The 144,179-nt window shown below is 45.7% G+C and overlaps 1 protein-coding gene across 1 annotated transcript; it reads left to right on the top strand.

Moving 5' to 3' along the window:
• The first annotated feature begins 2,727 nt into the window (after positions 1-2,727).
• On the top strand, positions 2,728-55,048 carry LOC129710371 (BMP and activin membrane-bound inhibitor homolog). The gene is made up of 3 exons (XM_055657328.1): positions 2,728-3,180; positions 33,831-34,115; positions 54,240-55,048. Exons 1-3 carry the CDS (start codon positions 3,105-3,107, stop codon positions 54,656-54,658), a joined length of 780 nt encoding a protein of 259 aa, XP_055513303.1. The 5' UTR covers positions 2,728-3,104; the 3' UTR covers positions 54,659-55,048.
• Positions 55,049-144,179: the final 89,131 nt, after the last annotated feature.

Raw genomic sequence — 144,179 nt, forward strand, 5'->3', positions numbered from 1 at the left:
CTGAATTGGAGGAACAGCACCTCATATTTTGCTTGGGCAGCTTACGCCGCAGCGGTATGAGTTTGGATTTCTCTAACTTGAAGTAAATCTTGCTTTCCTTCTCTCTCTGTCCTTCCCCATCCTAGTTCTCTGATTACCTCTTCGGATTGTTTACCTTGTTGTGGTGATGAGGCTTGCGTGCCCCAGTGATTCCGAGAGCGATTTGTCGGAAGCACCACTTTCTGGTAGGGCCTCCCAAGGTGGTAAGGTCGAGGATGAGGGTCCAGACTAAGAACGATCCAACCGACAAGACCTCAACGGCAGACCAGGCAGCCGAAGTTATACTGAACTCAACGGCTGTGAAGGAGGATGAAGGCTGCAAGAGATCTATCAGCTCCAATCGTCTTGGTTCCCTTGCCATTGGAATTCGTTGATTGATTTGTGAAGGACCGTGTGCTTCTTGGGGTGCAACACCATGTACACGTTAAACAAACACTCGCACAGGCATCTTCGTCATCTTCTCTGATTAGTTTCCTTGTCCTAATTAAATATTACAGATTGTATGTAAGTAAGTAAGTAAATTTTATTTATATAGCACGTTTAAATCAACTCGCGTTGAAACCAAAGTGCTTTACATGAAATAAATAATTAAGTTTCCGTACATCCATAGAAAAATTAAAAGAAAGGAGAATGACTAAACACACCATAGAATTCAATATGAACGTCCCCCCACAACAGAATCAAAATGTTCCACTGTGGGGAAAGGCATCAGAAAGTTAAGTCCTCTTCCTCTGTGAATCACCCGAGGTCGGGGCCTATTTGTGGCCTCCGGAGCCAGTCCGATGTTTTCAGGACCTCTTGCCAGAAAGCTGAAACTCTGGCGTTAGGTGAAACACTCCTCAGCAGTTTGGAATGTCTGGAGCGGCCACTTTCTCCCTGGAGACCGCGGCTCCTGAAATCCTCAGGCCGCGCATCTCGATCCCAGGCTCCGCGGTGTCTTAAATCCAGCACCGCCCGCGGCTGGACGCCCGCAGCCACAGCTCCTCGGATGTTGTAGTCGGCGGTCACAGCCCTCCGGAGCTTACCGCACGGCGACCCAGTAAGGCATCGCCCGCTCCGTGATGGTGTCCCGGCGCTGTGCCACCACTGAAGCTGTAGCCCTGGCCAGTCCCGACAGGATACGCCGCTCCAGTCCAATGGTAGGCCGCGAGGAAGGGGCGAAGAAGCAGCTTGGAGGCAAGCCGCCTCTCCGACCAGGTAGGGACTGGGAAATAACGTTTCCCCTTCCCCTCCCCCACCCCCCCCCACCACATAAAAAACCTCCAACTAACATTTGTTTTGTTTTTTTAACAGGACTAAAAATAAAACTAAAAAAGGGTGAAAGGGCGGACTGCAGGCAGAGCAGGCTTACACAACGGCGCCCCACTCCTGCAGTCAGCCATTCTTCGTTGCCTCATTGTCACCTTCCCCCCAGCTAACAATGTCCCATTCTACATTTCCTTGAACATCATCCCCTTTGATCTGTGTTTTCACACCTTAGCCTTCCATATCTCTGTGTCTCCCTCCCCCTAACCCTCAGTCTGAAGAAGGGTCTGGACCAGAAACGTCACCTATTTCTTCTCTCCAGAGATACTTCCTGTCTTGCTGAGTTACTCCAGCATTTTGTATATATTTATATACATATATAATATAACAATAATCTATATATATGTATTTCTCTAACTTCAAGGAACCCCTGCATTCCCTCTTTCTCCACCCCTCCCCCACCCAAGTCGCACTAGCTTCTCATTTTCACCCTACAAACAGCTTACTAAAGGCCTGTTTCCTTTATCATCCTTACTTTTTGGCATATATTTCATTCTTGTTCAATATCTCTTAACATCATCGTTTCCCTTATCCCTAACTGTCGGAAGGAGGGTCTCGACCCGAAACATCGCCCATTCCTTCTCTCCAGAGATGCTGCCTGTCCCGCTGGGTTACTCCAGCATATTGTGTCTTTAACCATATAACCATATAACCATATAACATATAACAATTACAGCACGGAAACAGGCCATCTCGGCCCTACAAGTCCATGCCGAACAATTTTTTTTCCCCTTAGTCCCACCTGCCTGCACTCATACCATAACCCTCCATTCCCTTCTCATCCATATGCCTATCCAATTTATTTTTAAATGATACCAATGAACCTGCCTCCACCACTTCCACTGGGAGCTCATTCCACACCGCCACCACTCTCTGCGTAAAGAAGTTCCCCCTCATATTACCCCTAAACTTCTGTCCCTTAATTCTGAAGTCATGTCCTCTTGTTTGAATCTTCCCTATTCTCAAAGGGAAAAGCTTGTCCACATCAACTCTGTCTATCCCTCTCATCATTTTAAAGACCTCTATCAGGTCCCCCCTTAACCTTCTGCGCTCCAGAGAATAAAGACCTAACTTATTCAACCTATCTCTGTAACTTAGTTGTTGAAACCCAGGCAACATTCTAGTAAATCTCCTCTGTGCTCTCTCTATTTTGTTGACTAAATAAATTTCTATATACATATATAGTGAACTTTCTGTTGTTTATTGTGGTGCTCACAGAGTACCGTGTGGGCATATCTGTTGTGCTGCTGTAAGTAAGCATTTCATAGTTGTGTTCGGGGACACATATGACAGTCTTGACTCTAGGTTGAAGTCCATCGGCCGCGTTGAGCTGTGGCGGCAGAGGGCGGCAGCGAGCCTCATTCAGTGCAGGAGCAGGAAGTTTGTGGGCCAGTGCACTCGCTGATGGTGCACAGTCAGTCACAAGGACCGGGAAGATGGGCTATTTGTAGGTGAACCTCTCCTCGCATCATCATTGTCATCACCCCGTGGATCTACGTCCGTCGCAATTTGCCTGTGACTGCTCTGTCGCGGCAATTAGCCAGACTTGGGTCGGGTGGAACAAAGAGATAATAGAGAGGAGGAGAGCGAGAGAGCGTGTGTGTGTGTGTCGAGTGCTTTGGAGGAGGGGGGGAGTAGGTGGGGGGAGTTGAAGATAAAAGTGGAGCCAGTGTTTACATGGGTTTCTTGCTGGGGACGGCGGCGTCGCTCCGGCAGGACACAAGTGCGGTGAGCTGGGAGGACAGTGCCAAACTTTGCCAATGGATCGACATCCAACGCCGATGGCTGTGTGGCTGCAGTTAGAGTTGTGTGTCTTCACCATCCTGTTTACCAAAGGCAAGTAGCACTTCTGTCAAACAACTCCCAGCATAAAACGGGGTGGCTTTGCACAGAACAAACTTGGAGACAAATAATGACTTGCTGATCATGTAAACTTTTCAAAGTTAAAAAAAAAAGTTTATTTAGTTTCCGAATAGTTCTCGCAAGTTTTGTCTCCTAATTTTGAATTATGTATTTTTTTGTTGTTGTTTATTCTCATTGTTATTTGCCTTTTTAATCGCACCGTGGCCGTGGCAAGATTATTTGAGTAAATGCTCATTTCCCTTTTGTAAAACACAGTCTCGCTGTGCGTGAAGCTTCTGAGCTGCGCTTTCCAGAGCCTGCAACTGCGTGGAGCTCGGGCTACAGTGGGAACCGAGCACGGTATGAGCGCTGACAGCGCTTCACAGCGGAAACTCGCTAATGAATGTTGAGTGAGTTTCCTGGAGTGTGCAGCCAAAGACAGGCGATTAGATTATTGACCAAGAGGAGTCTAGGCTGACACTAATTGCATGAGAATATTTGTCAAAAGGTTCTTGGGCCAAATTGGAACAAAAGGTGCTTTTCAAAATCACGGTGATATATTTTATCCTTTTTTACACTAAAAATAACGTTCCAACTTTTGCCTTTTTGATGGGCATTTTTTCCCCATCAAAGATGAAAACTGCAATCCTCCCCTTGCAGATTTTATAATTCAGTTTATTAAGTTCCACCGATTCTAAAGGAAATTTGAAAAGTCCTAATTTGTTACAGATGAAAGTGTCTGTAATTTAGCCTCCTTCCAATGACCCAGTCAAGCCAGGCAGGCTGACAATGATCTGATGAAAGGGGTTGTTTAGGGGTCACTCATTGTTATAACATTATTTCAAGTTTACAAATTGCGTGGACAAAATTGGGTCGAAAGACATTAAACGTTAACATTTCCTATTTCGGCAACTTCTACTCCGAGTCCTCCTCATAAACGTCAGTAACAACCCAGCAATTACATGCTGCGATATTCCTGCACTAATGCTTAACACATTTATATAAAATTATTTTCTCCATATTAACGGGAATAAGGGCATGTTTATTTTTAAATAGCCCTGTTAAAATAGCAAAATAACTTCAGAGGAACTTACCCAGCCTTTGAGATCTAATAACACATAATGCAACCATAATGTTACTGACTAAACAGCAAGTCATTATTCTCTGTAAAGCCCTGTGCTTCTGGCAAGTTCCTTCTTATCTTTGTAAGCGCCTTCCTGCCCTACAGCTTAAATGTTCAGACCCATTCTTCCAAAATTCCCTTCTTTGAATTATGATCAGGCCCTCAACCAGATGAAAGAAATGTTGGCTATTCCTGCTAACGTTATGCCTTCCATGTTTTCCACCCATGTCACCAGCCCCACAACGTGTCAAAGCTTGCATTTTATACCCAGCATTTGATCACCCTTTCTCCCTTTGTCTTGGCATTTGAACACACACCTGTGGGGTGACAAGCTGTGTAGGGAGGAAATGCAGATGCTGGTTTACACCCAAAACAGAAGCAAAATGCTGGAGTAACTCAACAGGACAGTCAGCATCTCTGGAGAGAAATAATGGGTGACGTTTCGGATCGAGACCCTTCTTCAGACCAAGGATGATTTCCCTGTGTCAATTCGGGCAGTAGTTTCAGCATCATTTTCTGAAAGCATTTGCAACCTACATGGAATAATCTGGTTGAGAATGTATTAGAGGCACATCCACTAGTTGAAGTTCAGAGGAACCCATAAGGATACCAGGTTCTCTTTCCACAAGGGCATGTGGAAAGCAGAGAAACGTTTGCTGCACAATTTTGTCTCCTGATAACAAGATTTTTAATCATTTTCATTTCAATTGCTCAGCTGCCAAGATAGGATTCTTGCTCACATCTTTGAATCAACTGTCTAAGCTTCTAGATGTCCATTAAGTAAACTAACTATGTTATTGTGCACACTTACTCCATCTTGCTGCAGATGTCTGAAGCATCTCCATGCCTCCCACCTATCTTTAAATAGGGGTGTCTAGTTTGAGGTTTATTTATTGTCACGAGTACTGAGGTACAGTGAAAAGCTTTGTTTTGCATGTTATTCAAACAGATCAGATATATCATAGGTAAATGCCGTGACGTCCGACTCAAGTACAATGCATAGTGCAAAAGGCAAGATCCAGAGTGCAGAATATAGTTCTCAGCAATGTAGCACAACACATTATGCTGGAGTAACCTTGCGGGTCAGGCAGCATTTCTGGATAATGACACATCTCCACAGTTGCTGCCTGACCTGCTGAGTTACTCCAGGATTTTGTGCCTATCTTTGGGTTAAACTAGCATCTGCAGTTCCTTCCGACACATTGCAGCGCTTCAGTTCTGGAGACAAAGTCCGATGTCCACAATGAGGTAGAGGTGAATTGGACAGTACCCTGGCTTATGGAAGGACTGCTCGGAAGCCTGATAACAGAGGGGAAGAAGCAGTTCCTGAGTCTGGCAGTGCGAGGTTTCAAGGGCAGATCGAGAAGTGACCAAGGTGGGACAAGTCTTTGATTATGTGGGCTGCTTTTCCAAGACAACGTGAAATGGAGATGGCATCATTGGTGGGGAGTCTAGTCTTGTAATGGACCGGGCTACATCTACAACTGTCTGCAATTGTTTGCGGTCTTGAGCAGAGCTTTTGCTAAACCAAGTTGTGATGCAACCTGTCAGTATGCTTTCCGTTTAATTCATAGCAACAATATTTAAAAAGGTATGCTTCATTTCAGCACACATGCAGTAGGTTATTGACCAGAAATGTTGTCCCCCTAAAATGTTCAATATTGGTGAAAATTGTTTTAAATTTTTGATTTAAAAAAAACATGGATATCCAGGAAAATAAAAAGCCAATTTTCAAGCTCACTGTCTGGCTCCCACAATCACTGTAGCTGGCACGGCTGGTAGAACTGCTACCTCACGGCACCAGAGACCTGGGTGCGATCCTGACCTTGGATGCTGTCTGTGTGGAGTTTGCACGATCTCCCTGTGACTGTCTGGGTTTCCTCCGGGTGCTCTGGTTTCCTTCCAAGTTCCAAAGACACGCAGGTTTGTAGATTAATTGGCCTCTGTAAATTCCCCCTAATGTGTGGAGAATGGATGGGAAAGTGGGATAACATAGAACTAGTGTGACAGGTGATGGATAGTGGGCTGAAGGGCTCGTTTCCATGCCTTATTTCTAAACTAAACTAAACTAAACTAATTGAGTGACAATTGGTCATTTCCAAGAGGTAGCTGGATACCTCGTGTTAAGCCCTCGACTCCCAACCAGAGAGTTGCTGATCCTGACTCCCAGAACTGTTGGGATTTCTCTACACTTGTGTGGTCTGGCAACTGTGAAAATAATAGTCTTGTTGCACAATGGCCTGCATTGTCTAGTTCTTGCAGCACACTCGCAGTCTGTGGCTGCATCGGGAATGGCAACGTTTTAAAGTAATCCTCGTGGTATCGTAGCAGTGAGAACGGCTCTCGTAGTATGCAGCGAGCGACGTGGGCATGAATGCTAACCTGCGGCTCATTTAACTGTTGCAACATTCAGTGCAGCAGGATGGTGGGACCAGGGTGGGGATTACCCAACAAGAATCAGTACCTAGCCAGCACATTGGATTCTCATCAGCAACCACTTATCTTAACAGATTTTTTTCTCCACCCATTTATTACTGTACAATATTCCTCTGCCTTCCATCATCAGCTCTCTTCCTGTTCCCCAAAACGTTTACCCAAATGATGGCACAGAGGCACAGCTAGTAGAGATGCTGCCTCACATTTCCAGTGGCCTGGTTTTGATCCTGATCTCTGATGATGTTGCCTGTGTAGTCAAAGAGTCATAGAATGTGGAAACTGGCGCTTCGGCCCAACTTGCTCACACCGGCCAACGTCCCAGCTACACCAGTCTCACCTGCCCGCGTATGGCCCAAATCCTTTTAAACCTGTCCTATCCATGTACCTGTCTAACTGTTAATTCTTAAACGTTGGGATAGTCCCTGCGTCAACCAACTCCTCTGGCAGCTTGTTCCATACACCCACCACCCTTGGTGTTTAGTATCTACACTTTCTCCCCGTGACTATGGGTTTCCTCGGGGTATTCCGTTCTCTTCTCCACATTCTCAGAGATGTGTGCGTTGGTGGGACAATCACTCCTTGAGGGGTAGAATCTGGAGAGTTGGTGGGGAATGAAATTGGTATTAGTCCAGGTTTTGTGTAAATGTTTGCGTTTTATGGTTATTGTGGATTCAGTGGGCCGAAGAGTCTCAACCTAGTAACAGCAGGACTCAATGACTTTAATTCACTGGCTATAATATTCCACACATGGGACCTCTTTATTATTAACTCTGACACTGGTAGATAATTATATTATTATATTATGGTAAAATTATAAGAGGCATGGATAGGATAGAGAGTAAAAGGAACCAAGGAACGCAGGGGCGATACAGACTAAGGGACTGTGGTACACTGTGAAATCGACAGAAGGATGGAGGGTTGGGTGTTTTATGCGTGCTATTTTCATGATATTTATTTTAATATTTTATCTTGTATGTATGTATCGTTAGCTTTTAGAAATGTTTGAATGGTGCACTGACTGGCTGACATTTTTAAATTTCGTTGTACATGGTTCATGTTACAATGACAATAAAGAAACTATTCTAAAAATCTACCTATCATGGTAGAAGTAGCAGATATAAGAACGGGTAGTGGTGACTCAATGGCGCAGCGGTAGAGTTGCTGCCTTTCAGCGCCAGAGACCCAGGTTCGATCCTGACTACGGGTGCTGTCTGCACGGAGTTTCTACGTTCTCCCTGTGACCCGGTGCATTTCCTCTGGGTGCTCTGGTTTCCTCCCACACTCCAAAGACGTACAGGTTTGTATGTTAATTGGTTTAGGTGAAGATTGCAAATTGTCCCTAATGTGTGATTGTTGGTCGGCGCAGACTCGGTTGGCCAAAGGGCCTGTTTCCACACTGTATCTTTGAAGTCTAAAGCCTAAAAGTCTAAAGTTTGAGGAGAGAGGAAGGAATTGTAAACGGGATCTTAGGGGTAAAATTTTTACGCAGAGTGGTTGATATCTGGAATGTACTGCAAGAGGATGTGGTGGAATTAGATACAATTACTATGTTTATGAGGCATTTGGACAAGCAAGGCATAGAAGGATATACGTCTTATACTTGTTCCAAATCGCAGCTTTTAATCAGTTTTTCAAAGGAGTCGAAGCAATATTTGCCACTGGAATCTCACTGGTCTTAAGGCTGATTAATATTGTTCTCCTGCCTTGGAGTTCAGTCGCTACTTCTGGGATAATGAGTCGCACAGTCGTGCTGTGGTGGAGCCCCACTACCCAGGATGGCACTGTGGTGCAGTGGTAGAGTTGCTGCCTAACAGCGCCAGAGACCCGGGTTCGATCCTGGGCACGGGTGCTGTCTGTACAAGTTTGTACGTTCTGCCTTTGACCGCGGGTGTTTTCTCCGGGAGATGTGCGGGTTGGTAGGTTGAGTGACTTCTGTAAAATGTCCCTAGTGTGTTGGATTGAGGTAGTGAATGGGGTGATCGCTGATTGGTGTGGACTCAGTGCATCGAAGGGCCTGTTTCCACCCTGTATCTCTAAACTAAATTAAATAAATCTGCTCATGAGCATTTTAAAAGCTGGCATGTATTTCCTTTTGAGACTGAGGTCTCAGCTTCAACTGTGTTGAGTCCTGGAAGGAATTTGGTGGGTGGAGTGAGGTGAGGAGCGAGGTGAGGATATTGTGTCCACATTCTGTAGGTAGAGAGGAAGATCACAGAGTCCCATCACACAAACCAATGTAAGGGTCGTATACTTATCCATTTGAGGAATAGAGTGTAGGAAGGTTATTGTACACTAGATCTTCTATGTCTAACCATGTCCTCCAGAGATGCTGCCTGGCCCACTGCGTTACTCCAGCACTTTGTGTTCTTTTTTGTAAAACCAGCGTCTGCAGTTCCTTGTTTCTACAATGCATTAGATGTTGCCTGGCACATAATGGTCTAGGAAGTAGGTAGACAAAAATGCTGGAGAAAGTCAGTGTGTGCAGCAGCATCTATGGAGCGAAGCCTATCACGTTGCCTATTTCCTTCGCTCCATAGATGCTGCTGCACCCGCTGAGTTTCTCCAGCATTTTTGTCTACCTTCGATTTTCCAGCATCTGCAGTTCCTTCTTACACATGGTCTCGGAACTCATGGGCCATTAGGGACTCCACCCTTCCTTGGTCACCTGTTGACAGCCCTGCTTTGTTCTGGCCTTTTCTTACCTCCAGTCCCCTCCCCTCTGCTTTGAAGGCTCCTGATTTCAAACGTCACCCAAACTTTGTCTCCGGAGATGTTGCCTGACCCGCTGAGTTGCTCCAGCAGTTTGTGTCTACCTTCGGTGCAGGAACCAATGCAGGACCAGACTATTATGTCGCGGTACATCAATGTGAATGGGTAGCAGTGAGGGATGGTAATAGTTTAGCTGGCACTGTGCACATAACCCAAAGGACAACATTAGAATAAAATATAAAACAGATGTACACGAGCAGTATGCCAGAAAGTGCAATTAACAAGGAAATCTTGGGATTAAAATATTTCCATGTTTAAAGCTTATGTGGGGGAGTTCAGTGGAAAAGAACTATAATTTGCCCTCATCTTATTAACTTGCTGATGGAAAAATATGTCAAGTTTGTACACCCGAGGTGGAATTTCCCTTTTAGTAAACAGGAGGATGTTTTTATTCATTATTATTATTATTATTATTAAGCCACTTATCATCTTGCGGCCGGGTATGCTTTTGGATGGACTGATGATTTGTGAGAAAGTGGTTTGACTGGCGAGCCACAAGTTCTAGGACAATAAAGACATCGATCAAGTATTCTCTGCGTGCTGTTGTGGATCTGACTATGTTCAGGCCAGGGACAGTGCCAACGCCAGTGAGGATTCTCTCAGCCACTGTGTTGAAATGTGCGTCGACATGTTCTGCAAAGTTACAAAAATATGCACTGCCAGTGTAAAGGCTGTCAGGTAGCGGACAAACTGCTCGATTTTACACCATTGAACATAGAACAGAGCAATGTGTAGGAAGGAACTGCAGATGCTGGTTTAAACTGAAGAGAGACACAAAAAACTGGAGTAACTCAGCGGGGCAGGCAGCATCTCTGGAGGGAAGGAATGGGTGACGTTTAGGGCCGAGACCCTTCTTTAGACAACGTGTTCTATATACTGATGCCATGTACTGATGTACCATAGTACATAGCATTAGGTACATAGTACCCCACTCCACCACCCCCAAATTCCTTCCATGCCACAACACAATTGAAGCTGAGACATCGATGTGTGGTCAGTCTCAAAAGGAAATTCATGCCAGCTTTTAAAATGCTCAGGAGCAGAATTTAGTTTAGTTTAGAGATACAGCGCGGAAACATGCCCTTTGGCCCACACCGACCACCTATCCCCGCACATTAACGCTACCCTACACACACTAGGGACAATTGCATTTATACCAAGCCAATTAACCCACAAACCTGTACGTCTTTGGAGTGTGGGAGGTAGTGAAGATCTCGGAGAAAAACCATGTGGTCATGGGGAGAACGTACATAATCCGTACAGACAGCGGCCGTAGTCGGGATTGAACCTGCTGCAAGCACAGTAAGGCAGCAACTCTATGCTCTACCATTGCGCCAGTGTGCCGCCCTCTTTAGTTTAGTTTGGAGATACCGTGTGAACATAAGTACAGGAACAGGTCCTTCGGCTCACAATGTCCATGCCGAACAAGTTGCCAAGTTAAACTAATCTTCATTGCCTGCACTCAAACTATATCCCGCTCATCCATGTGCCCATCTAAATGCCTCTTCAATGCCACCGTCATGTCTGCCTTCGCCACCTCCCCTATTTTGTCCTTGGCCTGAGTTTCCTGGTCCTGTGTTAAGTGGAGCATGAGAAACATGCCAACCGCTGTGTACATAGCAAGATCCCAGAAGAAGCTTTGACCCAGGAGAGGACAGACTCTCAAAGAGAGCTGCACTCGCTGCCTTCTGTGTTGGGCTCTGGAGCCAGGCCTTTGCACTTGTGTCTCTTCAGTCGGAGCAGAATCCACACACTTTCTCTGTGCAATGTACAGGGCAACACTTGGCAAATAGAATTTTGAATCCTGTACCCTACATATTCCATCATCTAAATTGTAGTACAGAGGTCTTGAGGCTGAGAACTGAACATTCCTGCGTTATTTGGTAAAGTCTTTTGAAAGATGTTTTCCATTCCAAGTGGGTTTTTAAAGGGGAGATGTACATAGCAAGATCCCAGAAGAAGCAACACTTGACAGCCTCAAGACCTCTGTACTACAATTTACATCTGTGTATCAATTACACGGTTCTAGAAGGCGGCACGATGGCGCAGTTGTTCAAGCCATTGCCTTACAGAGTTCGATCCTGACTCGCATCTCAAAGACACGCAGGTTTGAGGGTTAATTGACCTCTGTAAATTGCCCCTGGTGTGCATGAGAAAGTGGGACAACGTAGAATTAGTGTAGGAAGGAACTGCAGATGCTGGTTTACACCGAGAATACTGTTGACACAAAATGCTGGAGTAACTCAGCGGGTCAAGCAGCAATTACTGGAGAAAAGGAACAGGTGACGTTTTGGGCCGAGATCCTTCTTCAGACGGTAGATTTAATGTAGACGGGTGATCGATGGTCGCTGTGGAGTCGGTGGGCCAAAGGGCCCGTTGCCATGCTGTATCACTAAACTAAACTGTAGCTCTCGTGCTTGCTGGAGTCCCCCCCTCCCCCCAAGCAGTATTTTGATCCCAATGTTTGATCCTAACCCAAATCAGATTGGTGATGTGGGAACATTCATGTAACTGCACTGGGATCTCTGCTGCATAGGAGATTGACTCAGGAATATCTGGAGTCCATTTGGTTTTCTCCTGGCAACACTTCCTCTACTTTATTGCCAAGTTACGAGATTAAGCAGGAAGTTTGGAAAGCTTCATTCTTTGGAAGCCAGGAGAATCTGTTAAGATATCTAACCCAGACCCCTATTAGGATCTGGCGTGAGCTTACCCAAACACTCTTCACTCACACTGCTGGACACAAAATGCTGGAGTAACTCAATGGGACAGGCAGCACCTCTGGAGAGGGAAGGGTTTCAACCTGAAACGTCACCCAGTCCTTCTCTCCAGAGATGCTGTCTGCCCGCTGAGTAAAGGGCCTGTCCCACTGTACGAGGTAATTCAAGAGTTCTTCTGAGTTTTCCCCTGATTCGGAGAATGTCCGTAGCGGGTCTGTAGGCATTCATGAATGTCTCGTAGTGGCTCGCACGAGTAATACGTAACAATTTTTTTCATCACGAGTATTTTTATACTCGTGGACATTATTCACAGTGTTAAAAAAACATCACAAGTTAACGGATTTCCCGAGTACCTACCATTACTCATATGAGCCGCTACGGGACATTCACAAACCCGCTACGGGCATTCTCCGAGTTCGAATCAGGGGAAAACTTGGGAAAACTCTTGATTTACCTCGTACAGTGGGACAGGCCCTTTACTCCAGCATTTTGTGTCCATCTGCGGATTGTGTCCAGCATCCACTGTTCCTTCCTACTCACTCGTAATGCTTGTAGCTGTCGGCAAGAAGGTGATCTTATTACATGGCCCCACCCATCTCCCCTTTAAAAACCCACTTGGAATGGAAAACATCTTTCAAAAGACTTTACCGAATAACGCAGGAATGTTCAGTTCTCAGCCTCAAGACCTCTGTACTACAATTTAGATGATGGAATATGTGGGGTACAGGATTCAAAATTCTATTTTTGAAATGATAATTGTTGTGAGATGAAACGTTGTGAGATGGTAGTGGCATGTAAGAGACTTTTTGATAGGCACATCGACACGCAAGGAATGGAGGGATATGGATTATGTACAGGCAGATATGAGTGAGTCTTGGCATGGTATTTGCCAAAGGCTTGTGTACAAAGGAACTGCAGATGCTGGTTTAAACCGAAGATAGATACAAAATGCTGGAGTAACTCAGCGGGACAGGCAGCATCTCTGGAGAGAAGATGTGGTTGATGTTTTGAGGCTTGTTCTTGTGCTGTACTATTCTGTGTTCGATGTGATAAAATTCCCATCTATGGGAACTGCAAGGTGCCACACACAGAACAGAACATGGCATGGATTAAATGTCTATGTTGCCTCAGTTGGATGCCGACCACTTAATAAGCAGAAGGTTGAAAATTAACCACTGTCTGTTTTGCTTTGTGATACTGTTAACTGCTTGCTTGTGGAGATGGGTCAGAATGACTGGTACTGATGACAGATACAACGTGCTGGAGTAACTCAGCGGGTCAGGCAGCATCTCTGGAGAAAAGGATCGGGTGACGTTTCGGGTCGGAAGCCAATTACCCTATAAGCATGTACGTCTTTGGAGTGTGGGAGGAAACCGGACCACCCGAAGAAAACCCACGAGGTCACGGGGAGAACGTACAAACTCCATGCAGACAGCACCCTTAGTCAGGATCGAACCCAGGTCTCTGGCGCTCTAAGGCAGATATTCTACCGCTGCACCACCTTGCAGCACCATTTGATGGTTTCCATTCATCATCTCATAGCCATTTCCTGTGTGTTTGGTCTTGTGATGGTTCAAGCCAACAACACCATGGCTAAAATGCCAAAATCTGCTCAGCAACTGTGCGTGTGAGACAGCTTGACATCGTTCCAGCTCTCTCACTATTTTAAGTTAATGTCACATCCTGGAATTCCTAATGAGAGAAAAAAAAACCTTCCACAATCTACCCTAATAATTCCTAGAACTATTTTGAACACCACAGTTAGTGTAGTTAGTTTATTTTTGTGAGGTGTGTCGAGATACAGTTAAAAGCTTTTAGTTGCGTGCTATCCAGTCAGTGAAAAGCCTATGCATGATTACAATCAAGTCATCTGCAGTGTACCGGTACAGGATAAAGTAAATGATGTTCAGTGCAAGATAAAATCCAGTAAAGCCCGATTAAAGATAGTCCAAGGGTCTTCAATGAGGTAGATAGTAGATCAGGACCGCTCTCTATCTGGTGAAAGGATGGTTTAGTTGCATGATAACAGTTGTGAAGAAACTGTCTTTGACAAACACTAAAGTTTGTTATGGAGGGGACTTTAAAGTTAAAGTATAAAAAGCCTTCTCCTCATATTTTAACGCATTAAGCTCTGATGTTATTCCTATGAATCTGCACAGCATTGCCTCTACTGCTGATGCAGCCTTTGAAAACATCGGGAAGAATGATTGTATAAACCATGTAAGGGCCTGTCCCACGAGCATGTGACCTGCATGCGGCAAGCGCGACCAAACCGGAAGCGGGGGCCGCGCGGAGGTCGAGTGAGTGACGTGAAGTTCGAGCGAAGTCCGACGGGCGTGCGCAGCATCAAGACACTGCGTACGGCATCAAGACGCTGCGTGACCTCTCCATGTTGCTTGACCCTATGAGTTACTCCAGCACTTTGTGTCCTTCCAGGAAGAATCATTGCCCTAGTTGGGATCTCGGGCTAGACCAGGCATCAGGCCTGAAGTGCTCCAGGATACTCCCTTGGGGAGTTTCGAGGTATTGTGTTACTAACGCGGCCATCGGGAGCAAGAGTGGACGGGGAAGGACAAGGTTACAGCCTGTCTGACAGCACAGCTGAAGCCAGCGTGAGATACCTCAGGAATTTCAGAAGATTCCTGCAGCTGTCACTTTTTGTTTCTATGAGAAGCTTCCGACAAGAAGCAGGAAATAACATTCCCAGGGCTTCTTTCCAATATCAAAGCGGTTTTCCTTTGAGAAACTGTTACTCTGCAGGGACATGAGATTACAGGAAGTGGGACCGTTTTTTACAGTGATTCCTCTCCCCATCTTGCGGTGCCCTTGATTACATTCCCTAATGAAGAGAGGCTGTGTGAGCACTGCGCTGATGATTAGAATGGAGCCGTGCTGTTTGATATTGGTAACAGATGCATTAATGCACTGGTACAAAATTCCACTATTTTAACAAAGGCATTTAACATCAGTTAACACATCTATTAAGCAGCAGACAGCAGAATTTCGTAACAACTGGTTAACCCCTTGATGACTGAGACCACGACACAAACCCAAACGCAAGATGCATGTTTGGGTTTTTCTTGAAGAAGTGACCATGAAGGTAGATCAGAGCTAACTAGCGTTCAGAAGGAGAAACAGTAACTTTGAGATGTCAAATTTAATGAATGTTTATGACTCATGCCTTTGCCTATAGAAAATGTGGTGACAATTGAAAATGAAAATAATTTAAGATAGGTTTTCTTTCTAGAGCTCCATATTAATTTCATTTGTTTAGTTAAGTAGTTTTGCTCTGTGAATTAGTAGAGTGCATACCTGCTCCTATTTCTAGCTTCCAAGTAACTGGTCAGTTTGTCTGCCAGACGTAGGACTCATCTCCTGCTGCTCGTCCTGCGCTCGTGCTGTGGCGGGCTCGCAAGAAGGGGGCATCTACCGAACGGTCAGGACGCTCCACAAGGGGGCCCGTCCATGGAAAATCTTTGGATGACACAAGGAAAACGTCTGTCTCCCCTGTCACGGCAAATGGTACCTGGGCCATGCATTTCATGGCGCAACGCATGGAGGCCGAGGTGCTTCTTCGCATTTAGATTTCTTTTGGCTTCACTTTAGATTTCGCGCTGCGCAGGCCACCCGGCATTCGGCCACGAGTGTGCACACCCGGCCCGACGCACATCCCCCGTACTTGCCCAGAACAGCCACCACACTTGTGCAACCCCAGACTAGAGCTATAGGCACACGGTCACCTCACGCCCAACACGCGTGCGTTGTCGGGGACCAGAGGCATTGGGAACACACACACAATGACATAATCTTGGTTCCGCTCTTACATAAGGAAGACCATATTCTTGCCGGGAACAGCAGGGGACGGGGCCACGGAGTGGGCATGGATATTCAGTGCAATAGGTAGCGGGAGTGGGTTGGTGTCAATTGAATGGTTCCGGATCGACAGGGTCCACTTACAAAGAAAACAGAGAAAAAGGGACCAAAGGTGGCGAGACAAAGACACACAAGCGAACAGTACATTCAAAGACCGAGCACCACCCAAAGTGTAAGCACCCAAAAATGAAAGACACAAAAAAAAATGCAACAACACAACATTGAATTTATTCGCCACCCAAAGATCTTTAGCCGTGGAAAATTCAGGAGCAATCCAGGAATTGGACGCACCAGGTCAGCACACCATCCCACATAAGTTCAGCCAAGGCCAGAACGGGCGAAAGGGACCTGTAGGCATTAAGCCAACTTTCGCTATCACTCGGTAGATGGCCACGGACCAACAACCGACCGGTCAGCACTCCAGCTAACGATGGCGGAGCACAACGGACCAGAAAACGTGGTTGAACTCGGGACCAATTCAACAAGTCCGCTGGCTGGCACTGCCCGGAAATCCTGTGACGAATTACTCGTTTCGAGGACTGTAAATATGCTGGATAGGGGCGAACGTGGTTTGTGTATCGGGACTCCATGAAGGCTTTCGCCACGGTCCACATAAAACAGATAAGATACACAACTAACGACACGGCATTGTTGGGGTTCAGTATTGCTGTGGTAGAGAATTGGCTGGAAACAGACGCCCCGGTCGGAGTACCGGGTCTTTTCACACTGGCGGCCTTGACTAGTGGGGACGCCCGTCAGATGTGGGACCCGTTCCCTCTATATCTGCTTGGGATGAGGGCATTGCCAGCCCTACCCATGTTGCGGATGACCCTAGCTGGGGAGTGTTAGCTGTGCGGAGGTGTCGGCGAGAGGGGCCTTGGATCGGCTGGGGTGTGCGTGGGTACTGTCTGGAGCGCGTCTCTGTGGCCCTTGTGTGTCGTCCTTTTGGTGGTACACGGGAACGCGCTTTCTCGACATGGTGGCAGCTTGGGCCAGGGGTTTGATGCCGCGGCCTGGGTGTTGGTCCGTCCTTGCGGTAGGCGGGTGAGCCGGCCGTCCGCCGCGCACTACGGTCTTGTTTCCTTGCACTTCGACGGCTTTGGTAAGGCGCAGGGACGGTTGATCCGGCCGTGTCCGGGTTTGGTGACGACCACTGGCGACCCCAATTGGAACCCAAGACCGTTTGGCGTCTCCTGCGAGGCATTCTTGCCCTCGGGCGGAGTGCCGGGCCGGTTCACCGCCTGCTTGTGGCTGTCGGCTGTTCTGCCGCCTCGAGGACCACGCCTTGGTTCTTTTAGATCTTGGCGTGCTGCGCGGGGCTCTTCTCCCCACTCCCCTTCTTTCGGGTGGCGGCTAGATGCAGGGCGCTGTTCGGTTCGGGAAGTCCAGGGCCAAAACCAACGGCGGTTCGCGGTAGGGGGATCTTTCCCCGGATGGCCCCACACCTCTCACCAGAAGCGCAGGCGTGAAACATGTCTGACCTACGACAAACCATATCACAACAGCAATCGCAACCACCACAGAAGTGTTTCCGTGAAAAAAAACAACTCAACATAAGTATGAAGGCACGGTACACTACCTTAGAGCTTCACCCATACTAAAGAAGGGCAGATTAAGCATGTGGTTGTGGTCCCGGGGCAGGGGGAAACACACCTAATGGAGAGCGAGGCAAGTAGCGTCACGGGATCCTGCAGTTGGTCGATCCGCCACTGAAATATTATGACTGGGGTGCAGGTGAAGGGCGATGGCTAATCTGACCTAATTTCTATGTTTCTATGTTCTCTTCCACCCCTCGCTATACACAATTTACCAGACGCCCATTGACCTCCACCCGTAACGTCGTGGAGGTGGGAGGCCCGGCGCCCGGCGCCCTCGCCTTCCTGGGCGCCTTCACCCTTCCCCCGCCCCTGTCGTTCGGCTCCACGTGCCCCTTTTCTGTTCGGGGCCGTCACTTGTGGACCTGTATCCCACCTAGTTCATTAATGGCCCTGTATTTTAGGAGACGTTGCACCTAAGGCTGATGTCCCGCCCTGACGACTGGGTTTCCCCCAGTCTGGCGATCTTCCGTGGGTCCCGGCCAACACGCATATCCGCTCAGAGACCGAATCCCTTGGCAGACCCAACGCATGCAACGCTACTACTGGTTTTTAGCGTTCTTAGTTGCGCGTGCCAAACACACGACGGTCCTTGCCGGTTCTCCCGCGGCTGCCCCTAAGACCCCCGCTTATTGTATCTGTAGTGGCTCTTCTTTCCTTGTTTGCCGCTGAATTTTATTGAATATGCTGTAATTAGTTTAGTCTAGGTATAGGTGGCATCAGGCCTTCGTCCCCGGGTCCGCCCGACAGCAAAATCTGCACACAGGCAATCCATTGTACAAGCATTAACTACACCCTCTCGCTTGGAGTGGGGCGGACAAACGATGCCCGAGCCCTCACGCGGTCAGGGAGAAGCTGTACACCCTATACCCCCGGAACAGACAGCAGAACAGAAAACACAGTCACCCAGGATTGCCGTGTGTCGCTGTCGCTGCTGCGCGCGGCTGCTGCTGCGGAGTGGAGGGTGCCTTACGGCGTGTCTGCGGCCGGCCGGCACGGCGAGCCACGGTCCCTGGCGGGAGAGCTGTTAGGGTCTGCAAGGCGATTCTCCGCCGTGTTGAGGGGTGCCGAGTCTGGCGGGGGGCCCTGCCGCGCGGTGACTGCCGGGGCCTTGGCGCCGCGAAGGGAGGTACCCGGCCCACTACTCGGGTGTACAGAGAAACACAGCACACAGGAGTAACCCGCAACTTCCAATGGGCGCTAGGGGCATCGGCAGGCTGGCCGGGAGACGGTAGGCCAATTACAACCATAAATAGATAGGGAATACGGACCACATCCCGGGGCCGATGAGACGAGAACGAGATAAGGCAAGTGAGAAAAAAGCGAGATTAAGGCTTCACTACACAAGCATATGATGATGGAACATGCAGTTATAAGGACCAGGTCCATTATGTGCGTGATGGAGGAGACAAAGTTCACACCAAAAGGAGGGTAATGAAGGACTGCAGAAACGCACTAGCTCTTGGATCAGGGGTCACAATGCAACGTAAAAAGAAGCTCTGGAAACGAAAGAGCATATAGATGGACCCAAAGGGACTAGGCGATGTCAGGCAGAACTTAAGTGCCCACGGGGCACTGCGGGCGGCAGAGAGAAGCGACAGCAAGGGGAAACGAAGATAAAGAAACGAAAGGAAACGGGAGCGGGCAGCCGTGCGGGGAGCGGAAAAAAGAGAAAGGGGAAGGCAGGGGGAAGGGGAGAGCAGAAGTAGGGAGAGACGGAGAGAGGAGAGGAGAGCAGAGAGAGAAGAGACACAGCAGACAGAAAGAGAGTTGGGGGCGAGACAAAGTACTAAAGCCCAACCAGAGAGCAGAGAGAGAGGATATATACAGAGAGACCGAAGAAGTATTTGTGAGAGAGCAGAGAGAAACATCCAGTAGCCGTATAGATGAACCGGGAGAGAGAGTACGACCGACAGTACAACAGAGAGAGATAGCGAGAGAGAGACCAGACAGAACAGACAGAGCGAGCGAGGAGAGAGAGTGAGAAAAAGGGGCGAGGAGGGTGAGAGGGGAGAGGAAATTGGAGGGAGGGAACAGGGTCAATGTGGGAAGGGCAGGGCACAGGGGAAAGAAGGGGAAAAAGGAAGAAAAACCAAAGGGAGGTGGAAAAAAAGCTGGGACACAAGGCGGAAAGGTGGAAGAGTCACAGAAGGAAAGCGGGAAGGTGGACAGGGAGGGGTGAGAGAGGGGACGCAAAGGACAGATAGTGGTGGAGGGGGGGCGGTGAGAGGACCTGCGGGGTGCTGGTCCTTGGGTTGTGATGGAAGGGGGTTTGTTGCTTTAAATGTTTGTGGGCAGGGGGGTGGGGGATAGTTCGGTTGGGAGGAGGTCTTTGAGTGGTGTACGGTCTTTTCTGGCTGGGGGTGGCGCGGCGGGGGGGCGGTTCCCTGCGGTGCGTGGGGGGTCGGTTGGGGGGTGGGGTGGGGCGGTGGGCGTGGGGGAGGCGGCTTTGTTACGCCAGGCTCGCGTTGCGGGGGCGGGGGTTTTTTTTATGTTGCATTCATTTTTCTTTCTGTGGGGGCTTTTTTTTCGTTTTTTTTTTTTTAGACTTTGTTTCGTGGTCCCTTTGTTTTGTCGTGTGTCATCCTCTCCGCGCCCTCCTCTCTAAAAACCCCCCCTGTGCTTTTACCTTCACCGCTGACATTCCCCCTGTGCCGGTCAGATTGCCCAACCTCTTGACGGGGGGGAGGGTTTCTTGACTACGGGTGTTTGGTGTCCCCGTACGATCTAGTAGCAAGCACATTCTGCCTCATCCCATGGGAGGGTACAGACTTTAAGTTCGGTCCATGCACTGTGAGTTTCCTGGTGATGTCAGGTACTTGCATATAGAAACACTGGAAAGCAACCTCGGGCTTGTTACAGAACAGCTAGAAATTTTCGAATACTTATGAGTGTGGGTGATTGGTTACTTATAGATACATCTTACCTGACCAATCACTTAAATGGGTTGTGGATAAGGGCAGTCCTTTATAAACCCCGAGAATGGACATGGACCCACTTCTTTATCACGAAGAGTGGTGAATCATCTTGTGTAAGTACCTTCTCTTGAGCAAGTAGGGTATTTTGTAGCCGCCACCAGTTCCTATGGTCTAATATTTACGAGGGATTTCCTGAATGTGGCCCTTTGTGTTGCGTTGAAGGCATCGCGAGTCAAGTCGTGTTACATGGGAGAGTTGGTTAGGACCTGATCGGTACGTTAACCCGTACTGAGTTGTTATCTGATCAGACCTTTCAATTGATCTCTTGAATGGCTATGGGTGTGCAGGCTCGAAGGGCGTCATACGGCCTCTACTCCTGCAAGGCCTACGTGGCAACTATGTTGCTATTTTCTCTGCTGGCGTTGCCCAAATGTTGCGTGTGCTGAGATTGCGCACTGCCTTCCAGCTCCTGTCTAATCATAGGTAGACACAAAATGTTGGAGTAACTCAGCGGGCCTGGCAGCATCTCTGGAGAGAAGGAATGGGTGACGTTTTGGGTCCAGACTTCAGACTGATGTCAGGGGAGTGGGCAGGACAGAGAATCCTGTCTCTTCGTGATCTCTGGTGCGGTCTGTGTGGAATTTGCACACTTGATGTATAATTGCTCTGCTCTGAGTTCCCCGGTTTCCTCCCACATCCTCAAAACACACGGAAGTTAATTGGATGCTGTAAATTTATCCAAGTATGTCGGTTAGAAAGAGTAAATATTTGTCCACATATAACAATAATATGTCAGTTTTTAACGTATGCCTTCATAAACAATTACATTTAACAGAGCAAAAAACCCCACAAGAATAAGGTTGTTGCGGTTGCACAAGACGTCAGTGAGGCCGCATTCAGAGCATTGTGTACAGTTTTGGTCAGAGCTGGAAAGAGTGCAGAGAGGATTTACGAGGATGTTGCAAGGACTTGAGGGCCTGAGCTGTGGGCACAGGTTGAGCAGACTTTAGTGCAAGAGCCTAAAATCCTTGGAGTGCGAGAGACTAAAATCACGAGGGAATTAGATAGGGTTAATGCACATGGTCTTTTATCCAGGGCGGGGGGGGACACAATAACTTGAGGACATAAGTTTAAGGTGAGTTTAGCAAGATTTAATAGCACTGAGGGGAAACATTTTCTCTCAGAAGGTGGAGAGTATATAGAACGAGCTGCTAGAGGAGGTAGATGAGGCAGGTCGTATAACAGCATTTAAAATTCACTTGGACAGTACATGGATAGGAAAGGTTCAGAGGGAAATGGGCTAAATGCAGGCAGATGGGATCAGCTTCGATGGAGCATCTTGGTTGGCATGGCCAAGTTAGACTATGACTATGACATTGACGAAGGACTATGAATCTATGAAAATAGGAGCAGGAGAAGGCTACTCTGCCCCTCAAACCTGCCCGGCCATTGCCATTCAATATGATCATAGTAGATCTACGCATAGACACAAAATGCTGGAGTAAATCAGCGGGACAGGCAGCATCACTGGATAGAATGAACGGGTGATGTTTCGGGTCGAGATCCTTCTTCAGACTGAGAGTCAGGGGAGAGGGAGACACAGAGATATGGAAGGGTGAGGTGTGAAAATGAGAGATCAAAGAGGACAAAGTTAAAAGAAAATGTAGAATGGATCATTATCAGCTGAGGAGAAGGTGACAACGAGGCATACAATCAGTAAAATGTAACTAGGAGGACAGTGAAACTAATTGGATGGGGGATGGAGAGAGAGGGAAAGCTAGGGTTACTTGAAGTTCTGTGCCAAATCCCCATGACCATCAAATCTCCATTGATTCAAACATTCACCTACCTGCATCAGAATTACTCCTAATGATCTCAACTTCCAAGATGGTGTCCAACCCTGTTGACTATTTGTGTGCTAACCATAGAAGCAGATCTACCATCACGTATTACCACATTCTTAAATCGCAATGTTGCTTACATTAACTATGCCCTGAGGGTTTTGGCCCGAAACGTTGCCTATCTCCTTCGCTCCATAGATGCTGCTGCACCCGCTGAGTTTCTCCAGCATTTCTGTGTACCTTTGATTTTCCAGCATCTGCAGTTCCTTCTTAAAAACTATGCCCTTCTCATGTTTCTATACACTGTAAATGGCTCGATTGTAATCGTGTACAGTCTTTCCGCCGACTGGATAGCACGCAACAATTTGGCAACAATTTCCCTCCGGGGATGAATAAAGGTTCTATCGTATCGCATCAAAAGCTTTTCACTGTACCTTGGTACACATGACAATAAATTAGACTAAACTGTGAACACAATTGTCTGGGCCAGAGAATTCCAGGGATTCCCCCACCCTCTGTAAAAAGATATTTCTCCAAACCTCAGTTTTAAATAAGTGGCCCCTTGTAACTATTTGTCCTCTTTGTTTGATCTCTCCCACTGTTGTACAGAACATGATTGTTCTAAACATCACTCTTCCTTTAACCTTTGTGTCGATGGCACGGAAACATTCCTTTCTGCATCCCTGACACAAAATAAATATGAAGTAAACGAGACATTTAATTAGCAGAAGATTAAAGCAATCGCTTAACACAATATTTTCAAAGAAATTACCGTTATACTAAAAGCAATATGGAAAGTTTGAAATATAATGTATTAAATCTTGCATTTATTAGGGGGCATGTATAGTGAAACCCAAGTGAAAATCTGCAATGGAAACATTACAGTAAATGGCGCAGGGGCGCACGGTGGCGCAGCGGTCGAGCTGCTGCCTTACAGAGCCAGAGACCCGGGTTCGATCCTGGCTACGGGTGCTATCTGTACAAGTTTGTACCTTCTCCCTGTGGCCATGTGGAATTTCATCGGGTGCTCCGATTTCCTCGCACACTTTAAAGACATGCAGGTTTGTCAGTTAGTGGTCTTCTGTAATTGCCCCTAGTGTGTAGGATTGTGTCAGTGTGCAGGGTGATTGCTGGTCAGCCCAGACTTGGTGGGCCGACCAGCAAGATATATTTTTTTTCCACGCTCGATCCATTTTTATAAACAATGAATACAATGTTCCAACAATCATCTCCCAGATGGTCGATAACCACCAGAAGTTTTAGTTGAAAGAGGTTCAAACCAGCATTCCTTCTTTCTGAAGAAGGGTTCCGACCCAAAACATTACCTATTCCTTTTCACCAGAAATGCTGCCTGGCCTGCTGAGTTACTTCAGCATTTTGTGTCTATCTTCAGTATGAACCAGCATCTGCAGGTCCTACCTAGACCTCTTCTTAAATCTTTATCTTATCAATGCTGATCATTAGATAAAACCAGATGCACTCGTTATGTGCAATAGGTCTATAAGTGATATAAGAAAGGCTTATTTGATCATTGATAATTGTGAGCAGTTTTGGGTCCCATATCTGAGGAAGAATGTGCTGGCATTGGAGAGGTTCAAGAGGAGGGTCACAGGAATGACCCCAAGAATGAGTGGGTTAACATATGATGAGCGTTTGAAGGCACTGGGCTTGTACTCGCTGGAGTTTAGATGGATGAGGGGGGACCTCATTGAAACTTACCAAATAGTGAAAGACCTGGCTAGAGTGAATATGGAGAGGACGTTTCCACTAGTGGGAGAGTCTAGGCCCGGAGGCCATAGCTTCAGAATAACATGGCCTACTATTAGAAAGGAGATGGGAAGGAATTTCTTTAGTCATAGGGTGGTGAATCTGTGGAATTCATTGCCACACTCTGCCGTGGAGGCCAAGTCAGTGGATACTTTATGTGGAGATTGACAGATTTTTGATTAGGAAGGGTGACAGGGGTTATGGGTCGTAGGTAGGAGAATGGGGTTGACAGGGAAAGATAGATTAGCCATGATTGAATGGTGGAGTAGACTTGATGGGCTGAATGGCCTAATTCTGCTCCAAAAACTTAGGAACTATATTTGTTCCTGTTCAACATTTTATCTAATCCTCACACACAGAGTTCATGAGGACTGTCAACATTCTAATTTCTTATCTCCTAACAATTGTGGGGTTTTCCATTTTAGTTTGAAGGGACTGAAATTCTCCAACCTCCATGATGTGTTATGCCAAATTGGGTTATGCCAATGACTTTTCATTCCATGAGTAATGGAACATAGTTGGTTTAAATTCAATACAAATTCTTCCTCAGTTTCTTCATGAAAATTGACCTTTGTGGATAAATCAACCACAGTTCATCAGGGTTGTTGGCTGACTGGGTAAGGGTGGGGAGTTTGATTGAATCTCAAGTGGGCTGTGCCAATCTGGCAGTTGGCTGGAGAAGATTTACAAGTAGTTCTAGGATTTTCCATAACACAAATTGGATATAATGCAATTAATGTATGAGGGAATTCTAGTTGTATCACAAGGCATGAATTGGCTGTAATGCGATTTCGACCGGGAACTTGAGAACCACGTAAAAGTTATTTTGGAAATTGACATGTAGAAAAAAAGCTGTCTTGGAAAGAAAAACAGTCAAGGAAAACAACTATTTCCATGTAACCTCCCTGCAATAATCAGACACTGTCTGTCAGTTTCACCACAAGTGGCCGTTGAAAATGACAAGCAATCCCTTCTATTGATAAGTCGGAAGAAGGGTTTCGGCCCGAAACGTCGTCTATTTCCTTCGCTCCATAGATGCTGCTGCACCCGCTGAGTTTCTCCAGCAATTTTGTGTACCTTCGATCTTCCAGCATCTGCAGTTCCCTCTTGAACACTTCTATTGATACCTGTGCAGTTATACTCTGTTAAACAAGAGATCATACAATCTTGAGCATATTTAGCTTGTAGTCACAAATATAAACTTAAACCTATTAAAAAAATATTTTGTTTTTCAAAATTCCATGGGAAAATAAAGCGTTGTAATTGTGAGTCTGAAACACTCCAGCCCATTAACCCTCTTTCTACATTGTCGCATTTGATGTTATAATTGCAACTTTCTACAATACAGGTTTAGATTCATAGCCATAGTCAGACAGTTCAGAAATAGACGCTTCAGCCCATTTTGTCCATGCCGACACAGATGCCCTATTTAAATCTTTCCCATTTGTCCATGTCTGGCCCATATCCCTCTAAATCTATCCTGGCTATGTACCTATCCACATTTCCTATAAATATTGTTATTGTGGCCGTCTCAACTACTTCCTCAGGCTGCTCGTTCAATATACCCACCATCTGCCATGTGAAAAAATTGCCCCTCAGACTCACTATTGAATCTTTCCCCTCTCATTTTAAACCGAAACCAGGCAGTACAGCGACACAGCAGTAGAGCTGCTACCTTAGCGTGCCAGAGTCCCATGTCTAATCCTGACTATGGCTGCTGTCTGTGTGGAGTTTGCATGTTCTTCCTGTGCCACGTGCGTTTTCTCCGGGTGTTCCGGTTTCCTCTCATATTCCAAAGAGGTGTGGGTTTGTAGGTTAATTGGCCTCTGTAAATTGCCTCTAATGTATAGGATAAAACAAGTGTAGGGGTGATCATTGGTTGGCACGGACCTGGTGGGCCAAAGGGCCTATTTCCATGCAGTATCTCTGAAACTAAAAGCTATGCTCTCTGTTTCTTGATTTCCTTACAGGGGAACACAATTGTTTCTGAGGAACGCAACAATTGCACTACAGCATAACTACCTGCAGAACTCCAGATGCATTGGAGTGAAAGTATTTTTACAGTGGGCTGAGAGTGGAGTTAGATCTTTTCCTCGAGCAGGTGTAGCTGTCAGTCGCTCACATTGTTTGTGTAGGAAGGAACTGCAGATGCTAGTTTACACCAAAGATAAACACAACAAGCTGGTGTAGCTCAGCGGGTCAGGCAGCATCTCTGGAGAAAAAGAATAGGTGCCATTTTGGGACGAGACGCTTCTTCGGACTGAGCATCAGGGGAGAGATAAACTAGAGGTATGAATAGGTTTGGAAAGGCTCACATTGTTTGAGCTGTATTAGTTCCCATACTCAATTTAAGATTGGTTGGTGAATAACACCTTCCCCAGGAGTGGAGGTGTGTCTCCTCTTGTCTAGCTCTGAAAGATAGCAGAGTCAGGGGATGTGGGGAGAAGACAGGAATGGAATACTGATTGTGGATGATCAGCCATGGTCATATTGAATGGTGGTGCTGGCTCGAAGGGCCAAATGGCCTACTCATGCACCTATTGTCTATTGTCTATTGTGGGACAAAAGAAACATATTTTCTCAAACAAAATACTGTAGATGTTAAATCCATTCTTTGTTTCAAGAATTTGTTGCAGATATTATGCTCATATGTATCTCCTATACGAAGTTAAGGGCCTGTCCCACTTTCACGACCTAATTCACAACTTTTTTTTACTTGTGGACATTTTTCATCAGGCTAGCAAAAAAAGCCCTGACTTACTTGATGCCACGAGTACTTACATCTAGCATCACGACCTACCTACGGCCTCCTATGACCTTGTGACGACCATGCTGCGAGTATGAGTCAAGGGCAAACTCGGCAGAGGTTGTGAATTAGGTTGTGGAAGTGGGACATGCCCTTTAGAAGACCAATCAAAATACATGGGTCTTTCTCATATAATTAGAAAATTAAAAGGGAAATAGCCTTGTCATTTCACAAGCTCAGGATATAAAATAAAATTGGAATAAAAAAAAAATTGTGAGTATCCTTTCTCTCCTCTCATAATTGAAAAACATAGTTCAATAAATTCCGTTAGGAATTACATAGAATAGACATGCAGGAACATGTCCCATTCTTGCAGGCTGTGACTTACTCTCGACATGAACCTTCTCTCATCTTACTTTATCTGTCACGATCAGCATATTATTTTAGTCCTTTCTTCCTCATATGTCTTTCACTTCCTCCTAAATGCATTTCTGCTATTTGCCTCCATGATCTCCCAGGTTCCACATCCCAGTGCATAGGAATTTATTTTATTCCTCTTTTTCACTTGATGTTCTGCTTTAATTGTCCTTTCCAGTTGCTCGTCGGGTTGTCCACTCCTTTTGTCACTTCCGACTGAGAGTCGCGCTTTCATACTTTTACTCAGCACACACTGCAGGGAGCAGGGTGTTGGCATTCCAGCCGTAGACTTCTTTAAATGAAAGCTTGCTGAAATACAACAAGGTCCTTCTTCAGACTCTCACTGCCCACTTTGTGAGTGTGTTCATTTGATCCATGTAACTTTCTGAGACGTGGTGAACATCTCAAAGAAGAAAGAAGATGGCATTATGGCATTCTGAGGAAGGGTCCTGACCCGAAACGTCACCTATCCGCGTTCTCCAGAGATGTTGCTTGACCTGCTGAGTTGCTGCAGCACTCTAGGTCCTTTTGTGTATTAACCAACGTCTGCTTTTAAATCCATAGCTCCAACTGTTTCACAAAATAGGGAGCGACAAAGAGCCTGAAGAAGGGTCCCAATCCAAAATGGCGCCTATCCATGTTCTCCAGAGATGCTTAAGAAAGAACTGCAGATGCTGGTTTAAACCAAAGATAGACACATAAAACTGGAGTAACTCAATAGCGGGACAGGCAGCATCTCTGGAGAGAAGAAATGGTGACGTTTCGGATCGAGACCCTTCTTCAGACTTCAGAAGTCATCCATTCCTTCTCTCCAGAGATGCTGCCTGTCCTACTGAGTTAATCCAGCTTTTTGTGTCTATCTCCAGAGGTGCCTGGTCCACTTGGTCTTCTTTCCTTTATGGGTCAAAGTAATATATTGTTTATTAGGTGAGTTAACTGCAGCTTCTGGGAGGTATCATTAGGTAAGTGGACTCTTTCCATAGAAACATAGAACATGGGACAGTACAGAACAGGAACACGACCTGCGGCCTACAGTCCCAAACAAAATGGCAAGAGAAACTAATCTCATCTGCCTGTACATGATCCATATCCCTCCATTCCCTGCATATCTATGTGCCTATCTAAAAACCTCGTAAATGCCACTATCGTATCTGCCTCCACCTCCACGTTCTAGGCACCCACCACCCTCAGTATAACAAACGAACAAACTAATGAATGAAACAATGAATTAATGAATAAAATATATACATGAATAATTAAATCGAACAATACAAAACCAAACCTGCCTCCCACATCTCCTTTAAAAGTTTGCCCTCTCATCTTAAAGCTACGACCTCCAGTCTTCGAAGTTTTCACCATGAGGGATAATATTTCTGACTGTCCAGTTCATGCCTTAACTGGTTCATGATTGGGGCTGAGGTTGGATGACATGGAAGAGTGGGACCTACATTGATAATATTCTGTGGCGTTGTGGCGATCGGTTTCAGTTACTAATGGCATAAAAGGGAGTACTGCAAAGTTTATTTCCTCCATTATTTTGTTTTTTTTCCTTATTTTTTTGGACTCTCCCTAAAGACTATGAAGACCGGATTTTAGTGGTATATTTTGCAGTTTTTCATGCATACAAGATGTTATTTCTACTGTGGAAAGTGAATGCAATAATCCCCAGCTTGAATGACGCTGCTTAAGTTCCATGTAGAGTGGTATTTTGTTTTGGCCGTGCTCTGCGATGAGAGGAAGTGGGGTTTACAAATTGCTGGAGGAACTCAGCGGGTCAGGCAACATCTGTGGTGGGAATGGATTGGTGAATTTATGGGTCGGGACCCTTCCTTAGATTCTGACCTGAGTTCAGTCTGAAGCAGGGTCCCAACCTGAAACGTCGCCTATCCATGTTCTCCAGAGATGCTGCCTGATGTTACACCAATGAGTTACTCCAGCACTTTGTGCCTTTTTAAAAAAATAAACCAGCATCTGCCTTTCCTTGTGTCTTGGCCCATAGTTAAAATGGGCCTTGGCATGCCAAGTAACAAGAGATTATCTTGTCCCTGTGGGTACTGAAGAATATCTAAGCCTAAATGTCTGGAGGGCTGATAAGGAATTGTCCAGCTGCCGAGAGTGTGAGGAAGAGTTGTTGTCGGCTGGTTTTATGGCATGTCTGAAAATTGTGACTTTGCTCGGCTTATCAAAATATTTTTTCACTGAGGAATTTGAGAGAGAGGTACGCACATAAGCGATCTGATGTAAATATTCACAGGCTGAAAACGAGATCAGAATCAGTAACTTTTCACATTTTTTTGATTGTTGTGTTGCGTTCCCCCCAGGGTTTATCGCGCTGAACTCGGTATCATTTCCTGAATCTACCAGCTGCTATGAATGATCAAAGACAGGCCAGTAGAGGTGGGATGTCCTCTCTGTGCAGTGCTCCTTATCCGAGCAAGTATCACTATAACAAGAGTATTTCAGGGCACCAGCTACAGTCATAACACCAACAAAAAATGAAAAAGCCACGCACATCCGTACGCAATGAATTATCACATCTATATTTTGATATTTTATCAACTTTGTATATTAAAGGCAATTAAAATTTAGATTGTTTTCTCTGGAATGTCGGAGGCTGAGGGGAGACCTGATAGAAGTATATAAGGTTATGAGATGTGCAAGTCAGGTCGACACTCAGAACCTTTTCTCCAGGGTGGAAATGTCCAAGACACCGTGGGCAGCACTGTGGCGCAGCGGTAGAGTTGCTGCCTTGCAGCGCTTGCAGCATCGGGAGACCCGGTGACTGCGTGGGTTTCTTCCGAGACCTTAGGTTTCCTCCCAAGACGTACAGGTATGTAGGTTAATTGGCTTGGTGTATGTGTAAGATTGTCCCTAGTGTGTGTAGGATAGTGTTAAAGTGTGTGGATTGATTGCTGGTCGGCGAGGACTCGTTGGGCCGAAGGGTCTGTTTCCGCACTGTATCTCTGAACTAAACTAAACTCGAGGTCACAGCTTTGAGATTGTGCATAGAATTCTTACTCCGTTATCCATTCCCGTCAAAGCAGCTTAACACGCCTATTCTGCAACTTCTTGCAGGGACAAAACCACCCACTACTCTCTCACGGATATTTAAATTAGTGCTGACTCCCTCTCGACAAATGAATAAATAAAAATAAACTGTGGAAGAAGAGCTGCGAGGTGCATCAGACCATATTGTGGTCACGTTGGTTAAACCACTGGCCCTTATTTGGGTTTCTAAAAGCACCAGTGTTCAAAGCAGACATGTTCAAAGGACAGCCAATTTGAATGTAACTTTTTAATTGAAGTGAGGAAAAGCAAACATGTCACCAGTTATATTTAAGTGGTTCAAAAATAGGAGAGGGTCATGATTTATAATTCACCTGCTGCTTGTTGTGAGGAGAAGTGTTCTGAGACCATAAGTACCTCGCTCACCTGACCTATGCTGCATTATTCACATTGATACCACTTGCCACAACCACTTTCCTTTTACAGTGAACACTAGGCACCATGGTGGCTCAGCGGTAGAGTTGCTACCTTACAGTGTCAGAGACCTGACTTAGGGTGCTGGCTGTATGGAATTTGTACGTTCTCTGCGTGACCGCATGGGTTTTCCCCGGGTGCTTCAGTTTCCTCCCACACTCCAAAGACACGCAGGTTTGTAGGTTAATTGGTTTCAGTAAAGATTGCAAATTTTCCCTAGCGTGTAGGATATTGCTAGCGTATGGAGATCGCTAGTCGGCATGGACTCGGCGGGCCGAAGGGCCTGGTTCCACGCTGTATCTCTAAACTAAACTAAATAAGGTGGTGTGACTGGGTTATTAGTTCAGGCAAATCACTAAATAAACTATTTGAAACCTAATTGTTTAAATGTGTTGCACATTTCAGCACAGATGTAAAGCTGTGATTTTTCACGATAATAAATTCCGATTACACGTTTAGTATTTCCCAAACTATTTAAGGGACTATTTTGGATTTCAAAGCTTCAACCATAAATGTCCAGCCACTTCTTGTTTAAATATAAGATGATAGACTAAGAATCAGCAACAGATATGCTTTAACATTGTTGAATATTGTCTCTGGCCAGGTTCCCAAACCATTTAGATACAGAAATGCAGAGCAATTATCAAAACTGAAAATGTCAAACTTGCATTAAAATGTATTGAGATTATGATTTTAATTTTTGGCACTGTATTCCTAACTGTCTGGATTGTGACTGTCCCAACTCGAACACTGAAGGATTCCTTGTTAATACTCACAGCTTTGAGAAAATTGAAGATATTACATAGAAAATAGGTGCAGGAGTAGGCCATTCGGCCCTTCAGTATGATCGTGGCTTATCATCCAAAATCAGTACCCCGTTCATGCTTTCTCCCCATATCCCTTGATTCCATTAGCCATACGAGCTGTATCTAATGCCCCTGTCCCACTTAGGAAACCTGAACGGAAACCTCTGGAGACTTTGTGCCCCGCCCAAGGTTTCCGTGCGGTCCCGGAGGTTTTTGTCAGTCTCCCTACCTGCTTCCACTACCTGCAACCTCCGGCAACCACCTGCAACCTCCAGAAACCGCACGGAAACCTTGGGTGGGGCGCAAAGTCTCCAGAGGTTTCCGTTCAGGTTTCCTAAATGGGACAGGGGCATACCTCTCTCTTGAATACATCCAGTGAATTGGCATCCATTGCCTTCTGTGGCAAAGAATCATGAAGGGAAGTCTAAATTAAGTTCTAAAAATATTGGCAATGCAGTGTGGAACAGGCACTTGAATTGGGAGCAAAAAAAAAGGAACTGCAGCTGCCGGTTTACAAAAAAAGACACAAGCTGCTGGAGTAACTCAGCACATCAGGCAGCATCCCTGGCGAACATGGTTAGATGATGTTTCGAGTTGGGATTCTTCACGCTGGAATCAGCAAGGTCAGACTAAGGACAAAATAGGGGTGGAGGTGGAGACAGACATGATAGTGGCATTTAAGAGACATTTAGATAGGCACATGGATGAGCAAGGAATAGAGGTATGTGGATTGTGAGCAGGCAATGGAGATTAGTGGGGCCCTTCTTCAGGCTGATGGGCTCTTGAATTAACTGGTCAAAATCGATGTTTATGCTTCGGATAAAGTCTGCTTCTGCTAAACTCTGTGTCATAACCAGCTTCTCCTGTCCTTCAGTTCCTTCTAAAATGCATCTGTTTCTCCAGGGAAATTTAATATCTAGTGTGTTTTCACACCATGGCTTGCAGAAAGGACCAAGGGCCAAGGTTTAATCCTTGGATTAAGCTCTGCTGATTTAGCTGACCCTTGCCTTAATGGTTACTGCGGGTGTTTTAAGTTGCAATGAGTGGCCTTGTTTAAGGTTCACTGAGTTCTGGATTCAGATTGTTATTCTTAAAGAAAAATGCATGCAGCTGAGGGTAAAATGAAGCTAGATTGGGAGCTCCTTATGGTCATGTAATCTGTTGACATTCACAATGATGACAGTTAGCTGATTTATCAGAAATCAAATGGGAATCACTGAAAAGGGAAACAGCCATTTCAACACACAAGCCTTCCTGGTTCAATCATGATTTAGACTTTTAGACTTTATAGATACAGCATGGAAATAGGCCCTTCGGTCCATCGAGCCTGCACCGACCAGCAGTTTCCCCTACACAAACACTATCCTATGCAATAGGGAAAATTTACAATTTAACCAAAGCTAATCAATCTACGAGGCAAACAATTGGGCAGCAGCCACCTGACAACCAAAATTCATTTTGTGAACACAAACTTTAAATGAAAAGGCAAACAATTTGGCAGCAGCCACATCGAGGGGACTCGGCGTGGAGTAGACGTGCGTTCAGTGTTATTCACACACGGGAGGAGGCCTGGTCCCCCAACGCAATATAACACAACGCAATATAAAACAACGCAATATAACATAACAACAGATGGAGATGCACGTTGACTTCCCTGTGATTTCCTGCCTTTAAAGAAAAGTGTAGCCTGACTAATATCCACAGCCCAGAGGGGCGGCATGGTGGCACAGCGGTTGAGTTGCTGCCTCACCGTGCCAGAGACCAGGGTTCGATCCTGACTACGGGTGCTTTCTGTATGGAGTTTGCGCGTTCTCCCCGTGACCGCGTGGATTTTCGCCGAGTGCTCCGGTTTCCTCCCACACTCCAAAGACGTGTAGGTTTGCAATTTAATTGCCTTCAGTAATTTGTCCCTAGTGTGTGTTGGATAGTGCTAGTGTACGGGGTGATCGCTGGTCAGCGCGGACTCGATGGGCCGAAGGGTCTGTTTCCGCGCTGTAAGTCTAAACTAAACTAGATGGAGTGACTGAGGTTTTCAACACCAAAACGTAGGTTACATCAATAATAGATTTTTTTTAACAATAAACTGCTTTAGTGTGGGTCACTGCTTTCCGTATTAAATCTTTGAATTCATTGAAACTTCTTGTCTGTTTCAGGTGAAATCAGATGTTACTGTGATGGGCCACAGTGTGTAGCGACGGGCTACATGTGTAAGTCGCAGCTCTCTGCCTGCTTCACCAGGCTACTGGATCCTCACGATGCTGATTCTCCCTTACTACATGGCTGCACAGACACTTTCTCAAACACAACAGAGATTTGCCAGGCACAAAACCCCTACCACCACAAAGGACACTGGTCACTCTTGGAATGTTGCTGGGAAGATATGTGCAATTATAAAGGGTTACAGGATGTTTTGCTGCATTCTGGAAGTAGCATATCAGGTAATAAATCTTAGCGAATGAGTTGTACATAATGATTTTGAGAGTTTCTACAAAGAATAAACGTGGGGCCACCATGTAGGGTAGCATGGTGGTGTAGCGGTAGACCTTGCAGACCAAGGTTCGATCCTGACTACGGGTACTGTCTGTATGGAGTTTGTACATTCTCCCTGTGATTTGCGTGGGTTTTCTCTGGGAGCTCCAGTTTCTCCCCACACTCCAAAGATGTACAGGGTTGTAGGCTAATTGACTTGGTAAAATTGTAAATTGTCTCTAGTGTGTGTAGGATAGTGTTAAGGGTCTGTCCCACTTTCATGATCTAATTCACAACCTTTTTTACTCATGGACATTTTTCATCAGGCTAGAAAAACGGCCCGACCTACTTGATGCTACGAGTACCTACGATTAGCATCACAACCTGCCTACGACCTCCTAAGACCTCGTAACGACCATGCTGCGAGTATGAGTCATGGGCAAACTCGGCAGAGGTCGTGAAAGTGGGACAGGCCCTTTAGTGTGTGGGGATCGCTGGTTGGTGTGGGCCAAAGCGTCTGTTTCTGCACTGTATCTCTAAACTAAAACTAAACACTACCTTATTGTTCAACGTATTGGATAAAGAGGCAAAGTATTGGGGCACAGAATTTTTCAAACAGACTTGTTCTAGTTTATAATTTTATGTTTTCCTTTGCTCCATTTGCCTCAATTCCAACAAATAGTCTATTAAATGTCAACATTAAAACCAAGCAGAGAGTATTCTAACTCAGTGATCAAAATTCCACCACTGCTACATTGAGTGATCCTCTTTTTTTAATCAAAAATAGTTATTCACATATTAAAATGATATATCCAGTACAGTAAAATACAAATCTGAACCCACCACCATAATACACAACAAATGATAAACTATTAATCAACTATCTTACAATCCTTGTCAAGGATGCATTCAACCCCCCACGGTGCACAGCGGTCCCAGAAATCCCCCAGGGCACCCGTGGACAGTGCATAGTCCCTCTCTAACACCACCCGGGCACGAACGTTTACCCGGAAAAGGGGCAGGCGGCTGGCTCGGGCATTGAGTGATCCTCTTGGACTGTCTCGTGTTAATGTGTGTGCAGATATAATGCAAACTGTCGAGCTGGTATGTAATTGATCGCCTTTCCAACAAGGGATGAGATTGGACTGGCGAGAAAAGATGACAAGTGGCCTTTAGATTTTCCAGAATGGTTATTTTAGTTTTTGTCCCAATCTTTTCATTACTGTGCTTCCCTTTAAGAAAACGTAAAATATAATTACTTCAGAATCTCAAGAATGTTAAAAGCTTTGAGAGGTCTTTGATATTTCCGAATAAGGTTAGGAACATTAATTTACAGTTTTAAAAGTACAAGGTCATAGAGATAAGCGCAGGATATTTTACCCATTGCGTTTGTCCTATCTCGCGGCCTCTGCCCACTATTCAATTAGGCTGTTTATTATCTCTTTTCTCAATTATCTTTTGGTATCTTCCTTTCCACCCAATCCTACAGTCGACAGTGAAACGGAAATTGAAACTATTCAATTTTGGAGATTTCAATTTGTTCCCCTTGCAGTGTTTGGAGACAGTTTTAATATTAGGCCGTCACTGATGTGAAGAAGTCACGCTAGTTTTTAACATCTTGTTTAGCCTCGAATGCTGCTTGCTGTTTGATGGCCGATGTGCTTTAAAGTGCAATGATTGAAGGGAGGCAATTTTTGATAATTTTTCAATGAATCTTTGGACAATCTTGCATTTGCTATAAGTTGACATTATTCCTGATGTTCTTTAACCTCATGCCATCAATCCATTTCATTTTGTTAAAGTCCAGTATTTTCCCACCCGCTCGGATATATTTTCTGGTGAGAACAATTCTAGTTTCTTTAGTTTATCATTCTAGCTGAGTGACCTAATTGACGGATTATTAGTATAATTTCTATAAATCCTTTCCTCTGCTACTCTATCCTTGGGTAAGTATAGTGACCACAGATGTATACAATTCTCCCTGTGTGGCCTCACTAATGCTTCATAAAATTCCTTAACCCCCAGAGCTGTACCTCTGGCACGCGATTACCATGTTGTAGTTCCCATAGTTAAGTGGGGAGGGTTTAAACAATGATCATTTTGAAGGACACAAAGTTCTGGAGTAACTCAGCAGTTCAGACAGCAGCCCTAGAGAACATGGATAGGTGACGCTTCAGGCCTGGAGGATCCTTCTTCAGACCCTTCTCCATGGTCTCCAGAGATGCCGCCTGACCCGCTGAGTTACTCCAGCACTTTGTGCATCTTTCCTTGGTAAACCAACGTCTGCAGTTCCTTGTTTCTACAATATTATCATTTTCATGTGTTCCATACTAATCCTCATGGAGAAAAAATACATTAATTCTAAATATACCAGTTAAAATATGGAGACATGCCTTTTGTAGTGGCTTGCTAATATCTGACTTTCTCATATGACATTGATAGAGGCCACTTATCCCAATGAGTCTATGCTGGTTCCAATTTCCCCACTTAATTTCCCTGTAAGCTATTCTCATTCATGTACACATCTCCATCAACTCAAACTGATTCTGTTCTTTCTATAAGGGGCTATTAATCTACCACCACAGGAGCTGGCGTTGCCTCTTAGTTTCATGTTTCTGGCTTATTGGAACTCTTTAATGTTACCAGAGAAGATCCAGAACTACATGGAAGAAAGTCGTGATTTATACAATGCCATTCTTTGCATTACTTTTTTAATGATATTCATTGGTATACAAGTTGACAAGTTACAGTAGAATCAGGCCTTTAGGCCCATCGAGTCCACTCTACCATTCAGTCATGGCTGATCTTGCCCTCCGAAACCCATTCTCCTGCCTTCTCCCCGTAACCTCTGACACCCGTTCTAGCCTAGAATTTGTCTATCTCTGCCTTAAAAAATATCCACTGACTTGGCCTCTCCTCCCTTCTTCCCCACTCCCACTGTCCATTACCAGCCCCCCCCCCATCAGATGTAAGGAACTCAACCAATTTGCACAAAGTGGGATCTCACAAACAACAACATGGCACTGATCACACAATCCAATGTAGTGCTGCTGTTTGAGGGCTAAACATTGGTCAGATATGGATATATCTTCTCTCCATTTGCAAAATAGTCCCATGGTAACTCACCATAGGAAAGGCAGATGATGTCTTGGGTTAACACCATGTTTACACGTACGAAATCTGAGGAAACTTCCCAGGATAGAGATTGAGCTGTTCTCATGAGTGGGAGAATTGTGAACAATGGGATGCATTTGCAAGTTAAAGGACTAATGATTGAAAATTGAGACGTGAAGTCCTTCTCACAGAGGGTAGTGAATGGTGGAATTCTCTACATCTGATGACAGTGTAGACCAGATCATTGGCAATATTTAAGGATGAGATGGATGGGTATTGGTAGGATTGAAGAACTGAGGGTGATGGGGAACAGGCATGGAAGATGATTTGAGGCATGCACAGATCAGCCATGATTGTCCTAAATAGGCTTGAGGGATCTGGTGGTCTATTCCTGCTCCTATCTTAACATCTTCTCTTGATACTACTCAGTATCAACTGAAATGACAATATATATTTTTTACCAATTAAAATGTCTTGATAGAGATTTGAATCCACAAATAAAGTATGCTTCCTTCACAGTCAAACAATTCAGAATGTTTATTTAGATTAGAGATACAATGCGAAAACAGGCCCTTTGGCCCACTGAGTCAGCGCCGACCAGCGATCCCCGTACACTAGCACTATCCCACACACTATGGACAATTTACAATTCTTACCAAAGCCAATTAACTTACAAATGCTGTACGTCTTTGGACTGTGGGAGGAAACCGGAGCACCCGGAGAACACTCACGGGGAGAACGTACATACTCCTTACCTAGACAAGCACCCGTAGTCAGGATTAAACCCGCTTATCTGGCGCTGCAAGGCAGCAACTCTACCGCAGTGCCACCATGCCACCCATCTGATTGCCACCTTTGAAGAACTGAACAAGTTTTACTATCCAGTCTGTGTTTCTGCATGTTACCACCACATCCTTGTTGGCCACCTCCAAATGAACTAAAGTAAAATCAAGGGTCCTCCCTATCTCTGACGTATTGTTGAAGTGATTCACTTTACTGCCCAGAGTTTCTCCATCAGATGTCCTGGTCTCAGGTTAGAGCAATGTTACACGTGCTTGCATTATAAACCAAAGCCAACTCATAAACAAGGTGAATCTCAGTAATACTGCATTGCCAGAGGTAAAAGCAGCAGGAACATCACACTTTCATAGTTTAAGTGGAGAGCTAGAGTGCATTTTGTTCTCAATCATAGTCTGACTGAAATATAAATAAAAAAGAGCCAGTCTACCAAATATTGACACAAATATCTCTGCACCCAAGGCAAAGCAGAAAAGTAAATACATTTTTTAAATAGCTGGAAAGGGACCTATGTTGCTAGTTGGTGAATGGATTACCCAGTTAAAAATGCTATATCTGTAATAAGAATGGAAAAACAATATTTCTTATCATTATCAGTGGAATAGTTGGCGATTTCCTCACTGGCTTATTCATCAAAGCCCTTTCTGTCTCTCTCTGTTGTTCGTCATAGGAGGAGTGAACTAAATCTCTCGGTGTTTGGAGACACATGTTTTTTGTGCAGGAAGGAACTGCAGATGCTGGTTTACACCGAAAATAGACACAGAAAGCTGGAGTAACTCAGCAGGTCACGCAGTATCTCTGGAGAAAAAGAATAGGTGACGTTTCGGGTCGAGACCCTTCTTCAGTCTGAAGTCGGCAGATGGGTCTCGACCCAAAACGTCACTTACTCCTTTTCTAGAGAGATGCTGCCTGACCCAGTGAGTTACTGCAGCTTTTTGTGTCTATCTGCAAGTGTTTTTGTGCCCTCCCCACATTAGATTTTGCACAGCACAGAGGCAGAGCTGCTGTCTTACAGTGCCAGAGACCCAGGTTCGATCCTGTCTATTAGTGCTGCCCGAACCGAGTTTGTACGTTCTCCATGTGACCATGTGGGTTTTCTCCGGGTGCACCATTTCCTCTCTCAGTCCAAAGACGTACAGGTTTGTATGTTATTTGGGCTCTACAGAAATTGTAATTTGTCCCTAGTGTGTAAGATGGGTCTGGTGTACAGGGTGATCGCTGATTGGCGTAGACCAAGTGGGTCAAAGGACGTGTTTAAACACTGTATCTCTAAAGTAAAGTAAATGACTGTTGATAGAGAATTGACCAACACTACAACAGGCAGGGGGGGTCTGTGCATTGTATGCATTTGCCTTTCAAACGCTTAGAATTTTAAAAATTATCATTAATGTAGGTTGAAAATAGTAGCCAGTCCATCAGCCTTTAAACAAGTAGGAGAAGTTATTGCTTTACAATAACAATGCCTCGACAGAATTGATTAAATTGATCCATTTTTGCCTATCATGAGAAATGACTTTCTCTATGATGTATAGATTGGCTCAGATCTTGCAAAATCTGTGGACAAAGTAGACAGATGACGTTACAGGTCATGATCTTTCTTCAGACTAATAGTAGGAGTGGAAAGTAAGCTGGAAAAGAGAAGTGGGGGTGGGACAAAGTCCGGTAAGTGATAGGTGGCATAGGTGTATCCACCTGATCCAGGAATTATTAGTAACATTTCTATAAACCTTTTCCTCAGCTTCCAAATCCTTGTGCAAACACATATCACCTGTATAGCAAAGGGCATGTTGGCCTTCATAGCGAGATAATTTGAGTATAGGAGCAAGGAAGTCCTTCTGCAGTTGTACAGGGCCCTGGTAAGACCGCACCTGGAGTATTGTGTGCAGTTTTGGTCTCCTAATTTGAGGAAGGACATTCTTGCTTTTGAGGGAGTGCAGCATAGGTTCACCAGGTTAATTCCTGGGGTGGCAGGACTGACATATGATGAAATAATGGGTCGACTCTGCTTGTATTCACGGGAATTTAGGATGAGAGGGGATCTTATAGAAACATATAAAATTCTTAAGGGCTTGGGCAGGTTAGATGCAGGAAAAATGTTCCCAATGTTGTGGGAGTCTAGAACCAGGGGTCACAGTGTAAGAATAAGGGGTAGGCCATTTAGGACTGAAATGTGGAAAAATGTTTTTACCCAGAAAGTTGTGAATCTGTGGAATTCTCTGCCACAGAAGGCAGTGGAGGCCAATCAACTGGATGTTTTCAAGGGAGAGTTAGATATCGCTCCTAGGGCTAACAGAATCAAGGGATATGGAGAGAAAGCAGGAATGGGGTACTGATTTTGGATGATCACCCATGACCACAATGAATGGCGGTTCTGGCTCGAAGGGCCGAATGGCCTCCTCCTGCACCTATTTTCTATGTTTCTATCTATCATATTCAATGGCGGTGCTGGTTCGAAGTGCCGAATGGCCTACTCCTGGCACCTATTTTATATTCTACGTATCCACATATCACTTGTCAGGCTTGCTCCTGTCCCTATCTCTGTTTTGCAGCTTTCTCTCCCCACTATTATCAACTGTAAGAAGAGTCCTGACCAGAAAGGAAGGGAGGGAGAAGGTCAAGTCAGATGCATTGGTATTACAGCTGAGCAAAGGGGACCACAGAGGGATAAGGGAGGAGCTGGCCAAAGCTGACTGGAAAGGGACCCTAGCAGGATTGACGGTGGAACAGCAATGGCAAGAATTTCTGGGAGTAATTTGGAAGATGCAGGATCTTTTCATTCCAAAGAGGAAGAAAGATTCTAGGGGGAAGAATGAGGCGACCGTGGCTGACCAGGGAAGTCAAGGACATTTAAAAGTAAAAGAGAAGGCATGTAACTTTGCAAAGATTAGTGGGAAGCTGGGGTATTGGGACACTTTTAAAGAACAACATAAGGAAACTATAAAGACAGTACAGAGAGAGAAAAGATATGAAGGTAAGCTTGCTAATAATATAAAAGAGGATAGCAAGAGTTTCTTTAGTTATATAAAGAGTAAGAAAGAGGCAAGAGTGGACATTGGACCACTGGAAAACGATGCAGTAGGAGTGATAATGGCGAATAAAGAAATGGCAGAGGAGTTGAACAACTTTTTTGCATCAGTCTTCATAGTGGAAGACACCATCAGTACAGAGAGTCAGGGGGTGGAAGTTAGTGGAGTGGTTATTATTAGGGGGAAGGTGCTTGGGAAGCTGAAACTTCAGCCCACCGATTCTGCGCCGACCAGCGATCACCCTGTACACTGGCTCTATTCTATGCACAGGGCAATTAACCTGCAAACCTGTACGACTTTGGAGTGTGGGAGGAAACTGGAACACCTGGGGAAATCCCATGCAATCACAGGGAGGACGTACAAACTCCGTACATACAGCAGTCATCTGTGTTCAGGATCAAACCCGGGTCCCTGGTGCTGTTAGGCAGCAACTCTACCTCTGCGCCACCGTGCTGCCTGACTTGCTGAGTTACTCCAGTCCTTATTTGTTTGTAAACCAGCATCGGCTGAGTTCCTCTAGCACAGTGTTTTGCTCAAGATTTCACATCTGCAGTGTCTTGTGTCTTGGATTTTAAGAGGATTTCAGTTCAAAACTCAGACATGTATCTCACAGAGATCTGAGACTGATGACCGATTGAGTGTGATTTTACTTCGGAGTCACGTGAGTGACTACGTGAAGAAAGGCCGTCCGTCTGCGTGCGCGTCATTACGTCTGAACGCAACACGCACGACGGACTGGCAGAGGCACTGTGTCCTCCCAGCCGTTGGGATGGGCAGGTAAGGAAAGTTGAATTCCTTACCTGCGTTCTTTCGGGCTTGAAGCTTTTTGTAGTTTCAGAGCCCAGGTGTCGAGGAGACGGTCCGCGGGGAAGTTGGTTGCCGAAGACTGCAGCATTCCCAGTAGCGGGCGACGGTCTTGTTCCCAACATTAGCGCCGGCAGCAGAACCGGCAGGAACATGGTGCAGGAGGAGGAGCTCCGTGGTGGTCCTGCAGGACGTAAAAACCACCCGCAAGTCTGACAAACCCGTCGACTCAGATGAGTCCGGGGAAGAGGGATACCCTCCCTCAACGGAGAGCGTCTGAGGACGACTCTCCCACATGGAGTAACATGGAGAAGTTGCTCCAACAATGGTCTGCTCCGAAGGAGGGAGCAGGATCAGCAGGGGCCTTACAGCAGGCCGTGCCGGGAGCCTCACACATGGGGCAGCCCAATGTCTTCCCCATTGGAGGGGAAAGTGCATATGGATGGAAGAAACCACTCTGGATCAGAGTACAAAAGCACGGGGGGGGGGGGGGGGGGGGGGGGGGGAACCTTCCAAGGGACAAGCAGAAGTAAGTAAGTAAGTAAGTAAGTGAGTGAGTGAGTAAGTAAGTAAGTAAGTAAGTAAGTAAGTAAGTAAGTGAAGAGTGAGTGAGTGAGTGAGTGAGTAAGTAAGTAAGTTTACTTATATAGCACTGTTTAAGTCAACTCGCATTGACACCAAAGTTCTTTACATAAAATGAATAATATGCTTCCATACAAACAAAATAAAAGAAGTACTTCTGCAATCATCCAGGTTCCACTGGGTGCTTCCCTGGATGGAGATCTAGCTAATTGACAGCCTGGGTATTATGGAGAACCCGCAGGCAGCGGCACCTGTTTCAGGGCTGCACAAATGTCTCCTGCTCTGAGGAGAGGAGCATTCACGGTCAGTTTCAGTCGGACCCAAAGCAAGGATCTCATTTAGGTCCGCTGGAAGGGCCATGTCAGTGCAGGCATCCTCAGGGGCCTGCGGCAGCACCTGTTTTCAGGGCTGCCTACAAATCTCACTCTCAGTGGAGGGGAGTGCGAGTGATCAATAGGTAATTGATCTCAAATTTAAAGTATGAACATACTGAAGCACATGCATATGGCCTCAAGACCCAGCAGTTGGCAGAATATCCGCACGCTACAAATGCCGGCAAGGGAACAGCGCTATCAGGGTGACTTTGGAGAAACCAGCTGCCGAATCCTCTCTTCAGGTAAGACCAGAAGAAGGAAGCAAAAGCTGTCGGACCAATCAAGGTACCAACGACAAGCAAAACTTCATCAGTAGGCGACAACACACCCCACACCTCCATAGGGGGTAAGCGGTTCACTGAAGCCGGTGGTAGCTTGAAAGCTGGGCACGGAAATATGATCAGAGTCGTCTTTCAAGGCAGACTCAGAATTATGGCCAGAATTGTCCTACAAGGCAGGCTCAGTATGATGAGGTTTTTCAGACCAAGACCCAAGCAGAGGTCAGGAGAAACATGGAATCCACACTCCCTACCAGTCCTACTCCCAATCAAGGAGAGAAAAGGAACCCGCATCAGGGGCCTTTGGGCTTACCACAAGACCACCGGTAGCCATGGAGGTAGGTGGGTCTGGGTTTACTGAAACAAGGGATTGTGGACCAGTTACATGTTGGTAATTTTATTCTTGTGTTTTTGTTCAAAATGACAATAACATGAATTTCAGATCTGGTTTTAAAAAACAGATAATAACATGTGATTATTTTTACTGCACAACATACATAGGTTCCAAGCAAACTTGGAACTCGGACCGGAGTTGTCTTCAAGGCAGGATTGCCTTCCAGGACAGGTGACAGATGGAGGATGTCACTTCATCAATTTTTTGTTACGGTCTAACAACTGTCATGCATGGCATGCACCGATCAACCTCAAAGATGCATACTATTTGGTATCTATTCACTAAGAACAGGAGATATTTGAAGTTTAACTGGATGGCATGGCTCTGCCAAATGGGTTGACATCAGCTCCTAGACTATTGACTAAACTACAGAAACCAATTCTGAGTCTACAAAGGTCTCAGAACCACATAGTAATGGCATATTTGGAGGACATTTTCATCTTGGTGTCACCGAAAATTGGCAGAAGTATGTCAAAGCAAACCAAAACCCTGTTTGAAAGACTTGGTTACCTCATCCATCCAGTTAAATCAAAATTGACACCTACAAGGGTAATTGATTACCTAGAATTTACTATCAAAAACAGTAAATATTTTGGTGACTTTGCCTAGGGGCAAACAACAATATTTAATTAAGCCTGCAATGACCTGATAGTCAAATACTAGCCATCTATCAGGCAAACAGCAAGTGTAATTGGCAAATAGTAGCTGCATTTCCAGCAGTACGTCACGGGCCTTTGCATTACCAGAATTTACAGCGAGCAAAGGAACGAACACTCAGATTCCATGCAGGCCAAATTGGCAAAACTATGGATTGCCAGCAGAGGCCATTGTTGAATAACTATGGTGGATAACAAACGTGAGACAGCTCAAGGGAAATTTTGCTCGAAAGCCATCGGGGGTTCTTCAGACCTATGCAAGCGGCTAAGGATGGGGAGCCACAAACACAGTCTAGAGCTGTGGGGGCAGATGGAATGAGCAGGAGTCTGTAATTCCCCAACACATGGAATCAATTACCCAGAATTGTTGGGGGCACAATATGGACTCAAGGTTTTCTGTAGCAACATGCAACCGGTACTTGTTCAAATTAAGATTGATAACACCATTGCGGTTGCATATATCAATCACAAGGCTGGTGTAAAATCTGCATCTTACGACAGATTGTCGAACCTCATTTGGCACTGGTGTATCGAGAGGAATATTTGGTTTACAGCGGTCTATCTACGAGGTAGAAATAACATGGTGACAGATGCTGGATCACAAAAGTTTAATAACAACACAGAATGGATGTTGAATCGGGCAGTATTTAACGAAATAACTACATGGTTTGGCATACCAGATATTGACCTGGTTGCATCTAGACTAAACCATCAGTTATCCAGATATGTGTCCTGCGAGCTGGATCCAGGAGCAAAGGCAGTGGATGCTCTCTCCCTCAATTGGGGAGGAATGTTTATGTATGCTTTCCGCTAATTTGTCTCACAAACCGATGCTTGACCAAAATCAAGCAAGACTAAGCTACAGGCATATTGGTAGTGCAAGATTGGCCTACTCATTGGGAACTATAGTCCAGCCAGTTATGGCTGTACCCAAGAGCAGGAACCTCCTAGTGAACCCAGTTACAGAGAGCAATCATCCACTACATGAACATATTAACTTGTTAGTCTGCAGATTCTGAGGAGGCCATTTCAAGGCATAGGACTGTCCGAACAAATACAACACAGTTCGGATAACGGATGCCTTGGAGTTCCTATCAACTCTGTACTATAACTATAAACAAAGTTATAGTGCAATCTATAGTGCCAGAGGCGCACTCTCCTCCTATCTGATGCTGGAAGCAGGGCACGGGTCGAAAGGAACGCACACCCTTTACAACAAAATTCATGAAGGGAATTTACAATTTAATACCTCCAAGGCCAAGGTACACGGACACATGGGATGTGAGCGTGGTACTAACCCTACTTTGACAGTGGGGACCGCCTATAACTAACCCTGAAGGTGGTATGCTGACAAAGAGCCCAGACACTGCAGAAGCTACGGTTGGACTACATGACCACCAATATGAACAACATAACATTCGTAATCAGGAACCTGATAAAACAGAGCAGGCCAGGAATGCCAGGGATGAAGATCCAGTTCTTGGCATATCCAGAGGACCAACGGTTGTGTGTGTGGTAACATACTAACACCACTATCTGAGAGTTACCGAGAACCTCAGAGGCTCAGAACAATCTGTCCGCATCAGCCATTAAAAACCACACCAGAAGGTGTGAACTCAAACCATCTCCAGATGGTCAAAGGAGGTAATGGCAGTAGCAGGAGTGAACATTTATATGGTTAAAGCTCACTCCACTAGGGCTGCATCTACGTATGCAGCAAGAGCTAGGGACGTGCCCCTTGACGACATCCTAGTGGCTGCAGGATGGACAAATGAAATAACGGTCCACCGTATTTATAACAAACCCATAACCGGACTGGCGGTGTTTGCACATACCATTTTAAGTTCTGTCCTAAAGTTTCCTCCCCAAGGTTGGGAGGTGTAACTATTTAAAAATAAAACGTTTCTTTCATTTAAAGCATCAGAGTCTTTACTTAACTACGTAATGTCTGAATGCTTTAATGATTACACGCATCCATGGTCAATCCATTCATTGTGTGATGCCTGGATTCGTAACCGGCATAAAATCACAGAGCTTTGAAATCTTCACGTAGTCACTCAAGTGACTCCGAAGTAAAATAGTAAGATTAAACGAGAACTTACCAGTTTGAAGTTTGATCTTGATTTTATGAGGAGTTACGATGAGCGATTACGTGCCCACCGCTCCCACCCTCATATTATCAAGGTCATATGAAAGTTCTAGTTTCTTCACAATCTTACTATTCTCAGGTCTTCTTTTTATCTGTGATTTTACACCGCTGCTTTGAAGATTGACCCGCACGCAGACGGACGGCCCTTCTTCACGTAATCGCTCATCGTAACTCCTCATAAAATCAAGATCAAACTTCAAACTGGTAAGTTCTCGTTCAATCTTACTATTACTGGTCACTTCCTAGTTCCAGCCTTGTTGGGGCTGTGAATAGTTGATTGGTTCTGGGTTCAGTGTGTTTGTGAGGCCAGGGCCACAGACAAGAGGGTGGTTAATCTGGGGTATTCTTTGCCACAGAAGATTGTGGAGACCAAACCAGTGGATATTTTTTAATGCAGAGATAGATAGAATCTTAATTAGATGTCAGAGGTTATAGGGAGAAGGCAGGAGATTGGGGTTAGGAGGGTGATATAGATTGGCCATGATGGAATGGCAGAGTGACTTGATGGGCCGAATGGCCTAATTCTAATCCTATAATTTAGGACCTTATGACCTTAAGCGAATCCAGTGCATGCATCTGTGTGGTGAATCACATCGAGAGAGCTTAAAGGGCCTGTCCCACTTAAGCTATTTTTAGGCGATTGCCGGTGACTGTCATAGTCTTAGCAGGTCGCCGAAAAAATGGCAACTGGACCCCCCTTCGACATAAAAATTGAAATAGAATCATCACTTTAACAACAAAAAAAAACGGTCAACACCAGCGATATCCTATGTTAACCCGGCAACAACCTACGTTAATCTGGCGACAACTACGAAAGCACCTACGCCAGGAGAAGTCAATCTACGCTCATTGGCGTCAAACCCACTGTCACCGACTGTCTCCGAAAATGTTTCAACATTTTGAAAATCCAGCGGCGACCAGAAAGATGGGCGACTGAGGAGACTACTCACGACCATACAGTTGACACCCCGGCAACCATGTGGCGACAACCTAGTCACCAGTAGTCACCTAAAAAATAGCCTAAGTGGGTCAGGCCCTTAAAGGAGCTTTTGTGCTGTCAGGGTAAATAACCAGAATGTGCATACTCATACACAAGCAGATGTAAGGCCAGTCATAAGTCATAGGAGCAGAATTAGGCCATTTGGCACATCAAGTCTACTCCACCATTCCATCGTGGCTGATCTATCTCTCCTTCTCAACCCCATTCTCCTGCCTTCTCCCCATAACCTTTAACATCTTTGCTACTCAAAGAATCTGTCATTCTCAGCTTCGAAAATACCCAATGACTTGGCCTCCACAGGGCCTGATTTTAAGGAGAGGTTGAGCAGGCCGGGACTCTATTCCTTGGAGCACAGGAGGATGAGGGGTGAACTTGTAGTGATGTACAAAATCATGCGAGGAATAAATTGGGTAAACGCAGTCTCTTGCCCAGGATAGAGGAATCGAGAACCAGAGGACATAGGTTTAAGGTGAAGGTGGGGAAAGATCTGAGGATCTGAGGAGTAACTTTTTCACATGGTGGTGGGTGTATGGAATGAGCTGCCAGAGGAAATAGTTAAGGCAGGTACTATTGCAACGTTTAAGAAACATTTGGACAGGTACCTGGATAGGATAGGTTTTGAGAGCAATGGGCCAAACACAGGCAGGTGGGACTAGAAACATAAAAGCAGAGAAAAATAGGTGCTGGAGTAGGTCGTTCAGCCCTTCGAGCCAGCACCGCCATTCAATATGATCTTGGTCATGGCTGATCATGGCTAGCGTAGATGGGACATGTTGGTGAGTGTGAGCAAGTTGGGCCAAAGGGCTTTATGACACCAGCCATCTGTGGCAATGAATTCCACAGATTCACCATCCTCTGACTGTTGCAAATCTTCCTGTTCTCCTTTCTAAAGGTGTGTCTTTTTATTCTGCGGCTGTGCCCTCTGGTTCTAGACTCTCCCACCAGTGGAAACCACTTGGACAGTATGAAATCCTACTTTGCAATTAGAAGAGGCCACATTGCTGCTGCACTAATCATTGAGATATTAGCCCAGGGAAAGACAGGGAGCCAAAGATCAAGGTGACGAGCCATCTGCTACTGTTTTTTGAACACTACCCTGTTTCATCAAACTCCGTCCCGCAGTTTGCAACCTGCTTGGTGTTTCCTTTCCTGATTTCCCCTTGTGAGGGTGGGACTCCTGTTGTGGTTTGCATCAGTCAATGTTGGCAGCTCTTTGGAGCCTGGTTCACCGCCCAACGCGGCAGTCATCATATGTTAATCCAGACAATCCGTGCGGGCAGCTCATGTACCAGTGGGCGGAGAAGGGACCACAGCCAAGCTCACTCCAGATCCAGCATCTTTTATGCACACACACGTTACAGGGGCAGAGAGTTGGCTAAAGGATTCCCCTGCTGAAATTTATTTTCATAAAGGGCCTGTCCTACTTACCCGATTTTGTTTCGCCGACTGTCGGTACCCATCATCAGTCGCAGCAGGTCGCCGAAAATTCTCAACATGTTGAAAATCCAGCGGCGACCAGAAAAAGGTACGACTCTTTGGGCGACATGTCGCGCGGGGTGACGCCTGTATGGTCGTGAGTAGTCGCCCAAAGAGTCGCACCTTTTTCTGGTCGCCGCTGGATTTTCAACATGTTGAGAATTTTCGGCGACCTGCTGCGACTATAACGGGTCCCGGCAGTCGTCGGAAAAAAACGAGTAAGTGGGACAGGCTCTTAAGGCTAACTCTCATGTCTCCTCTTGCTAACAAAGCAGAGATTAGCCAATTTACCAAGCCAGGGTTCAAAAATTGGGTTCTTTCTAAATTGTAGAAATAAGGAACTGTAGATGCTGGTTAGTACACAAATAGGCACAAAGTGCTGCAGTAACTCAACAGGTCAGGCAACGTCTCGGACACATGGATAGGTGTGGCTAGGACCCTTGATTAGGACCCTTCTTTGGAAGGAATTCCACCAGAAACATCATCTATCCATGTTCTCCAGAGTTAGTGACCTACTGCGTTATACCAGCACTGCTTTCTTGTTTTTTCTTTCTAATTCATGGTTCGCTATACTTAATTCATTCACTGTGATGCTGGAGGAAAGCCGATTACGTGAACTAAAAAAGATAATTTCCGTTTTTTTAAAAAAAACCCTCTACTGTGTGCCTTTTATCACAGACAGGCAACAACTTCTTAGCAAAACACGAAGTGCTGGAGTAACTCAACGGGCCAGGCAGCGTCTGTGAAGAACATGGATTGACGATGTTTTGGGTTGGGGTGGCGGCAGACAGAGACCGTCTGCAACACGACACCTTAAACACTGCTGCAACACAAATACAGAGGACAATTTTCACACAAAGGGTGGTGGGTGTAGAGAGGAGGTAGAGGAGGTAGTTGAGGCTTGGAACTATTCCAATGTTCAAGAAACAGTTAGACAGATACATGGATAGGGCAGGTGTGAAGAGATATGGACCAAGCGCAGGCAGGTGGGACTAGTGTAGCTTGGACATGTTGGCCGGTATGGGCAATTTGGGCCGAAGGGTCTGTTTCCTCACTCTATGACAAATTGTCCGCATAGTACAATTGGTAAAGTAACACCAGCCATTGTTACACGTATCATATGTTACTGTAAATACTAAACCACACAACAGTTGGGCATTAGAAGGAAACGTATTTAGCTTAAGGATTATTACACCCTTCTGTTTCCTCACACCATATGCATGTTGGCAGCTATTTAGTTCCTGGGTGATTGCCCAGCGAGGCAGTCATCATTTGTGTATCCAGACATCTCATGTTAGCAGTCTCGTGTGAGGGAGGGTAGGGAGGCAATCTCGGCATCAGCCTACACTTAAATTGCAGTAATCAAATCCAGTGCAGAGTAATGTTCAGTTCAGTTTAGTTCAGGGATACAGCGTGGAAACAGGAACTTTGGCCCGCCGAGTCCGCACCGACCAGCGATCACCCCGTACACTCGCATTATCCTACATACTATGAGCAAATTTACAATTAAGGAAGCCAATTAACCTGCATACCTGCACCTCTTTGGAATGTGGGAGAAAACCGGAGCACCTGGAGAAAACCTGTGTGGTCACAGGCAAAATGTACACACTCCGTAAAGACAGCACCAGTGGTTAGGACCGAACCCAGATCTCTGGCGCTATAAGGCAGCAACACCCTGCTGTGCCACTGTGCTGCCCTTATGGTGTTTTTAAAAAAAAGTCAACTTTCATTAGTTCACTAGTGTGTAATAATGAATAACTCATTAAATGCTGAATAAGGGTCCTGACCCGAAACATCAATCTATCATTTTTTTCCAATGATGCTGGACCCACTGAGTTACTCCAGCATTTTGTGTTGATATTTGGTTTAAACCAACATCTTTAGTTCCTTTTTAGTACCTCATTAGATGCGTGTCAGCCATGTACAGTAATTGTGATTCTTACTGGGAATGTTTATTGTACGCTGATTATCTGTACCATTGTGTGGTTGACCCTGAGCTGGAGCGTCAGTACACATTACACAGTGCTCTCCCCCCCTGTTGTATCTATTTGTCAGGGAGATTCTGCCTGAACCTTAAAGGTAAGCAGGGTCATGTGGCCAGATGTAGGTAACAGCTGGAGGCCTCACAGGAGCCTGGGGATCGCCTGGGTCGGGCTCCATTCCATAAGACCTAGTGTGCAGACCGGACTTTGGGAATGGCGTTCTGCACACTTGACAGTAAAGCACCATCGGGTTCCTCCCCTAAAGACATGCTGTTTGAGCTGGGCTGAAATCCTCTCCTTGGCTCCAGAAGTGAAATAAAGTTGTGATTTGTCACCACGACATGTTGGGCCATTAGACCTGTCGAATCATATAGCATGGAAACACACCCTTCAGCCCAACTTGGCCATACCGACCATGATGCCCTTATAAGCTAGATCCATTTGTCTGGGTTTGGCCCATATCCTTTTCAACCCTCCATATCCTTGTACCTGTCCTAGTGTCTTTTAAATATTGTTGTAATATCTGCCCCAACTACCTCCTCTGGTAGCTCATTCCATACACCCATCACCTTCTGTGTGAAAACAATTGTCCCTCAGGTTCCTATTAAATCTTTCCCCTCTCATCTTAAACCTATTTCAGCTGGTTCTTGATTACCCTATACTGGATGAAAGACTGTACAATTACCCTATCTATTTCCCTCTTGATTTTAGACACTTCGATAAGATTACTCCTCAGCCTGTAGGATCTGAAGGCCATTCAGAATGAATGCTGCTGAGAAGGAACCTTGGCAAAGGACTCTCCCACCATCACTTCCAAAGAATGCCTCAAGCTTCTGGAGCTCTGATAGAAGACGGAACAAGGCCATTCATGTTGGTGTTTTTAAATCGGAGAAGGGCTATCCATGTTCATAGAAACATAGAATATACGTGCAGGAGTGGGCCATTTGGCACTTCGAGCCAGCACCTCCATTCAATATGATCGTGGCTAATCATACAAAATCAGTACCCCGTTCTTGCTATCTCCCTATTTCTCTTGAGTCCATTAGCCCTAAGAGCTACAATATATCTAACTCTCTCTTGAATACATCTGTCAAACTCTGTTTCAATGTCACGGACTAGACTTTTGAAATTCAGTGCATGTCTATGTTTGGACCATAGCTATATTCAAGTCTGGGGTGATATAACCGGCACAGAATCAAAAACAAGCATAGATTAGTGGGTATAGACACAAAAAGCTAGAGTAACTCAGCAAGACTGGCAGCATCTCTGGAGAGAAGGAATGGGCGATGTTTTCAGTTGAGATCCTTCTTCAGACAAACCGAAACGTCACCCATTCCTGCTCTCCAGAGATGCTGCCTGTCCCACTGAGTTACACCAGCTTTTTGCGCCTATCTTCGGATTATACCAGCATCTGCAGTTCCTTCTTACACATAGATGAGTGGGTTAATGGTAAAGGTTATCACTGGGGTCCACACCACCACTCTCTAATCACAGAGCACTGAAATAAACGTTGAGACTCCAGACCGGCAGTGTGCTGCAGCGGTAGAGCTTAAGGGTGACATACGCCCACTGCAATGTGGTGAGTCCTGAGAGACCCTTGCAACCAATGTGAGACCTGCAGTCTATAAGAGCGGCTCAGTGGCCCAACAGAAGAGTTGCTGCCTTACAGTCACCTGGGTTTAATCCTGACTACAGGTGCTGTCTGTACAGAGTTTGTACATTTCTCCCTGTGACCACGTGGGTTTTCTCCGGGAGCTCTGGTTTCCTCCCACATTACAAAGACATGCAGGTTTGTAGCTTAATAAATTGTCCCTTGTGTGTAGGTTAGAACTAGTCAATGGGTGATCACTGGTAGGTGCGGATTTGGTGAGATGAAGGGCCTGTTTCCTCGCTGTATCTCTAAACTCAACAAAACTAAGCGTGGTAGATATTCAAAGCTAGGTGATCAAAATCCTGTTACGCTGTCTGAAGAAGGGTCCCGATCCGAAAAGTCACCTATCCCTGTCATCCAGAGATGCTGCCTGTCCTGCTGAGTGACTCCAGCACTTTGTGTCTTCTTCTGTAAACCAGCATCTGCAGTTCCTCGTATCGTGTGAGTTGGGTTGGGTCACCTCTGAATCAGACAGAAAGAAAAATCAAATGCAGAGTGCGGGGGTAGAGGGATGAGGTCAGAAGGATTCATAATGCCTTTGTTTGTCAATAAAGAACAGCCTTGTTGAACTGCTGATTTAATCCGTTTCTAATAATTCTGATGTTGGCTCCACTCACTGGGTTCAGCATCAGTGGTAAGAACTGAATGTCATTATCATCTTGACATGAGAAAACTGGTGAAATGTAAAGTGAGTTAAAGGGTGCTGTCCAAGTACAAGTTGACCTTGTGTTCTGATCACTTGGTGTTTGTTTATAACTCTTCCTGACCTCCAAGTAGTTGTGTGACTACATGCCTCTATTGTGTAGCAATATTGCTGTGTGAATTGGTGGGAAAACACTTGTTTATGAATAGGATTTAAATTGAATTCGTACAAACGCAAGGCTAGTCCATCTTTCCCCTTTTAGAGACAGACTAAATACTGCCATGAACAGGGGAATTAGCTGTGCGACATTACATTAAATAATAAATGTTTTGACATGTGAGTTTATGATTGACTGAATAATTGATCGCAAGATACAGCAAGGAAACAGGCGTTTCAACCCACCGGCTCCATGCCGACCATCAATCACCCATTCACACTAATTATATATTATGCCACTTTCTCGTCCAGTCCCTGCACACTCAGAGCAATTTGCAGAGGCCAATTAACCTACAAAGCAGCATGTCTTTGGGACGTGGGAGGAAACCGGAGCACCCGGAGGAAACCCACGCCGTCTTTAGACCTTAGAGATACAGTGCCGACCAGCGATCTCGGTACACTAGCTCTATCCAACACACCAGGGACCCTTTTTACAATGTACAAAGCCAATTTACTTACAAACCTGTACGTCTTCAGAGTGTCCGTACGTTCTCCCCTTGACCTGCGTGGGTTTTCTCCGGGTGTTTTGATTTCCTCCCACACTCCAAAGTCATACAAGGTTTGTGGGTTAATTGGCTTGGTATAATTGTAAATTGTCCCTGGTGTGTTGGATAGAGCCTGAAGAAGAGTCTCGACCCGAAACATCATCCATTCCTTCTCTGCAGATATGCAGCCGGTCTCGCTGAGTTACTCCTGCATTTTGTGTCTATCTTCAAATGACGTCACGTGCTCCAGGCAGCTGTGCGGATGCATGATGTCGCGCGTGACCGTTGAGTGACTGTCGTGCATCAGTCACTACAGGCCTGTCGCGTAAATGACGGCCAAGTGGGACAGGCCCTTTAATGTGCGAGGATCACTGGTCGGCGTGGACCCGGTGGGCCGAAGGGCCTGTTTTCGCGCTGTATCTCTGAACTAAACTAAACTAACAGCAACTCCCAATCTGATTTCAGACCGTGGAGCCAAGAGGCTGCTGAAGTCGGGCGGCAGGAAGGTGGCGGAGCAGCAGAAAGGCAACGGGAAGGAGATGTGGCTGCGGGCGGCGGTGATCGCGGTGTGCATCGCGGGGGCCTTCATCCTGGTGCTGCTGGTGATGCTGGCTCTCCGCATGCTGCGCAGCGAGAACCAGCGGCTGCAGCGGCAGCACCAGCAGATGATATCCCGGCTGCACTACACCTTCCAGGAGCCTCCCGCAGACAAGGTCCTGGTGGGAAACCTGGACTTCGAGGCCACGGCCGCCATTGCCAGGGACCACGAAACCTGCTGCACACTGCACAGCCAGTCCCACCACCTCCATCCCTACGCCGAAACATTTGGCTCGTTTTTCCCTTGGGACTTATACAGTGGGTACAAGAAGCCAACCCTGGTGTGATTATGGGCAGCACTGCTGAACCATTAACCTCCCTGGTGAATCCCAGCTAACCATGAACATTGGCCTCTTACTTCAATTAAAACGCAGTCACGATTGATTAAGAAATATTTGGCACCACTGTTTTAGCTTACGTCTTGCTCTGGTGCCAATCTCTGTTGCTTTTGGTAGCTGGCATGGTGATACCTGGCAGTGTGCAGTTTGTATAAGCCCTTGGTCGGGCATGGTGTGCGACGATTCTCATGATTAACCATCAAGACTGTGAGCTCCATTGGGACCCTACTGAACAAGTGAACTATACCAGTGGATGATGTATGTCGGACTTCCATACAGATACACACATTCTGAGTGTATTGTATTGTAGTGTACAACCTAATTACAACTTTGACAACATGCCGCAGTTATCTATTGGTACTTTTATCTGATGCCGTTTGATGTTTTCTTTCTGTGTAGCAACTTTCACCTGTCGATTAAATCTGCCTCACGGCGCCCTGTATTACAGAACACAGTGGCGGAACAGTGGCGCGGCTGGTAGAGCCGCTGCCTCACAGTGTCAGAGACCCTGGTTCGATCCTGACCTCGGGTGCTGTCTGTGTAGAGTTTGCATGTTCTCCCTGTGAGCACGTAGATTTCTTCTGGGTGCCCTGGTTTCTTCCCACATCCCAAAGACATGTGGGTTTGTAGGTTAATTGGCCTCTGTAAAATGCCTCTAGCGTGTAGGGAGTGGATGAGAAAGTGGGATTACATCAATCTACTGTGAATGGGTGATCGATGGAGGCCGTGGATTTGGCAGGCCAAAGGATCTGTCTCCATGGTGTGTCTCTAACTACAGTAGTATGGGGAGGAGAAGGGGTCCACAGTGAGTCAAGTAGGGGGCGGGGTTGGTGTTTTGGGTGGTGACTGCTCCTCAGTTCCTATTAAATCTTTCCCCGTTAACCGTTAACATTAAACGTTACCAGAAGATGGAGGCCTTGGTTTCCCTGGCAACTGCCTACACAGAGACAGATGTTTAACCAACATAATTTTACAGGTCTAAAAAAACAAGAGCCAGTTTTCAAGTTTAGACCTTTTCCAGCCTGCTGCAGGCCTTGTTCTTGTGGTAAAGTGTCATATAAATAACATTGAGGTAAGTGTTGTAAACTATTTAATCCTGAATCATGCACAACAACCTCCATGCATTGCTTGGTCCAAATTAAAAAGCTAAGATGATGTTATAGGTGGAGCAAGTACTAATCCATTGGAATGCTTAAATAAATGATGGCCAAAATCTCCTTTGCAATGCTGGCAATTCTGAAAAAAATGGTCCTGGGAAATCCAACTTTTGACTTTTCAAGCAGATTTTCAGTCACCCTTTGTTCCCAATGTAAAATTTCCCTCAATGATGTGGACTGTTGTGGAAAAACCCACATTCTCTCTATTGTGATTTTCATTCTCACTGCTCTGAAAATAAATGAGTTAGTCAAAGAGTTATAGAGTCCCTCAGTACAGAAACGGGTCTGCCATGTCCACGCTGACCATTTTTGGCCATTGACACTAATCCCATTTTGCCATACTAGAACATACTAGAACATGCTTAAAGGGCCTGTCCCACTTACACGTTTTTGTCGGCGACTTGCCGGTATAGTTGCATAGTCGCAGCAGGTTGCCGAAAATTGGGGTGATGCCTGTATGGTCGTGAGTAGTCGCCCAAAATGTGGGACCTTTTTTTGGTCGCCGCTGGCTGTCTAAATGCTTCTTTAATTTCGTAATAGTATCCATCACCTGCCCTGACAGTGAGTTCTAGATATCAACCATTTTGTATAAAAACTTCCCCCTTTCACACTCCTTCCTCATACCTTAAGCCCTCTTGCTTTGATGCCCTTGACATGTGAAACATATTTTGGCCATCCATCCCATCCATGCCTTATAATTTTATACACCTCTTGTCAGCTCACTCTAGTTTTTCTCACTTCAGGAATAACAAGTCCAGCCAATCCAATCTCTCCCCATAACTAAAGTCCACTAATCAAGGCGACATCCTGGTGAATGTCCTCTCGTGCAGTGGATTAATGCAAAGCTACAGTCCAACCATACACTTCCAACAGTGTGGTGACCAGAATTACGTGCAATACTCCAAGTGCGGGCTAACCAGTGTGTGGTAAAGCTGTAATATAACGCTCCATCGTACCAGCGGACATAGGTTTAAGATGAAGGGGGAAAGATTTAATAGGAATCTGAGGGGTAACTTTATCACCCAAAGGATGGTGGGTGTATGGAACGAGCTGCCAGAGGATGTAGTTGAGGCTGGGACTAACGTTTAAGAAACAATTAGACAGGTATATGGATAGGACAGGTTTGGAGGGATATGGGCCATATGCAGGAATGTGGGACTAGTATAGATGGGACATGTCGGTCAGTGTGGGCAAGTTGGTAAATGGGCCTGTTTCCACGCTGTATCACTCTATCTAAGACTCCATTATTTATTCCACTGTTCCTTTTCAGGCTGGAAGGAGAGTGCCTGAAGAATCAGCACTCATTGGTTTTTTATAATTTATATTATTAGCATAGAGGAGGGGGCAGAGATGAAGATATCTGAGTGATCCAGATAAGGTTCTAGAATGGGGGAGGAAAGCCTTGAAATATGAGGTAGAAAAGTGGTGGTGAAATCAGAAAGCACCGTTTATATTGAGTTGCCCTGTAAGTCCTACCCCACAAATCTGTTATGGCTAATTAATTAAAAAGTACAGAGCTGAGGATTGTGGATCCTATGGGAGTGGATGGATATCAGTAATGATGTGGCCATGATCTAACTGAACAAGCACTTCCCTTTCTATGTTTCTAAAAGGTAGCCAAAATCTGAGAGTATTGCGTGATGTCTCCAAGCAAACATATGCAGTGCTACAGAGAAACCATTTCCTTTTAGAAAACATTTGTTATTTGATTACTAACAGTGGCTTCCTTTTTTAATTGTGTAGGAAGGAACTGCAGATGCTGGTTTACACCAAAGATGGACACAAAATGCTGGAGTATCTCAGCAGGACAGGCAGTATCTCTGGAGGGAAGGAATGGGTGACGTTTCTGGTCGAGAAGGAAGGTCCGAAGAAGGGTCTCGACCCGAAACGTCACCCATTCCTTCTCTCCGGAGATGCTGCCTGTCCTGCTGAGTTACTCCAGCATGTTGTGTCTATTCCTTTTTAATTGACTGTACTGTGGACAACTGGGAGGAAATGTGCATGATCACTGTGTTTTGAGTGTAAGAAGATAAGCTAAGGTCCACTACATTTCACGTTATATGTTAATGATCTGGACGATGGATTTTGCGGCTTTCTGGCTGAGTTTGCAGATGATATGGAGATAGGTGGAGGTGCAGGTAGTGTTGAGGAAGCAGGGAGTGTGCAGAAGGACCTACACAGGTTGGGAGGGTGAGCAAAGGATTGGCAGATGGAATAGAGTACAGTAATGTGTACGGCCATACATGCGGATCCCTTCGTTCTTTGCTCATCCGCAATTTTTCTCCATTTAGAAAAAAGTCACTTTACATTCCTGATACTGAAATGTATGAAATCACACTTTCCATTGTTAAACTCCGCTTGCCAATTTTCCGCCCACACTCACAACTTATCTATGTTCTGTAGCAGCGTCCAAATATCCTCATTATCACATCTCCTCCCGACTATTCCCATGTCACTGAATTTTTTACCCTGAGGTTATCTCCATAAAATTCATGGTGAGCTAATGGCAGTAACAAAGCCAAGCACAAGAACACCAGCTAATCCTCAACATGAATGAGTCATCCAAATGATTGCATGGAATATGGTTCTGAAGTTCATTATAGTGAACCTGGTGGGTGGTTCTTCAATCAAGGCTATCCGATTCCATAACATTGTCCTTTTTTCGCATATTTTTTCATTTTCAAATATTCCCAAATGCTCCATCTCAATTCTGGACCAGTGCAACGGAAAATACTTGGACACCAGATGAAAGATTGCAATTGATATATCTTGGCCATCGCACCAGGTTCCGAAAGCCACCTTGCATTTTTTGTATCAGGATTGTAACTCCAACACTGAAAACGAGGCCAAGATGGATGGGAAAGGTTTAGAGGGGTATGGTAGGTTAAATGGTAGGAATGGTATGAGGTAGGGAATGGTATGGTATGGTAAATGGTAGGGAATTGAAGAATGCAGTTGAACAGAGGGATCTGGGAATAACTGTGCACAGTTCCCTGAAAGTGGAATCTCATGTAGATAGGGTGGTAAAAAAAGCTTTTGGTGTACTGGCCTTTATAAATCAGAGCATTGAGTATAGAAGTTGGGATTTAATGTTAAAATTGTACAAGACATTGGTGAGGCCAATTCTGGAGTATGGTGTACAATTTTGGTCGCCTAATTATAGGAAGGATGGCAACAAAATAGAGAGAGTACAGAGGAGATTTACTAGAATGTTGCCTGGGTTTCAGCAACTAAGTTACAGAGAAAGGTTGAACAATTTAGGTCTTTATTCTTTGGAGCGCAGAATGTTAAGGGGGGACTTGATGGAGGTCTTTAAAATGATGAGAGGGATAGACAGAGTTGACGTGGATAAGCTTTTCCCACTGAGAGTAGGGAAGATTCAAACAAGGGGACATGACTTGAGAATTAAGGGACAGAAGTTTAGGGGTAACATGAGGGGGGACTTCTTTACTCAAAGAGTGGTAGCTGTGTGGAATGAGCTTCCAGTGAATGTGGTGGAGGCAGGTTCGATTTTATCATTTAAAAATAAATTGGATAGTTATATGGACGGGAAAGGAATGGAGGGTTATGGTCTGAGTGCAGGTAGATGGGACTAGGGGAGAATACGTGTTGGGCACGGACTAGAAGGGCCGAGATGGCCTATTTCCGTGCTGTAATTGTTATATGGTTATACGGTTATGGGCGAAACGCAGGCAGGTGGGATTAGTGTAGATGGGGCATCTTGGTTGGCATGAGCAAGTTGGGCCGAAGGGCCTGTTTCCACGCTGTATGACTAACATATCCCAGATAGTCACAGACCTGGTTTCTTTGGCAGATCATTTGTTGAGTTTCCGGTCTGTAATCATCTGCCGGACCTGCTCAGACTACCCCAACATTCTTTAGTTTAGTTTAGTTTTGTTCATTATTGTCACATGCACCAAGGTACAGTGAAAAACTTTTTGTTGCGTGCTATCCAGTCAAAGAAAGGACTATACATGATTACAATCAAGCTGTCCACAGTGTACAGATAAAGGTTGCATTATTTAGTGCAGGGTAAAGTATGAAGAAAGATAGTTGAAAGGGCTCCAATTAGGAAAAGTGGGAGGTCAGGACCGCTCTCTGGAGGACTGTTCAGTTGCCGGTTCAGTTGTTCGAATCCTTTATGTTTAAGAATTATTAGTTTGATTATGTGTTCTTTTCCCAGCCGGTATAGCTATGGTATAGCTATTCCCCAGCCATCGTATAGTATTTCCCCATCTTTCCTCCCAAGATCCACATGCAGGATGGCGTGGCAAAACCCATTGTTTCATTCTGCTCACGAACCACCATGCTTATTTCCTTCTACTTTGACTCCATCCTTTCTCCCCTGGACCAGTCCCTTCCCATTTGCATCCAATGCACTTCAGAGGCCGTGCCTCTGCAACAGTCTCCAAGTGCTGGTCCCAATCGGTTTATCTTTATAATGAATTTACAATCCCATTATATCTCTACCCTAGGCCTCAGTATCCTCCACTTCTTCTTGGAATAGAGACCTGATCAATTCCCCTCCGGCAGCACATTCAATCATCTAGTCGAACTTATCCTCACATTGAACAACTTCCCTTTCAAATACAATCACTAGGTGAGAGAGACACACACATGGGACAGCAGATACTAGTTTAGTTGGACACGGCCTGCAGCGGCATGGAGCGGAGGAGCAGCAGTGGAGGACATCAACAACATCTCCTGGCCTGTCCAACCCTACAACTCTGACCCAATGCCGCCAGGACAATGGGACTTTATGGCCAAGTTAAAACTCTACATTTTTCACGACTTTGGACTTGAATCATAGAAAATGGTGGTGTAAACGAGGCAACTCTTCTGTACTGTCACAATGCAATCTGCTACTCCTACACTCTTGTACTTGAGTATGATTGTGCTCAAGGACTTTCACTTTACCTAGGTATCATTGAACATTGCATTCACAAAAGCGACCTGGAGGTTTCTATTGCCTTCCACATTGAATCTCCATCCACTCCCACTCAGACCTACCTGTCTGTGCACTGTGATAACATGACCAACATAAGCTTGGGGAGCAGAACTCATCTTCCCTCCCGGCATGTTGGACTCAATATCAAACCCATAGGTAGTTTGCTTTGTCTGTTTGTATCAGACCTGGCCAGTTCTGCCGCCAGTCATTCACCGGTAATGTTAACATGTCCGGAGTAGCCATGAGCAGAGAGCTGGCAACGACGGTAGCAAGGAGCAAGGCTGGTGGGAAAGAGAACCGGGGTCTTGCCCATGAGGTCGGCTGCATGAGGTGCCCCTGGGGCATGAAGGTAGCTGGGTGAGAAGAAGGATGTCGGTACACTGAACAAACAAGGGGCTCACCTGTATCGGGAGTCGCTCCATAGGACCCAGCACGCAGACTGGACTTAGTTTAGTTTAGTTTAGAGATATAGCATGGAAACAGGTCCATCGGCCCAGAGTCCATGCCAACCAGCGATCCCCGCACACAAGCACTATCCTACACAAACAAGGGCCAATTTACACATATACCAAGTCAATTAATCTACAAACCTGTATGTCTTTGGAGTGCGGGAGGAAACCGAGGATCTCAGAGAAAACCCATGCAGGTCACGGAGAGAATGTACAAACTCCGTACAGACAGCACCGTAGTCAGGATCGAACCTGTGTCTCTGGCGCTGTAGGGCAGCAACTCTACCACTGCGCCACCATGCCGGATTGTGAGATCAATGTTGAGACGCTGATCCCAACTCTCAGCAACTTCTACAGATGCGCCATAGAAAGTACTTTATCGGGATGCATCACAGCTTGGTTTGGGAACAAAATGTGTAAGAAAGAACTGCAGATGCTGGTAAAATCAAAGATAGACACAAAATGCTGGAGAAACTCAGCGGGTCAGGCAACATCTCTGGAGAGAAGGAACAGATAGAAACATAGAAACATAGAAATTAGGTGCAGGAGTAGGCCATTCGACCCTTCGAGCCTGCACCGCCATTCAATATGATCATGGCTGATCATCCAACTCAGTATCCCGTACCTGCCTTCTCTCCATACCCTCTGATCCCCTTGGCCACAAGGGCCACATCTAACTCCCTCTTAAATATAGCCAATGAACTGGCCTCAACTACCCTCTGTGGCACAGAGTTCCAGAGATTCACCACTCTGTGTGAAAAAAGTTCTCCTCATCTCGGTTTTAAAGGATTTCCCCCTTATCCTTAAGCTGTGACCCCTTGTCCTGGACTTCCCCAACATCGGGAACAATCTTCCTGCATCTAGCCTGTCCAACCCCTTAAGAATTTTGTACGTTTCTATAAGATCCCCTCTCAATCTCCTAAATTCTAGAGAGTATAAACCAAGTCTATCCAGTCTTTCTTCATAAGACAGTCCTGACATCCCAGGAATCAGTTTGGTGAACCTTCTCTGCACTCCCTTTATGGCAATAATGTCCTTCCTCAGATTTGGAGACCAAAACTGCACGCAATACTCCAGGTGTGGTCTCACCAAGACCCTGTACAACTGCAGTAGAACCTCCCTGCTCCTATACTCAAATCCTCTTGCTATGAAAGCCAACATACCATTCGCTTTCTTTACTGCCTGCTGCACCTGCATGCCTACCTTCAATGACTGGTGTACCATGACATCCAGGTCTCGCTGCATCTCCCCCTTTCCCAATCGGCCACCATTTAGATAATAATCTGCTTTGATTATTATCTAAATGGGTGAAGGGTCTCGACCTGAAATATCGCCCATTCTTTCTCTACAGAAATGCCGCCTGACCCGCTGAGTTACTCCAGCATTTACCTTTGTCTACCTTTGGTTTGGGAACAGCTCCATCCAAGACCCCAGGAAATTTCAGTAAATTGTGGACGCAGCCTAGACCATCACACAAACCAACCTCCCTTCCATTGACTCCATTTATACCTCACGCTGCCTCGGCAAGGCCAGCAACAAAATCAAGGACGAGTCGCACCCTGGCCACTCCCCCTTCTCCTTTCTCCCATCGGGCAAATGTCTAGGTGTGGAAATGCACACCTCCAGATTCAAGTACAGTATCTTCCCAGCTGTTGTGTAGCAAGGTAGATACAAAATGCTGGAGTAACTCAGCGGGACAGGCAGCATCTCTGGAGAGAAGGAATGGCTTCCCAGCTGTTATCAGGCAACTGAATCATCCTACCACAACTGGAGAGCAGTCCTGAACTACTGGTCATCTCACTGGTAACCCTTGGACTATCTTTGATCAAACTTTCCTGCCTTTACCTTACACTAAACGTTATTCCCTTATCATGTATCTATACACCGTAGATGGCTCGATTGTAATCATGTATTGTCTTTCTGCTGTCTGGGAAACACGCAACAAAAGCTTTTCACTGTATCTCGGTACACGTGGCAATAAACTAACCGGAACTGAACTGAACTGAATCTCTACTTCCTCAGAAGATTGTGGAGATTCGGTATGTCATTAAATGTCATTAAACATCTACAGGAGTTGAGTAGAGACCATATTGATTGGTTGCATCACGGCCTGGTTCGGCAACTTCAATGGCCAGCGATGAAGGTAACACAAAATGGTGAATACTACCCAGGCCATCATGAGTACTTGACGGCGTACGCCTAGCGCATGGCATTGCGTGATGACGTCACCGCCCGGCATGCCGTTGCATGATGACGTCACCGCCCGACGCCTTGCGACGTCCAAATTCAGTCGGCCCGCCTCCTGCCCAGCTGATTGGTGAGTATGACGTTAATTACGTCACACGCAAACTTTGTGCAAACTTTGCGCGCGCGTACTTACAGCAAACTTGGCGAGAATTCCGCTTCCGTTTGGTCGCGCTAGACGCATGCAATTGCATGCTGGTGGGACAAGCCCTTAACTAGGCGGGTCAGGCAGCATCTCTGGAAAAAACGGATGGATCACCCATCCTTTTCCTCCAGAGATGCTGACTGACCCGTTGAGTTACTCCAGTAATTTGTATATAAACCGGCATCTGCAGTTCCTTTCTGCACACTTATGCTGAACACCTATCCATATTCTCCAGAGATGCTGCTTTACTCACCGAGTTACTCAAACACTTTGTGGTCTTTTTAAAATTGTAAACAGCAATGGTTTTCAAGAATAAATCCAATACAAAATGAAAATATTCTGACATGGTCTGCCAAGGTGAAGATTCTCCTCATCTCCTACCTCAAATGGATCATCTCACTGTACCCCAATTTACATTTCCCTACATGGTCCTTCCTGGTTGACACAATAATCTTGGAAATGCCTGACGCTGGTTTATACTGAAGTTAGACACAAAGTGCTGGAGTAACTCAGTGGGTCAGGCAGCATCTTTATTCAATTTAGTTTGGTTTAATTTAGTTTAAACCCCTGTCCCACAGTACGAGTTCATTCCAAGAGTTCTCCCGAGTTTGCCCTGATTCGAATTTGGAGATTTACGGTAATGGCCACTCGTCAGAACTCAGGGCTCTCGTGGACATTATTCATCGTGTAGGAAAATCTTCACAAGTCTTCCCGTGCTTACCTACCATTAGCGAGTCTTCCCAAGTACCTGCCGTTAGCGTTACGAGCTGCTAAGAGACGTCCCCGAGCTCCGACGTATCCGCTACGTTCATTCTCCGTCCTTACCACGAGTTTGATTTTTTTTCAACTCGAGAGAGCTCTTGGAATGAACTCGTACCGTGGGACAGGGCTATAAATGTAGAAATACAGTGAGGAAACAGGCCCTTCGGTCCACCGAGTTTTCACCAACCAGTGATCCCTGCACATTAACACTACCCACACACTAGGGACAATTTTACATTTATACCAAGCCAAATAACCTACAAACCTGTTCATCTTTGGAATGTGGGAGGAAATCGGAGATCCTGGAGAAAACCCACACAGGTCACGGGATGAACTTCCAAATCCGTACAGACAGCGCCCGTAGTCAGGATCGAACCCGGTTCAGTGGCGCTGTAAGGCAGTAGCTCTGCCGCTACGCCACTGTGTCGCCCATCTCTGGAGAAAAAGCATGGGAGACGCTACAGGTCATTAAAAGGTTTCCGACCCGTGACTTCACCCATCCTTTTGCTCCAGAGATGTTGCCTGATCCGTTGAGTTACTCCTGCACTCTGTGTTTATAAGCTGAAATAACTATTCATTTCACAAATAAGGGAAAGTTACATGGTATTGGGTGTGTCTTTTTTATACAAACAAAATTACAAGAACAATCTTAATTATCTGTGTATGTATGTCATGATTTGTGTAATCCTCTGCTTTATGAGCTGGGCTTTAACTTGTTGGCAGTTTAATAGTCTGCTGAAATGGTCAGTAAGGAATCTAAGTGAATGGACAAACAATTGTTAAATGTAAACAGCTGCAGGCTGATTCTTTGAAAATATTGAGGGTTGAAATGAACCACATAAAATTTCAATTTGCAAATCCTCTAGATAACCAGGAAGGAGACAGGATGTCCATTTCTCCATAAATCACACTGACATGTTTCTCCTTGAAGGCTTTTCACAATCATTAAAAAAAAAACACACTTTCCCATTGAATGATAAGGAAAATGTAGTTTGCAGCTTGCATGAATTTTAATTTTGAAAGTTTAAAATGAAAGTTCAATGTTTCCGGGTTTGAAGACAATAATAATAATATGAAGATTATAACTATGACTTGAAAGCCACGGATATTTAAATGGCACCCTTCCTGTTTCGGGAACTTCGTTTAAACCATTTCCCACTGTCACGTCACTGAATTCCCAGAGTAAATGTAGCTGCAAATCTATCTCCTGGTGGTCCCAATTAAATGAGAGATTCCGAGATATTGATCCCATATTGGCTTCATTTGATTCCATCTTGATCCCACTTGGAAACTTGTTCTTGCCAGTCAGATGCAAGGGAAGTTCTCCAGATTTGACAGAGAACCTCAAATTTTTCATGGAAGTGTGCAGAACTCCGGGAGTTTCAGACGGTGCAGAGACTTGTAGTGCCTCCTGCTCACTGCCCCAACTCTGAGCTGTGTGCGTGCACCTGCTCTTCTGACCATCCCTCTGTCCACTTGTAACTTAGAGTCATAGGTTCTTGCAGTATGAAAACAGGCTCTTCAACCCAACTTGCCCACATCGGCTAACATGTCCCATCCACATTAGTCCCACCTGCCTGCGTTTGGCCCATATCCCTCTAAACCGGTCCTGTCCATGTACCTGTCTAATTGTTTCTTAAACATTACAATAGTACCTGCCTCAACTACCTTTTCTGGCAGCTCATTCCATACACCCACCACTCTTTGTGTGTAAAAGTTACCCTTCGGTTTCCTATTAATTTTTTCCCACCTCACCTTAAACCTATGTCCTCCGGTTCTCGATTACCCTACTCCGGGCAAAAGACACTGTGCATCTACCTGATAATAATAATAATAATAATAATTTAATTTTTATAGCGCTTTTCTAAGACTCAAAGTCGCTTTACAATAGTAACAGACAATAGCAAACGGAGAAGCAGCGAACAAACAGCACCAGCGTCCTCTCCGTGCAGCACATAAAGAACAAATACAGACATAACAATAATAAAGACATTTAAACATAAAAACATCCCCCCACAATGGTTCCCATTATGAGGGAAGGCACAAAGTCCAGTCCCCATCCCCAGTTCACCCATAGTCGGGCCCATTGAGGCCTCCACAGTTGCCTCCATGAAGGCCTGATGTCCAGGCCGTTCTCGCCGGGTGATGGTGCTCACAGCGGCCTGGGACACCTGGAACGGCCGCTTCTGTACTGGAGACCGCGGCTTCCGAAGCCAACAAGGCCCCTTCCTTATACACCTCTATAAAATCACCCCTCATCCATCTGTGCTTCAAGGAATAAAGTCCTAGCCTGCTCAACTATAGCTCAGGTACTCAAGTCCTGGCAACATCCTCGTAAATCGTCTCTGCACCCTTTCCAGCTTGATAACATCTTTCCTATAACATGGTGCTCATAACTGAACACAATAGTTGTGGTCTGAAGCATATTCCATTCTAACTGCCTGGTGCTTTTCATCCAAAGAGCTGGAGTGGGAGGAAGAGAGAGGGTTTTGGAGAGAGAATAGAGGGGGGTGATGAGGTATGAAGGTGAGGAAGTGGGTATAAATAATGTGCAGAGGGGTGATGAAAAGACGGTGATTGGAGTGGGAATGAGGGACATAGTGTGTGGAAAGGGGAGGTGAGGTGGGGAAAGATTTAGAGGAACCTGAGGAGTATGCAGCAGGGAGATATTTAGAGTGGGGTGTGGGAGAACTATAGAATGGAAGGACATTAGAAGGACAAAAGGGAGGATACATAGACTTATTCTTCACATTGATGTCTCCTGAATGACTAATAGATTACACTACGCTCCCTGGAGAAACAATTTGAGTTATAATTGTTCTTGGTATGTCAAGTATTTGATCATAAAAGTCTTGTGCAACAGAGAGGAGATTTACTGGATAAACTCAGCAGGTCAGGCAACATCTTTAGACTTTAGAGATACAATGTGGAAACAGGCCCTTCGGCCCACCGAGTGCGCACTGACCACCGATCACCACATACACTGGCACCGACCTACACACATTAGACACAATTTACAATTTTCAGAAGCCAATTATGCTACAATCTCGCATGTCTTTGGAATGTGGGAGGAAACTGGAGCCCCGGACAAAACCCATGCAGTCACAGGGAGAATGTACAAACTCCGTACAAACAGTATCCAAGGTTAGGATCGAACCCGGCAGTTCTACGAGATCCTTTCTATTCATAGATAATCCAAGAAGCTCAGAGTTTTCTGACCTTGCTCCACAACTCAGTCCCATGACAATAACTATAATCCTTGTTCCACTCTGCAGCTTCAGCAGTGATCAGTTGAAAGAAAATCTCGCTGTGCAGAGTATTGCATCCTGGATTGTGAATCTGGATAAGCTGCAATTGGCACAGTTTAATGTATTGAATGTGAACAGACCGTAAAGAAGGGGAGCTCCAGCGAGGGGCCGCGGATCTCTGCGAGGGAAGTTCCAACGAGGAGCCGGACAAGAATGGACCCGGCGCCCGCTGCAAACAACCTGCGGCTGCCGAGATCGAGGACCCAGTGGTCGATGCGAATGATGACCCAGTGGTCTGCCACAACAAGGACCCGGTGGCTGGGGAGAATGAGGACCTGTGTTGGTGGGCCGCTGCTTATAGGGGGGCAGCTGGGAAGACCAGAGAGTGGAGGAGGATGGAGCCGCTGGCTACCACGGACATGGGGAATGGGCCAGTGGGAAAGGGAGTAGGGTATTGCCTCCAGGTCGGCTGCAGGAATCCCCCCCCGGGATACAGAGGCGGTCGGGCGAGGAGAGGGAAATCCAGTCATGGGCCTGCAGCGGCCTGGGGCTTACCTGGATTGGGGGCACTCCAGTACCTCCAGATTCCGACTTTACCTCTGTAAATGGCACCAAAATGTGGCAACTGTGCATCTGTGGGTTTGTGCAAAAGAATTTGACTGTGTTGGGCGTACGTGACAATAACGAACCATTGAACCATTAGTTCCAAACTGTTGAGCAAGGGGAATATTTATTTATTAGCTCTTAACTGTCTCATGAAATGGCAATCTTACATCTGCCACAAACATTTGACTGATAAATTCTCAAATTCATGAAACATGTCTCAAAATTTAGCCGGGCTGGGCCTGAGAGAACATCAGCAACGTGTGGTCTTAAACAGAACTGTAAAGGGCCTGTCCCACGAGCATGCGACTCCATGCGGCAAGCGCGGCCTAATGTGGTCGCTTGAGCCGTACAGCCTCGCGGGGCCGGTCCCACTTCGATCGCCGGAGCCGTATGGAGTTGTGCGGAGCTGGTCCCGACATGAGGTATGAAAGTGAAGTAGTGGGTATAAATAATGTGCAGAGGGGTGATGAAAAGACGGTGATTGAAGTAGGAATGAGGGACATAGTGTGTGGAAAGGGGAGGTGAGGTGGGTAAAGATTTAGAGGAACCTGAGGAGTATGCAGCAGAGAGATATTTAGAGTGGGGTGTGGGAGAACTGTAGAATGGAAGGACATTAGAAGGTCAAAAGGGAGAGCTCCGAAAAACATCCCGGGCTCCGAAAAACTGACCGTGTTCAAAAATTCAGCGCGGCAATGGCCTGCCGGCCTGCAGCCGCATCGACGCCGTACGCACTGCCTCGATGGGCGTGCGCAGCGTCTCGATGCAGTATGCAGCGTCTTGACACCGTATATCACGCGCGAAATTCCCGCAGAATTCGCTCGAACTTCATGTCACTAACTCGACCTCCGCGCGGCCCCCGCAAGCGCATGCTGGTGGGACCAATCCTGCACGGGGATCACTCAATCTCTGCGCGGCCCCCGCTTCCGGTTTGGTCGCGCTTGCCGCATGCAGGTCGCATGCTCATGGGACAGGCCCTTTAGGAACTCATCACAATATACAAAGCTCCAAGACTGACACCAGTCTGTGGATTTGCTGGTTCTACACTGAACTCAACATGCCAACACACATTTGACCTGCCTGCATGTTGCAGATTGAAACCTGCCAGCAATCTCCATACATCTTCTCATAGCCTGAGAACAGAAGACAATTAACTGTCACAACTCAGAGAGGCCACCCAAGGTTAATTAAAAAGCAATATATCAAACTGTGCCAAAATAGGGCGAGCGAGATGTGTCAGCATTTGGTAAGGTGAAGATTTTACTTGATATTACTTGCTCCTTTTTATTTCATGAGTTTTAAATTGAACTGCTTTTTTTGAGTATCAAGAAGGGTCTTGACCCGAAACGTCACATTCCTTTTCTCCAGATATGCTGCCTGACCCGCTGAGTTATTCCAGCATTTTGTGTTATCTTCAGCATTTGCAGTTCTTTTCTCCACTAATTCGATGTTATGAATGAATGAATGAATAGGTTTATTGGCCAAGTATTCACATACAAGGAATTTACCTTGGTGCTCTGCCCGCAAGTGACAACATGACATACAGTGACAGTTAGGAATGAAACGTAAAACATTAAACATTTACAATAAAACATTTTTGATTAAACATCTGAATTAAATAAAATACCAGAGCAAAAGGAGGCTACAGATTTTGAGTAAATTTACTACTCGTGGAAAAAAAGCTGTTTTTATGTCTGGCTGTGGCGGCTTTGACATTCCGGAGTCGCCTTCCAGAGGGAAATGATTCAAATAATTTGTGGCCAGGGTGAGAGGGGGTCAGAGATGATCTTACCCGCTCGCTTCCTGACCCTTGCAGTGTGCAGTTATCCCACTTTTTCATGCACTCTCTACACACCAGGGACAATTTACAGAGACCAATTGACCCTCAAACCTGCATGCTTTTGAGATGCATGTCAGGATCGAACCCGAGTCTCTGCCACTATGAGTCAGCGACTCTACCAGCTGCGCCATTGTGCCGCCTTCTACAACTAGCATTTTGTGTCTATCTTCGGTGTAAACCAGCATCTGCAGTTCCTTCCTTTGCATGCTTCTTTTGAGTCCTGGTTTGAATTATGTCAAAAGATCAACCAGGGGAAACTATAATGTTGCAGGTATGTTTAGCCAGGCACATAATGCTGGAGTAACTCAGCAGCATCTGCAGTTCCTTCATTCGCATACGTATTACGTTTAGCTTGTGTCAGTGCATCGCTATCCATAACGAACAGGCAAAGTCCTACTCTGTGCTTTTAGTTACCAAGTGTGATGTGAATAATAAACTGACAAAAAAATCTGACTCTTATAAAGTAATGCATTATAATTCTGCTGCTTCTTATGATACCATAATCCTAAACCACGGAAGCATCTGTCTTAACTATCTCAGTAACTCTGGGCCAGATGTTTAAATCTTTGTAGTGATCAATATCTTTTAATTGGAAAACCTCTTAACCTGGAATTAATTGAATGAATGTACGTTGCATTAACTTCACAACAATCTTGACGTATTTTTCATGAGGAATTTAATTCCCTGGAACTAATTTAGAATTTATAGATTATGGCAATTCATTTCCATAACTTGTTATGTTGCGAACCTCACCTCAGAATCAGGGAGTAACGTGCGGAGTCCCTCTTGTCTGTTGCAACTTCTGCTGGCACTTCCGTGAAGATGTGACGGCAAGCTGCACTGTCACAAGTTCCATGTTCCATATTGGACGCTAAATGAATCATTGCGTGACATCCCGGGATGATTTCATATGAAGAAGACCTTCGGATAATTCTCTGGCCCCGGGGTAAATATTCAAACATCAAACCATGGCTCTAAAACAAACCAGTTGGTCATTATCTCACAACATGCAGGTCGACTGCAATGTTTTCCCTGCAGGGACTGCGCTTGAATTCTTTGTAATCCTTGGGCTGGGAAACATTTGGCTATTTCTTGAGCTTTTTTAAAGATTACGTTTTAATTTCAGTTTTAGGTTAGTTTAGATTTTGGGCCTTTCAGCCCACTGAGTCCGCGCCGACCAGCGATCCCCACACACAAGCACTATCCGACACACAATCGGGACAATTTACAATTGGGGCAGCACGGTGGCACAGTGGTAGAGTTACTGCCTTACAGCACTAGAGACCCAGGTTTGATCCTGACCTCGGGTGCTGTCTGTAAGGAGTTTGTATGTTGTCCCTGTGACCTGAATGGGTTTCCTCCTGGATTTCCAGTTTCCTCCCACACTCCAAAGATGTACAGGTTTGTAGGTTCATTGGCTTAGTAAAATGGTAAATGTCCCTAGGGTGTGTAGGATAGTGTTAGCCTGAGGGGATGGCTGGTTGTCGCCAACTCGGTGGAACGATGGGCCGATGAGCCTCTGAATTCCAAACATAAACAAAACTACTCGACGCCAATTAACCCCAAATGTAGGAGTAAACCTGAGCATCAGGGCTAAACCCACACGGTTACAGGGAGAAGGTACAAACTCGAACAGACAGCACCCATAGTCACGATCAAACCCGCGTCTCTGGTGCAGTAAGGCAGCAACTCTACCACCTGGATAATGGTGGAAATAATTCAGTTGGTGTGCTACCCAACGAGCTGAACAATACTATGCTAATATCCTTCACACTACTTCACATGTCATAAAACCACATTTCCTTTCAATACAAATAGTGATTTGAGGTGATTGCCACCGACCCCTTCACACTGATGGTCCTCAAAATACTCCAAAAAAAATTGTGGGCGGCATGCTGACACAGCGGTAGAGTTGCTGACTTACAGCGGCTACATTGCCAGGGACCCAGGTTTGATTCTGGCTACGGGCGCTGTCTGTACGGAGTTTGTATGTTCGCCCCGTGAGCTGCGTGGGTTTTCTCCGAGAACATCTGTTTCCCCCCACACTCCAAGGACGTGCAGGTTTCTAGGTTAATTGACAGCATCAATACAAAAAAATTGTCCCGCGTGTGGGATAGCGGGGACCGTTGGTCGGTGCGGACTCGGTGGGCCGAAGGGCTTGTTTCCTTGCTGTATTTCTAAACCAAACAAAATTCTCAGTTTAGAAAAATCCGATTTACTGAGACGTTGATGGTCATCGACCGGAACCCATTGGATAAACAATTCATCTCCAATCACGTTAAGTGGTGTGTTATTGAAACTTTGGAGAACTTTTAAAGCTGTATTAGGCAAAGCCCTGAGGCATCACAACAGTTAAAATCAATGTCTCCCATGCAAGGATCTCTCTTCTATTTTGTTTAAAACTAGACAGACATGTAATAAATAGAAATGACTGTATGACCTAGGAATGCTGACTTTTATTTAATTTGGGGAGAGATTGGTATAATTTACTCTTTACATTGTTTTTCCTGCAAATTCCGTCACAGCCTATACATTACACCCCTCCTCAAACCTCATCCCCATAAACAATGAACCAGCCTGCGTTGACATTTGATGGGGCCAGCCTGCTTAAAGATGAAATAGCGATTATTGCAGACCTCGTCTTATGCATTTACTTCAATACTTTTTTCAATTGAAATATTTCCTTCCTTCTTATTGATTCAATTGAATTCAAAGATAGAGCATGGACACAGGCCCTTCAGCCCACCGAGTCCACCCCGCCAATCGATCACCCGTTCACACTTTTTCTTTGTTATCTCACTTTTGCATCCATTCCCTACACACCAGGAGCAATTTACAAAGGGCAATTAACCTACAAACCAGAGCGTCTTTGGGATGTGTGAGGAAACCAGAACACGTGGAGGGAACTCACGCAGTCACAGGGAGAAGATGCAAACTCCACATAGATCGCACTGAGGTAAGAATTGAACCCAGGTCTCTAGCGTTGTGAGGCAGCAGCTCTACCAGCTGAGCCACTCTGCCGCCCTAATAAGACACAACCTGATTCCATTCTGCCACATCCTGATGATAGGAAAGGGTGAGGAAATGTACCTGCATCAAGGAAGCCTCTGGAGGTGTTTGCTGACTGCCCCAAAATGAGCAATATCGAACTTTAGTTTAGTTTGGAGATACAGCACGGAAACAGGCCCTTCGATCCCCGCACATTAACACTATCCTACACACCCCGGGGACAATATTTGCATTCACCAAGCCAATTTACCTACAAACCTGCACGTCTTTGGAGTGTGGGAGGAAACCGAAGATCTCGGAGAACTCACCCACGCGGTCACGGGGAGAACGTACAAACTCCGTTCAGACAGCACCCGTAGTTGGGATCGTACCCGGGTCTCCGGCGCTGCAAGACAGCAACACTACCGCCGGGCCACTGTGCCGTGATGATGATTTAAGTTCAGGTCTTTGCACTGAATTTAAGATATAAAATCATATGGATAAGATTGTGGGAGATTTTTTGAATTTGTTTATCCAAAATTAAAATGACTCAGAAACAAAACACAGAAGCAAAGTAGAATTTATATATGAAGTCTAGATTGAAGTGAGAATACTGTGGAAGTTCTCTCATTATTTCCGATGCAAGCTACCTTCAAAGCAAGAATGGTTTCTCTGATCATGTGTGCTGTTATAAAAGGTTGCTCTAAAAGTTGAAAAATGCTTGCCAGGATGAAATTCTGCCAAATGCAGACTTTGGAGGAGGTTCTCAAAATAAAACATGGTTTTTGGTGCAAGTATACAAATAAGCGCACATTAAAAGATAATTAATTTACCGATAATCTAATTAAAGTACACCAGTTATTCAACCTAGTTGCTTAAGGCATTATTTAAGAAATGAGTCATTCATGGACACTGGGCTAGAGACTCAGGGAAAATGATTATTCTGTGAAAAATCTATTTTCAAATGTAATAAAAACATGATGTATTGTCGCTCTTAAATATATGAAGGAATAATATTTTAATGCAGCAGAATCACATTCTTAAACACTTCACGGAAGATTGTATGTTTGTGATGATGCAGAGCTTGGAATTATGAAACCTGTGCAATTCTGAGTGCAGTTTGCATTCCCCATTATCCCCAATATGGAAACGATTCTCCATTGAATATACTTTTCGAGTCACGGAGTCAGAGTCATACAGCACAGAAACAAGCCATTTGACCCATCTTGTCCATGCCGATCATAAAGGCCCATATAAGCTGGGGAACCCAGGTTTTAAGAGAATACTAGACCAAGTGCAGACCCGTTGGGTCTGTTCCCCCAACGTGTGGTTGTGGGGGGGAGGCGGCATGCAGCGTCACACACACTAACTTTCTCCCCCCCGCACACACACTAATTACCCCCCTTGATATTATATTAATATTATTAATTTGCTCCTTTTACCCCATAACCACCCTATCTACTGACGCATAGCCCCCAACTTGCAGTCACATCTAGAGAGGGGGGGAGGGAGGGTTATAGAGTGAGGGAGAGAGAGAGAATGGGCAGAGACATAGAGAGAGGCAGAGACAGAGAGCGAGGGGATAGAGGGAGAGGGGAGTGGGGGGGTGGGGGGAGGAGAAGAAGGGGGGGGGGAGGAGGGGGAGAGAGGGGGGAGGAGGGGAGAGAGAGAGGGGAGGAGAGAGGATGGGAGGGGAGGGGTGGGGGGTGAGAGTGAGGGGGGAGAGAGGGGGGTGCTGAGAGGGGGGGTGAGGGGAGGGGCAGGGAGGGGGAGGGTGGAGGGAAGAGGGTAGGGGTGTGGAGGGGAGGGGGGTTTAAGGGAGGGAGGGTGGGGGGGGAGGGGATTAGGGGGAGGAGGAGGGGGAGAGAAAGAGGGGGAGAGAGGGAGGGGGGGGGGGAGAGAGGGGGAGGAGTGATGGGGAGGGGGGAGAGGGGTGGGTGAGGGGGAGAGGGGGGGTAGAGGGGGGGTGCTGAGTGAGGGGGAGAGAGAGGGGGGTGCTGAGAGGGGGGGGTGAGGTGAGGGGAGGGGGGGGGGGAGAGGTGGGCAGCAGGGAGGGGGGAGGGTGGAGGGAAGGGGGGTAGGGGGGGTGTGGAGGGGAGGGGGGTTTAGGGGAGGGGGGTGGGGAGGGGATCGAGGGGAGGAGGGGGAGAAAAAGAGGGGAGAGAGAGAGAGAGAGGGTTGATAGGAGGGGAGAGAGGGGGGAAAGAGGGGGGGGGAGAGGGGGGGGGAGGAGTGGAGAGGGGAGGGGAGGGGAGGAGGGGAGGGGGGGAGAGGGGAGGAGGATGGGGGGGAGAGGGGGGGGAGAGAGAGGGGGGAGAGAGAGAGGGGTAGATAGGTGGGGAGAGAGAGGAGGGGAGAGAGAGAGTGCCTTTTTACTTCAACCCAAATCCCCCAAACAACCGTTTGCAGGCAGTGCCTTTTTACTTCAAACCAACCATATTTTCATTTTCAAACCACATTAAGGGCACTCACAGTTGAGTAGACATGTGTTCAGTGTTATTCGGAGCTCAGAGAGACATGGCCTCCATCTTGCAGAGACTGAGTGAGGTACACCACTTCCTAGTTTTATAGTACCTCCTCCTCCCTCCAGCAGGGGCAGCAGAGAGAATGGTGAATTTTATAAAACATTAATATCTCTCTGATTTTTCATCGATGGGAAAAATCCTCTGGTCCAGGAAGGCAGACGTGGGCTCTGAGCGAGGTGGCCAAAAATGATAGCCGTAGGTGGCGGCGTTCTCTCGGAAATCGCAGCACAGTGGGCCAAAAGCGGTCAAGATCAGACTTTTAGTAATACAGTATAGATAACATAATGGAAAAACATTCAATGTATATTTCTCAGAGGTTACTAGGGATAAATATTTATAGTCATGGGGAGAGCCTTGAAAATTTAACAGTGGTCATCTTTGATATGAAGCAACCTCATGAACGAACTAATAGAAACATAGAAACATAGAAAATAGGTGCAGGAGTAGGCCATTCGGCCCTTCGAGCCTGCACCGCCATTCAATATGATCATGGCTGATCATCCAACTAATACTGCTCACCAAGATTCTGATAGGATCTAGGAGTAGATTCATCGTAGGGTTCCGGAGAAAGCCCAGAATTAGGCCATTCGGCCCATCAAGCCTAATCCGCCATTCAATCATGGCTGATCTCTCTCCCTCCTAACCCCTTCTTTTGCCTTTTCCCCATAACCCCTGACACTTCTTTAAAGTAAACTAAAAAGTAAGGAAGGGAATGGAATGATTTTTGGGTCTGCATAGACCAAGATTAAGCCAATGCATCCGAAAATTGAAAAGTTAGACTAAAATCAAACAAAATCATAAAAATACTTTTCTCCAACCATCAATTTTCTTGTGCTCTTTTGTCCTATGTATTCCTCAGTCTAAAGACGGGTTTCGGCCCGAAACGTTGCCAATTTCCTTCGCTCCATAGATGCTGCTGCACCCGCTGAGTTTCCCCAGCACTCTTGTCTACCTCCTATGTATTCCATACCTTGTCCATATAATCAAGGCATATGTGTTTGGCATGAGCCCATGTAAATCAATCAGGGATTTTTCAGAGATGCAGCATGGAAACAGGCCCTTAGGCCCACCGATTCCGTGCTAACCATTGATCACTTGGCAGGGTGGCACAGGGGGTTTCAGAGCAGTTTCGTAGAGTCACTGCCTCACAGCACCAGAGAACTAGCTTTGATCTTCACCTTGGGTGCTGTCTGACCATCAATTACCCGTACACTAGTTCTATCCCAATTTACAGAATCCAATTAATCTACAAACTTGAACATCTGTGGAATGTGGAAGGAAACTGGAGCACGCTGAGAAAACCCACGTGGTCGCAGGGAGAACGTGCAAACTCTGTACAGCCAGAACCCGTAGGCAAGATGGAACCTGGGTCTCTGGCGTGGTAAGGCAGCAACTCTACCACTGTGCCAGCATGCCATCAGTACTAGGTATTTGACAGCTGAGTTGGAAAGGAAGAAGGTTGCTTTCTTGAAATGAATGCTCAATGTCAACTCCAGTAAGTATGTGTATGGGATGGTTCCCATTAAACTTTCCCTCTTGCTGTCTCCATCCTCCCACAAAATGCCAGGATACCTCCTGGAACTCCCCGCGTGTTTGTCACTGCCTCAGGACCAAAGAACATAAGGAACATGAGCAAAAGTGGTCCATCCACCCCCTCTTGTCTACTCTTCCATTTATCACGTTCTTCAGCATCGGGGATAAACTACCAACCCCAGCACCATTCAATAAAATTTGACGATAGACACAAAATGCTGGAGTAACTCAGTGGGAGAGGCAGCATCTCTGGAGGTAAGGAATGGGTGAAGTTTCGGGTCGAGACCCTTAATTTGATTCTCTCGATTCTCAGAAATTAACCTCTTGCTATTTTGAACGAACACAGTGACTGATCATGGCCAATGTCACTGTCGTAGCTAGTAATCAAAATTAAAAACAGAAAATGTTGGATGCTCTCAGCAGTTCAGGCCACACGTGTGAGAAGAGAACCAGAAATAATTTGTCTAGTCAGGACCTGCAGATGCTGGTTTACATCGAAGATACATGCAAAATGCTGGAGTAACTCATCGAGTCAGGCAGCATCTCTGGATAGAAGGAATAGGTGATGTTTTGGGTCGAGACCCTTCTTCAATCACCTATTCTTTTTCTTCAGAGATGCTGCCTGACCCACTTAGATGCTCCAGCAATTTTGTGTCTATCTCCAGAAAGAATCTTTCAGGTTGAATATCTCTAGTCAGTTCTGAACAGCCGAGTGCTTCCAGCATTTTTATTTGAGCATCACAGAGATCAGGGTGATCTAATATTATATGCCATTATACCATAAACCTGTAGATGATTCTGTCTGTAGATATAATGAAAGATGGAAACACAGGGAAAAGGAGCAGGAACTGAATTGGCCATTTTGTCCTTTGTGCCTCCTCTATGACTAAATCGATGATAGAGATTCCCAGGGTAATCCCAGTCTTTCACTGCACCCCTTGATAGTTGTTACATCAAGAAATCTATCAACCTCCTTATTAAATATATATTTTATGACCTGTCCTCCAGTACATTCTGTGGTAGGGAATTCCATTGGTTCACCACCATCTGAGTGAGGAAATTTCATAGTTCATGTCATAAGAGCAGAATTAGGCCATTAGGCCATCGGTTCTACTCTGCCATTCAATCTTGCTAAAACCATATGCTAAAACCATGTACACTAAAAAGTTAATCGTTAGTTTTGTCTCCTCCACAACTGCATCCTCCTGTGGCTTGTGTTGCTTTGAAAATTTGCTCCTTTACCATTTTGAAATTCCTTTGGACTTTCTTTTCAACAACTTGAATCTGGACTCGACCTATTGTAGTTGTTGGCTTTATCCAAACGGCATTGACAGGCCCATGGGAAACGTACAGGAAGTACAACCTAGTTGGAGAATGTTTCATGGACTCCAAGCATACCAGCAATCTATCATTACATTCAATAGACATTTAAAGAATAAACATTTCACTCTGATATGCATTTGTTCAACTTGTCAGATTGCTTAAAATTATTTCCATTTCCTGTTGTCCCTCGTGGAAATCCCTCCCCTCTACTCCTTTAGTTTCCTTGGCTTACTCCCCCCCCCCCCCCCACTTTATATTCCCAATGTTTCCATACCTTCCAACACCCTCTAATGCTTTCTAGCTCCACCACCCCCACCTCTTCAAGTCGGCCTGGGGTAGATATCATTCGAGCAATATGGTTGAGTTTAGATTAGTTTAGAGATACAACAAGGAAACAGTCCCTAGAGCACACCGAACCCTCGCCGACCATCGATCACCCATTCACACGAGTTCAACGCTATCCCACTTTGGCATCCACTCCTTACACACCAGGGGAAATTTACAGAGACCATTTAACCTACAAACCCGCACGTCTTTGGGATGTGGGAGGAAAGCAAAGTACCTGGAGTAAACGCACGTGGTTACAGAGAGAACGGACAAACTAGACATAGACAGCACCCGAAGTTGGGATCAAACCCGGGTCTCTGCCATTGTGAGGCAGCAGCTCTACTAGTTGTTCCACTGTGAACTCAAGTGTGTTTGGATGATATTTGTTTGGCAACTGTTTAATCTGGTTAATAAGCTTTTCAGCCTAAAATGTATGTTAAATCTGGGGGAAGAGCAAGCTACATAAAGGAACAAGCTGTTCCTGATCTTTTTATTAAATGTTTTCCATATTGATGGAATTTTCTATTAATTGGTGTCTTATTAGTTTAATTTCTCCCCGCTCCCCTTTCCTGTGCCCTCTAACCCAATGTGAACCCATTTATCCCTTTATCCCCCTTTTCCCTGTCCTCTTCCACCTATAACTCTTTACTCCGGCTTTACATTTCGCTCCGCTTCTTAGTTTATCTTCCAACCTTTCTTCTTGATCTCCAGCCTTTGTCCACCCATCTGCCCATCAATCCCTCCCTCCCTCACCTGTATCCACCTATCACTTGCCAAGCATTTTTTCACCCCCACCTTTTTTTTCCAGCTTTCTCTCCCCTTCCTCAGTCAGTCTGAACAAGGGTCCTGACCTTAAACTTTGCCTATCCATGTCCTCCAATGTAGGGTTGCTGCCTTACAGCATCGGAGACCAGGGTTCGATCCTGATTACGGGTGCTGTCCGTACGGAGTTTGCACGTTCTCCCTGTGACCGTGTGGGTTTCCTCCTGGTGCTCCGGTTTCCTACCACCTTCCAATGACGAGCAGATTTGTAGGTTATTGACTTCTGTAAAGTGCCCCAGGTGTGTAGGATAGAACTGGTGCATGGGGATCGTTGGTTGGCACGGACTCAGTGGGCCAAAGGGCCTGTTTCCATGCTGTATCTCTAAAAGCTAAAACTAAAAGAAGCATCAGCTTGAATGATTGCAGGACTCGAACTCATAACCATTGCACTTTGAGGAAAGAATATCGTTAACCGTGAACAACACTATAAAATGTATGAGCTGTCATCATACGTGCCCAGAATGAAAAGGGACCCCGTGTTGAAAAACAATCAGTAGTGTAAGGAATCTTCTGTGGATGCCAGGAAACAGAATGAGAAACGATGGCTCAGCCAGGACACTGTTGAGTTCCTCAAATCAGTTTTGTCTTTGTTTTATTGGCTGTTGGCTGCACTGCTGTAGACTTGTGTTGAAGTACGGTGAATAGAAATTATTTTTAACAGCTTGAGCAGGTCAGTATCAACCCTTATGTTGCCCTCGTGATTGGGGGCATTTAGGTAAGACGGTTTGAAACACTGTTGTTGGGCAGGACTACCACTCATTAAAATGTAAAAGGAATCGCTCTGGAATTAGGAGCAATCTTTATTGTGGTTCAAGACAGTCAACTGAATCGGAGCTCAGGGATTCTCTGGCTTGTTTTAGTTAACGCTACTGCTGAGAGAAGGTTTTCAAAACACAAAACATTTTTCTTCAATGTTGCATGTAAGTTTAATTCTGAATCTAATTTTAGTTTAGTTTAGTTTCGTTTAGAGATACAGCATGGAAACAGGCCCTTCGGCCCATCGAGTCCGCTCCGACCAGCGGTCCCCGCGCATTAGCGCTACCCTACACACATTAGGGACAATTGTTTACATTTATACTAAGCCAATTAACCTACAAACCTCTACATCTTTGGAATGTGGGAGGAAACCGGAGCACCCGGAGAAAACAGATGCAGGACACGGGGAGAACGTGCAAACTCCGTCCAAACAGCACCCGTAGTCAGGATCGAACCCGGGTCTGTGGCGCTGTAAGGCAGCAACCCTACTGCTATGCCACCATGCTATCCACAATTGGGAGCCAGTCAACTGAATCAGAGTTTAAGGATTCTGGCTTGCTTTAGCTTTAATTGGCTCTGCAGTTGAGGGAAGTTTAAAAAAAAACATTTTCTGCTAAGCTATATGTAAATTTAATTCTAAACCTAATTATTGAGTGTCTGTCAGATATTTTTTTTTTCTGTCTAAGGGAATCATGAAATCCTGGAATCTCTGGCTGTCTTTTAACTTAATAAATGTCTTGGAAATATAATAAATCTTCCCTGGAGCACCTTTCTGGAAAACCAGCAGTAATGTCTGGTGCAAGAATCTGAATATACTGGGAGCTAGATCAGAGCAGTCGGTACCTGCTGGCTACAGAGAAGAACATTTTGAAGGTTGAATCATAGAATGATAGAAACATACAGCAGAGAAATGGACCCTTATGGCCCACCTCACCCATGGCGGCACGGCGGCACAGCGATAGAGCTGCTGTCTGACAGGGCTTGCAGCGCTGGAGACCCGGGTTCGATCCTGACTACGGGTACTGTCTGTACGGAGTGTGTACGTTCTCCCCGTGATCGCGTGGGTTTTCTCCAAGATCTTCGTTTTCCTCCCACACTCCAAAGACATACAGGTATGTAGGTTAATTGGCTTGGTGTATGTGTAAATTGTCCCTAGTGGTAGGATAGTGTTAACGTGCGGTGATCGCTGGTCGGTGCAGACTCGGTGGGCCGGCGGGCCTGTTTCCACGCTGTATCTCTAAACTAAACAAAACTAAACTAATGTCTATCTGTACTAATGCCACAGGCCAGAAATAGGCGTTGATACCTCATTGGCTTTCCTATCCAAGTACCTATCCAAAAGTATTTTATACATTGTTATAGTATCTGCCTCCACTACCTCTCCTGCAGCTCATTCCAAATAACCACTACCCTCTGTGTGATAATCTTACCCCTCAGATATCCTTTAAAAGTCTCTCAAGTTAAATGTGGGTTCTAGAGTTCTAGATGTGTAAATGTGTTCTAGAGTTCTAGATGTGTAGGAAGGAACTGTAGATACAAACAAAATGCTGGAGTAACGGGGCTGTTCCATTGCGGCGACCTGTTGGCGAGTTTAGAAGAGTTGAGGAGAGTTTGGAAAAAAAAAAATAATAATAATAATAATAATAATATATTTTATTGTCATTGCACATAAGTGCAACGAGATTTGGTATGCAGCTTCCATCTGATATCATAACTTAAATAACTAATAAAATTTAGATTTAGATACCCCGAGAACATGGTTTGTAAAAAGAACATTACAACAGTAAAATAGTCAAAACAGTTCAAACAGACTAAAGTGCAGATGTGTCTGTGCGACGTGACCATCCGAGGAGGTCATCCAAGCAGATGCAACGAGACCTAGGTGTAATGGTACATTAAAAGTCATTAAAAGTAGGCATGCAGGTGCAGCAGGCAGTGAAGAAAGCGAATGGTATGTTAGCATTCATAGCAAAATGATTTGAGTATAGGAGCAGGGAGGTTCTACTGCAGTTGTACAGGGTTTTGGTGAGACCACACCTGGAGTATTGTGTACAGTTTTGGTCTCCTAATCTGAGGAAAGACATTCGTGCCATAGAGGGAGTACAAAGAAGGTTCACCAGACTGATTCCTGGGATGTCAGGACTTTCATATGAAGAAAGACTGGATAGACTCGGCTTGTACTTGCTAGAATTTAGAAGATTGAGGGGGGATCTTATAGAAACTTACAAAATTCTTAAGGGGTTGGACAGGCTAGATGCAGGGAGATTGTTCCCGATGTTGGGGAAGTCCAGAACAAGGGGTCACAGTTTAAGGATAAGGGGGAAATCTTTTAGGACCGAGATGAGGAAAACATTTTTCACACAGAGAGAGGTGAATCTCTGGAATTCTCTGCCACAGAAGGTAGTTGAAGCCAGTTCATTGGCTATATTTAAGAGGGAGTTAGATGTGGCCCTTGTGGCTCAAGGGATCAGGGGGTATGGAGAGAAGGCAGGTACAGGATACTGAGTTGGATGATCAGCCATGATCATATTGAATGGCGGTGCAGGTTCGAAGGGCCGAATAGCCAACTCCTGCACCTATTTTCTATGTTTCTATGTTTCTATGTCCATGGGGGTAGGGGACACTCAGCAGGGCCGGTTCAGAGCCGCTATAGCTCTGGGAATGAAGCTGTTCCTGACCCACTGAAAAATGTCATGTTGAAAACCTCCTTCGACTATGTAGAAGACTAGCCTCGATTAGCTTCAGGAAAATTCCTATGAGTAAAAAAAGTATAGATTTTTTCCATGGCGACCTATTTTTACTCGTGGGCATTTTTCAACATGTTGAAAAATACGCCGCGACCTAGCTGAGGCCTCAAGTACACGGGTGTAGATGGCTAGTGCATGTGCCTTTAACATAGTGACCTTACCACCCTTAACCACTCCCCTTATCAGGGGTATAACTGCATGCTCCCTCCCTGGTGTCTCTCTCTCTAGCTCCGGTGACAGACCACGTACAGCTAGTATAGCACTTATGTGAACAGTTAATAAAAGCTACAGTTAAGACAATGTGTTGTTGAGACTTCTTTACATGGTGTCTCAGCTGTGAGACCCTGCGCCTCCTGTTTGCCGGTTTTCTTTTATTTTATACCCCAGTACCCTTATCCTGTTTCCTTCCCTCGTGCCATGGCCAACTCGTGCCGCAAGCCCGACCCGCTTGTATTTGATGGGGACATTGCCCATCGATGGGATGTCTTCCGACGTGATTTTCAGCATTATGTGACCATCGCCCACCCTGCTGCCACTGCTGAGACGCGTGCATCTCTGCTCCTCAACTTGGCCGGTCCCGACGCCCTGGAACGGTCCGAGTCGTTTGTGTATGCTGCTGGTGAGAGTGCCCTCGACCCGGTATGTCTCATTGCTAAGTTCACTGCCCTGTGTGATGTTCCCACCAACTCTATTTTGGAGCGTTTCAAAATGTTTGGCCGTCGGCAGAGCGCTGACGAGTCCGTCACTAACTACATCGCCGCGTTGAGGCACCTGGCTCGGCGCTGCCGCCTTGATGCCCTGACCCCCGAACAGGTGACTCGTGATATCCTTGTATATACGGCCTCCGCGATGCTAAACTGAGAGCAGAACTTCTCAGAAAGCCCGAACTTTCTCTGGATGAGGCTCTACACGCCGCACTCATGGCTGAGGCTGTCGCCTCTACCCTGCCACCCGAGGACACTCATGTCGACTTAGCCTCTGCCACCGGCCGGCGCCAAGAAACGTTTGCCCCGCGGCGGCAAAAACAGGGTCCACCCCCCCCACCCAAGTCGGCGGCGTCGCCCGCCGCTGCCCCAACTGCAACTTTGCTACCCATCAATTCAACGTGTGCCCTGCCCTGGGGAAGACCTGCAATTTCTGCAGAAAGCTAAATCATTTTTCTGCAGCCTGCCGAGCCCGCGGGAATCAAGCCCCCCCTTTTCGGAGAGTGCCGGTCAACCTTGCTCAAGCTGATAGTGTGCCTGGCTCAGAGCACCTGCCTGATGATCTCACCCTCTCTGATATCAGTTCCTCCGAAGGGGAGGCCAGCGTGTTTTCGCTTCTAGACTCTCATGCTTTGGTTGCTAACCCTTCTGTCCGTGTGACCGTCAATGGTACGACCTTCTCAGCTAAGTTAGACACAGGCGCTTTTACGAATGTTATGTCAACAAGCCTGTTTCGCAAGATAAGGTCTGGTGAGAAAGTGTCTGCTGCCCACTCCCGCCTGCATGCATATGGGGGAGCCGTACTCGTTCCTGTGGGAAAGACAACTCTGCACTGCAAGGTCCTGGAGGCCTCTCGGCCCCTCACTTTCTACCTGCTAGATTCCGACAACGTGACCCTGCTAGGCGCCCGAGCGTGCCAGGACCTCGGTTTGGTCTCCTTTCACCGCGACATCCATCAGGTGCAGACCCTCATGGACCCCCTACGTGAGTACCCCGACCGCTTCGATGACAGGCTGGGCAAGCTGCCCAGCTGCTACAAGATTGCTGTCGACTCCAGCATTGAGCCTGTGGTCCGCCCGCCACACCGCGTCTCCTTCGCCATGAAGGACAAGGTGAAGTCTGCGTTACTGAACATGGTCTCCAAGGGCATCCTGAAAGAGGTGAGCGAGCCCACCCGGTGGGTCTCCACCATGGTGGTGGCGGCGAAGAAGGACAAATCTGAGATTCGCATTTGCATCAACCCCAAGGACCTGAACCTGGCCATCAAACGCCCGCACTACCCGATGCGCACAGTAGAGGACGTCGCCGCACAGGTTGGCCCGGCCACTGTCTTTTCGGTCCTCGATGCCAAAAGCTCTTTCTGGCAGATACCGTTAGATGAACGTTCTTCCTACCTGACGACTTTCAGCACGCCTTTCGGAAGGTTTCGATTTTTGCGCATGCCATTCGGCATCAACTCTGCCAGTGAGGTGTTCCAGCGGACCATGGAGCAGCTGTTCGCCGGCCTGCCGTGTGCCATCATAGTTGACGACATCCTGGTCTATGGCAAGGACGTGGCTGAACACGACCTGAACCTCCGTAAAGTCCTAGATCGGGCCCGGGACATCAATCTGAAACTCAACCCAAAGAAATGTCGATTCCGCGTTAAAGAAGTCACTTACGTGGGCCACGTCTTTACCGCCTCGGGGCTGAAGCCCGACCCGGAGAAAACTGCTGCCGTCTCTGGCATGTCCTCTCCTACCGATGTTCCCGCGTTGCAGCGCTTCCTGGGCATGGTGAACTACCTGGGGAAATTTATCCCCGACCTCAGCGAACTGAGTGCGCCCCTGAGGGAGCTCATCAAAAAGGACACTGCCTGGGCCTGGTTCCCGCAACACCAACGCGCCTTTGACGTCCTGAAGTCCCGACTGGTCAGTACCCCCACACTCAAGTTTTTTGACCTACAGCACCCCATTGTTCTCACCTGTGACGCTTCCAAGTTTGGCCTCGGCGCCGCTTGCATGCAGCTCCACGACGGTCAGCAGCTGCCCGTGTCCTATGCGTCCCGCACCATGACCCCTGCCGAGCAGCGCTACGCTCAAATTGAAAAGGAACTCCTTGCTGTGGTATTTGCTTGCTCGAGGTTCAAGGACTACATTCTGGGCAACACCTTCACGATTGAGACCGATCACCAGCCGCTAGTAACTATTCTTAACAAACCGATCCACGCTGCTTCCTCCAGGCTGCAGCGTATGATGTTGCAGCTGCAACGGTTTACTTTTACCATCGTTTACCGCAAAGGCAAAGACATGTTCGTTGCCGACACACTGTCCCGCGCCCCTCTGCCTTCCTCTGCCCGCCACCCCTACGAGTCGTCGGACCTAATGGTGCTTAATGTCAACTTTGTGCCTTCCAAGCAGATGCAGTCCCTCATTTCCCACACTGCCAAGGATCCTGCCCTGCAGCTACTGTCCGACATCATCATCCAGGGTTGGCCTGAACGCCGCTCCTCCTTGCCGGCCAGTGTAGTCCCATACTTCCTGGTCCGCGATGAGCTCGTCCTGCACGACGGCGTGGTGGTTAAGGGGCACAAGGTCGTAGTGCCCGAATCACTGAGGGTTGCCTATTTTCAGTCTGCCCACAACGGTCATCCTGGGGCCGAGGCCACTCTGTCCAGCGCCCAGGGCCAGTTCTACTGGCCCAGCATGGCCAACGACATCCGGGAGTGGGTCTCTGCTTGCCCTTCTTGCAACAGCCTGGCTCCACATCAACAACGTCAGCCGCTGCTGCAACAACCTGCCCCCGATCTCCCCTGGACGGCGGTCGCTACTGACATTTTCGAGTGGCGTGGGAAGCACTTCCTGGTCCTCGTCGACTCCTATTCTAACTGGTTTGAGGTCGACCAACTCCACTCTCTCTCCTCCTCGGCTGTCATCGGGAGGCTGCGTCGCCACTTTGCCACTTTTGGCTCCCCTGCTCGCCTCCAATCTGACAACGGCAGCCAGTTCACCAGTGCCGAGTTCCAGCGTTTCGCTTCTCAGTGGAACTTTAAACATTTTACCAGCAGCCCTGAGTACCCGCAAAGCAACGGCCTGGCGGAGCGTGCAGTCCGCAGTGCTAAGGGTTTGCTGGAGCACTGTCGGCTGTCCAAGTCGGACTTCCACCTGGCCCTGCTTAATCTCCGCAACATCTCCCGCGACCCTGCCCTGGGTTCGCCGGCACAACGACTGCTGTCTCGCAGAACTCGCCCCCCCCTCCCTGTTGCCCAACAAGCCCTTGCTCCCTCTGTTCTCCCGCCCGCCATTGGTCCAGGAGCGTATCACCGCCAAGCACGACTCGCAGAAGCGCTCCCACGACCAGTCCTGCCGCCCCCTGCCGCCTCTGTTTCCCGGCCAGATCGTCCGGATGCAGACTACCTCTGGCCACTACAAGCTAGCCACGGTGGTCGGCGATGCCGGCTCACCACGGTCTTACCTGGTTGACCACGACGGCGTCATTTACCGCCGTTCCCGCCAGCATCTGCTGCTCGTTAACGAGCCTCCACCTCCGCCTGCTGCTCCCTTCTCCCCTCCCTTGCCGGATTCCGCTCCTGCCGTCCCACGGATGCCCCGATCCCTCCCTTCACCGTTGATTACGCCACCGTCTCCGCCTCCCAGCCCTCGTTCCCCCTCTACCCCGCCGGCGGTTGGGTCTCCGCCCGCTCCTGTGTCTTCTCCTGCCGCATCTCCCCCTGTATCCCCGGTTCGCTCGCCTGCCCCGGCCCCGGCCGCTCTTGTTCCTGCAGGGGGAGGAGGTGGCGAGCATCGCACCCGGTCTGGCAGGCTGGTCAAGCCGCCGGTTCGATACGGGGATTTCGTTTAGCTCTGTAATCATTGTATGCCTGCTTGTAGCGCATGAGACGTGGTCGCCCTGTCACTGTTATATCGCTTTGTTCCAAGAGGAAGGATGTAGATGGCTAGTGCATGTGCCTTTAACATAGTGACCTTACCACCCTTAACCACTCCCCTTATCAGGGGTATAACTGCATGCTCCCTCCCTGGTGTCTCTCTCTCTAGCTCTGGTGACAGACCACGTACAGCTAGTATAGCACTTATGTGAACAGTTAATAAAAGCTACAGTTAAGACAATGTGTTGTTGAGACTTCTTTACAACGGGGACTACTCTCGAGCAAGAAGGAGAATTACAAAGACCTCCTAAGACGACCACGCAGCGAGTATTAGTCGAGAGCAAACTCGCCAGAACTCGCGGGTTAGGTCACCGCAGTGGGACAGCCCCTTTTCTCAACAGGTCAGGCAGCATCTCTGTAACTACAGCCCTCCATTCCAGGAAACATCCAGGTGAATCACTCCTCACACATTCTATGTAACAACATCCTTCCTGTAAAGTGTTGATCAGATCTGTGTGCAATGCATGAACTGCAATCTCACCAATAGTTTGTACAACTGCAACAAGACGTCCTTACTGTTATATGTCAATGTCTCGATCTATTAAGGCAAGCATACCAAATACCTTTTTAAACTACACGATCTAGATGTGTAGCCACTTACGGGAAGCTATATATTATCACCCCAAAGTCTCTTGGTACTGTAATTATGGATGGTGGTATGGTGTCGCAGCAGTAGAGTTGCTGCCTTACAGCGTCAGAGACCCGGGTTCGATCCTGATTACGGGTGCTTGACTGTACGGAATTTGTACGTTCTCCCCGCGACATGCGTGGGTTTGCTCCAGGATCTCCAGTTTCCTCCCACACTTCAAAGACGTAGGTTAATTGGCTTGGTATAATTGTAGATTGTCCCTAGTGTGTATAGATATCATTAATGTGTGGGTATCGCTGATCGGTCCGGACTCAGTGGGCCAAAGGGCCTGTTTCATAGAAACATAGAAAATAGGTGCAGGAGTAGGCCATTCGGCCCTTCGAGCCTGCACCACCATTCAATATGATCATGGCTGATCATCCAACTCAGTATCCTGTACGTGCCTTCTCTCCATACCCCCTGATCCCTATGCAGTTCCTACTCAGTCCCCTCTGTGTGGCTTAGCTGTTGTTGTCTACGATTGGAGCATCGCCTCTCTGCTCTTACAGTCAACATTTTAACTGACAAAAGTTAAACGCTCTGAACTGTATTCCAATAACTGGAACCATTGCATTTTAGAAATCTGAGGATCTTCACTCCCTAACTATTCTACTTTTCTGCACTGCCCAGTAAATTACCACTTTTGTGTTCCACTCTCCAGAAAGAAAACCTCCAGATATTTTCCTTTTGTTACCTCCCTGCTCCCACAAAAGGTCTTGCAGTCAGCAGCTTCCTTTCTCACTTCTGATGACATGGTGATTCTTGTATCATCTGCAAACTTCCTAATCAGTGAACACTGAATTATTTTGGAATTTCATCCCTTTAGTTTCATGGTGGTTTAGTTGTTAAATTGTTGAACCAATTTTTGAACCTGAGACAGGTACTATAAGAGCACAGTGACATCGCAGAGGAGCTACTGCCTTATAGCGCTAGCGACCAAGATTCGATCCCGACTATAGGTGCTTGTTTGTTTGTATGCTCTCCCCGTGCCATGCATGGGTTTTCTCTGCGATCGTAGGTTTCCTCCCGCATGGTTTGTAGGGTAATTGGCTGGATATAAAATGTAAAATTGTCTTTGTATTGTATTGTATTCAAATTTATTGTCATTGTCTCAATTTGAGACAACAAAATGAATTTCCCTTACAGGCAGTATCATTAAAAAAAATCACAAAAAAATAAATAAATAATAAATGAATAATAAAACATATTAAAAATAAAATTGAAATTGAATTAAAAAAAAGCACAAACACAGAAAGTCCACGACACAACATAACATAAATGACACCAAGGTGAGGATGGCACCATAGTCCAGCCAGCCTCCCCTCCGTGTTCATCCGTGGTCGGGGCCTTCCGAGCACCCGCAGTCGCCGCCCCGGGTGGCCCGATGTTCAGGCCCTCACGCCGGGCAGGTGGAACGCCGACGCCGAACCCCGACGGTGAGCATCCTCCTCCTCAGCGGCCCGGACCTCCTGATCAGCCGCCTCCCGCTGCCGGAGTCTGCAGCTCCTGAGTCCGCAGGCTGAGCCGGGCAGAGTCGCAGGACCCCGCGCTGTCCATCAGCGCCGCCCGCGTTGGGAGCTTCGCAAACCGCAGCTCTATGATGTCGGTGCAGCAGGTCCAGCACTCCGGGCTCCAGACGGCGAACCCCGGTAAGGCATCGCCAGCCATAGTGTGTGTAGGATAGTGTTAATGTGCGGGGATCGCTGGTCGTTGCAGACTCGGTGGGCTGAAGGGACTGTTTCCATGCTTTATCTCTAAACTAAACTAAACTAATACCCCAAAAGCCTCAAAAAACAATCGAGCGATCTGTATTCAAATCCCATGAAGCAGCTGGTGGGATTGAAATTCAGTTAATAATCTGGAAGTTTAAACAATTCTTGTCAGTAATGACAACCATAAAACTATCTGAAAATAAAGTGTCTAACTGGTGAGGCTGCAAAATGCAACTGCTTTTGTGTGAAATAGCAAGAGCTGCAGGTAACAGTCCAATATATTTGTTTTATTAGTTAGACTACAACCTTGAGCAGTTCAAACTTTCCTGCCAGAATACTCTTCAGCCTTATTATAACATCCTTGGACAGAAGCAGCAAGCAAGTGGGCATATAGAATGAGCTGCCAGAGGAGGTAGTTGAGACAGGTACTATATATAACAGCATTTAAAAGATGTTCCAACTAAGCTCATACATGGGTAAGAAATGTTTAGAGGAATATGGGCCAAACACAGGGAAATTGGACTATCCTGATCGAAATGATTAGCAAGTGTATCAGGGGTTATGGGGCAAAGGCAGGAAAATTGGGGTGAGTGGGAAAGAAAGGTCAGCCATGATTAAATGGAGGAGTAGACTTGATGGGCCGAATGGCCTTATTCTGCTCAGAGAACTTATGAACAAAAGTTATGACATGGACAAGTCGGGCTGAAGGGCCTGTTTCCGTGCTCCAGGACTCTATGACTCTACAAACATTTTGATGGAACCATTATTTTATCTTCTTTGCCGATACAGAGCTATTTGAAGCCAGGCAGTGAGATAGAGAGAGAGAGAGCAGTGCACACAAACTCTGATAAAGGCTCATGCAATGGGTAACTGAAGACAGTTTTGTTCTGCAGCTAGACACAAAATGCTGGTGTAATGCCCCTGTCCCACTTAGGAAACCTGAACGGAAACCTCTGGAGACTTTGCGTCCCACCCAAGGTTTCCGTGCGGTTCTCTGAGGTTTTTGTCAGTCTCCCTACCTGCTTCCACTACCTGCAACCTCCGGCAACCACCTGCAACCTCCGGGAACCGCATGGAAACCTTGGGTGGGGTGCAAAGTCTCCATAGGTTTCCGTTCAGGTTTCCTAAGTGGGACAGGGGCATTACTCAGAACGAGAGATATAGACGGTGATGTAGAGAACAAATGAGTGAACTATATGCAAAAAAGTAACAATGATAAAGGAAACAGGCAATGTTACAAATTAATTATTACAATGCTACATGAAACAATGGCCAGTTTCCTTTATCATCGTAACGTTTTTGCATATCATACATTCATTTGTTCCACATCACTGTCTCTAAATCTCTTGTTTCCCTTTTCTCTGAATCAGGCAGAAGAAGGGTCTCGACCCGAAACATTCCTTCTCTCCAGAGATGCTGCCTGTCCCGCTGAGTTCCTCCAGCATTTTGGGTTTCTTCAGTTTAAACCTTTCTATACATTTGTTCTGCAGTGATTCTGTTAAGTTTCCTCCCTTCAGTAGGGGCCTTCACCAGTTCTCTTGGCGACCTTCCAGCTACGTTTAGCTGTGATTCAGGCTGATGCTGGGGTCTTGAGAGAGGGAGGCAGATCTCAAGGTTTGCATGGCATTCCTTCCACAATTGCCTAATCGGAACAGTTTAGTCTAAGACTACTCAGTAGATTAAAATGTGACTGGATGGAGATAAATAACTGAGAGAATAAGTAGTGAAAATACCATTAACATTTGCTGTACTTCAATGCAACATAAGAGCCAACTGCAACGATATCAGTGAGATTAACTTCAAAGGTAAATGTACTGCTGCATAAGTGTAATGACCCATTAAGTACTCAGAATATATGACACTTACAAACATGACACATTCTCTACCTAACCTGGGTATTTTTATATCTAAGTTATAAATAATATAGTGAAGCTTTCTCAATATATTTTTTTAAATATTTCAAAATATACTTTATTTGAGAAATAAATATATACTATACATGACCCATACAAAACTCCCTCCGACATTCTCGGATGCTATACATACATTCAATACAGTTTACACAAATCACAATTTTACCCCCACACCGTTGCCCTCATGTGGCCCACTGGCGTGAAATCCCTTCCCTTATTTTGAGGGCGTCTCCACCACACTGCGCCCCCCTTGTCCAGCAGCGAAAGGCCCCTAGACTGTGGTCCTCCCCCACCGAGCCTTGGTGTTGGCTGCACCGAGCTTCAGTGCGTCCCTCAGCACGTACTCCTGCAGTCTGCAGCGGGCCAGTCGGCACCATTCCCCGACGGACATCTCGCTCTGCTGGGTGGTGAACAACGCTTGGGCAGACCAAAGAGCATCTTTCACTGAGTTGATGACCTTCCAGCAGCGCAATGTCAGTCAATATATTTATTCTCGGGGTTTACATCCCCCTGATTGCTCTCCAGCCAACACTCTTCTTGTCGATTGCTGGGTATGTCTTTGGGAGATATTGCTGTTGTCCCAGTCTTAAATTATGCATGAACCTCCCTCCAGAGAAATGGGAGAGAATGTGTAACGATTTTGAGTGATTATGAACGGCACAGTGGCGCAGTGGTAAATTGCTGCCTTACAGCACCACAGACCTGGTTTCAATCCTGACTACAGCTGCTGCCTGGACGGAGCTTGTACGTTCTCCCGGTGACCACGTGGGTTTTCTCCAGGTGGTCTGGTCTCCTCCCACATTCCAAAGACATGCACGTCCGTAGGTTAATTGGCTTCCATAAATTGCCCCTAGAGTGTAAGGTGCAAAACTGGGGCAACTAGTGTATGGGTGATCATTGGTTGGCAAAACCCGGCTGGCCAGGGAAACAGGAATGTAATGCTGAGGCTCAATAAGGCGTTGGTCGGGCCGCATTTTGAATATGTGATCAATTTTAGGCACCATATCTGAGGAAGGATGTGTTGGCTCTGGGGAGGGTCCAGAGGAGGTTTACAAGAATGATCCTAGGAATGAGTAGGTTAACATATGATGAACGTTTGATGCACTGGGCCAATATTTGCTGGAATTTAGGAGGGGGGAAACAAACAGAATAGTGAAAGGTGTTCAAGAAGGAACTGCAGATGCTGGAAGCTCGAAGGTACACAAAATTGCTGGAGAAACTCAGCGGGTGCAGCAGCATCTATGGAGCGAAGGGAATAGGTGACGTTTTGAGCCAAAACCCTTCTTCAGAATAGTGAAAGGCTTAGTTAGGGTGGATGTGGAGAGGATGTTTCCACTCGTGGGAGAGTCTAGGACTAGAGGTCACAGCCTCAGAATTAAAGGACGTTCTTTCAGGAAGGAGATGAGAAGGAATTTCTTTAGTCAGAGGGTGGCGAATCTGTGGGATTCATTGCCACAAACGTTTGTGGGTATATTTAAGGCCGAGATAAATAGATACTTGATTAGTATGGATTTCAAAGTCCATTCAGATGAGCTGCTTACAAAATAGCAATGTTACAAAATTTTGAGATTTTAAAAATCAAGTCTGTAATTTATCCCATCAGATAAAGCATAAAAAGAAGTTTAATTTGTCACCTAATTCACTTTCATAGCTTCAGTATTAAAAATGTTATGGCCATTTTCATACTCGGAAATTAGCATCTTGTTCCCTATTGCTTTTCCATTGACAACACAAAAGCTGTGATCGTGGACAGTCAAATGGCCATAACTTTCTTAAAAATTAAGAGAACTAAAATACATTTTCAGTTATTATAGATTGAAGCATTCTGAAACAAATATGAAACAATCTTACTTAGATGACTTGAAATTAAAGCATATAATTAGTTAGTTACCTAATTGTAGCTAGTTACAAAATTCAATTACTAGATCTAAACATCTATCAATTTCTTAAGAATAGATTATCATTTTTAAATAGCCTAAGTGTCCAAATAAACATTCACACAAGAATTCACAATATAACATAATTTTTAAATCTCGTCATGGATTTATAGGCCAAATGGAAGGAATTTAATGTTTAATACCTGTAAATTAATGGCCATTTAAATCAACTTGCCTGTGGGGTTTTTGGAACGCAACCATTTGGAACGTTGCGGTTTGCAGTGATTTAGATCCCCATATCTGCATATTTCGCAACTTAAAACATGAACTAAAGGTATCTTAAGGACCACTTTTATACATAAAAATAAACCGCTTTCTTTTACCTGTCACGTACATGAAATCCATCCCCGTTGTCGGCGTTGACGGCTTCAGAAGGTGATTTTAAAATCACTCCAGCGCTGAACGAGTTGGACGATTTGAAAAAATAAATAGACAGAACGCCCGTTGGAACGATTCATCAACAAAATCTTGCACTCCAACCAAATATAATCCAGGGCAAGGTAAGAAAAAAAACACGTTTTAACCCCCCCCCCCCCCCCCCCCACCCCTCAAACACGCCAAAATCGTGCACACGGCCAGTGGCAGAATTGCAGCGCCGCTGAAGGTAAGTATTGTAACATGCCCATACAAATGATAAAAAACTGCATTTTTGTAGCACCTTTCCTGGTGAATCTCCTAAGCAGCAAAAGTAGTGAGGAGGGAGTGGGTTCAAGGACTGTGCTTGGTTCTTTGACAGCTGGAAGCAAAGCCGCCGCTTTAAATGGCCAGAATTGGACGCAAATTTCTGGAGTAACTCAGCAGATCAGACAGCATCTCTTTAGACAGACAAGTCAGATAGAATTGGAGGTGTCAAAATCTGGAGGGTAGCAGGACAGAACATCGAGATGGAAGTGTTAAACAAGACAGATTGCAAAACGATGATGAGATGATGGCGGTCACGGTGGCGCAGCGGTAGAGTTGCTGCCTTATAGCAAATGCAGCGCTGGAGACTCGGGTTTAATCCTGACTACGGGTGCTGTCTGTACGTTCTCCCCGTGACCTGCGTAGGTTTTCTCCGAGATCTTCGGTTTTCTCCCACATTCAAGGTATACAGGTTTGTAGATTAATTGGCTTGGTACAGTAAATGTAAAAGTTGTCCCTAGTGGGTGTAGGATGGTGTTAATGTACGGGGATCACTGGTCGGCACGGACACAGTGGGCCTAAAATCCTCTCAACTAAACTCTAAACTAAACTAATAGTAACACTGAGACATTGTGGGATTGGGAGGCAATTCACCTTTTTTTTTTATTAAACAAAAAATTTATTCAATTATTAAAAAATAATATTTACACTACAATAAAACAAGCCAGAACCCACCACCATAAATACAATACAAACATATATCCATAATAAACTATTATACAATTATGATACAATCCTTATTGAGGATACATTCAACACCCTGCGGAGCCCAGCGGTCCCGGAACTCCCTCAGGATGCCCACAGACCTATTCCCTTTCCCTTTCTAATCCCACCCGGGCACGGACGTAACCCCGGAAAAGGGGCAGGCAGCTGGCTCGGGTAGAGCCCTCCGCCACCTGGCGCCGTGACTCGCGGATGGCCAGCTTGGCCAGGCCCAGGAGCAACCCAACCAGGACATCTTCAGCCCTACCCTCTCCCCTATGCACAGGGTGTCCAAAGATGAGGATGGTGGGTGAAAAATGCAGCCAGAAGGCAAGGAGCAGCCCCTTTAGATATTCAAACAGTGGCTGCAGCCTCACGCACTCCATGTACACGTGGTACACAGACTCTTCCAGCCCGCAAAAGTGGCAGGCGACTGGCGAGTCTGTGAACCGTGAGAGAAACAGGTTGCAGGGAACTCCTCGGTGCAATACCCTCCACCCCAGGTCCCCAATGTAGAGGGGGAAAATCCGGCAATTCATCTTGGCGTGCACATGGATTATGGGCAGATTAATCTCTCTTTGACGTATGATATTGGCTGCAAAGTTGTAAGCATGCTCAGTTCTGCAGGTTCAAGGTGCAAGGCTGGGCAGGCATGCATTAGAATTGTCAAGTGTAGAGGTTGTATCGGCAAAAGTGAGGTCTTCATCAATTGCGGCGCTGAGGTGTGTGAGGTTGTTTGATGATGTAAGGGTGAAAGAGGGTGGTCTTGGAAATGGAGCGGATTAAGGGGGTGATGTGGCACCCAGGTTGCGGGCGGTTTGGTTCAAGTTTAGACAGTTGTTTGGCGGAAGAATGGTGTTCACGGTTTGGAAATGAAGTTGCAACTGCATCAGATGTTAAAGACAATGGAAAGATCTAGAATAGGTCGGGCAGGCACGGAACACGCTATCAAAACATGGAGGGCACCGGGGGACAGGGGACACACATTTTTTTGGCGGCCCTGCGCACATGCGTACACTCACATGCGCGAGGTTTCGGAGGCTCAATCCTGGTTAACTTATAACCTGCCTGGACTGATGGGACACTAGCACTGCTTCTCCACACTGGCCATATTTCCCGCAAGCCCAGGCAGGGCTGAAGGTTAACCTGGCGGGACAGGCAGAGTTGAGCTGGGTTTAGCGCTGCTTCTCTGCGCTGGCTGTGGGTCTGGGGGTGCAGCTCCCGTCTGACTCCAGACCTCTCTGTCCACCCGTGGGGGGGGGGGCACTCAGGTGGGGACAGGGCAGTGCCGGAGATCCGGGATCAATCCTGGCTGCGGATGGGGCGCAGGTCTGTGCCACGTCTCCCCCCTTCAATCACCGCACTCTATCCTCAGTCCCACCCCCCCCCCCACCCCTACTCCTTCCTCCTCCAATGATTGCGCTGAATCATCATGTCCCACCCCAATAGCCTGCTGACTAACGTCTCTCTCGTCCAATCGGTGTCCTCTATCAGCATTCCCACCCCCACAGTCTCGTGGAAAGCGGAGATAATAATAATAATAATAATAATAATAATAAATTTTATTTATGGGCGCCTTTCAAGAGTCTCAAGGACACCTTACAAAAATTTAGCAGGTAGAGGAAAAACATGTAAGGGGAATGAAATAAATAGTAGAGACATGACTAGTACACAAAGTAAATACAGAATTCAATACAAAACACTATATGAGGCAATTAATGCACAGATGAAAAGGGACCGCACGTGGGGCTAAGGATAGGCAGAGGTGAAGAGATGGGTCTTGAGGCGGGACTGCAAGATGGTGAGGGACACGGAATTGTGGATCAGTTGGGGGAGGGAGTTCCAGAGCCTGGGAGCTGCCCTGGAGAAGGCTCTGTCCCCAAAACTGCGGAGGTTGGACTTGTGGATGGAGAGGAGACCGGCTGATGTGGATCTGAGGGACCGTGAGGGTTGGTAGGGGGAGAGGAGGTCAGTGAGATATGGGGGGGGCCAGATGGTGGAGGGCTTTGTAGGTGAGGATCAGGATTTTGTAGGTGATCCGGTGGGAGATGGGAAGCCAGTGAAGTTGTTTGAGGACTGGAGTGATGTGATGCCAGGATTTGGTGTGGGTGATGAGTCGGGCGGCTGCGTTCTGGACCAGTTGGAGTCGGTTGATGTAGGTGGAGCTGATGCCAAGGAGAAGTGAGTTGCAATAGTCCAGTCGGGAGGAGATGAAGGCATGGATGAGTCTTTCAGCAGCAGGAGGTGTGAGAGAGGGTTTGAGTTTGGCGATGTTGCAGAGATATCACCGGGCTTTAAAATCCGGATTACAAAAACTTGGGGGGGATGTTCCCCACCTCTCAAAACATGGGGGGGACGTGTCAAGAGTCAAGAGTCAAGAGTCAAGAGTCAATTTAATTGTCATTTGGACCCCTGGAGGTCCAAACGAAATGCCGGTTTCTGCAGCCATACATTACACACAAATAGACCCCAGACACAACATAATTACATTTAACATAAACATCCATCACATAACCGCGCGGGGCAATGGTGTTAGGCCCCGCTCCAGGAGCTCTTCGACCCCGCAACACGGGCGGGAGAATTCGCCGTTGCAGGAGCCCCGAAAAGCAGTCTCCCTCCAGGGAGCCGCGCGGGGTCGTCCGAGCCGTCCGCAGACCCGCAGTAGCAGCCCCCGACTCAGCAGCAGAAGCGGCATCGGCAGCAGCAGCAGCAGCAGCAGCAGCAGCAGCAGCAGCAGCGGCAGCGGCAGCGCTCCTCCACCGCTCCACCCGCTCCGGTCTCGGCCAGCTCCGCGACGGCAACGGTGAGTCGGCACCAGAGTCCCCGGCTTCTTCCCGTTGGAGGCCGCTCCTCGTTGCGGCCTCAACGACAACTGAGACCCGACGAGAAAAGGTCGGGTCTCCAGTGCAGGGAGAGATTCAAAAGTTTCCCCCCCCACCCCCATCCCCCCACACACACACCCCAACATAAAATAACAAAAACTACATAAAAACACAGACAAAAAATAATAAAAACACGGACAGGCTGCAGAGGCCGCTGCTGGCCAGAGCCGCGCCGCCTACCGGAAATTGTGTCAGAGAAAGTGTCCCCTCTAGCCCCCCCGGGTTTTCCATCCCTGAGGTCGGGGGTAGACAAGAATGATCCCGGGAATGGTTGGGTTAACGAATGATAAGCATTTGATGGCTCTGGGTCTGAACCCGCTGGAGGTTAGGAGGGACGGATCTCATAGAAACTTAACATATAACGAAAGGCCTGGGTAGCATGGATGTGGAGAGGATGTTTCCACTAGTGGAAGAGTCGAGGACCAGAGGGCATAGCCTCGGAATAAAAGGACATACCTGTAGAAAGAAGATGAGGAGAAATGTTTTTTAGGCAGAGGATGATGATTCTGTGGAATTCATTGCCACAGAAGGCTATGGAGGCCAAGTCTTAGTGTATTTTTAAAGGGGAGATTGACAGGTTCTTGATTAACAAGGTTGTTAAAGATTACGGGGAGAAGATAGACAATAGACAATAGACAATAGACAATAGGTGCAGGAGTAGGCCATTCAGCCCTTTGCGCCAGCATCGTCATACAATATGATCATGGCTGATCATCCCCAATCAGTACCCCATTCCTGCCTTCTCCCCATATCCCCTGACTCTGCTATCTAGCTCTCTCTTGAAAGTATGCAGATAACTGGCCCCCCCGTCAGAGGCAGAGAATTCCAGACTAACAACTCTCTATGTGAAAAAGTGTTTCCTCATCTCCGTTCTAAATGGCTTACCCCTTAATCTTAAACTGTGGCCCCTGGTTCTGGACTCCTCCAACATTGGGAGATAGGAGAATGGGGTTGAGAGGAAAAGATAGATCAGCTATGACTGAATGGCGGAGTAGACTTGATGGGCTAAATGACTTAATTCTGCCCCTTTGACTTATGAATGTATGAGTGTTGGTAGTGGGGAAAAATCGTATGATGAGCTTTTGACGGCTCAGGGCCTGTATTCACTGGAGTTTAGAAGGATGAGAGGGGTATCTCATAGAAACTCACCATATAAAGAAATGGCTGGATAGAGCAGATGTGGAGAGGATGTTTCTACTAGGGGGAGAGTCTAAGATCAGAAGACACAGCCTCAGAATAAAAAGACGTACCTTTAGAAAGGAGATTACCTAATTCTGCTCCGCGTTGTATCTCTGAACTAAACTAAACTAAAAAGGACACAAAATGATGGATTCACTCATCAGGTCAGGCAGCATCCCTGGAGAACATGGATAGGTAACATTTTGGGACAAGACACTCTTCAAAGCTCAGAAATGGTAGTGCATTATATTAAAAGCTGCAAATATAGAATGAATAAATTGAATATTTATGAAGGGCTTCAACAAGGGTGTCAGTGGTTATGGGGAGAAGGCAGGAGATTGGGATTAGGAGGGAGAGATAGATCAGCCATGATTGGATGGCGGAGTAGACTTGACGGGCCGAATGTCCTAATTGTGAGCCTATCACTTATGAACTGCAGTCAGGGCTATTGACAATGAAAGGCATCCTTCTGAGCAATGTGTCCAAGTCTCTCGACAGTGCTTCTCACTCTTATGTGGAGGAAAGTTGGCGCCACGTTGAAGCAAACGGACTTCAATGATTGTTTGAGAATATCGTCAACATTGGTTACATTGCCATCTAATGATGGCTTGCAAATCAGTTTAATCACTGGAAGATTGAACGGAAATTAGTCTGGCTCCTCTCTTACTATACAAACAGCCTGGTCTATTGCACAACATATTTATTCCATAATTTAGGAGTAAGTGATAAATAATATAACAGTTGCTGTGTATAAATCCCATTGATGAAAAATCGTTCTTACAGTAGGTTTTTTTCATTGATTTAACAAGAGCACCAGTTCAGCATCATGTAGGGACACACTTAAGAGATCCATAATCCATCAAATAATTTAGTTAATTGAACTTTAACCTGCTCCGGCTGTAAATTAAAATATGACGCTGTGAAGATGAAGGTCAGATTCAGTGAATATTCTGTGAAGGAACAAAGTTGGGATAAAGGTTTATCAGCAATGAATTAAAAGGAATGATCCACTGAGCCGTTCCAAGGAGCTCATAAAGTTTTGGGAAAAAACAGATACATTTTTTATATTTATGCTTATGTCCTCTCCTTGACCTTTCCAAGGAGATAGTTCTCCAACTTGACAGGTTCCTAGTATCTCGTCCAAGTGCCCATACATCATGTGTCTTGGGAGCACTGTAAGCTATTCCACGGTGGAAGATGTCCTGGCTTCCAGGATTCCCAGCGAAGATGAAATAATGATTAAGAGTAGCAGCCATGAATTATCTTGACTTTATTTCAGTTAATAAACCGACTGCTTACTAATTTATGGAAGAGTTTTATGTGTTCCCTTAACCTATGTAACATCGGGGGATGCTACCATGGGGGCAACCAAACTACCGGATGCAACTTGCCCAAGATAGACACAAAATTCTGGAGTAACTCATCTGCTGGAGCATCACTGGAGATAGGGAATAGGTGTCATTTCGGGTCAAGAGTCAAGAGTCAAGAGTGATTTATTGTCATATGTCCCAAATAGAACAATGTAATTTGAGACTCTTCTTCAGACTGAGGCTGCTGCCTGCAACTACATGCAACTAGCCTACTGGAAATTCATCCAAGGAGCTTGTTGCTAGGACTATTTAACATCTGCCTACCCTGATGTGAATATGGTATTGATACTACAGGGCAAAATGCAGCATCTGGAGAAAACAATGATGCCCAGAGGGTCTCAAGCCATTCCCAAGACCACATACCTAGGACTTAGCTTGGTCCTGCATGAGATTACTGCCAGCCTGCCCCTCAGAAATGAAGTGGAAGGAGGCATTTTTCCGACCCTTCTGACATCCATCCCCAACATTGTCCTGGGAGCTGCGGTTAAGTAGATAATCCTGGTGGAGTGTCTCGCTACCTAATGCAGGAGGATCTGAGACAATTGGGGAATGGTAGGAGTGGAAGGCACCTCTTCCCAGTGGCCTCCAAATTCCATTTGGGCTTGAAGGTTCGCTGAACATCTCACAACTCTCTTGTGGATCACCAATCCTAACGCTGCATGTCCCCATCTTGCAATGATGTTGGGATTTAGAGTTATTTCTGACTGCACCAGGATCATAGAGTCATGGAGTCATAGAATCATACTGCACGGAAGCAGGCTCTTTGGCCCAACTTGCCCGTGCTCACCAAGAAGGCAGTAGAGGTCAATTCACTGGGTGCTTTCGAGAGAGAGTTAGATATAGCTTAGAGCTAATGGAGTCAAGGGCTATGGGGAGAAGGCAGGAACGGGGTACTGATTATGGATGGTCATATTGAATGGGCCAAATGGCCTATTTTCGACTATGATGCTTTAAGATGCTCCATCTATACTAGTCCCACCTCCATCTATACTAGTCCCACCATTTGACATTTACTCTTTTAAACCTTTCCTATTGATGTACGTGTCCAAATGTCTTTAACATTTTGTTATAGTACCTGCCTCAACTATCTTTTCTGGCAGCTCGTTCCATATACTGACCACCCTCAGTGTGACAAGGTTGCTCTCAAGAGTGAAGAGTGTTTAATTGATATTTATACCAAAACAGAACAATGGAACTCAGGTTCTTATTAAATATTTCCCCTCTCCCCTTAAACATATGTCCTCTTGTTCTTAATTCCCCTACTCTGGGTAAAAGATTCTGTACCGCATCCTATCTATTGCCCTCATAATCTTATACACCTCTAAAATAATAACCGCTCAGCCTCATGCGCATCAAGGATTAAAGTCCTTGCCTAGATCATGTCCATGACCCGAGTCCATTAAATTCAAACAATGTATTGCCTGGGTGTAAGGAATCAATGTCATTTCTCTAGTGTCCACAGGCTGAAGAAGGTTCACATCCCAAAACATCACCTATCCATATTTTCCAGTGATGCTGCCTGACCCGCTGAGTTACTCCAGCACTTTGTGTCTTTATTTGTAAACCAGCATCTGCAGTTCCTTGTTTCTCCACAGGAAGAAAGTTAGAGTTGCAACAAGGGAGTCACGGTGGCACAGCGGTAGAGTTGCTGCCTTAACAGTGCTTGCAGCGCCAAAGACCCGGGTATGATCCCGACTACGGGTGCTGTTTGTACAGAGTTTGTGCATTCTCCCCATGACCTGTGTGTGTTTTCTTCGAAATCTTCGGTTTCCTCCGACGCTTCAAAGACATACAGGAATGTAGGTAAATTGGCTTGTGTAGATCAGTGCATGTTCCTTTAACATAGTGACCTCACCACTACTAACCACTCCCCATTGTCTCCAGTATAATTGTAGTGTCCCCACCTCTAGCTCACTCTCTAGCTCCAGTGACGACCACGGACAGCTATTGCATAGTGTGTATTAGTGAATGTAATAAACAGTTATAGTAAAAGACCCTGTGTAGAACTCAGTCATTCTACATGGTGTCAGAAGTGGGATTCGAACACACGCCTCCAGTTGGAGACCAGAACACCTCCCCCATAGGCATGAAGGCAGGTGTCACTGGGAGTAACTCTCTCACCAGATCTGATCTGCTTGAAGAGGCTGACAGACATAACATTGGCGAAGGCACCAGTATCGACCTTGGCTGAAAACGAATGGCCATTCACAGTAACATGCACAGAGGGATCTGTTATCGGAGCAGGTGCACCCAAAAGCGAAAACACCGTTGAATCGCCATGGGAGGAGCTCGTATCAGAGTCTGGGAGCTCTTCCGACTGGTAACATAGAAACATAGAAACATAGAAATTAGGTGCAGGAGTAGGCCATTCGGCCCTTCGAGCCTGCACCGCCATTCAATATGATCATGGCTGATCATCCAACTCAGTATCCCGTACCTGCCTTCTCTCCATACCCCCTGATCCTGGTACTGGGAACCCAGCGCGCTATCAGGATCAGCGAGGTTGTTTAAATTCCTCCTTGGAGCAGGGACCGGCTTCCCACGGGAACGACAAGCTGCCGAAAAGTGGTTCAGTTTGCCACAGGAATTACAAGTCTTACCCTGCGCGGGGCAAACGTTGAATTGATGAGATTGATCTCACGGGCCCTGTCGAGGACTTTGCGAAGGTGCAGCCCGGTGACACCCTAGACCCCCGCTCCCTGTCTCACAACAGTCCCTCAAGCCCTCGGTCCAGAACCCTGCCACTGTCACGGAGCGCATCATCGAAAAGAAAGCCACCCAGAAGCGCTCCTTTGACAAGTCCGCCCGGCCGCTTTCACGGCTATTCCGGGGACAGGTGGTTTGTATGCAGTCCCCCTCCGGCCACTACCGGCTGGCCGTAGTGGTTGGCAATGCCGGCTCTCCCCGGTCTTACCTCGTCGATTACGAGGGGGCTATCTACCGTCGGTCTCGCCAGCACCTCCTGCTCGTTAACGAGCCTACTCCGCCTCCCGCGGACCCGTTCCAGCCACCAATCCCTTCCACTCTTCCCGACGCCCCGCCGACCCCGGTCACTCCTCGCATGCCGCGGAATCTTCCCTCCCAGCTCTCTGTGCCCCGTTCTCCCAAGCCTCTTTCCCCTGCCTCGCCTGCCAGCGTGCCCGTCTCCCCTCGCAGTTCTCCTCCTGCTCCTCTCCTTTCACCGCCCGGCTTTCCCACCGCTGTCCCTGCTTCTGTCCCTTCTGCTCCTGCGGTTGAGGGGGAATGCGGGTTGCGCACCCGCTCTGGCCGGTTGGTCAAGCCGCCTGTCCATTACGGGGAGTTTGCGTAGCTTTTAACTGTTCCCGGTGCGGTTTGTGATCTTAGCGTATGAGCCGTGGTCGCTCTGTGTATTGCCATGTACTGCCATGCTTTTGTTTCTAAGAGGAGGGATGTAGATCAGTGCATGTTCCTTTAACATAGTGACCTCACCACTACTAACCACTCCCCATTGTCTCCAGTATAATTGTAGTGTCCCCACCTCTAGCTCGCTCTCTAGCTCCAGTGATGACCACGGACAGCTATTGCATAGTGTGTATTAGTGAATGTAATAAACAGTTATAGTAAAAGTCCCTGTGTAGAACTCAGTCATTCTACAGCTTGGTAAATATAAAAATTGTCCCTCGTGTGCGTAGGATAGTATTAACGTGCAGGGATCGCTGGTTGGCGCAGCTCGGTGGGCCGGAGGGCCTGTTTCCGCGCTATTTCTCTAAACTAAATTAAATCCAATACCTACATTTTGCAAACTACAGGTAAGTGGCTGACCCTGTATATTCCATCAGCTCCAGGGCAGTTCTTCTTGCATCCTATTGTGGATGATATTGGGAGGGGTGTCAAAGGTGACCTTCTTCCCAACAGAGTTGCTGCCTTACAGCTCTGTGACCCGGGTTCAATCCTGACTATGGGTGCTGTCTGTATAGAATTTGTACGGTCTCCCCATGACCGCATGGGTTTTCTCCGGGCACTCCGGTTTCCTCCCACACTCCAAAGACGTGCAAGCTTTGGGTTCGGTAAAATTGTACATTGTCCCTAGTGTGTGGGATGGTGTTAGTGTACAGGGATTGCTGGTTGGCGCAGACTCAGTGGGCCGAAGGACCAGTTTTTGTGCTGTACCTCTAAAGTAAAGGGCCTGTCCCACTTGGGTGACCTAATCTGCAAGTTCTGGCGAGTTTGCCCTCAACTCATACTCGCAGCATGGTCGACACAAGGTCGTAGGATGTGTTCGCAATGCTCGAGAGTGGTCTCCGTGTACTCGAAACCTCAGCTAGGTCACAGTGTTTTTTTCAATATGTAAAAAAATGCCCACAAGTAAAAAATTGTCGCCATGGAAAAAAATCAATACTTATTTTACTCGTAGGTTTAGTCGTAGTAGGTCGGCATGTTAGTCGTAGGTAATTGAGGGTAGTCGAAGGTAGTCGTAGATAGTCTTCATCATAGTCGAAGGGAGGTCGAAGGAGGTCGAAAGAGGTCGTCTTCGCTCTCCACTATTCAGTGTCCAATTTTCCCAAAGTTAGTTGTAGCTAGTCATAGCTAGTCGAAGCTGGTCTTCAACCTGATCGAAAGAGGTCGAAGGAGGTCTTCTAGATAGTCGAAGGAGGTCTTCAACATGTCATTTTTAAAAACTCTTCCAACCTCGCCAATTAGGTCGCCCAAGTAGGACAGCCCCTTTAAGCGTGCGTTCTGCATGGATGTCCTGATAGGACTCAAAGAGGTCCTTTTATATCATGGGATTGTCCATTCACAATGTTCCAGCACCACTTTTAACTATTTTTCGCTCTCCAAATGTCATATGTTCCCTGAGGAAATAGATTCTGGAGCTGTACAGAACACACGTTCTAGTCATCAGAGTGAAATCTATATTCGAAGTATTTCAGTTTTCATTCTGTGATTGACTAGCGACTCAAAGATGCTTGTTTGCGTTCGGAATTCCTGAACACTTCACTCAAGTTCTTTGCAACTGAACTTTTAAACTCTCAACTAGCGAACCACTTGCCTTGCCTTTGCCAGTGTACTCTGCAGCTGTTTACTTGGTTTCCCCAGCAACACCGTCAATGCCTTCATTTCACTAGTTGTCCTTTTCACCAACCCAACCCCATGCCCCCCCCCCCCCTCCACCTCCCCCCCAAAAAAACAACACTTTAGGATTAACCCAAAGAGCAAATAAACCCCATTTTGAAAAATAAATCATTAATACCTCCATGTTTACTTTCCTTAGGTTCAGACGGCATCGTGATGCAGTATTTAAGATCTGTATTCCAAAACTAGCCTCACCTCAAACCAAGCTAATCCAGTGTTAGAGTTGCTGCCTTACAATGACAGGGACCAAGGTTCAATCCTGACCACGGGTGCTGTTAGCATGGAGTTTGTAAGTTCTCCCTGTGACGGACGACGTGGACTTCAGAATTATCTCTGGATGCTCCGGTTTCCTCCCACACTCCAAAGAAGTACTAATTGGCTTCTGTACATTGTAAATTGTCGCTAGTGTGTAGGATAGTGCCCATGTATGGGGTGCTTGCTGGACGACGTGGACTTGGTGAGCTGAAGGGCCTGTTTCCACCCTGTGTCTCTAAAGTCTAAAGTATGATCACAACACTAGCATCCATTTGACAATGAAGAACATTTCTCAAGTTCATCCTATTCACAAAATAGGAAGGGCTAGTCAGGGATGGGTCAAAGCTGAATGAAACATTGAGGCAGACCGAAGGACAGTTTTATTTCAGTAACTAGACACACACAGTGTTCACTTCTGCCCTGCAGTTTCTTTGATGCCCAGCTTAATTCCCAGCTTACTGAGCTACCTACATTGCTTTGATTAATATTTTTCAGTGAGACAAGGTGGAATATATTTCTTGCTGAAAGGAATCCAGCCGTGCTGAATAGGCCAATGTGAATTTACCGTTTAAACACCCAGCTACTTCCTGATGTGACCCAACAACATGGAATGGAGTCAGAGAGTCAGAGCATCAAAGTATGCTCTTTCATAGAGACAAAATGTTGGAGTAACTCAGCAGGTCAGGCAGCATCACTGGAGTGAAGGAATAGGTGACGTTTTGGGTCTAGATCCTTCTTCAGACGGAGTCCTTCTTTATACAGAAGGGTCTCAACCTGAAACGTCACCTATTCCTTTTCTCCAGAGATGCTTCCTGACCCGCTGAGTTACTCAAGCATTTCGTGCCTATCTCCGGTGTAAACCAGCATCTTCCTTCCTACACAAACTATGTCCTTTGGCTGATTGAGTCCATGCCAATCATCAAGCACCCATTTGCACAGATCCTATTCTAATCTCATTTCACCTTCCATCCATCCCCATTAACTCCCCCTGGATTCTACCAATTAATACAACTAGAACAATTGGTAAAATTGTATTTTTCTTTTGTCAAAGGTGGTGAAGCTGGGTAATTCATTGCCACAGGAGGCTGTGGAGGCCAAGTCAATTGATATTTTTAAGGCAGAGATAGACAGAGATTTGATGGGAAGAAGGCAAGAGAAAGGGGTTGAGAGGAAAAGATAGATCTGACGTAATTGAATGGCAGAGTGAACAGGTCGAATACCCTAAATCTGCTGCTATAAGTTATAAATTTATTTTGTTTCATGGAAATACATGCATGTATTCTTGGACAATGGGTAACCATAGTAAGGTAACTTATTGGTTCTATTTGCCCCAATGTGGAGCAATTCACTTTTTGAACCTTTGCAGGGTTTTGGATCAATCATGATGAAGGTGCAGTTATTAATTTTCATATCGGGAATAAGTGTAACTCGGAAGAAACTTAGAAGTGATAGTTTGCCCAGGGAGATACCGTTCCTTCTTCTAATGACCAAGTGTGATATTATCAGAAAGTCACAATTTAAATTAGGGAAGGATAATGGATGGCTAATTGTAGTAGCTATATTTTTAGTTTAGTTTAGAGATACAGAGCGGAAGCAGGCCTTGGTGGAGGTGTAGATGTGGCCATCATGCATAGTGTTTTTGCTGATTGGATAGTCACCTTGTCGTGGTGGAGCAGCTTGTGTGGTCCTGAGATCCTGAGAGCGATACTGTCTGGAGTTATTCTCCTGGCGGTAAGGTCGAGGGGGAGGTCTCTGACAAAGAGCAATCCAACCAAGACCTCAACAGTTGAACAGGCGGAAAATGATGGCTGACTTTAGTGGTGCATCAGAATGGCTGGGAAGGCGGATGAAGGCTGCAGCAGAAAAGGGTCTCCAGTCGTCTTGGACTCCACGACACTGGATTCTGACCCAGATCTGTCAAGGACTGTGTGGTGGCTGTCCTTGCACCAGTCTCCCCTCATTAAACGAAGTTACGCACAGGCATCCTTCATGAGAGGACAGACATACTCGTTTCGAGTGACCGCCGATGACGATGAGCATGAAACAAAAAGGTTTCACTGTCCTTTAGTAAAAGTGACACAATAATAAACTAAACTGAACAAATTTAAACTACCAGTGAGCATTTGGCTCCACACAAAGGCAAGTCTTCACCAGAGCAGACTACCTGCTGCTTGGGCATTGGTTGTCGGAGCACTCACCATACCTAGGCTGCTGCCAGGGAGACCAAGGCCTCCATTTTCTTCCAGTTAAGCCCCTGCATTAAGTTCTTTGCTTTATGATCATCCCACTCAACAACCAGCAATACCAACTAACAGTTACCAATGAGACTATGAAGGGCAAGACCAATTATATCCATGCTCCACCCAAGCTTGGTTTGTTGTTTCTTCACCAATAATGTCCTTAAGGTGAGAAGGGCAAATTTGAAAGGAAATGTGCTGGACACATTTTTTTACACAGAGGATGGGGAGTGCCTATGATTTGCTGGCAGTGGTGCTGGTGGAGAAGGAGGCAGATCCAATAGTGGCATTTAAGGGGCTTTTTGACAAGCAGAGAATGGAGCAACATGGATTATGTGCAGGCAGGTAAAAGTTGGTCTTTAATCATGTTGGGCACAGGCATTGTGAGGTGAAGAGCCTATTCCTGTACTGTATTGTTCTACGATCTACGTTCAATGTCTATCTTACTCCTCCACATCTTCCATAGTCCTGGGTTTATACATTCATTGTTGTTTCTTTATCATTCTGAGCCAACATATTGCAATCTTTGACCCAACACCATTACTGAAGAATTGTTACAGTAATCACGCCAGTGGCTTGTGAAGGCTTTCCCCAATTCCCTCAGAGGAGAGGTAATCTTATAGAAATGCACAGAATCATGAGAGGAATAGATCGGGTAGACGCAGAGAGTCTTCTGCCCAGGGCAGGGAAATAGAGAACTAGATGACATAGGTTTAAGGTGAGGGGAGAAAGATTTAATAAGAACCTGAAGGGTAACATTTTTACTCAAAGGGAGATGGGTGTATGGAATGAGCTGCCGGAAGAGGTAGTTGAGGCAGAGACTATCACAATGTTGAAGAAACATTTAGACAGGTACATGGATAGGACAGGTTTAGAGGGATATGGGCCAAACGTAGACATGTGGGACTAGTGTTGGTCGGTGTGGACAAGTTGGGCCGAAGGGCCTGTTTCCACTCTGTATGACTATGACTCTATAGCAGCTGAGAATGGATAATAAGTGAAGCTTTCCAATTAATATCCACACTCCAAAGAAAATAGTTAAAAGAAAAATTCCACTTGCCATTGCCTGTTTTCCATTATGTTAAGCAATGAAAGTTTTAAGTACCAATGCAAAACGTACTAGACTCTGAGTATTACAATAATTTCATTTAGAGTTTCAATTTTCATCCTCCTTGAGGTTTGCCTTTCAGCCTGTATGAACATAACAAAAATTCCAGGTGTTCACACTGTTAGCTGTTAATTTTTTTTCATAATGCCACGTGCCTCTTTAAGTGCAAATATTATTTTTCTTTGCCATCGGACAGGCATTGCGCAAGCTCCAGTGGTTGTTAAAAAAAAGTCAGTGGAACATATTGTGGTGGCAGAAGGGGGAGGGGGGGGCAAACCTGTTATAGATTGTGCTTGATGTTATCAATAAAATTGCAGTAAAGTATGAAGCGAAACATGCCCGCACAGCACAAACACATGGTTGAATCAAGGAGTTGAAAAAGATTTCACGGAGACTTGCTACTGATAGAACCGTTTGCACACTCTGACCAGTTCAGACAAGGCCACTGCATGTGGGCTGAAGAAAGAAGGCTTTGTTGAGTTTTTTTGATGTGCACTTTGGGGACATAAAATTCCTCTCCTGAAGTTGTGTAAAACACAGGAAGCAGATAACTCAGCATTTAATCTACTTGGCGGAACAGGCTCATAATAATTCATTTAAGTCTGTGTTGTTGACACATTTGTGTCCCGTTTAAATCTATCATTTCATTTGCTGAATTCTCTAAGTCCTTCACTTCCGGCTGTCAGCCTCAACTCAGGTTAAAAAACAAATTAAACTCGCAAGATCAGCACTTGTTAATCCTGCCACTAGTATTGTACAACTTCCGAAATCCACTCTTGTTTTTACGATATTAGTGCATCCAGAATTCATCTGCAACAGGCAAAAAAGTTCTAAGAATATGATGCAGTTTTGTAAATTGTTTCCAGAATATCAGTTTGAATTTGGCATTTTACTTCACACACTGTCTTTCGATGTTTCTATGTTTCTCAGTTTTACTTTATTGTCACGTGTAATGAGGTTTTGTTGCATGCTAACTCATCAACCTGCATCATAGCTGTCGGCAATAATGGTGTTTTAGAGTGTTAGAAATTATTACTTAAAAGAAAAAGGGGCTGACGTTTTTTACGTTTTTTTAAAAGGCTTATGCTTTGACTAGTGGTCAATAATGCACAGCAATCATTTTTAACGATTTTCACGTGACTGACCATTCCTCATCGATGCCAGATAGCTGAGAATATACTGTATTTTGAAATAGAATCAAGTGTCAAGTGTCAAGTGTCATGTTAGGGCCTCGGAAGGGGGTCACAGCTTAAGGATAAGGGGGAAATCCTTTAAAACAATGAGAAGAACTGCAGAGATGAATCTCTGGTTGCCACAGAAAGCCACATTGGCTATATTTAAGAGGGAGTTAGATGTGGCCCTTGTGTGCTAAGGGGATCAGGGGGTATAACTCAGCCTCTCAGGAGAACATGAACAGGTGACGTTTCATACAGGGACCCTTCTTCATACTGATCAAACTGAAGAAGGGTCCTGACTTGAACACCTACCTATCCATGTTCTCCTGACGTGATGCCTGATCTGCTGAGCTACTCCAGCACTTTTGTGTTGTTTGACTTTGAACTGGGATACTCAAACGCATTGAAAAAGAAAACTGACTTGAGCTTAGTGTGATGAGACCACAACTTTAAATAATTACTATTAACCTCTCCAGTGGAGATATTTACAGATGGAGGAATCATAACATGCCCAGTTAATGCAGTGATTAAGGGACATTTTGCAGTCCATTAATAATGAAATAATTTCCATATTTCTTCAGCACAGATTATATTCAATATGCACTGGCCTGACTTCATTTTCTGCTGTTAGTAATTGAGTAGAAAGTATATACTTTAAACAATGTAACTGAAGCCAGATTTCATATAAAGGTAATTGCTAGAAATATAGGAGATATTTGGCAAGAAGATCAAATCATTGAAGTAAGATAAATATTAAAGCATCTCCAGAAGTTTACCATTGGGACTCCATGGAAAACTAAATTGCTTTTGCAAGACTGTTTCATGTCAGCTGGAAATAAAAGTCCCACTGCTGTATAAAGTACTGAACCCCTGACACACTGTAAATAAGCAGTGTGGCACTGATTCAAGTCAGCTGGGAAGATTGAACCTTCAAGATGCGTTGTATGTGTCACCAACCGATATGGGACTTGCACAGATCCAGTGGGTATGGACAACCACCTCTCTGCCACTGACACTGGCACAGCTCATGAGCTCAGGGTGTGCAAGAATGAACTGCAGAAGCTGGTTTACACTGAAGATAGACACAAAATTCTGGAGTAACTCAGCAGGTCAGGCAGCATCTCTGGAGAAACGGAATAGCCTGAGCTCAGTCTGATGAAGGGTCTCGACCCCAAACGTCACCTATTCCTTTTCTCCAGAGATGCTGGCTGACCCGCTGAGTTACTCCAGCTTTGTGCGTCGATCACATGATCAGAGTGTGGGAGCCCCTGTTAAAGAGGTCGGGACTCAGGAACTCAAACTAATAACATGTCTTATTACCTTGGGTGAATTGTAGTGGCGAAGCAGGTAATATAAGTATCAAGGTACCTAAGTACACTAGTGGATTATGTACATATTGTATAAAAACAGCCCACTATATGCATGTATAAGAGTCGCCATGTTTTGGTGCCATTATCGATCGGCCAGCAAACCGTCATCCCTCTCCTCGCCTGGCAAAACATGTCAAGAGTCCAAAGTAGTGTCACGGTAGAGTTGTTGCCGTACAGCGCCAGCGACCCCGGTTCAATCCTGACTATGGGCGCTGTCCGTATGGAGTTTGTCCATTCTCCCTGTGACCACGTGTGTTTTCTCCGGGTGCTCCAGTTTCCTGCCACACTCCAAAGACGCTCAGGTTTGTAGGTTAATTGGCTTCTGTAAAATTGTCCCTAGTGTGTAGGATAGGGCTAGTGTACAGGGTGATCTATACAATACGATACGATAGAACTTTATTTATCCCAGGAGGGAAATTGACCTGCCAACAGTCATAAAACACAAAATACATGCACCATGAAATTAAAGTGACGAGTGGAAAGGTTGGGGATGTGCAAAGATTTGGGTGGGGGCGGGGGTGGGGAGGTGAGTCAGTCTACCCCACGACAGAAGGGGGTTGAGTTGTACAGTTTGATAGTCACAAGGAAGAAAGATATCCTTTGGCATTCTGTACTGATCACTGGTCGATGTGAACTCGGTGGCAGAAGGGTCTTTTTCCATGCTCTATATCTACAGCGTGTTTAAAAATGTCATATGTACCAAAAACGGAGCAATGAAATTCAGATTCAGATTCAGATTCAGATTCAAACGTTTTTGTCATTGTGCAGTGTACAGAATAGAGACAACAAAATGCAGTTAGCACCTCCCTAGAAGAGCGACATAGAATATGAGCAATAAATAAATATATTTACGTGCATACTGTTATAGTAGTGCAATTATTATTTTTTTCCTGGTGGAAGGAGTGTCCGGGGAGGGAAGTGATTGGCAGTCACCGAGGTACAGTGTTGAGTAATGTAACAGCCGCAGGGAAGAAGCTGTTCCTGGACCTGCTGGTCCGGCAACGGAGAGACCTGTAGCGCCTCCCGGATGGTAGGGGGGTAAACAGTCTGTGGTTGGGGTGAGAGCAGTCCTTGCTTTGGACAGACTCAATGGAGGGGAGTGAGGAACCACTGATGTGTTGGGCAATTTTCACCACCCTCTGCAGTGCTTTCCGGTCGGAGACAGAGCAGTTGCCATACCATACTGTGATACAGTTGGTAAGGATGCTCTCGATGGTGCAGCGGTAGAAGTTCACCAGAATCTGAGGAGACAGATGGATCTTCTTTAGTCTCCTCAGGAAGAAGAAACGCTGGTGAGCCTTCTTGACCAGAGTTGACGTATTGTGGGTCCAAGAGAGGTCATCGGAGATGTTGACCCCCAGAAACCTGAAGCTGGAAACACGTTCCACTTCCGTCCCGTTAATGTGGATGGGGGTGTGCGTGCTGCCCCTAGACTTTCTGAAGTCAACAATGAGCTCCTTGGTCTTCTTGGAGTTAAGGGCCAGGTTGTTGTCAGCGCACCATGCTGCTAGGAGCTGGACCTCCTCCCTATAATCCGACTCATCGTTGTTGCTGATGAGGCCAATTCTTACTTGCAACAGCGTAGCAGTTCTGTAACACAGTACCCGTAGATATAAATAAACAAATGAAAGTTCAATTAATTAGTTCAAACAAAACCCAAAGTCCTAAGTGCAACCAAGATAGTTCGTAGTTTGCAGTTTTGTTGGTGTTGGCGTTGGCATTGGCATTGGCAGTGTTAGTGAGCCTGATGGTTATTGGGGAAGATGCTGTACTTAAACCCAGTGGTCACAGTTTTCAGACTCCTATATCTTCTGTTCGGTGGCAGGAGTGAAATGAAAGCATGGCCCAGGATGGTGCGGGTCCATGATGATATTGGCTGCCTTTTTGAGGCAGTGCCTCCTGTAAATCCCTTTGACAGCGTGTCCATTTCCCTCAACACTGCACCCTGACCCATTGAGTTCCTACAGCAATTTGAATTTTGCTCAGGATGCCGTGCTGCTTCACCAGGTCACTATATGGTCAACTTTCTGTTCGCTAAAATACTAGTTGATTTACAAACACCAAATTGTTTGAGTGGATTGTCAAACAAATGAGAGGTCCCATAACTTTCAGGCTTTACTTTCCTGTAGGCCTATTGTAAACAACCTTGGATCAACAATCATGCTGCACTGTGCGATCTTGCGGCAGTCTCCAGCCCTTATGCAGTCCTGGCCGAGCTATCCACAAAAAACAAATATTAAATGCAAGTCAGCCTTAAAGTAACAATCATTGTTCATATAAGACCATTAGCCATAAGACCAGAATTAGCCATTGAGTTTGCTCCACCATACGATTATGGCTGATTTATTCTTCCCACTCGACCCCATTCTCCTGTCATCTTCCTATAACCTTTGACACCTTTTTATGCCCCTGATGCACTTAGAAAACCTGAACGGAAACCTCTGGAGACTTTGCGCCCCACCCAAGGTTTACGTGCGGTTCCCGAAGGTTTTTGTCAGTCTCTCCACCTGCAACCTCCGGCAACCACCTGCAACCTCCAGGAACCGCACAGAAACCTTGGGTGGGGAGCAAAGTCTCCAGAGGTTTCCGTTCAGGTTTCCTAAGTGGGACAGGGGCATTACTAATCAAAAACTTATTCATCTCTGAATTAAAAATGACCTGGCCTCCACTGCTATCCATGGCAATGATATCCATAGATTCACCACCCTCTGGTTAATAAACAAATACCTCCTCATCTCCATTCTGAGGTACATCCTTCTATTCTGAGGCTGCACCCTCTGGTCCTAGACTCTCCCAATACTGGAAACATCCTCTCCACATTCACTCTATCCAGGTCTTTCACTACTCGGTAAGTTTCAATGTAGTCCCTCCTCATCCTTTTAAGCCCCAGCATGTACAGGCCCAGAGCCGTCAAATGCTCCTCATATGTTAATCCAATCATCACCAGGATCATTCTTGTAAACCTCTTCTGGAACTTTTTAATCTCTTCCCTGAATGGGGACGCGACCTTTTCCCTGTCGAGTCTCCGTTGTCGTTGGGGCCTAACATTGTGGAGCTGGCGGCCTCCAACCAGAATCAATCTGGGGCTCCAGTCGCAGAGCCTGCGGACACACCATCGCGGAGCTGGCTGACTTCGGAGCACAGAGCGCTGTGATGGTGCGCGGCTGCGACCCGACTTCGGAGCTTCGGAGGCTTCGGCTGTAGGCCCTGTGGACGGTAACATCGGGAGCTCGCGGGTCCCTGGTGGGAGACCACATTTTTGGAGCTCCCGCAACGGCAACTTCGCCCGCCCAAATCGAGGGGTTTAAATCGACCTGGAGCGGGGCCTTACATCGCCCCGGTGTGGCTTAAACCGCCACGGGACTTACCATCGCCTGCTGGGGGCTCTAACATCAAAAGCCTCGATCAGCTCGATGCAGCAGTTTGACTGCTTGACTACGGGAGAAGAATAAAGAACAGAGAACAGGGAAGAGATAAGACGTTTGCCTTCCATCACAGCGAGGATTTGTTTGGAGATTCACTGTGATGGATGTTTGTATGGAATTGTGTTAATTGTGTGTTTTGGTTTTTTGCTGCTATGACTGCAGGAACGAAATTTCGTTTGAACCTTGGTTGTTTGAAAGACAATAAATGACATTCTATTCTATTCATAACCAACATTAAATATCCCCCACCAATGATGTCAGGAACATTTCCTTGTTCCTGTATTGCCATCTCAGTGAAAATCAAGGGGAAGTATTCATTGTGTTTCCTGATTGTTCCTTCACTTGTTGTTCCCTCTTATTTAACAATAAATATATAGTGTATTTATAAAATGCTTTCCTTTACGTTATATGCCATTTTTTTCTTTGGATGCCCTTGACCTTTGAGTTGAGTTTAGTTTATTGTCACGTACATCGAGGTACAGTGAAAAGCTTTCTGTTGCCTGCTAGCCAGTCATCGAAAAGACAGCACATGATTACAATCGAACCGTTCATACATGATGAAGGGTATAACATTTAGTGCAAGATACCGCCAGTAAGGTTTGATCAGAGATAGTCTGTGGGTTCCATTGAGGTTGATAGTTGTCCAGGGCTGCTCTCTAGTTGTTGGTGAGATGGTTCAGCTGCCTGATAACAGCTTTCTAATCTATTTTTAATTCTGTATATTTTCTGTTCGTCTATTCATTCTTTATATTTATCTTCCTTTGTTTTACAGGCACTGCTTATTACAATATTTAAAGGGTGCAGGTTGAGGACATGGGTCTAATTTTCCATTGACTTTTAATGACTGCATAAAATAGAGATTGAAAACTTTTCCTCTCCGCTTGTCATCTTTTACAAGTTCTCCCCCTATTGCCGTCAATCTCCAGTCTCTGCACGTTTCCCTCCTCCCTAGGTCAGTGCAGTCCATTAACAGACTCTGTTCAGCTCAAGAGCTAGTAAAAACGAGGGGAAGTTGAGTTCTGACGTCAGTCATAGTTTGAGTTCAAGCCTAATGTAATAGCAAGGAACTGCAGATGCTGGTTTATACCAAAGAAAGACACAATGTGTCAGTAACCCAGTGGGTCAGGCAGCATTTCTGGAGAACATGGATAGGTGACGTTTCAGGTTGGGACCCTTCTCCAGCACTTTATGTCTTTCTTTGAATTCAAGCTTGGTCTCCATCATTGGCCAAAAGCCGTGAGGCCACATTACTCTGGTGACCATACACATTGTTGCAAGCCACAGCAGATGTAACTCACAGCCAAATTAACTCCCTTGCGCTAATGCCATTGTACATACCCATGTGAACATACACACACACTACCTTCACCTGCTCGCACGCACACACACACACACAACACCACACAGGCACATGGTATCCCCCCACCCGTACACTCAACATGCACGCACACACTCATGCGCATGTGCACACACACACAGTCACATCACCACACCGCCCAAATGCAAACACACGCAGAAGCACATAATCACACAGAATATGCATGCTAACAACACCCCCTCCTCAACACAGGCACATGCGCACACACACACAACGCACGCACACACACACACACGCACACATGCACACACACACACACAGAAACACACACACACGCACACACACACACGCATGAACACAAACACACACACACACACACATGCACACACACACATCCACACACACATGCACATACACACAGGCACGCACAGAAATACACATAAATACACACGGGCACACATTGACACGTAAAAACATAGGTAAATAAACGCACAAAAAGACATATAGTATCACACACATAAACACACATGCATACACACTTAATGTATATTACACACAAAAGCATCCATAAACACACACAAATGCATCCATAAACACACACAAATGCATGCATAAACACACACAAATGCATGCATAAACACACACAAGTGCATGCATAAACACACCAGCAGATTCACTAACACGCACACACAGATAAACTGACAGACTGAATTAGACAAGGACGGGTTCACCTAAGTTCAACTCCAGTCGCTTTAAAAATGTTAAATATTCTGAACCATTCGATCACTGCTTTGGTCTTTGCAAACAAGAAATCATCTTGGTGTATGTGTGCGATACAGGTTGTACTTTTTACTATATAGAGGACTTAAAGGGATTAACATTAAAAGTCTCACAATCATAAAGCCAGAGTGTTTATAGAGTGGGGCAATGTTGCTGTAAGTACTTACATCTGTATTTGTCTAAGAATTGCACATATTAAATCAGCCTAACAATTTTATCGATGTCCCCTGACAGAGAGCTCCTCCATATCGTCCTAAAGTCTCCTGTTTTAATCCAGAAGATTCAACACAGATGCATCTAAGGATGCTAGTCAGAGACATCCAGCAGAATGCTTTTACAAACCTATGGTAATCTTGTTTTTCTTTTAGGTTTCACATGTCAAGAGGGAACAATGACTTTTGCATAAACTGACACAAAATGCTGGAGTAGAGCCCCTGTCCCACTTTCACGACCTAATTGGCGACCTCTGCCGAGTTTGCCCATGACTCATACTCGCAGCATGGTCGTAGGAGATCGTAGGAGGTCCTCGTAACTCTTCCTCATGTTTGTGAGTGGTCTCCGCATACTCATGGCCTCAAGTAGGTCGCGGCGTTTTTTCCAGCCTTATAAAAAATGTCCACGAGTAAAAATTAGGCCGGCGTGGAAAAAATGTGCACTTTTTACTCGTAGGTAGGTCGTAGGTAGGTCGGAGTAGGTTGTGATGGTAGTCGTAGGTAGTCGTAGATAGTCGTAGATAGTCGTAGGTCGGTAATTGGCCCGATAAAAAAATGCAAACATGACATCATTTTATCATGTGATCATTTTTCACTCATAGCTAGTCGCAGTTGGTCTTAGGTGTGGAAGGCTGAGGTCAGGGGGGTCGTAGGAGGTCATAAACATAGTCGTAGGAGGTCGTAGACATAGTTGTAGGAGGTCTTTTACTTCGGCGAGTCAACACGACCTTGACATTTTTTTCAGCTCGTCTTGGGCCTTCTAAACTCGTGGATTAGATCGTCCGAGTGGAACAGGCCCTTAACTCAGCGGGTCAGGCAGCATCTCTGGAGAAAAGGCAAATTAGAGAAACATCACCTTATATTTTGTTTGTGCAGCTTACACCCCAGAGGTATGAATATTAATCTCTCTACTTTCAAATAACTCTTGCAATGCCTCCCTCTCCGCCCCTCCCCCACCCAAGTCGTTCTGCTAGTTTCACTTTTTGCTTCCATATATCCCTTTGTTATCACCTCTTCCACAGCCAACAATGCATCATTGTGGGCTCCCCCTCTCTTTGGTCATCGGTGCCGGCTCTAATTTGTTCTGTTCTAGTTTCCCTCTCCTCTGACTTTCAGTCTGATGAAGGGTCTCAACCCAAAACATCACCTATTCCTTCTCTCCAGAGATGCTAACTGACCCGCAGAGTTACTCCACCTTTTTGTGTCAGATATCGGTGGAAAGCAGCATTTGCAGTTCCTTGTTTCTAACCTAACCTAACCTAACCTAACCTAACGTTCTATAATGTTCTGCCTTCACCACCTTAGGTAGTCCAACAACATCTGGGTGATTATTATCCCCTGAATTTTAGTTTAGTTTAGAGTTACAGTGCGGAAACAGGCCCTTCGGCCCACCGGGTCTGCGCCGACCAGCGATCCCTGCACATTAACACTATCCTACTAGGGATAAATTTACATTTACCAAGCCAATTAACCTACAAACCTGTACGTCTTTGGAGTGTGTGAAGAAACCGAAGATCTCGGAGAAAACCCACACAGGTCACGGGGAGAACGTACAAACTCCATACAGACAACACCCGTAGTCGAGATCGAACCCGGGTCTCCGGTGCTGCATTCGCTGTAAGGCAGCAACTCTACTGCTGCGCCACCGTGACCTCCTGTGTGGCTCCAACCCTTTCACTCCTCAAATTAAATCTATGGTCTCTGGTTTTAGGCACCAAAACCTCTAAAGTTGTACAAAAGGACAGAGTAAAAGCAAGTTTTAAAAGACTTGAGACTTTAGAGATACAGCGCGGTAACTGGCCCTTTTGGCCCACTGTCCATGCCGACCAGCGATCACCCCGATCCCTAGCACCATTCTACACACCAGGGATAATTTATAATTTTACCAAAGCCAATTATTCCTACAAACTTGAATGGCTTTGAAATGTGGGAGGAATCCGAAGCATCACAGGGAGAATGCCCAAACTCCACACAGACAGTACCCATAGTCAGGATCAAGCATGGGTCTCTGGCTCCGTAAGGCAGCAACTCCACCGCTGTGCCATCGTGCTGCCCTCGCAGTTTGAACTAAAAGCCAAGAACCAGCATTTGACGGGTTAAATGATTTGTGTGTTGTTAAAGTTATATGATGAGAAATCTAATTGCTAGATTAAGTTAACAGCAATCTCTTGCAGATTGATGTACAAAGACAGACATATTTCTGACGGAAGAAGGTTAATATATCAGTAAAGTGTGTTCGCAATTGCCAACTAACTGTTTTGAGCCCTGATATTACATTTTCAGCTCCAAGATGCCATTGAAATCTATTGTCTCCCAAGGTCATGTGGCAAATGTTGTCGGCAAACTGCTGGAAAGAGACAGGCTGGCATAGCTGCTGAAATAATGACGGCTTTATGAACTTATTGATGAAATGCAATGAGCTGAATGTTTGAGGTTTGGCAAGGGGGGAGTTTCGAAGGAGTTCAGTAAGGCCTGCAGTGAAGGCTTGTGACACTCATTACCTCCAAGTAACAACAGAGCAGCTCAGCCAAAGGGCAAGGAGATAATTGCAGTGGAAATGCCAGCCACGGCTAGTGCCGGTCTGTCACACAAAACAACCATCAGATTGTTGCACTGAGCTAATGAGACAGCCTTCCATGTTGGAGAGCCGAGCAGTAATTAGCACGGGGCTCTGAGTACATGTTGCCATGGGATGTCGTGTTCAAAACAAAGGCCTGTCAGGGTTGAACAGCCTGCTCGAGCTGTGGGTCAGCGAGGATTTCAAGTTGTGAGTTAGAGAGAGCAGTGAGGGCATATTTAATCCAACTCTGCATCCAAACCTAACCCCCTCCCCCCACCAACCCTAAAATGGATTAGAGATGGAGACAAGGTTGCACAGTGGTGCAGCGGTAGAGTTGCTGCCTTACAGCGCCAGAGACCCAGGTTCAATCCTGACTGCGGGTCCTGTCTATCCGGAGTTTGTACGTTCTCCCCGTGACTGCGTGGACTTTCTCCGGCAGCTCCGGTTTCCTTCCACACTCCAAAGATGTACAGATTTGTAGGTTATGTGGTTTCCGTAAAATTGTCCCTCGTGTGTAGGATAGTGCTAGTGTACGATGTGATCGGTGGTCGGTGTAGACTCAGTGGACTGAACGGTCTGTTTCCATGCTGTATCTCCAAAGAGTGTTTAATTGTCATATGTACGGTACCATAAACAGAACGGTAAAATTCTTCCTCCTATATTCCAAAGACGTACAGGTTTGTAAGCTAATCGGCTTGGTAAAAATTGTAAAAATTGTCCCGTGTGTGTGTGTGTTGGACAGTGGAAGCGTGCTGTGGTCGCCGTGGACTCAGGGGGCCGAAGGGCCTGTCTCTGTGCTGTATCTCTAAACTAAACTACATTAAACACAATAGACCACAGATGCTGATATCTTGACCTAAATACAGAGTGCTGGAGAAACTCAGTGGGTCAGGCAGCTTCTGGGGAGGGAATGGTCAGACAAAGTTTTGGGTCAGGGCCCTGCAGAAGAATCCCGAGCAAGCAATGATCATGGGGAGTTTGGATGCTGTCCGTGAACGCTGGTTGCCGCTGGGGATCAAGTCATGGATAAGGCTGACAAAGTGGTATTCCGATGGTTGATGTTAGCAAACTTCACGAATGGCATTTTAAAAAAGGGAATACTGACCTGAAACATCGTCTGTCCATGTGTTATGTGTTTGTAGGTTAATTGGCCTTTGCCCCACGTGTGTAGGGAAAGTGAGTTTACATTGAACAAGTGTAAACAGGTGATTGATGGTTAGTTTAGACTCAGTGGGCCCAATCTGTTTCCATGCTGTTTCCATAAACTAAACTAAACTAAACTGTATCGCTAAACTAAACTAAACTAAACTAAACTAAGGGTGTTGACAATTTACATTCAATATTGGAGAGCACTGCTGTTATACGTGAATTTCCGGAACAGTCTGTGGCCCGCAGCGCTGTGGCTGGTAGCGCGATATTTAAGCCCCATAGTGCCGCAGCCGACAGCTCTCTGTTTAAATTCCCATGTGCTAAGCCAACAGCGCCCTGTTTAAACCTATGCGCACCATACCAGTAGCGCTGTGTGTATTGATTTGCGCGGCAAGTCTATAGCGCTGTGTGTATTGCTTTATGCACTTTCTGCGGCTGATAGCGCTTTGTTCCCAAAGTGGGGGGGGGGGGGGGGGGGGGGGGGGGGGGGGGGGGGGGGGGGGCAGTCCCCTGCCATTGATTATAGTTTGACTTACAGCCAGTTATTACAACACCTGATTTCTTACCTGTATAAAGGCAGGTGCCAGGAAGCCAGAGTTAGTTCAAGTTCATGTACAAGAGGGGTTCATCGACGGCTGAGTCGCGCTCAGCGCCACGGGCAAAGGTAGAGAGAGAGAAAGAGGTGTGCTGCTGTAAAACTGGACCCCACACATACCGGGACAAGTATTGTATTTGTCCTCTCTTGCCAATAAAACTGATTTGCAACTAAACGGATGTGTGAGACTTTTTCTGTTCTACTCGTCAGATCCTTGAACCTGTTCCCTTGCAACAAATGCACACATAAATAAGAATATCTGGATTATCCCTCAACAATTAAGCAAATTAATGAATGTCATTGAAAATAAAAGTCTACATGTTGGAATTCCCAGATAAAAACATAAAATGCAGGAACTGCTCAGTAGATCTGATGGCAATTAGACGTTAGACTTTAGAGATACAGCATGGAAAATGGCCCTTCAGCCCATCGAATCCACGCCGACCAGCAATTACCCCGCACACATTCCACACACTAGGGACAATTTACAATTATACCAAAGCCAATTATCCTCCAAACCTGCACATCTTTGGAGTGTGGGAGGAAACCGGAGCATTCGGAGAAAACCCACCCGGTCACAGGGAGAACGTACAAACTCCGTGCAGACAGCACCCGTAGTCAGGTCTCTGGTGCTGTAGGGCAGCAACTCTACCACTGTGTTATCATGCCGCCCCAAATCTTGAGGAAGAAACAGTTAACGTTTTAGGCCAAATACCCTTCAGCAAAGCAAAATGAAGGAGAATTGAATTGAAGAGGGAGTACATTGGAATTTATGCAAATATGTGCCTGATTAAATTAACAGCAAACAAAGACCCCGATCATCTTAAACATTGATTAAATTAGCAGCTTGAAACCAGAGTCACCATGGCTTTAAACTGTGAGGGTCTGAGTTTACTGAGGGTGGCTCCACAGAATAAAAGACATCTAAATTACAATTGGCTCTGGACAAATTGATAATCAATTATGGAATTAGGCAGGAGATTCGAATGTCTAAAAGAGATAATTTGATTAAAGACATGGTACTGCTTGACAAGGTCATGTCGAGGCTTTGCTTTGTCCGATGTAAATGTATTAAGTATAAGAAACACAAGAAACAAGGTCTGAACTAGGGTAACATTTAACCTAATAGATCAAAATTATTTTGTGACCCATCCATGGAATACAATTGCACATTCATAACAAAACACAAAAATGGGCACAGCGCTGAAGTTAAATAAGAACAGATCTATCTATCTATTTAAGAAGGAACTGCAGATGCTGGAAAATCGAAAGTACACAAAAATGCTGGAGAAACTCAGCGGGTGCAGCATCTATCTATCTACCTATCTATCTATCTATCTATCTATCTATCTATCTATCTATCTATCTATCTATCTATCTATCTATCTATCTATCTATCTATCTATCTATCTATCTATCTATCTATCTATCTATCTATCTCCCGGAATGGCAGGACTGAGAAGATGGAGCGGCTGGGCTTGTATACTCTGGAATTTAGAAGGATGAGAGGGGATCTTATTGAAAGATATAAGATTTTAAGGGTTTGGACATGCTGGAGACAGGAAACATGTTTCCAATGTTGGGGGAGTCCAGAACCAGGGGCCACAGTTTAAGAATATGGGGTAAGGCATTTAGAACGGAGATGCGGAAAACACTTTTTCACACAGAGAGTTGTGAGTGTGCAGAGGGTGGTGGAGGCTGGTTCTCAGGATATTTTCAAGAGAGAGCTTGATAGTGCTCTTAAATATAGCAGTATCAGGGGGTATGGAGAGAAGGCAGGAACAGGGTACTGATTGTGGATGATCAGCCATGATCACATTGAATAGCAGTGCTGGCTCGAAGGGCCCAATGGCCCACTCCTGTACCTATTGTCTATTATCCATCTGTCCGTTCGTCTGTCCGTCTGTCCACCTGTCTGTCTATTTTTAGGAGCAGTGAATTTAGTTTAGTTTAGTTTATTGTCACGTGGACTGAGGTACAGTGAAAAGCTTTTGTTGCATGTTAACCAGTTAGCGGAAAGACTATATATGGATACAATCCAGCCGTCCACAGTGTACAGATACATGATAAAGGGAATAACATTTAGTGCAAGATAAAGTCCAGTGATCTCCGATTGAAGAAGGTCCAAGGGTCTCCAATGAGGCAGATGGCCGCTCAGGACTGTTCTCTAGTTGTTGATAGGATAGTTCAGTTGCCAAAGGGCCTGTTTCTGAGCTGTATCTCTAAACTAAACTAAGAAGTATGCCAGTTCTGAATCCATATGACCAAGTCATTGTTAATCCCCTGCATCTTAATCTTCTGGATCAGCATGCCATGGGAGGCATTATCAAATGCCTTACTAAAATTCATGTAGACAAAAAAAGCATACTCAAATTCTGGAAAAACGCTCCTATACCAACAATAAAAACGTGGATTTCAAACATGTTCGAAACATTACACCTGGAAGATATAAGACTCCTCCTCGCAGGCAAAGCAGACCACTTCCAAAAGACGTGGTCTGCATTTATGAGCTTACTAGAAGCATAAGGTGCACCAGTAATTTAAAAAATAAATGGTGCCAGGATCTGGTAACGGGGGATGAAAAATATGGTTGGTATATCCCTTTATGTGGAGTTTTTTATAATAGAGCGATTGTTTCTCTTTCTTTCTTTCTTTTCTAGGGTCTATTTCTTAACTTTCTTCTCTAACTCTCTCTCTAATGGGCTCTCTTTTTCCAATACTTTCCTGCACTTTCACAACTCTTTCTCACTTTCCTTACTTCTTTTATTTCTATCTTTCTTAAAGCTCAAAAAATGAAGCGGTACAACAAATGTAATAAGATATATGTGGTGTGTATTACTGTAAATTATTGTACTTTTAATAAAAATAATTTAAAAAAATTAAAAAAAAAAAAAAATTAATGTAGACAATATCCTTCACCCTACCCATATCAATCACGTTTGTCACCTCCTCAAAAAACACGATCAAGTTACTATGACATGACATGCCATGTACAAAGCCCTGCTAACTGTCCCTAATTAACCCATTCTCTTCCAAATGAGAGTGAATCCTATCCTAATGATTCCTCTCCTATAGGTACCCTACCACTGATGTGATATTCACTGGCCTATAATTCCCTGAATTCTCTCTACTTCCTTTCTTAAATAACATTCACTGCTTTCCAATCCTTCAAGACCTTGTCTGTGGCTAGAGAAGATGAAAAGATCTTTGTTAAGGCTCCTGCATTCTCTTCCCCTGTCTCTCTCAATAACCTGGTATAAATCCCATCAGGTCCTGGGGATTAATCCACCTAAATGGTCTTCCAGAGCCCCAACACCTCCTCCTCTTTAAATCTCAAACTGGCCTTGCATATTAGTATTCTCCAAACTACTCCCTGCACGGTCATCCATGTCCTTCTCCTCCGTGAAAACACATACAAATTCACCAGCTACTCGAACAAGCTCTAACAGATGCGCTGTAGAAAGCATTCTGACTGGTTGCATCGTGGCCTGATACAGCAATTCCAATGCATAGAATGACGCAGGCTGCAGGGAGTGGTGGACTCAGCCCAACCCAGTCCGAAGAGAAATATTCATCTAAAATGGAACGGAAGCACGACAACCCTGAGAACTTTATCCTACAATCCCCATCTTCCCCTTTGCTCTATCTATTGTACTTGACTTTGAACTGTGCAGTTCAGTTTCAGTTCAGTTTAGTTTATTGTCACATGGTTGTCAGGGGAAAGACAATACCTGATTACAATCGAGCCATTTACAGTTATAAGGGAACAACGTTTAGTGCTTTAGAGATTTTAGAGTGTTGAGCGATTGTAATATGTGATTGCAGATCTGCTTCTGTGGCTAGCACACAAATAGTCACCTGGGGTGGGCACCATCTTGGAAGCAATACTGGTTATATCCAGGTACAGTATGCCTTATCTTTTTGGATTGCATGTAAAACAAAACTCCTCGCTGTAGCTCGGTATTTCTGACAATAATAAATACACCTAAACGTAAGATGTTTACCATCTACACCTCGGACTTCAGACATTACTCCGCCTCCTGCCACCTGCAGATGTTTTCAGATGACTCTGCAAATGTGGGCTGCATCAGTGAGGGGAGGGAAGCTGCATACAGTGGTGTAGTCAACAACTTTGTTGAATGGTGTGGACTGAATCACTTGCATCTCAACACCGACAAGACTAAGGAGTTGGTGGACTTTAGGAGTAAAGGAACACCCCTGTCTCCATCAATGGTATGGATGTGCAGTTTACCAGGGAGTACAAATACTTAGGAGTGTACCTGGACAGTAAACTGGACTGGTCCGGGAACGTTGGGGTCCTGTGCAAGAAGGGACAGAGCTGGCTGTACTTTTTGAGGTCTCCACTCCTTCAACGTCTGCAGCAAGATGCTAGCCAGTGCCATCTTCTTCACTGTCGTGTGCTGGGGCAGCAGGGCGAAGTCTTCGGACGCTAATAGGATCAACAAACTCATCCTGGGGGCGGAGTTAGATTCATGGGAGGTGGTCTTGGAGGGGAAGATGCTCCTCAAACTACGGAGCATCCTGGACAATACAACTCACTCCCTCCATGACACACTGCTCAACCCGAGGAGTACCTTCAGCAACAGACTGGTTCAGCAACAGCAAGTTACAGGACAGAAGGCCACAGGAGATCCGTCTTCCCTGAGTCTCTCAAGCGTTACAACTCCTCCTCCCCCCCCCCCCCCCCCCCCCCCCCCCCCCCCCCCCACCTCCTCAAACTTTGCACACCCCCAAAGCCTTTCCACTTGCCACTTTAATAGTAAGATTAAACGAGTACTTACCAGTACGAAGTTTGATCTGTATTTTATGAGGAGTTACGGTGAGGGATTAAGTGAAGACCCCAGCTCCAGTGCGCAGGTGCGGCATACTTCGAAGCAGCGGTGTGAAATCACAGAATAGACACAATATTTGAAGTAAGATAGTAAAGATCACGAGACATCAGTTTACTAGTTCGATCTGTATAATGAGGGTGGGAGCGGCGGGCACTTAATCCCTCACCGTAACTCCTCATAAAATACAGATCAAACTTCGTACTGGTAAGTACTCGTTTAATCTTACTATTTTACTTCGGAGTCACGTGAGTGATTCCGTGAAGACTTCAAAGGTCTGTGATTTCAAACCGTGTAACAGTTTTTATTTCACTCACTGCCGAAGTTTATGAGGGAGGAAGTGTTATCGTAATCAACCAGTGGATCTGCTTTCAAAAGAAACAGAAAGGTATTTGTTAACAATAACAACATAAAAGAGCTCCTCTGAGCTTAAATTAATATTGCAGTTTGTAATATTCTCCTGCAATTAAATCAGGTTTATCAACGGTTTATAATAAAAAAATGTTCTGAACGCGGTTCCCTTGACCATTCTGCTGTATTGAAAATGTGGTCAACCGGGATGTCCATTCGTTCAGCCGCTGATACCAATGCTGCCCTCGTGGAATGGGATTAAATGTATTATTATCTATTCCGGCAGCTTTCAGTACCTGTTTGAGCCACCGTGAAGTGGTTTGGCTCGTACCCCGTCTTGGGTTACTGTGGTTGACCCATAGGCTTTCCTCTCCCTCTAAGATAGTGGGTTGTGTCTATATATAGTAGTAGATGGGTCACCACACTCAACCTGGACTCTGGTGGGTAGGCCCGGAATCCCACCAGTGAATCGGGCGTTCCTGGTCCATATAGCCATATAACGACTACAGCACGGAAAACACAGGCGATCTCGACCCTACTAGTTCGTGCCGAATCCAATCCATATACCTGCGAGTTAGATTTTACCAGACCTAAATATGAGACTTGATGCGTCTGGGGGTAATCACCATGTATCCAGTCTAGTTTATGGAGTGACCGGACTCTTTGAGCGTGTACGAGAGCCATAAGCATGAGCCTTTTTTAAAACATAGATTAAGCAAGCTGAGGGATCTGGCTGGTGCCATTCTCTGAGGTATGTCAATATCACACCAATATCCCATACATGGGTATATACCTGGGTGTTTGGGGCTTATATTATAGTTGCCCTTCATAAGTTTACCTTCAGTGGATGGGATCTCATGCTCTGCTGACATGCGGTTTTAGATAAGCAGATAAGGCACTCCATGCTGTATTTACGGCACTGTAACTCACCTTTTAGTCATGGTGTAGATGTTCCAGGAACTCCAATACGTCAGTGGTTGAATAGTTCGTTGTCCCTGCGTCGTGGCAGTATTTTACCCATGTTAGCTTTTAGTGACTGTTCGCAGGGATGCCGACATGGTGGTAATGGTTCCTTTGGATAATCCCAGTCCCTGTTAAGGTCTATTCAAAACCTGCACCCAGGAGTTTGATGTTTCCCTGGCATGGGTGGCTTATGCCTGATACTGGGTTGAGTCAGCAACCATGGTCCACTAGGGAAATCCATAGGTGACTCGCCCACCGTGTCGTGATGAACTGGGAACCATGGCTGTAGGCCAGTCGGGCACGTTCAATATCTCGGAGACAGATCCCATCTGTATTGCGAAGTGCCCGACTGATGAGGCAGAAGGGAGGAAGGCAAAGCAGAAATTCCCCCTTCCAGCGTATAGGCATCTATCGCTGCTGCCTCTAATCTGGTTCCTAAGTCACATACATGGGTTACTGGTGATTCCGTCTTGTGCAACCAAATTGATATCTGGCTTTCAAACTGCTTAATAAATTTAGCAGATATTTTGGGTTATGACATCTATTCAATGTAATCATAAATTTTACCCCGTGACATGGTGTCTCCCACTGTGTTCTAGCTTCCTAGGACATAGGCAGCTGATAGTTAAAATGTCTTTTGACACACCATTGCCAGATTTGTTTGACCAATTTGTTGCACAATAATGATTATTATGCTCCCCATATGGTTGATATAAGCCACCACCATAGTATTATCAATCCGTAACCACATACGTACGTGCTGCATTTGAAATGCATATGCTTTTTAGCCCAATAGGCGATCACCAATCCCAAGAAGTTGATGCCCGGTATGTGTAGTAACGATGTTTGTGACTTGGTCCATCTGTTACCTGTGCTGGATATGGAGTTTTAGTTGCTCCCCAGCCTAAAGTACTGGCATTGGTTTTTAAAATAACCAAGTTGGGATTGGTGATGATAATAGGGCTGAAAACTATGCCAAATATATGTCTGCCCACCACCTTAATTGTGATATAGCTTCAGTGGGTACATTCATGATTTGATTATAGTGACCCAAGTATCTTGGCAAAGTAACAGTCATATGGACGGAATTATTATTGAAGCCCAGATAATCCTTGGTAGTAACGCTTCAATTCTGGTTTGTCTGGGCGTGGGATGAACCTCAGCTTTAGGGAGCTGTTTCGTAGCTAGAACTGCTCCACAGCTAATTCCTTTGTTTCCCCTAATATGAGGATATCATCCAATATGTGCCATGATTATGCTTGTTTTCTTAATACTTTCATGGCCATTTATAATAGTTTAGGGCTGAGGTTTAGACCATATGAAATGCTATATGCTCCCATGGTTGCCCTAACCGGGATATCCATGATCCAGGTAAATATATTTAGGTATCTATAATGATCCTAGTGTATGGTATAAGATAGTTAGCATCTCCCATATCAATGCTCCCCATAGGTATCCTAGGGAGATCAGATGTCTGGCAGTGACAAAACTCCACCTCCATCTTAAAGTGGATATACTCAACAGATTTATTTAGTGATATTAGATCAATGATGATGCTACATTCATCATCTTTTATAGTTTTGGTGAATATATTCGATACAAATTCCAATCCGTTTAGTAATGTGCCTGTTTAGTTCAGCTTGCCTTCTCACTTCTCTTTTCTTAGAGGGAGAAACAGCCCTTTGGGCGCATTGCTGAACTGGCAGTAAAATGCCCAATTTGAATTCGTTTTTATCCTCTAATGCTGTTGAGTATATTTTGGTTATTTGTGACAGCATCCCATGCTTAGCCCACTCCCCATGCAGTTTAGTAGAACACCCTTGTTTTAGTGTAAACTGGGAGGAACCAGACTACCTACCTCCATGCTTGTTGTTTTTCATGAAGGCGTAGTTTGCTGGTATGCTGGTGCTGTCGGTGGGGGGCGGTTCATCTTCCCCACGGCTCCGCTCTGGGCCCCGTCTAAAAAGACTATGGGGGATCTGCAGCGGTCACCAGGCTTTCACCAGTCCTTGTTTGATATTGCTGGTGGATGCCGAGGGGTGCTGCCAGCTGGGTGTTGGATGTGATGTCCTGCTCGTCCCATAGCCTGCTCCCTCTTCCCCGCAGCAGCGGTTTGCATAGCCCCATATATTCGGGGTTGCGGGCAGGTCTATATGCACCATCGTTCAGTCGAGTAGAGTATCCCAAATATGGGAACATCTTAGGCGTCAGCACCAAAGGCGAGCAAAGGTGGTAACATCTTGACCTTCTGTAGAATTCGCTGCTTGTCTGTGAGTCTACGAGACCCAGCTGCCTGCGGATTTGCCTCTGGAAAGGCCTGCTCCTGCAGGGCTTTTGTTGGGAAGATGGTCGCGTGGAGGAGCCATGTAGTGGCCCACGACACCCAGTGGCTCTTCCTGATCCTGCTCCCCTGGCATACTGCTGTTCTCGTCCGCCTGCCCAGCGCTTAAGCCAGCCCAGCCCTGGCCTCCTTAGCCCTTAAAAAAGGAGCATAAAGGATGCGCTAAATGGGAGGAGGCAAAGCACTCCACTCCGCTGTTGCATCAATCCCTCGACAAGGGAGATGGCTAGTGCAATAGCACTGGGGTAGGAGTCAGCTCCCTTGGCATTCAGCCAGTGCCCCTTTACACCGGCGGCACCGGGAGCGGCTCAGTGTCGAGTGAGCGGGAGCATTGAAATAGCTCCAACCGCTACCGGTGGCTGCCTCCCAGATAAGGACCCTCGTGTGGAGTTGGGCAGGCAGTCCTTCTCCTGGAGGTGAACTTCATGACCTCCTCTGGCTTGGGGAGACAGACATACTTATTTTGCCTTCTCCAACCTGTTCCAGCTTGGAGGAAGATGGCTCCTGTAGAACCTGTAAATTGGTAAGATTTCCCCTTACCTGTAAGTAGAGGCTGCCTGCCGTTTTCCAGGCGGCGTTGTGGCGGTTCCCGGGCGGTGATTCTCCTGGTCAGGAGTCTGCAGGGCTGCCGGTCGGGTTTTTTAAAATTTTCCCGCCGGTCCGCGGCTGTACGGAACAGCTGTTCAGCGGACCGGCATTAGCGCAGCTCCTAGCAGCGGTCCGCAGCGTTAGCGGTCCGGGTGGCACCTTTTCCCCGTCACTGTCGGCCCCACGCTGGAGTCGAAACGGGGCCCGCTCACCATGCCTCACTTTGCTCCCGCTGGAGCAAAAATCACAAGGCCCGATTAAGGTAAGTACTTACCTCTCGTCCCTGGATGCGGGAGCTAGCCCGACTCCCGCTGGCCGCGTTCTGCACGCTGTGCGTAATGCCGCACCTGCGCACTGGAGCTGGGGTCTTCACGGAATCACTCACGTGACTCCGAAGTAAAATTTCATGTTTCATGATTGTTGGTAAATTAATTTCCCTCCTGGGATAAATAAAGTTCTATCATATCGTATCATATCATAAGATAGACACAAAAAACTGTAGTCTCAGCGGAGTCTGAAGAAGGGTCTCGACCCGAAACGTCACCCATTCCTTCCCTCCACAGATACTGCCTGACCCGCTGAGTTTCTCCAGCAGTCGTTTTTTTTGGCTTCATAACCATTGAGATTATTAGGACTTCGTGTTATCAGAGGTATTCTCTTTGTGCTGTTCATCCATCTGAAACTTTAGCTAACTTGTTTCCTCACTTTCCCAGTTGTGATGAAGGGTTTTCAGCCTGAATTATTAGCTGTGTTTCTCTATCCTCAGATGCTGTCTAATTTGCTGGGTTTTCCTGCATTTTCTCCTTTTATTTCAAATTTACAACACTTGTCGCTTCTTTTGAAATTAGAGCAAAGAGGAGTGGGAAATTATTCAAAATAATTCTTTGTGTATGATGATGTGCTTCTTTAAAATATACTGGCTACACTAAATATGTGATTAAGGGTAACCGGGAAGTTAATGAAATGAATTACTCGTACATTTTGCAGAAAATCCTGGGAGAATTTTAATTTACTTTAGTTTTGAGATATAGTGTGGAAACAGGCCCTTCGGCCCAGCGAGTTGTTGCTGACCATGATCACACGTACGCTAATTCTATCCTGCACAAGAGGGACACTTTACAGAAGCCAATTGGAGGAAGAAACGAGACTAGAATGGCAAGATTAGTAGAAGATTAAGGATTATATATTGCTGAGGGCAAGGGAGCAGAGGTATGTGTATAATATTTGGGCAAGGGAAGGATAGGGTTACGGCGAGAAGGCAGGAGAATGGGGTTGAGAAAGTAAAATAGATCGAACATGATTGAATGGCGGGGTAGACGCGATGGCCCGAAAGGCCTAATTATTCACCTCCTAAAGCATTGATGATAATGTGTGGTTGATAAAGATTAGCAAAAGGCTCTGATGATCCCAGCAAATTGGTCACAAACTAAAGGCAGCATCTATGGAGAACATGGATAGATGACATTTCAGGTCAAGACTCTTCATCAGACTCAGAGAAGGATCTTGACCCAAACATCATCTCCCATGTTCTCCAGAGATGCTACCTGACTTCCCGAGTTTTGAACATTAACTAGGATTTGCAGTTCTATATTTCCACAATCCCAGTAAGTGATGCATTCAGCAGCTTGAACGTTTACCACAAGCCAGTATGGGAACAGCTGCAGGGAACGCCAGGAGATGATGATGCACCACTTAAGCCAATACTCAAACTTATAAACAATCACAGAATTAGAGGGATCAGCGGGTATTCAAATATTTTAAAAAGGACAATCTAATTAAATTAGAATATTATTTGAATGGTTTTTGCCCAGCCTGAATTCTGGTTACTGCATTAACAATCAAGGGAAGACACGAAGCAAGGTCTCTCACTTTGCCCAGAGATTTCACCAAGTTTAACATCAGGATTGAACTGTAAAAATGTCACTATTGTGTAATCTACAAAGTACAGCACAGTGGCACATCTGTAGAATTGCTGCCTCACAACGCCAGAGACCTAGGTTCGATCCTGAGATAGCGAAAAACACACTTTCTGGACTTTTTGTTTTTAGAGATACAGCATGGAAACAGGGCCCACCGAGTCCATGCCTACCGAGTCCGTGCCGACCAGTGATTAGCCCGTACACTAATACTACCCGACAAAGCTTTTCACTGTACCTCAGTACATGTGACAATAAACTAAACTCAAACTCAAACACACTAGGGATAATTTACAATTTTTACTAAAGCCAATTAGCCTACAAACCTGTACATCTTTAGAGTGTGGGGCAACTGGAGCTCCCGGAGAAAACTCATGCATTCACAGGGAGAAAGTACAAACTCTGAACAGACAACATTGGTAGTCAGTATTGAACCCGGGTCTCTGGCGCTGCTGGATGTAACGATACAGCTCTATAGGACTTTGGTTAGGCTGCATTTGGAGCATTGCTTGCAGTTCTGGTCACCCTGTTACAGAAAAGATGTGAAGGCTTTGGAGAGAGAGTGTAGAGGATATTTTCAGAAAGCTGCCTGGATTAGTGGGTCTCAGCGGCGGGGAGAGGTTGCATCGACTTGGATTGTTTTCTCCGGAACGTTGGAGGTTGAGGAGCAATGCGATAGAGGAATATAAAATTATAAGAGGAATAGATTGGGGTAGATGATCAGAACTTTTTCCTAGGATGGAAATGTCCAACACTACAAGGCACAGCTATAAGGCGAGAGATGGAAAGTTTAATGGAGATGTGCGGGGCAAGTTTTTCACACAGAGAGTGGAACGCATTTCCAACGAAGGTGATGGAGGCAGATATGCAAGCAAAAATTTCATTGTCCTATCTGGGACACATGACAATAACTCCCTTGATAGATGCATTTATGAGGCTTTTAGATAGATACAGTACATGGAAGTGCAGGGTATAGACAGATATGGATGATGCACAGGCAGATGAGATTAGTTTAACTAGACATCACATTCAGAACAGGTTTTGTGAGCTAGAAGGCCTGTTCCTGTACTGTATTGTGCTATGTATAAGAATCCATTGATCGGTGGACTCATTTATTTGATCAAAAGTTTGACATCTTTTGGGCGTAATCCTTTTTGTGAAGTTTCATCATCTGCCTGTAACAGGCTGTCTAATCATGCACTTTGCATTGCTAAGCTTCCATTGAGGCCAGGACAAATTCCTAAGTAATATCATGGGCCTGCCACGGCCATCCTGGATTAGACTTCAGTCATTGCAGAGTTTTTGTCTTAATACTCAATAGCTTAAGTTTTATCAGGGCACTTTAGTACCACATTCCTCTAAGTGCTGCCTTATAATGTCAAGGGTAATTACTCTTATCTCACTGTTGGAAATCAGCTCTTTGTTCCATAAATGGATCATTGCACTAAGGTCTGGGACCCAAGTGTTCTTGACGGAACCCAGATTGACTACTAGTTATCAGGTTGTTGATAAGCACCACGTGATCACACTGCTGGTGACTCCTGCCAGCACTAGACTGATAATTGCAATTGACAACGCAACTGCAAACTGCATTTTGGGTTGTTCCCCTTCTGAATCAATGAGTAATAGAAAATAATTTTAATGTTTAATGTAAACCTTTTGATTTATAGTCATTGAGTCAATACATCATGGAAACACTTTTGTCCCAACTTGTCCATGCTGACCAAGATGCACAGTGCCCTCACCATGTCTCCTCTAGTTAGTTAGTTAGTTTATTGTCACATGTACCAGTCAGCGGAAAGACTATACATGATTAAAATTGACATGTTCATAGTGTACAAATACTGTACATGATACAGGGAATAACGAATGCATGATCAAGGGAATAACGTTTAGTGCAAGATAAAGTCCAGTAAAGTCTGATTAAAGATAGTCTCAGTCTGTCTCCAATGAGGTAGAAAGAAACTCAGGACTGCTTCCTAGGTGTTGATAGAATGTGTATGAAGGAACTGCAGATGCTGGTTTAAACCAAAGATAGACACAAAATGCTGGAGTGAAGGGGCTGTCCCACTTGGGCGACCTAATTTGCGAGTTAAGATGAGTGTCTTCGACCTTCAAGCTCGAAGGCACTCGCCTGGAAACTGGAAAGCATTGAACTGGATCGACAGTCCGAGTCGGGCCGCTGCCTAAAACTGGAACGCCGCCTCAGCGAGTCGGGCCACCGCTGCCTCAGCTCCGAGTCCCGCAGCCTCAGCTCCGAGTCCCACTGCCTCAGCGAGTCAGGCCACCGCTAATCTGGAGTCGTCATCACTCAGACAATGGGCATAAAACCTAGTTGGGAACATTGAGTACGTTCTATGGGTAAAAGCATATTGTTCAGTAGTGCACCAGTTTGCATGTTCGTTTATAAATTAACAACATCACAGTGGTGGCATATACCAAACCACTTGGGCGGAATAAAATCGATATCATGTGACAATTTATTTAACACTTGTAACCGTATGTCGTCAAACATATTTGACCATCAGCAACTTACCTATCAGGTGAGCTAAATACTGTAAACAGACATATTAAACCAAAGTATTTGCTGAAATTACAAAGCAATATGGAACACCAGATATCGATTTCCTTGTATTCCAATTGAATCACCACGAACCGATGTATGTCGCATGAAACCAGACTTTGAAGCAGCGGCAATGGATACACTCCCGCTGAACTGGGGTGGGAATCTAATCTCTATGTTCTCCCCTTTTCTACCTCATTAGTCAGATACTACGGCTTCATCAGTCGGGTACTACGCAAAATACAGAGGGACTCTGCGTCAGGTATTTTGATAGTACCCGACTAAACCCACAGTCATGGTTCCCAGTGGTCCTCGACATGGTCATTAAAACCGTAATGATTTTCCCAGTAGCCCAGACTTATCAACTCACCCAGTTTCAGGCATAAGCCACCCATGCTACGATAAATTAAACTACTGGGTTGCAGATTTGAAAAGACCACTGCTGGGCCTGGGTTGCAGAATTGGGAAGACCACTGCTGGGCCTGGATTGTCAGACAGCACTATCGACACGATGACAGCATCCCATCGCATATCCACAAGGGAACACACTTGGCGAACATCAAGAAGTGGGAAGATACTGTTCAAATACAGGAACTACATATTCAACTACAACAACAAAACCTGTACTGGAGTTCCTGGCAGGTCTTCACCACAACGAAGGACTCAGCAGCGCCATTAATACAGCCAGAGGTGCTCTGAAAGCCTACTTAACTCAGGCACCAGGACAACAGGCCATAGGGTACCACCCGCTGGTGATCAAATTCAGGAGAGGCATATTCAACTCTAATCCCCCAGACCTCGGTACACCCAAATCTGGGATGTCAGTGTGGTCCTGACGTACCTTAGGGGATGGTCACCAGCCAGGTCCCTCACCCTGGAACAGCCTACCCTGAAGACGGTCATGCTGATGGCCTTGTCTCAGCACAAAGGGTCCAGTTCCTCCATCTACTATGATTGGACAATATGGTTATAACACCAGACCGTGTCACATTTACCATTCAGGGGCTGGTCAAAGAGAGCAGACCAGGAACATCAGGTCCAGTCATGTAATTCCGGGCATACCCACCTGAACCACGGTTATGTGTCATGACCCACTTATTGAATTACATCGACACAATAAGAAATCCCCGAGGGAGAGAAAAAGCCTTATGGGTCAGCCACAAGAAACCTCATGGTCGGGTGATGAGCCAAACTATCTCAAGTGGCTCAAGCAGGTACTGGGAGTTGCTGGAGTAAATATTAACGTGTATAATTCTTACTCCACCAGGGTAGCATCCACTAAGAGGATGGACGTGCCTATGGACCACATCCTGGCTACAGCGGGGTGGTCTAGGGAGTATACGTTCCAAACTTTTATAACAAGCCGCTGGCAGAACCTATATCGTTTGCAGAAAAAGTATTAGAATCTGCAAATATATAATTTAAGCCCGGGGGAGCATTTTGTCTTGTTATTGTTAATAACACCATTATTGTTTTACAAACAGATTCATGGTTGATTACGATAACATACTTCCTCCCTCGAATGACTTTGGCAGCGAGTGAAGTATGAACTGTTACACGGTTTGAAATCACAGAGCTTTAAAATCTTCACGTAGTCACTCACGTGACTCCGAAGTAAAATAGTAAGATTAAACAAGAACTTGCCAGTTCGAAGTTTGATCTGTATTTTATGAGGAGTTACGGTGAGGGATTACGTGCCCTCCGCTCCCACCCTCAATTATAGAGATCAACTGGTATTTAAGTTCTCCTTTTCTTTACTATGTTTATTTCAATTATTGTGTTTTCTGTGATTCCACACCACTGCTTTGAAGTATGTCGCTCATGCGTGCTGGACGGGTTCTTCACGTAATCCCTCATCGTAACTCCTCATAAAATACAGATCAAACTTCGAACTGGCAAGTTCTCATTTAACCTTACTATTAAAAATTATCTTCTGCCTTACGTAAATTGAAAATAGAGTACTAGGCTTTGGAGCACTGGGTGAGCAGATGCTATGTGACAATTCTGATGAATGATCTTTGACCTGAAATGTTAATATTGTTCCCCTTTCTAAAGATACTAATTGACAGTAGCTGAGCAGCTGAGTTTTTTCGAGCTGTTTGGGGTTTCATTTCAATGCAAGAAAGCAATCAACTGGGGCAGCACAGTGGCAGCGACCCGGTTCAATACTGACCTCGGGTGCTGTCTGCATGAAGTTTGCACGTTCTCCCTGTTACTGTGTGATTTCCTTTTTGTGATCCGGCTTCCTCCCATGTCCCAAAGACGTGAGGGTTTGTAGGTTAATTGGCCTCTGTAAATTGCCCTTAGTCTGTAGGGAGTGGATGCGAGAATAAGGTAGTGTGAACGGGTGAACAAAGGTTGGTGGGGACTCGATAGGCTGTTGACCTGTTTCTAACCTGCATCTGTCAATCAATCAACTATCAGAAACCGGTTTGTCAGGTTAACTGAAGTTATATTATGCGAGTCATTGGAAATTTAGATTAGTTTAGTTTAGAGATACAGCGTGGAAACAGACCATTCGGCCCGCCGATTCTGCAAAGACCAGCGATCCTCACACATTAACACTATCCGACACACTAGGGACAATTTACACTTATACCAAGCTAATTAACCTACATAATTGTACATCTTTGGAGTGTGGGAGGAAACCAAAGATCTCGGAGAAAACCCATGCGGTCACAGGGAGAACGTACAAACTCTATACAGACAGCACCTGTAGTCGGGATTGAACCCAGGTCACTGGCGCTGTAAGCGCTGTAAGGCAGCAACTCTAAGGCGCCACCGTGCTGCCCACACGATTGTGAACACGAGCGCGAACCCCCACTACCACAAAAGTTGCAGTTGTGTGTCCGCATTGGGGGGCTTCGCGGGCGTCAGCACACCCGGAGTGCAATGGGATAGCCTCATCCCAGGAGATCGGCCATCATTGTAAATTGCTCGTTCTAAACTTTCCCCTAGTCTAGTTTCAGTCAAAAACCACTGAATCAATTTGCGCAACTAATCTTTATTTTGACAAAACACAACTACAGTTCCAACTACTGTACCTCACCACCACGGGTTCGATTCTCGTATTTGCCTGATCAAGCCCTCTCGGCCTCGCTCAAACAGAGACACTCCAGAAGGTCACGCAGTCCCAAGCACTCTCCCAGAAGATCGACGCAGGGCCTCGTGGCAGCAGACTTTTATAGGTCCCCGAACCTCGAGGGGCCGAACCACATGTGGGTGGTCTCTTTACAATCCAATCACAGATATTGATTAACCCCATAACCCTAACCCAATAATACATTGTAATCAAACCGTGTTTCTCGGAAGAAGCAAACATCGCAACATTTACCCTGCTATGCAAGAAAACCAGACAAGGCTCAATACCTCATCCAATCAACATTCAGCAAAGTAACGCTTTGCAACATTATTTACAATTATTTACAAGGTGTATGTCTGGTTTGCATTCATCCAATCCATTCTATGCATTTTGCACCTAATTGTCAGGGTCTGCAGATGTTCCCATTCTCTTCCTGCAGCTCAGATCTAGGCTCTAGGCAAACTGGCACCATTCTGCAGCTTGTCCCATTTCTACAAAGAGCACTTTTAAATTGACCAAATAACCTCGCAGACCTGAAGCCTTTACTCGATTTTAGAGTCCTAGCCTTTCCAATCTGGCCAGGATTAACATCATCACCACGATTCTCCCCTGCCAGGTAAGTATGAACAAGATTTAAGTCTGAAGAAGGGTCCCGACCAAAAACGTCACCTATCCATACTCTCTAGAAATGCTGCCTGACCTGCTGAGTCACTCCAGCACTTTGTGTCTATCTAAGATTTAAGTCAGCTTGTCGTTCCGATGTTTGCTGCATAAACCCTGCACTTGGTGAAGTTAAATCTGTTGCATCTTTGAACTCTGAGATACAGAAATGTTGATCTCAATGGCTAAAATTAAGTTCCATGTGAGGCTGCAGGTTCAGAAAGCCTTCCATTAAATGGAATAACTGCTTTGAAATATGTATTTTTAAGCTGTCATTAACCAACATTTCAGTTTCTTGTGACTGGAATACATCATAAATACTACAGTTAGTGGAGAATGAATAATGGGTTTGGAATTTAATCACTGGGTTCATCAAAACGTCTCCACCAGAGAATAAATTACAGCCCTAGTGCTCAGTTCCAAACCATCTCATAATTCTGTGTATAATTTGTACATGACAGTACCCTGCATCACAAGTCCCCATTACAGCACTTGAAAGAATAGACTAGCTTATTGTGTGGAGCACAGATAGCCTGTCCAAGGGAAGCACCGAGACGACGGAGCCAGGGAGCGAGAGTGAGATCGAGCTGAGCGCTTAAGTTGAGATCAGAGCCTCCGAATGTCACCAAATCCCGAATCCCTCCCAGTTCAGAGCCTCATTACAGAAGGACTGAAGCAACAATACTGCGGCTTAACGACCAAGCGTTCTGCCAACAGAGGTTGATGGATGATAGAAGTTCCCAAACCTTAACTCCAGAGACACTCGTGATCTCAGCCTCTATCACCAATAACATGGCCATTAGCTAGGGGTAATATAGAAAGTATTCAACAACTACAACTATATGCCAGGGATGTAGATCCAGCATTGCAAAAGCCTTGTAGTAATAGTCCAAGACTCCTAGAAACATAGGCAGCCAGGAATATCCATTTTATAATAAGATCACATTGTCTGTCAAATCTTTAGCAGCAAATCCAGTTATCTCCTTCTGACCATTATAAGTTTGGTTTTGTTCAGAGAAACAGCATGGAAACAAGCCCTTTGGCCCACTGCATCCAGACTAACCATCGACCACCCATTCACACTAGTTCTATGTTATCCCACTATCTCATCCACTCCTTCCACACTAGGGGCAATTTACAGAGGGCCAACTACCTTCAAACTTGTATGTCTTTTGGATGTGGAGCAAACCAGAGCCCCAAAGGAAACCCACGCTGAGAACGTGCAAACTCCATACAGACAGCAACCGAGGTCAGGGTCGAACCTGGGTCTCTGGCACTGTGAGGCAGCAACTCTACTAACTGCACCATTAATCTGTTCAAATAGAAGTTCTATATTTTCTTTTCTTTTGTTTCTTATTCTGATGGAAATACTGTCACCCTTTCCTTCACCTGCCTGTTTCCTGGAATAATGCGTCACACGTCTTTCACCAGCGGTTGTTCGGGACATGCTGAGATTAACTAACTGAGGAGAGATTCTTTCTTTTTTCTTCATGTTAGTTTTAGAGAAACAGTGCGGAAACAGGCCCTTCGGCCCACGGAGTCTGCACCGACCAGCGATCACCCCATATATTAACACAATCATACACACACGAAGGATAATTTGCAATTGTTTACCAAAGCCAATTAACCTACATATCTTTGGAGTGTGGGAGGAAACCAGAGCACCTGGAGAAAACCCACATGGTCATGCGGAGAACCTACAAACTCTGTAGCCGCCAAGGAACGCAGGGGCGATACAGACTAAGGGACTGTGGTAACTGTGGAATCGACAGAAGGATGGAGGGTTGGGTGTGTATGCGTGCTTGTCCGTGATATTTATTTAGTTGTTTATCTTTAATATTTTACCTTGTATGTATCGTTAGCTTTTAGAAATGTTTGAATGCTGCACTGACTGGCTGACATTTTAAATTTCGTTGTACATGGTTCATGTTACAATGACAATAAAGAAACTATTCTATTCTACTATTCTATTCTATTCAGACAGCACCCGTAGTTTGGATTGAACCTGGATCCCTGACGCTGTAAGGCAACAAATCTACCGCTGCACCACCGTGCCGCCTCGAGTAAAGGTTTATTTTTCCTGAAAAGATTCCTTCCTCTTCAATGAATACTGAGCTGGGAATGTACCGATCTCATGTAAACACAAAGCCCATACAATGAAGAATGCTGGATTAAAGTGAGACGCCAAGTGCTGGAGTAACTCAGCGGGTCAGGCTGCATCGCTGGAGAACACGGGGCAGCATCTCTGGAGGACACAGAGAGGCAACGCTGCTTGTGTCCACTGGATGAAGGTTACTGGGTTAAAGAGCCGAGGCAGCACAAGTGCACCGCCTATCTGTTACTCTCATCTTTCAAGGTCACGACAAGCTAGCCATGATTATTGTGGCCATTGAATCTTTTGATGTGGTCGCTTTGATAATTTTCTATTTATTAAAAACCTCGCTGTGGAATTATCTTGTTTCATAATAACACATTTGCGCACTATATATTTTTTGCGTTATTATTATTATCTTTTTTAAACAAGATTACACTTTTCATGGGAGGAAATGGAAACTGGAATCTAGCATTGCTTTTGTGAAACACTGGCACTCATGTTCCTGAAATTCGTCCAAAGGACATCAAAGGACTTGGGATCAAAGGGAAGGTGACAGTGGGGGTGGGAGGAAAGAGCGGATGGAGAAGGGGAGAGCAACAGGAACAGCATTCTCTCCGTCCCCTCTCCATCTTGCTCCCACTTCAAGATATAGGTGCAAAGGAGATCACTAAAATATATCGAAATGGCAAAGGTATTATTAAAAACACAGATGCGAGAGGACTGACTCCCCAATTTTCTATTGCTTCCTCCCCTCTTTTCCTCCCTTCGTGGCAAAAGATAAGGTTGGCCACACTTCAAAGGACTAAGTCAGATCCGCACACTGTACTCATCCTGATTTCTGGGGGCTGGTTGTGTTTGGTAGTTGGCATATGTAACATTACCAGAACAGGAATTAGATCTCTCTCTCTTCTGAATAGTTTCTGGGTTGCAAAGAGCAAACAATTTCTAGCCATCCGCAACTCTCATTTATTAAAGGTCGATCCCATCGGCTATCGTAAATCAAGTTTAATTTTTCATTAGTTGCTTTTAACTGTGGGGAGCCGGAGTGTCTGCTCCGACAACTATTTCCACTGAATGCTATCTGTTCGTTTTAATATTATTTCTCAACCACCTGCTAAGTTGTTCCAACATTTTCTGTTTGTTTAGGAAATCATTCCATCTCTTGTGAAGTTTCTCAGCCATTTTGACTATGATCAAATCAGGATGTCATCAATAAAAGGATACCAATTGCAAATGATGAATGAATGAATAATGAATGAATGAATGATGAATGAATGAATGAATGATGATTGATACTTTATGAATGGTACGTTATCATCATGTGACAAGTCACACTGATATCCTTTGTTTTGCACACCCAAGGTATACAAAGAGTCACCACACAATGGGCACTGACAAAGTTACAAGGTATCCCACGTCGATACCTTCTTTGTTCTAATGGTTCCTACTGCTTGATATTTCTGTATTTGTGTATTCCAAATTTATGTCAGCATATATTAAAATGGAGATCAAAAATGGTTGTTTAAATGCTAATATGAAGACACAATAATAATGGCAATGCCCTTCCAGCTTTTAGACAGTTTGGTCACCATGGTAGTCATTCCATTGGTCTTGATATTTATTATTGCAGTCAAATCAGATCATGATGTACATGAATATAATTAAGCCATACGCAAGTACAATAGCGAGTACAACGAGAAAATAGTAGAGTGCAGAATATAGTTTCAAAGCATTTTAGCATTGCAGTTCCAGAGAAAAAGTCCATTGTCCATCATGAGGTAGGCAGGAAGATTGGGACTCCACTCTAGTTTATGGGAGGACTGTTCAGGAGACTGTTAATCGAGGGAGGCAACTGTTCCTGAATCTGCTGGTACGTGCTTTCAAGCTTTTGCATTTTCTGCCCCTTCAATCATAATCACCATGTGATATAGTGGCTCAGCGGTAGAGTTACTGCCTTACAGCACCAGAGACCCGGGTTTGATTCTGACTACGGGTGCTGTCTGTATGGAGTTTGTACATTCTCCTTGTGACCACATCGGTCTACTCCGGGTGCTCCAGTTTCCTACCACATTCCAAAGACGTTTGTAGATTAATTGGCTTCTAGAAATTGCCCCTAGTACGCAGGATAGAATATGTGTTTGGGTGATTGCTGGTCAGCGTGGACTCGGTGAGCTGAAGGTCCTGTTTCCACACTGTATCTCTAAACCAAACTAAACTGAACACTAACCCCCAACCCTTGCTCCACCACACTGCATTCCCCAGTTACGATGCTGGGAGATCACTGTACCTCGGTACATGTGACAATGAACTAAACTCAATGTTTTGGAGGATCAATTTATGATCAATGAAGCTTAGTCTGAAAGGGCAGATGGAACAAAGGAATCCTAACTCATAGATTTCACCCAGCAAACCATTCAGTTCATGGACTGCTTTTAGTTTAGTTTAGTTTAGAGATACAGCACCGAAACAGGCATTTTAGGCCAACCAGGTCCGCGCCGACCAGCGATCCCCGCACATTAACACTATCCTACACCCACTAGAGACAATTTTTACATTTACCAAGCCAATTAACCTACATTCCTGTACGTCTTTGGAGTGTGGGAAGATCTCGGAGAAAACCCACGCAGGTCACGGGGAGAACGTACAAACTCTGTACAGACTTCACCCGTAGTCAGGATCGAGCTCGTGTCTCCGGCACTGCATTCGCTGTAAGGCAGCAACTCTAATCAAGGA

Source organism: Leucoraja erinacea, chromosome 27 (assembly GCF_028641065.1).
Source record: "Leucoraja erinacea ecotype New England chromosome 27, Leri_hhj_1, whole genome shotgun sequence".
Taxonomy (NCBI): Eukaryota; Metazoa; Chordata; class Chondrichthyes; order Rajiformes; family Rajidae; genus Leucoraja; species Leucoraja erinaceus.

What these genes read in the sequence shown, in the direction of transcription:
- LOC129710371 (XM_055657328.1), top strand. Translation starts at nt 3,105, where the DNA reads ATGGATCGACATCCAACGCCGATGGCTGTGTGGCTGCAGTTAGAGTTG. An exon ending in CACCATCCTGTTTACCAAAG is followed by an intron (nt 3,181 to 33,830) that starts GCAAGTAGCACT and finishes TGTCTGTTTCAG; the next exon opens with GTGAAATCAGATGTTACTGT. An exon ending in TTCTGGAAGTAGCATATCAG is followed by an intron (nt 34,116 to 54,239) that starts GTAATAAATCTT and finishes ATCTGATTTCAG; the next exon opens with ACCGTGGAGCCAAGAGGCTG.